Source organism: Phaenicophaeus curvirostris, chromosome 3, assembly GCF_032191515.1.
Source record: "Phaenicophaeus curvirostris isolate KB17595 chromosome 3, BPBGC_Pcur_1.0, whole genome shotgun sequence".
Taxonomy (NCBI): Eukaryota; Metazoa; Chordata; class Aves; order Cuculiformes; family Cuculidae; genus Phaenicophaeus; species Phaenicophaeus curvirostris.
In genome coordinates, this window is record NC_091394.1 from 69,327,062 (window position 1) to 69,471,240 (window position 144,179).

Here is a 144,179-nt window from a genome sequence, read left to right on the forward strand (position 1 = left end):
AACTCTATCCATGCTAAGATAGCCAGTGGCTCTAATCCTTTTTTTTTTTTTCAGAAGCTCATGCTGGTTCAAGGATATTTTGCAGTTCTGCATCTGTGGCCAGATAATCAAATGGTTGTCCAGAAAACAGCTTGCTGCTGGAACTTGATGCAAAACAACATTGCAGGAAAACCATTCCAGTAATATATACTTTTTCCATTATATAACAATGGACAAAATAAATGAAAGTGCCTGTAATTACAAATATTTATCCACTATTTTAAGTACGTAATGTTCCATGTATGAAGCAATTTTATGCTGAAGCTCCAATAGCACCCAATTTAAAGTGACTCCTACTGAGGCATCATTTAAATAATAGCTATTAGAGATAATTATTTATATGCCAGACTACTTTTTGTTGTTCCTATGGAAGTCATATCAATTCACTAACATAAAAGACAGAAAATACATTTCGCTGAAAATACAAACAAAAGCATCTAGCACCAAATCAAACTTCTTCTGTCTTTGGGTCCAATCCTGCACCGACTCATGCAAATAATTCTATTAAAACAAAGTAATCCAGTTGTTTTTTGTTTTTTGCTTCTTTTTTTTTTGCTAAAACCCATGTGTGCAAGTCCAGATCTGCACATGGCACTTACAATAATGCGTCTACATTTGTCCGTTTTCGGTTTATGACAGAACAAAACCAGGTATTTAGAATTTATTTTCATTTCATTTCTGTGATACGGAGGCTGGATAAAAGATCAGCAAATGGCATCATGGTGGGGCAAAGATGACTTGCCCTGCCTCTTTGGGCATAGGGAATACTGAGAATAAACAATTCCATCCATGTCCTGTGAGATTCTCTGCAACTTGTCCTTTAACTGTAATCTCTTCTACTGTAAAAATCTAACTAAACAGGTAGTCTGTGACATGGCTGAAGTGCAAATGAATCTTAGCTGTTGTTCCTTTTACCTCTCTCTTCCTATCTGCTGCAACAGGGCTATGTCTGTCTTGTTTCAACAGTAAATGTTTTTTTCTGATTCTACAGGTGGGCTCTTAGCACACTTTCTCAGACTGGGAAGCTTCATACATCCTTCTTCGTATAGTTAAAAGGTCCAGAACTGTGAAACAAAGAGACATTCCTAAGTAGTCATTGCCACACAGTACAGAGAGAGAGACAGGCCTAGCTGAAAATCATGAAGGCGGTACATGTGGAAATTCAGGAGCCACCACAGCGATTCCACGTGCTCACTCAAAGAGTTCTCTGCTGGTAGGATATTCTGAGGAGACTGGTTATGCCCGTTCTCAAATAACCTCAGAGATAAAGGCTGAATTCCTCAGGCATGTAAGAAAGAAGGTTCTTGTGCTCTTTGGTGATTTTTTCACTAATACATTTAAACATTGTACCAGTTCACCTCTTAAATACACCTTGCCACGTCAGTTCAGTGGTTGCAAGCTACATCTTGGCTTGGAAGAAAGTTAAGACCTCCACAGAAGTCTGCAAGACAGGACGTGATTTCCACAAAACACCTAACTCCAGGCTCCTAAATCTCATAGGCACATTAAATAGGTCCCATTCAGAAGTATTATGTGATGGCATTTCAGTGACCTCTGGACAGTTGCTGTATTTCATCAAGGACAAAAGAGATACTCAGATGGTGATGGCTGTACATGGCAGGGAGGAGCAGTTCCCTAAATGGAGGGCTGAATGTTAAAATAGGAGAGTCTCCTTGTTTTGACTTTACAGGAAGTCAAAACATCAGCACTGGATTTTTAATTTTTTTTTTTAGTAATAAGATTTGTATGGTTTAAAACCCCCTCCCCAGTATCATAAGATTAAAATGACGAGTCAGTAACATTGTCTTGTATGGAATGGGAGGCATTCTCATGAGGAAATCTCAAATGAAGCATTTTGTAATCAACTGATACTTACATACTTTGTAAATCATCTAAGCAGGTTGTTGCATTACCATAAACTATAAGAAATAACATAGCTGCCCTCTACACTGAACAAAGAATCTTGTTTTATATTTTCTGTAACAAACATATGCTAGTTAAAATTAGGCAACAAATTTGCAGAGACAAAAACCTTATCAGACTGTGCTATTATAACAATAAATGAACATTGCAAATGAGAGACAATACTTAGGAATATGTATTGCAAGAGAGTACCATGTACAACAGACAAGTTGCTGTGCAGTAACAGCGAACAGCTCTGCCTTTACAGAAACATCTTTATTTTTAGGCACTTTGCTATCTTGTTTGTAGTGACTGTCCTGACTAGTTTGAAACTGAAGACCTCCAGAAACAAAACCTCACAGCTTGAAAAAACAGAACTGGAAGTTTTATAGACTGTTATCTGGGCACACAGGCCAATGGGTATGTAATAGAAAGATAATCCGTACATTTGCTATGGAGTTGGGATGCTGGAGCTAGTTATGTGAGCAGATCAGATCAAGTAGAGCATTAAATTGTCCTAGTGGTTCTGCTTCTAACACCTGAGCTGGATGATATAGAGTTAGCTTAAATATATCTACGTTGTGTAGACACTCTTGCTGACCTTTGGCTTATGTGTAAATAAGGGAACCTTGTATTACAAATAAGCTTTCATCCTTCAGTTGTCCATAGGAAAAGAACTTTGTCTACTCTATGTGATACCCTAATGTGCTCCTGGAAAATTACCACTTCGGCAATGAATTTGTGCAATAATTTTGTTGTTTAAAACTTTTAGTAAGCCTGTGATCTTTAATGACCCAACCAAAGGGTGTTCTGTCTCTTTGAAGAAAGAGAATCCTTTGGTTTTATCTCTGTGATGTTCTATCCATAGCATTTATCTTTAGCATAATTCTCAATTAAAGTTGCTAGCTAGCAAGGGTTATAAAAATAATAATTGGGTTTTTTTAGGCTGAGATCTGCTCTGGCAATGTCTTCAGCCATGACCATCTCAAAAGAAATGCTACAGATCAACTTCAGTACCAGGGTACAAAATCATATTAAAAGCAGTTATGCTCCCTGCTCCCAGGACGAGCCCTTCCCTTGAAAGTCTTCAGCACACCACCACACGAGCACCTGTTAGGCTGAATGTCTTTCTGCATTCTCCTGTTTTGCCATAGACTACAAGTTACTTTTGAGGCACATATCAGCCTTATTCAGCTATGTTCCAACCTAAATAAATAACACTTGTCTGATATAACTGGTAATTTACTGGAGAGCAAAAAATCTCTCATTGGAGTTTGGCCCAAATAAAAATGTTTGTTGCAGAAAAAGATTTCATAGAGACATATTGCAAACAAGTGTATACGCACAACAAATGATAGAAGAAAGACCTTGAGCTGGGCTTTATGATGTTTCCAGTCCCACACTACACAGATGAGTCATGTCTCTAATTGCCTTCAAGCCAAGGCACTTGGCTTGAATGGCTGCTTTTAAAGACCAGTGGCCCAACCTGGGCTTGTTATGCATGATGATTCCATTTGGGTTGTGTGTGGGATGAACAAGAGACAGGGCAGCACTGTCAGCCTTTTGTAACACAGTTACACAGGTAATGCTAAGTTCTGGGAAGTAGACAATGCTCCAGAGAGCACTGTGTGTCACAACTTCACACATAGGCTTTCAGAAAGCACATTGAAGCCATTTATCCAGCATCTTATAAAAGCACCATTGAAAGGTTGAACAGAGAGCACCGCATATATAAAATTGTGATTGAGGCAGCAGACAGGAGATGTTCATGGAGCCATGGAGAAGCACGCGGCCCAGAAGAATCCCTGTAAGATGGATTCCCTGAAGGCACGATAAACGAGGGCTTAGAGATCAAGGCAGCTGGTCCTCAGCCAGTTGCTTCAGTGGGGATGATTCAGATTTGGGTGACTCACGAATATAAATCCCCACATTGAACTCATCCCTCACCCCATGAATCCTGCTATAAGTAAGCAAGCCTGCCATTGATACGAGTAAAAAGACTGAAGCAACTAACTGTTCACAGTTTATGTGGACAAAGACCACCACCTCCCTGAATGCTCACTGTTGAAAAACTTAGGTTCTTCAAAAGAAGATTGATAATTCTTATTGCAAAGCTTAGTCATTGTAGCTACATTACTGGGCTTTTAGAGGATGTTTGTGAGAGACTATTGCTATTGTAGGGATGATTGAGGTCCACTACATTTAATGTGTCTCTATAAAGCTGTTTCCAACTTAGATAAGTAAATGTTGGGGCTGTCCCTTTGTACTTTTGACTTAAACAAACACAACATGGCAAATAGTATTGAAGTACTAGCTACATGGTAAAAAAGGCACTATAACTGATCTAACTGTGGTAATTAGATACACACCTGTGCTATAGATACCTATGAAGTATCTATCTCTCCCTGTGACTGAGCAAGCAGTTCTGCACTCATCATGGTAGAAAGGAGTGGCTGGTTTATGTATGGGGTTTAGGTATTATTTAGAACTAGTTTAAGTATGTGGTGACAACAACTCCCACAGGACACACAGATTTGGAAGAGACATCCAAACTGCATTTCTTCTTTCTACCAGTTCCCAGAAGGAAATCAGAAAAGACCTTTTCACTAGTGTTATACACATATTACAACTTGTCTTGGTCTGGCCTTATTGTGGCAATCTGATGTAAGATCTTATATTGTTGTGCCAAAAAATGGAGGCAAAGACATAGACTCTAAAGTTGCCCCAGAAAAGATCACCGGGTAACAAAATCTTCATTTGGGATGTTGGCATTTTATTTAGGGATATGGTGAAAGAATAAAACCAGCAATGAAGAAACAAGTAGAAGAGAGTCCCTTTTCTGCTCAGTCAGATCAATCTATTTGAGGGTTACTGTTGGAAAAACCTTTCCATCCAATACATTAGTGAAAAAGAAGCATTGGCAACAGCAGTAAAGAAACAGAACTTACTTACGGAAGGAGGGAACTAAAACAGAACCTTGATTCTCTGTCAAAAGCTGTAATAATGCAAGAAGCTTGGACTGAATTCTAAAACATTTTTTCTTCAGCATTAGACTGTATAATGGAGATTTTAGGGGAGTTCTGAACTCCCCCATATGTCCTTGTTCAGGAGAGTTAATTCCTTTTTTGCAGCTCCAAGACTTCAGTGTTAGGGGTTCTCAGTGGCTGAGGGCAGATCCACATGCTGCAAGCAGCAATCCATAATCTGAGCTCCTTCCCCACCAGGCTGAGGATCTGGAGGACTGTGAAAAGGTTGTGATGAACCTAATGAGTCATTTGACCAGGAAGGAATGTGCCAGCACAACAGGACTGCATAGTCAGTACTAGCTCCCAGTGCAAGGCTGTATGCGGCAGGTTAAAAATGGAAACAAAAGGAAAAAGAGCAGGGGAGGGATTTCAGTGTGGGAAAGAGAAGTCTAGGGGTCCCAAGGAGCAGCTGTCAGAACAGGGGAAAGAAAGGAAGAAAGGAGCTGAGTCTTACATCCCTTTCTCCAAACCAACACTCTCGATTCTGCTCTGAAAGACTACAGAGAGTGACCAGGCAGCCCTCCTCCTTCCTTTGACTTGCTAATCTTGATGGGAGAACTACAGTGATGTTTGATTTTTTTCTTTTGCACCTTGAAATTTTGCAGTTAAGAGTCCAGTTTTATTCTTTGCCATCAATAACTGGCATTATCTTTTATCTTTAAATTGGTTTTGAAATTACATCTGGTGAATCCGACAAACCTCATGTTGCTCCTGTTTCACCCAAAGCAGTTTTCCATGTAATGAGTAAGACAATACTTGAAGGGTAACTGTATCTTGAGAAGTATTTGGGAATGTCAGGATTTGGAGTATGCCTGACATTATGTTGCAGGGGTCAGACTGAGAACTATGTATATAAACCTGAACCCCTGAGCAAGAAACACACAGCAAACACCTAGTTAAAGACTGCAGAAATTCTCCAGACTTAGCACAAGGGATCTTCTGAAATGTGGTGCATCTTATCTTTGGCCTTAAACAGTGTGAAGTAGAAGGACAGATCAGTCAAAGGTAAAGGTGGACTTCATGAATTCACATTCAAGAATCAGAAACCTTTTTGAGGGAAAGACTCCAGAAAGGAAGACTGAAGTCAGCTTTAAAAAGCACTGCGATGGAGTGGAAGCAAATGGTCTGCTGCAGCTGTGGAAACATGGCAGCATGGTCAAGAACAAGATGGATGTAGGTTGGTCTGAACTGCTTCTCCTCAATGGAAGAGTGTAATGGAAAAAGTGAACTGCTCTGTTGTACGAGGGCAGGATCCTTGAAGTTTGAACCACCCTGTGGGCAGTTTGACTGCAGGCTTCCATTGCTCCTCAGAGTTGTACTACTCACAGGTGAAGCCCACAAATTAGTCACCTCTTCCACTTATGAAGTTATTTGTAATAAATGTGTGTAACTAGATCTATGTTTGTGCTTTATAGTACCATGGAATGTTGAGCACTGGCCCATGATGTGAGATGGACTCAACCTAATATATCAAAGCCTAGTCCCAACTGAGCTGAAACTAAACCCGTTCTAAGCTTATGGAATAAGCCAACTCAAGTTTATGTACTGATTATTTTGAACTGAAAATAAAACTACTCTTCAAGCACATGCCAAATATTATGTACATGAATGTTACTTGAATGCTATCAAGTTTGGACCATAATTTATGCTTGTGTCCAAATTACATATGTATGCTTATTAACACGGGGATATATGCAAGTGTACACATAAACGTGTACAAATGCATATTGCACAATGCCAGTTCTCTACCGTTTGACTATTCTTGTACTATTGTATTATTAATTGCACTATTATTGAGGAAAACAAACATATCAACCCAGTACCTAGTTATTTTCATCTGAACACTGTACTTTGTTTTTAACAGTAACAGAGTAACTTGATATCTTTGAAAGATGGTAGCTTTCAACTGCTTGTCAGAGCCCCAAGAAGTTCCCTCACTCCGGCCCTGGACTCCTTTTAGCAGAGGAATCAGGAGGACCAGTGGATATCCCAGACTAAATCCCACTCTCTCTTTGCCTCTTTTTGCCCTTTGGCAGTGTTTACACAGACTATGTTATTTTGAGCATAAAAATACAGCAAGGCATGTTCCACACCCCTGCTCAAGAAGACCAAAAAATCCTCAAACAATGATTCATTTAAATACTTATAAAATGGGGAAAAAAATAAAGGAAAACCAAGTAAAGCCCAATCAAAGAATGGGATTCCTCCTATTACATAAACAGAAAGTTGATCTACAAAAACTTTAAGATGAAAAGTATGTTGTAAAAATAAAAAATATCCGCTCAACACAGTACATAGACTTTCCTATATAATAAACTAGACAAACATTAAAATACTTGAAGTCTTAAAAAAGGGCAAAATTCTTCAAAAGATGACAGAACACTATTAAGGTTAGAATAAACATTATGCCAACGCATCCATTTGCACAACTTTTTTCAGCATGACAATTGTCTGGCGTGTATATGCACAGTTATACGTGTGCACGCGAGGGGAATGGAGCAAGAACGCTAAGAGTGTCACTTGCCATTTTAAAGCAGTATTTCACAAATAATCAAACAAACCCCCTACAAATACCAGTGCACATCTCGAATATTGCAAGTCACATTCTACAGCCCTTGACATTAAAAAAGAAAAAAAAGCCGACAGAAGTATTCAAGTGCATTTTGAATAGGTCCCGTGTGAAGTGTTGTTGTTTGCACTTTAGTTGCAATCAACATGGCCAGAGCTCCCCAAAAGACAGAGAAATGAGAGTGCCTTCCCCAGCCATGCAAAGTAAGTCTGATCTGAAATATGATGATCCGTGATTTGCTCAATGAAGTGGATGGTGAACTTCAATGATAAACGATGCTTGAAAAACACTTTAAAGCAAACGACATAAAATAATATTTTAAAATGAAAAGCTGCTTTTGAGTAAAGGCAGTCTTTTTGGTATTTAATCCTATCAGGATGACAAGCACGGCATTCCTTCCCAAATTCTGGTTGTTGTGGAGCTAACAATAAAGAAGCCTTTACGTTGTTCTGGTTGTCATTCCGACTGGACATACCCTTTCCCATGAGCATCCATCCTCTACCCAGAATAACCTAAGAGGTATCACACCCTGGCTGAAGCGTATGCTGCTTCTTCACAACTTTTGTTCTCTACTTAGCTTTGTTCCTTAAAAAAAGGAGCACTTCCCTCTCCATGTTTCACGTTTCCTTGAAAATACGAGTGGATCACATAAATGCTAAAATCTGCCTGCTGGAGTAGTTAAAGTCTGGTGAAATCCCTGTGGTGCTGCAAGTCCCCTATGCTCTCATAGTCATTCTCTCCCGAGAGAGCAGTGTGGTTTGTGTTAGGCACAGACAAGGTCCTGTCTTCTTCTTGGCTCACTGACTGGATAGCTTCATAGTCAGGCTCCAGCTCCCCGTTTGGTCTGTCCGCTAACTGAGGCACAGTGGTAGTATTTAGGGTGTTTTCAAAGTCCTTCACACTTGCATAGAGGCCACTGCAAACTGACGGGGACCTCTGAGATGCAATTTCTTGAATACAGGTGTAAGGAGAATCCAATGTCTTGATGGCCTGTCCCGGCTTACTCACCGATGAGTACATGGCCGAGATCTAGGAAAAGGAGACAACTGCTGAGTATTTAAACATGGCATAAAGCTTATGTGACAGTTAGCACTCCTTTCACCACAGGGATGTTGGTTACTTCAGAAAAGACAGGATTTTCTAATAAAAATATACACTTACAAATAAGGATTTCTTACAAACCCTTTCTTTTTTGGTACGTATATATAAACTGATTTTCTTCCAAAAAATAATGCTTTATAAAACTCCTTGTAAAAGAAGATTATAAGCATAAATATCTGAGAAGAATGCTGTCTGATCCTTGGCAGGGTGCATGTTTTAAATTATTATTTTTAATGGTAGCAGCCTATCAGTCATTGCAGAACTGAATACTAGAGACTGAAACCTGTCAGCTGCTATAAAAACAAGAGAAGGAGCTGGAGTTTCACTCCACTCTTCCTAGCTCTAAAAATCCCCTCTCAGGAGGTTGTATACTTAAACAAGTGCACAAAGGTGGTCTTTAACAATGATGTGAAGGAGAGGACCACGTCCACCGGTGTCCCTCTGCTCAGGGCCCAGTGGGGCTGGTCCTCAGCACTGGGAGCCACTCTTGACTCCCTCTCCCAGGCCAAGCGCACGCTACCCCTCGCACAGGGCAGAAGGTTGAGATTCCATGCACTGCTTCTCTGGGATGTATTACCACAATTGCGATGTAGCTCTTGTTACATTTAGTGTCTTTCCCAAGCATGAAAGATTACTCCGGATTTGTATTAAACCACTTAGAATAGTAGATTGGCATGAAAATATCCATACCACTAAGCAACACTGAGTGGAGGAGAAGAGCCAGAACACTTCTGTTCTGGTTTGAGTTTGTTGTTTGTTTGTTTGGGGTTCTTTTTAATAAAGAGAGACAATTGCAGATGACAATACTTCTTACTTTGTACTTATTTCAGTCAACTGAACAAAAAATGGCTTTTCTGCTCGCCCATACTTCATCCTCTTTCCATCATTAAATTGCATGAACTCAGTTCAAGGATCAATTTATTCCTTAATGCCTGGGAGCACTTCTCACAGCAGAAAGCATTAGTTCACTCAGCTCATTGCCAAGTTTCTGTTTGTTTTTATGTCTCGAGAATGTATTTATAAATTTCACAGTTGTATTGCAGACGATCACAAGCAACTTTATTTCTGTTTAACTTTTCTGTCTTTGTTTCAATCTCCCCAATTTATTTGACTAACAAATATTTTAAAGAAGTGTTTATTTACCGGTGCTTTTATTGTGCTTCTGTTTATTTCCCAGAGCCCTAAACACTCTGCATGGGGAAGGTGCAGCAAGTTTCAAAAGGCTGTTGATTATTATTCTTAAGTAGAGCTCATCATCCAAATCAAGAAGCTGCCCTAACGATCAGCTAGTTGTGGCCTCCCATTATTTTCTGACACCATTTTTTAACCTATGGGCCTGATATGGCCATATGCTAGAATACTTCTGATTTTAAGAAAGTGGAAGTACAAACTCTGTGCAAAGAAACTCTGGTTTTCATTTTCCCTTCAGATAGATTTCACCTTTCTTTGATCTTGCTTAATCATGCAGAGCTTATACTAATTTCTATCTGAAAAAAGGTCTCCAGTTAGTTATTGAATTTTGTGCAAGAAACCTACCTCATCTTCTGTAAGAGATGGATCTTCCTCTCGAGACTTGTAAGACATCGAACTAAGTCTCTGTTAAAAAAAAAAAAAAGGAAAAAAGAGGCTCATTACTAGTCAACAGTGTGAAACCTATAATAAAACTTTCCCACTACAATCAATACATTATACTTTATGGTCATTTGCTCACTAGTTCCATTTTACATAGCTAATATCCCTAATATCCAGGGTACATCTCTGGGAATAACAGCCCTGAGGCTAGTAGAGCTTTTTAATCTATCTGCTCTTGTCCTGACCTGAAAAGGCTAAAAATAATGGAAAGGTTAAAACAAACTCTGCTCCGCTGTATCCCTGCCTTTACAATTCTAATGAGGCAAGAATCAGTCTGCAAAGGCTTTTGAACTATTAAGACAGCTGTTGTGACACATGAGTTGCCCTTCCACATGATTTTCAGATATGCTTTTAGATGACAAAAGAACAATACTCAGCTGGCACTTTCTTGATGATTATTATCCTTCATTCTGTGGGTCACCTAAGTGCTGCAAGGGATGTGCCACGTCCTCCTCCCCCTGTGCAGAAGTGCAGAGCAGGACTGTGTCACGGCCACTCAGGCTATGGACACAGAAAAATATCTGCTGCCATCCACCATGAGAGGAGCAACTCAATAGTCAAAGCAGCTGGCTGGATTCAGTTCTCGTACCGAAGTTACTAAAGGATATAGGCCTTGGTTTGGCGTCAAGTCTAACTTCAAGCATGTAAAGCATTGTGTAGAAATTAGGCCACGAAATATTAGGCGAAAGCATTTTTCTGTTATGAAAAATGTCTCAGGACCTTTACGGCAATGAAGACCTTGGCTATGCAAGCCTATGGCACAGCAGCCATGCAATTCCTCCCCCTGGAGTGAGAATGCTTTACTGTACTCCTGCTCCACAGGGATTCAGAGAGCCTTCCAGGACTGTTTGGAATGGGACGTATTTTGGAGTTTCATGCAAATCCTCCACCTCAATTACTTCACACCTCCTTCAGTGCAGACCAAAGTCGAGAAGTAGAGCTATTTTTAGCACAGTCAATCAAATCCTACTTCCAGGCACATGTGAGACACATAAGACTGTTTTTTTTTTCCCCTGGAGGCTCATTACAACAGATTCTTTCCTACTTCAGATTTTGTTGCTTTTTTAACTTCTGGTAAATACCAAGTTTCAAACCCCTGGTGCACTTCTGATGAAGACCCTGACTGAAAGCACACTGAGGTCTGCCCATTGCTCCCCAGGGGACTTCCCTCAGGCCTAACAATCCCCTTGCTTCTTTCTCACCATCTGGAGAATGTGCTCTTTAACCTGTGGTTTGTTTACTCAGAAAAAAAAAAAAAGAAAAAGGAGCAGTTCAAGCATTTTTTGGCAAGGTCTTTTATTAGATCTGCTTCAGTACAGCAGCTCAGTTTAGTCTTTCTTATTTGCAGGATATTTTTGTGTTGTAAGTTACTAATTTCATCCTCATACATTAAAACAGATCTACGCTTGCAAAATTCTGCAGTGATTTTCTCTCATCCGTGTGTCTATAAGCACCGTGTTTCAGGATCTTTCTACAGTTTCCCATTCAAGTACTGACAAATACCCCAGGGTGTTGGCAATCCTGTTCTTGTTTCCCTGGGACCTAAGCATTCTTTCTTCTAAATGTGAAACCTGTGACACACCAATTTTGAAGGATATTTTCATCTTGGAAACTGAAAGAAAATACTTGCTCCTAAACATTTTGTTTCTAGCAATATTACAAATTATGCTTGAAACCTCAAGAGCAGCAACACAAACAGCACATATCCCTATTTGCCTTCCACTTCCCTTTTGCTCCTCGACAGCACTTGATTTTTTGCTCTTTGGCTCAGCTGCTTCTCCTGATTTGGGCACCAGAACAAGACGACCATTCTCCTCTGCTGCATTTGTAAGAGATGCTTTGCCCATCCTCAGACTGCACAAGTCTGAAAACAGATGGCAGCAGCCAGATGCACACACTGAGAGCATTTCTACCAGTGCTCGCTCTGGAAAGACCTGGGTGAAAAAGGAGATCTGTACTTCCTTTGATTAAAAAGGAAGAGCTAAAGGAAAACTATTCTGCCTCTAGTTTTATTAGAAGAACCACACCCAAGTTTTTCCAGGTCATAGAATCATAGAATAGTTTGGGTTGGAAGGGATCTTAAAGATCATCTAGTTTCAAGCCCCTGCGATGGGCAGGGACACCTCCCACTAAATCAGGCTGCCCAAGGTCTGGCCTTGAACACCTCCAGGGATGGGGCAGCCACAGCTTCCCTGGGCAACCTGTGCCAGCGCCTCACCACTCCCATCATGAATAAATTCCTCCTTACGTCTAGTCTAAATCTGCGCCTCTCCAGTTTATACCCATTGCCCATAGTCCTATCACTACAAGCTTTTGTAAACAGTCCCTCCACAAAGCCTGTAAGAGGCATCAAGCTATTAAAGGTGCCTTTCTTCATCAAAACCTTCCAAAGGATTTGACTGGGTCACGGCCAATAAACAATTTAGATAATTAATTTTAACCTGTTTATTGTACATCTGACTCTTGAAAGGATCCTTTTTCCTTTTCATGCTGTTATACACTGGAACAGTCTCTGGCTTGGTCCACCTAGCTCTCTCCCAAATGAGTGTGCCTCAGCAGCTGGCATGGGCTGGGGATCATCCTGGCTACTCACTTTTACAGGATGAGACTGAAACAGCCTGGACACAGTCTGTCCTCTGTCTGTTGGCAGGTACAGGTCTTGGTTACACTAGCAGCCTCCCTCCCTGCCCCTTCTTTGTGCCCTACTAAGGCAAAGCTTAATTGTAGTGAGAGGCTTGCATGACATATGCCCAACCTCAGTCTTCGTCAGGGCAAAAGGCTGAAACATCGAGATTAGGATATCGAGTTAAGCAAGGCAGCTAAGTAGCCTTACAAGAGAGGGAGCAAAAATAGACATCTATGGAGTCTGTTTAACTAAAAGAGTTCCCAATGTAACATACATTTCCATAAACATCTTGGTTTTGCTTGCCACATTGGAAAAAATAGGCATTGCTGTGCATTGTTTGAAGCAGCAAAACAGAGGGGAGAATTATCATCATCACAACAGAAAAACAATCCTGCAACCACCTCCACACACAATGCCAACAACGATGACATTTATATATTCCATCAATTACCATTTCCAACTCTGCTGCAGCTGTAGCTCTCAAGGACAGGACAGGCACACGCTTCAATGCATAATGCATGTACCTAGCAGCAAATATGGGAATTATCTGATGCAGTCAAAGCTCTAACTCAGGATGGCTTCAGCTCTGAATAAATTTTAATTAGACAAACACCTTTTTTTCTGGCACTTAGGGGACTGCAAGCGTTATCTCTTGATTAAGCCTTCAAAACCTGAACCATTTGAATCAATTCCCGCTCCTTGCAGTTACTGACAATGTATGCACAGTGTGCTGGGGAGCTACAGAGCAGCAAATGCTTTTCCTTTGTATTGGTGCCTGGGAAATTACAAGTATTTTCTTCAAGTCTTTTCACACCTGGTAGGAAAAATGTCTCTGTTAATGGAAAGCCTTTTCTCTAAAAGTTTAATTAGAAATTACATATGGCCTTAATTTGGGAGCGGGAGTTTTGGTGGATTATTGTTGACAATCACATCTTAATTTTTCCCTTAATGAATTTGTTATTTGTAAGAATGTGCACCGAAGAGTCCAGATGAACAATTTTTATATGAGTACCCTTCAGTTTATTCATTTGGACTCTGTTGTGCTTTATAGATTACCTGGTTAGTCAGTTATTTCACAAGGTGCTTTTCTGTCCTTCGCCTGTATTACTGAAATACTTCAAATAAGAGAACCGGAAACAAGTAACAATACCTGAGCTCACCAGGTAAATGTTCACATTAAAATGTCACATCACATCTTCAGATTTTTTTTAAATTTTCATCGAGACATCAGAATTATATTAATCCGCTAAAATCATGGTTCTTTAATTCAAAATTAATAACAAGTTATCTAAATTAGATCTGAAAAATGCAGACTCAACAATTCATGAAAATTCTCTGCAATGATCTGAAAGCATCTTTAAAATCAATTCTGGTGAAAAGCAAAAATGGGAAAATAACTTGCTGAAAATGTCATCATTCTGTTTTTCAAGAATTTTGCCACTGTTCAGTAGGATGGGAGAAAGAATAAGCTGCTGACAAAACATAACTCTTGGTCATGATTTCTGTTTACGTGTGATATGCAGAATTTGACAAATATGAAAGCCTACACTTGCAATCTCTCTCTGTCCCTTTCTCCTATAGAAAGCAACAACATGAGTGGCTTTGAGCAGATACCTAACACTTGCTCAGCTAAGTCAAGGTGGTCCAACAAAGGAGGCACATCTAAAGTTAGAGCATCCACTAAGAATATCCCCCTCTCCTTTTTGTAAATTGAGGTTTCATTAGAAAATAACAAGAGGAAGCCATTCTGAACAAGATATAGATGCTGACAGTGGTACTGGATACCTATTGTAGCTCCCACAAGTATACTACTGTTACACAAAGAAGTAGAGGCCTCCTATGCAATTTCTGGATAATATTTGGGAAAAGCCTTATGAAGTACATACTGCATCAATTCAAAATACATGCCGCAATAGAATGAGAACATGCCTGTAACACAAAGACTACATTTTCGTATTTCTATATTTTACAGTTTTGCATCACCTTGAGTGTTTTTTTTTTCCCCTTTGCTAATTAAAAAACATAATCCGCTCCCACCCATATGTTCTCTATCATTATTTGGCTGTTTGACAAGGACAAGTATTTGCAGTATTTACCTTCTCTGGTTTACTTGCTCCTTCTGTCACTTCTTCTTCCACTTCTTTTTCTTGCACATTCTCATTTTCATCAAGAAGTTTCATGGGCACTGGAGGGGGAAGCTCATCATCTACATCTGGTGTGTTGTCAAGAGGGCTTTCTGAATTAGCACTTTGGCGACTTTTTTTATTTCGGTCAACAGATGCATATTCTGCTGATTCAATTCTGCACTCAGGAATCTGATCCTGACCTTCAGAAGCTGTTAGCAAAGCCTTTGATTTGCTGTTACAGCTCCCTTCCATGCTGGCTACTGCTCCAACGTCTTTAATTTCCTTCACAGTTTCATACAAGCAGTCTTCAACTATGTTCTCCTGAGAGGAGCTGTCTTTCAAGACTTCGTAAGGCCCTTCCATTCCAAGACCTTGATCATTTTCTGCATTTCTAGATGAGATGATTGTTTCCATGGTATTGTTAGGGGGAATACTAGGTAGTTCCCGGCTCTGGTGACATTTTATAGACTTCCCAAGACTGTCCTGCTGATCTAGCAGATCAGAGATGGATGTTTGCACTTCTTCATAAGGCTGGATACAGGCAGTTGTACTGTCCTCTGAGAGTACTAAGGAAAATTACAAACAAGTATTTTTAACAGTTGCCTAACTAAGAAAGGTGAATGTGACTCTCTAGTCTATACATCACTTCGGTGTTGCATCTTATTGGAAAGGATAAGTTATACTAATGCCTGGAAGTGTCTAGTGCTCATCATGGTTTTGTTGGTCAAAAGATTTCAGTTACAGAGATTTCTGCACTTTACTGTTAAAATATCTTTCTCACAACATCTTAAATACTGTGTGCACCCCCAAGTCACATTACATAGCAAGAGCATTCACAGTGTAAACAGGAGATGGGGTGGGTAGGTGCAGGCGTGCATGGATGTTCAGCTGGCTTGTGCTCGCTTATACTGAATGCTTACAGACTGCTCGATAGACTCAGGCAACGCTAGTGGGAGGCCTCGAACCAAGTGCCTTTAAAAAAAGCCTTGTTAGATTTCCCTCTCTCCATTTCCCTATCCTTTTGAATCAAAAAGGAAAGCATCTCTGTTTCCTCTCTGCTCAGCCCTGTGGAAGAAACAACAGAGAGATAAAAACACAGAGTTCCCTTTCTTCTTTTATTTATCATGCTGGCCAAATTCTCGCCTGAATCATATCTCTCCTTGCATGCTACACCAGAAGCTCCTCACTGGAAGGCTACGCCATGCTTCTTTTAGTCTCACAGCACATAATGAAGGTTGACAATCTACTAACGAGTCAGCCATATGCATGAAAGAGAAGACTAGACTTCAGAAAGTAGTGTTAGGCAGAACATATTTTAAGTCCCAGAAGCAGGTCACATGTCACTGTCACTATTAGGGACTGAAATCTATGGGACTTCTCTTACAGCGCACAAATATGACATTTGCCTGCACTCAGGGATGTATACCTGGGCACATACAAGCATGTTCCAGGTAGTAAATGGTATGTACCTTTATGTGACACTATTTCTTTGAAAAATCACTTCCAAACAGCTTTCAATTTTCTTTGTATGGTTCCTATGGCACTCTCTCAGAAAAGTCAACTCATTCTTCCATTTCCTTCAGTGTATTTGACATGATGACATAAAACATTGCCAAAGCAATCAGTACCCTTGATTTGGTAGGTGACACAGATGCAGATTTCACTTGTGCTCAGGGCTTATAGGCTCACACAGTCAGTACTCACAGAGAACTGTACCCTGACAGCAAAACTCAGGATGGAACTGGAGGCATGAGTTGGTAATTGCTGTCTGAATGGGAGGCAGGAAGAGAAGAGAGTCTCCTGCATACAGCTGGGCAGTTACAGGTGGAATAGGAGGAAGTGCCCTACTGTGTCCTGACTAGGACTCAAAGTGTCATAGTCACTATCCAGGATAGCTGCAGACTCCCAGAGGAACATCAGGAACTGGCCTCAGGAAGCTGAAACATATTTTCCCCTTCTGATGCTTGCTGTCGGGGATTTCTGTGCCGTACAGAGCACCCCTACAGGCCCCAGAGAGCACCCACCCTTTTCAGCCTGGTGGGGATTATCAGAAGTACTGAGAGCTCAAGTTTCCATGCTCCTGTAGTTATGGGTAGTGACATAGAAGGAGTTGATGTAGACAAGGGATAGGCAAAGATAAACACAACCCTGGCAGGTAGGGTAAAGTAAAAAACCCCAATGTTTAGTGGTGCTGCTTCAATAGCCCTGCCCCTGCTCGAAAGGCTACTAGAAATGGCAAAAGAAAGGACTATTCACAAAAAGAATGCATAAAGTATAAATAGGACGTTAAAGCACATTGCTTCCCATTATTCAGAAAGGTTGTTATGTAGCGTAAGCTGAGTAATATCAGACAGTGTGGAACTTTTAGTAGCAGCTCTATCTGCTACATGTGTGTGACTCATGGCAAAGAGAAATGCTTCCCTTCTGCAGGGCTCTGCTCTGCATACTGAGTGCCTTGGTGAGCCACACACTTACATACACAACAGGCCAATGGATAGGAACAGCCATTAGCTGCAAAACCAAAGTTTAAAAATTCCTTTGGATAGTTGTTTCTGAGGGTAACGATTGAATAGTTTAGCCTCCAGTTGCACAGTTAGATGAAGAAACAGGAGATGAGAAGCACGGCTCCCGGTGTTGGTGCCTAGTGTGGAGACAGCATTTGGCTCCTAGCAGCTCTGAGCTGACACTGAGTTTATTTTTAGGAGTAGCTGAGTAAAATATTTTCCAGTGATACTTCACTGTGAATCATTTTGAGCATTTAGTGAAGCAAAGACTAAGGGAAAAAAAGAAAGCCTACTTATGTTGCCTGTTTTCTAAAGTACAAAAATACAAGCGACAGTCTTGCACAGAATGGGACTATGATCCAAAGCTGTAGTCCCTGGAGACGGACCTGAAATATTTCCACAGCCTCCAGGAGTAGAGCTCTGAGGTAGCTGTCTGAGATTGGGGAAAGCAGCCACCTCTTCCTGCTGGCCTGTCTGCAGGTGTAGCTTGGTGGCCCAGAGAAGCCAAGCACCTTCCACACCAACCAGCACCTTCCCAGTGTTGGCTGGTGTGGAAGGCTGTGAGTCAGTGCGTGGCTGTACCAGAGCACACCCAGCAGGGAAGCAGAGATGCAGCCTAAAACGCCATCTCCATGGGATGAGCCGCTAGCTTCCCAGCAAGGCAAACACACTCACTGCTTTTCTTACCTGAACCTACGTTTTGTGTGAATTATGTTCTATATGAAAAGGATTGCCCTCCAGAGAGCACTCCTCGTCACTGCCGTGGGATACAGCAGCTGACCTGGTGTCAGACCTCCAGGGGTGAGCAGAAGGAAACACACAGTATTCAGACAAACAGTATGACAATGTGCTTGGAAAGCTGACATCTAGAAATGTAGGATATGAGTGATCACCAGTGGTCAGCTAATGTGGGAACTGTGAGTGAGGGGATGGTGCTGCTTGTTCATCCCACCCACAGGGACTGCGATACTCACCTTCCCCATTGCTGAGTGCCCCATTCTGGTCACAGCTTGGAGGGGGCTCTGTAGCCGAACTTGTGATCGAGTGGCTGAACACCTCCTTATCGGAAGGCTGCAACACAAATTAGTGAGATCTAAGCACTGTTGGATGAGATCAAATGTTTGCATAAACAGATACATGACAAACTTCATTCTGATCTCAGGAACTCTGACTTACAGGTATTATTATTAGCAGGAGAGTCAAATCATGATGACTATACTCAAAGATTTAGGTGCTTGTATTTACAGATGCTAAAACAAATAAATGCAAGTATGTCCAGAGTGATCATAGAAATTACCATAGCTTCAACCTGTGAGAAGACAGCAACTGACAAATGGGTACATCATGCTTGCACTGTGAACAGAGTGAAAGAAAGGCAGGAGACCTGGAGTGATAGCAGTGGCAGAAAGAGCATTGGAAAACTGCAGATTATCAGGGACTACATAAATTCTCCTCCTCTTCTGCTTCTGTAGCTTTTAAAGTTTCCTATTCCCTCAGGCATCTCCAAACTCCTGAGCTGTTTTCCAACATGCGGTATTTTGCAAAGAGCTTGTTGCAAGCCAAAGACAAGACAGATAAAAGTTGCCAGAAATAAACACTTACCACATTCATCAGATTTTCATGATCTCCATTCTGATGTTTGGCCTTCTTTTCCCTTAGTAAAAAAGATGTATGAACTGTTACTACAGATTACGCTAGTATACAAATGCCAGTCGTTAATAGACCTTACACACCTGTAAGGAGCAGAACTATGATTCACAATAGTACTGAAAATGGAATAATTAAAAATTTTTAAAGCGTCTGGTATGATCTCTGTGTACCTACCAACCAGGTAGGGCAGTGACGAACTTATCTGAAAATGTAAAAACACCTATACACAATTGTATTTCTTGTTCAGTGTAAGATTGCAGTAAAAAGTAACTTATGATAATAAAAATATTATTATCTTCAATTTAAACATAACTGAAATATTTAGAGATACATGACAGACATGTTTTGGTGACAGGCTAGCTTAAACTGTGTAGGTGCTTATCCTATGAAGAAGTAGAGAAGGCCCACAAAATCCATCCTTCTCCCACTCAGTATGCCAGATATAATTAATAATTAGCATGAGTAGTTCAAGAAGGCCTATCAATTTCATTGCATTTCATTTTAAAATGAATCCTGCTTCACTGGATACTTCACAGGACTCAACCTCTGGATCACGTTTCCAGTTTTTACCATTCTGGAAATACTGCTTTTATTCTAAAATACTGTAATAAACCATGAGCGTAAATCACGGAATCATAGAATCACAGAAAGGTTTGGGTCTCTAAGGGACCTTAAAGATCCTCCAGTTCCAACGCTCCTGCCATGGGTAGGGACACCTCCCATCAGACCAGGTTGCTCAAAGGCTCATCCAGTCTGGCCTTGAACACCTCCATAGAGGAAGCATCCACAACTTCTATAGGCAACCTTTTCCAGTGTCTCAACAGATGCACAGTAAAGAATTGCTTCTAAATATCCAATCTAAATCTCCCCTCTTTCACCTTAAAACCATTACCCCTCACTCTACCACTACAATCCCTGGTAAAGAGTCCCTCACTATCCTTCCTGTAGACTCCCTTTAAGTACTGGAAGGCCATTATAAGCTCTGTCCAGGTGAAAATGGAAGCAAAAAATTAAGAAAATGTCGATAATATGAAATCTGTGCTTCTTCTGAAGTCTGCAATGCACTTTACATCCCTCATTAACAACTGTTAAAATTGTACCTAACTAGGAAATAAGAAAATTGAGCAAGTAAGCCTGCACCAGTACAGAGCAAGGTTAAAGTTTACAAATACTTAATTTCCTCTCTGGAAGTTTTCTGACTTTGACATTTTAGAAAGAGAAGATTTTGTTCAGTTTTCCATGTCCTCAATCATTTTTGAAGCGTAAGCTAGAAAGAAACTTTACATAATTGCATTTACACATAAACAACCTGCCCTACAGAATGACCTCAAATAAAGGACGCTGTGTCCAGGCTAGCAACACAAGAATTTATTAAAGAGAATCATTAGTTTCTAACATTATACATCCGTAACTGCAAATACATGCTCAGTGGTTTGATTCTTTCTTAAAAACATTTTTCTAAAGCTGTTTCAAGGACTGGAGTGTTACAAGGTACATGGTACCCAACTACAGTGTTTGCTGTGGTCTTAAGGTTTTTTCAAATAGGTTTTATGTATTTAAATGAAAAATCCACCAAAACGTATTTCTACTATTTTTACACAGGTAACACAGGAGACTGTGATGAATAGGAAGATACTGAAATGTCATCTGACAGCTTACAGTGCAACAAAAGCATTTATTCTGAATCACATGAAATTACACGTTCTAGCTTAGGCTTTTTAGGGTTTTAGCCAGCTTCTGGGGTCTTGCCCATGACTGTTTTTTGCAATGTAGGCATTAGAGAAATCCTGCTGGAAAACAGGCTGTTCCAGTAGACATACAATGTGCTAATATAGGGTATTTTATGGCTGGATAGCTTCCTCAGTGCTCTCAGTGCTGAAAGAACGGGCTCCCATAGGCATAAGCATCTAAAACAGAGATTTTGCTGCTATACTGAGCTATGGATAGAAGTTTGTTTCGCCCCCCGCCCCGACTTGTCTTATTAAGCTATACCGGGAAAATGTAATGATATGGACCAAAGCAGTCCCTTTTCTCATCGTGAAGGGTCTGACTGGCCTGACATGTTGGAAGGCACCCTGGACTGAGTGCAGGCTGCTCAGTGCCCTGTGCAAGCAGCAGGGCTGAGCTTACATGATTTCAAGGGGCCGTGAAATGTGAATAAACAAAGTCAGCAGAAGTGCCTGTATTGGTGAAACCACACCTTCTTATGGAGCGAAAATAAGGATGTAGTATGAGTACAAGCCATTCATTCATTCTTCTGTGATTCTGTGATTAGCATCAACAGCTTGTTTTGGCTTGAACAGCAGGTTCTCCTCCCTAGTCTCCAGGAATGGTCAAAACAAAGACGAAATACATAGAAATAATTTTCCTTCCCTTTTTGCCTATGCTCTTTTGTCCTGTTCAGCCCAGCTAATTTTCTTATTGGCAGACGAGCAGCGTGACCTGCTGCCTAGAAGAATGCACCAAGCCTAGCCCTGCCAGCTTGGGGATCCAGCAGTCAGGCACAGGAGGGATGGGGCTCAGCACTGCCACCACTCCCCTTCCCACACCACACCGGTTGTGACAGTCTGTGGCTCCTGCGCTCCTGGCTTCAGCGTAGCAGAAAGCACCCAGCAAGCACAATAGTATTTTTCCTTCACAGAAAAGAATCCACAAAATTCAGATTTTAGAAAAAAATAGAATTGTCCAAATTCAAGTTTGCGCTGAAAACAGATTTTGTACTGTACACTTTTTCATTTCTATACCTAAGTCCTCAATATTTCTTGCTAACTAGTAATTAGTGAAGCTATTTCAATCCCCACACTATTTGACTCAAGAACTGTTACTGCCTGCTAAGCTTCTCAGCCTTACCTGTTGCAGCTGGAGCAGAGGAAGATGAGGAAGGTGAGGAAGAAGAGCGTTGTCATGGCTGCCAGACTTCCCCACAGGATGACGTGGACCTGTCCACTGCCTAAGAAACCACCCTCTGGCCCCATGGTATTAGAAGGAGCTGGTGTCGCTTGGGGGTGAAGAGGTTATTCCTTGGAGAAGGCTGGCATCTGTGCCGTGTGCACCTTCTGTTTCTGCAGAAAGAAAAACACGTTTGGAAGTCAATAGAAATTTTGAAGATTAATAACCTGACAGCTACAAATTTGGCAAGAGACATTTTCAAATCCAGATCTTACAAGAAAACCCCAGTTTCAAGTACAAACTAGCCAGGCAAAGAGATTTTCAGCTACATTTCTGACAGTGACACAGAACAAATCTTGTCAAATATTAACGGAAGCTGTTACCTATCTACAATTTCAACACAAATAAAATGTAGTACAGTATCTCTGTACTCCTATTTTGAGGAAGAAGTTTATAAATCCACTGTGCGGGACAGAACAGTCTATTTTGCAGTGATATATATAATCTTCATTTAAAAGTGAGCTTTCAAAACCAACTACAACTTCTGCAACAAGCCATGAAGAGAGTTGCAACAGGCATTCAACTCCTTCCTTCTCAATGTCTCCTGCCTGCAGGTGATTCATGCTTTACGTGCAGAGACAAATAACCTAGGTAAGTCTTTGAAAGGAATACCACAAAAATCTTTTGCACAGCAGATAGATCTAATCTTATTTCTGTGTGAAATGCTTATTTTCTCAATACTATATCTGAAGAATAAATATTTACTTCTTTTTTGAATTTTTTTTTGCTTCTCCCCATCTAAGAAAACAACTAATGAGAAAAGTAGACACAGATGTTTTTACAAACATGAATAAATACACCTTTTGCTCCAGCACAGCAGCCCCTCGAGAAACATCCTGGGTTAATAACATTTATGATATATAAGTTGTGGCATGCAAGTTATTCTAATATGCAGTAGGGCATTTTAATTTAGTAACTGTTGACATGGCAAAATTAAAACAAACAAACAAAAAGAAGTCTTTCAATTCGCACTACTGAAAATATAAATTCCTCTGTAATTTAGGAACAGGTTATGCAAAGTCAGTTTACAGGCCTTCCACCAGAATCTGAGATTGATAAAACATGGAAATAGATTACAGTGGCAAAGAAATGAGCAGTTATTTTTAAATAAATAAATATTTTTTAAATATAAAAAAGTAACACAAATGTAAGATTGCAAATATCTAAAGCCACTTAGTTTAAGTTTATGCACATGTTGTTGTATATGTTTTATATTTGAAATATGTACGAATATACATGTATGTTCTGGGTTTTTTACATCAGAAGCGTATTTTGTAACTGCAAATTCAATTAGGTACTAATCATATTATCTGAATGAGAATTTTTCTTTTCAATTCTTTTAATGACTTTTTGAAGATATTCTGTGCCCTGTTAAAGCTTTTAAAAATTATTTGTAAAAGATCTTTCAACTTTTTTCCCCCCCCCATCATTTTGCCTTTTAAAAATACCAATTTTACCCCTACCTGGGAAAAGAAGGGTTAAACCAAAATGAAATGTGAAAAAAAGGAAAAGTAAATCAAATATTTTTTTCAGCATTTTTGTTGTTCTTTCTTTCTTAGCTTTCCCAAGAAATAAAAAGAGAGAATGCAAATGAAAGAAATATTTTTTCTTCAGCCACTAGTCCCCCCCGCCAAATACTGGGCAAAGAAAGAGATAAGAAAAATAACAGGAATTTAAAAATGTTTTTCTCCTTTCTTAAAACAGAAACACATTTTTTTTAAAGCAGACACAAAGTTGTCTTGAAAGATATAATTTAAAGTATTTTTACTACTAAGCTAATGATTTTATACCTACTCTGAAGAACAATACTCCACTCTTCTCAGATGATTATGTAACGTACCAAAAATTAATACATTATGAGAAATTATTTTATTCTACGCATATATATTAAGGCTGCTGGTCTTTAAGTGAAAATAATATTTAAGCCAAGAAAAGCTAAGGATGCATGGGGAGAAGCCCCATGGAAAAGCTGCATCTTTGAAGACTTCAGTCGGAAGGCAGGAAGCATTGGGATGAGCAGGAGCAGATGGAGTGGAGACTGAGTTTAAAAAAGAGTAAGATCAGAGAAAGAGAGTCAATGGAGACCTATGTGTGAATGTCAAGAGCAAAGTACAAGACTGAAGCTAGACATGACACATCCCACCAGGCAGAAGCCAAATGGAGCAAAGAGAGCAACTGAGGACAGGAGTTGTACTTCATCTACAGCAAGTGAGCAAGAATTCAGATACCAAAGCTTTGACTAACAGTTGAGAGAAGGAGGTCAGAAAAGGTCAGAAAAGTACAGTGACACTTGAACCAGGGGGACAACTGCTGAAGACACCAGTTACCTGTGCAAACAGAACAGAGTAATAAATTGGAACAGATTGATGACAGATGAAGCCCCATGTGAAGGAAGCTGAGCAGGCAAAATGTAACCAGTGGCTTCTCTTAGCTCCTCGAACGGTGAAAGCTTAGCACAAGTGCTACAGGATCTAGAAGCTGCTCAGCATAGAGGACAACCAGAAGTAAATATAATTCTAATACAAAATAAGTATACCCTATATTCACACTTCTCACAAAGCGGAATCAGAGGGATTACTCCTACTCTTTAATGCCTCCCAAATTTTAAGGCTGAATAGTATTGACTCAGCATGCTGACTTTAACACAGGGGAACTTCTGAAATACTTGAAACTGGACAAGCACCCAACAGCTGCCCTGACCAGTCCTGAACAGAAACCTGGCAGACATACATTGAAAATAGAATTGTCTGAACTCCCTCTCCTCCCACCTGGTGAATACCTGGACACCAAAACGTTAATGTACGCCTAATATAACTGATTTCGGAGCTGCTTTAGCGCAGAGAAACTTATTTGCAATAACAAATAATAACAAGCAGTTAATTTCAAAAGGGTCTTAGCTGAAATGGTTTAACTCCTGCTTTTACAATGTAAAGCGATATTGTGCTGCCCTCTGGTGAATGTCTCCACTTAGGGACAGGGATTTCTGGCCCTTCTGAGGGTGCTTCAGAGCTGAATGCAAACCCAGCTGCCCAAGGCAGAGCTCACAGGGGGCCTTCCATCTGCTGGGCTTGAACAAAGTCGCACCTTCATCCATGAAAGACTGACGGACTTGAATAATTTAACCTTGCAGAGAGACATCACTGAGGTAGAATAACAGTCAATCGAACTGGATTCGAGGGCTTTTTTTTTTCATATGTGGTGATCTTTTGAGATGAAGATTTCTTTCACTGTACACCTTCCACAGAAATCCACACATAACTTCCTGGTGACACCAAAATCCAAAAAGAAGTAATAAAGATAGGTCTGGAATACCTGGATAAGAAAACTGGTTATTTCGCCTAAGGCAAAATACAAACCATGGTTCACAATCACATTTCAAAGCCATTATCAGTTCAGAAAACTAATCCTTATACTATATTGAATAAAAGTTCTCATTCTTGTGATAACTTCTTGCTTTTTAGTAATCAATATTTGCCATTAGTGGAACCTACATGGCAAATAATGCCCGTAGCCATTTCCTCAAAATTGCACCTAAATGCACAATTGCATTTGCAGTTTCAAAAAGACAGATACTTCACTGCATGGCCTCCAATTTCACGGTGAGTAATGTGTTATTTTTTCTTACAGCTGTTGCAGGGATAAAGAAAGCAGAGCTGAGGCAGTTCAGCCTGAGTCAGTGATAATGGGAGTGTAGGATGTACCAGTGCAAATTTGTTGCCAAAAAAGCTGTATCTGAGATGAAACAGTATTGTGTATAAGATATAGGCTGCAGTTTTAGGGAGCACATGAAGTGACAATTTCAACTAGTAAGGAAGTGCTTGGACTGAGATCTGAATTCCTCTGAAGCCCAGGAATCACAGAATCATAGAATCCCTAGGTTGGAAAAGACCTTTGAGGTCATCAAGTCCAACCGCACCTGTCCACTATTAAATCATATCCCTAAGCACTTCATCTACCCATCTTTTAAATACTTGCAGGGATGGTGACTCAATCACCTCCTTGGGCAGCCTGTTCCAGTGCTTGATAACCCTTTCTGTGAAGAAGTTTTTCCTAATGTCCAATCTGAACCTTCCCTGACACAGCTTGAGGCCATTGCCTCTTGTCCTGTCATTTGGGATAATGACCAACACCTGTCTCTCCACAACCTCCTTTCAGGTGACTGTAGACAGTGATAAGGTCTCCCCTCAGCCTCCTCTTCTCCAGGCTAAACAATCCCCGTTCCCTCAGCCGCTCCTCGTAAGATTCATTCTCCAGCCCCTTCACCAGCTTCGCTGCCCTCCTCCGGACACAGTCCCGCACCTCAATGTCATTCTTGTAGTGAGGGGCCCAAAACTGAACACAGTATTTGAGTTGCAGCCTCACCAGTGCTGAGTACAGGGGCAGAATCACTTCCCTGGTCCTGCTGGCCACATTGTTTCTGATAAAAGCCAAGGTGCTATTGGTCTTCTTGGCCACCTGGGCACACTGCTGGCTCATGTTCAGTCTGTTGTCCAATCCTCCACCAGGCAGCTTTCAAGCCACTCTTCCCCAAGCCTGTAGCACTGCACAGGGTTGTTGCATCCCAAACTGCAGGACTCTGCACTTGTCCTTGTTAAACCTCATCCTGAGCCCATCAATCCAGGCTGATCAGATCCCTTTGTAGCTCATCCCTACCCTCAAGTAGATTGACACTTCCTCTAAGAAATGGACAGATCCAGTGTGCTTTGGGTTCAGGATCTGACCTGGGTTTTCTAAGCAAAGATCCACCCAAGCTTACAGCAGAACACAGGAGATGTGCTTTGTGTGAAGCTGACATCATGCTCCAATGGCATGGGAGGCCCAGCAGGAGATGGCAGTGTGTCCTCTCTCACCGCCTTCCCCTTGGCTTCTGGGTTTTACAACCGTTCATTCATGTCCTGCAAATCATACTCGGCCCACGCCTTCCAGAGGGGAAAGAGGGGGAAAAGCCAATGGCTTCACCTCTCTCCTTTCCTTAATGAATTAAAGATGCAGTGTAGGCAAGAGAAGAAATTGTTTTGACAACTGAACAACTTTGAATGTGAGAAGCCAAACGTGACAGGACAGGAGAGATTCAGGGAGGGCTGCAGGATTGCAACTCCCCATCCTGGTCTGTCAGGCTGGATTCGACTAACAGGGGCACTTCCCAGGAGCTTCATATGCTTGCCTCTGGGCTGAGCTTCATTTATAGGGCTCCTTCTTGGGCTGCTTGGTCTTCCACTGCTCCCTCCTCCTTCCCATCCCTCCTATTCCCAGTGCCTTCAGTAATCCACTGCTGAATTGCAAACCAGATCAGTCAGATCACCGAGTTTGGAAGACCTGCCCACCCCAACAGTGAAGACCTGGAAGGGAGAAGGGAAAGCGTGGGAGAAGGTTGCAATTTTAATAGAGATTTTCACTGATCTGCAGCAAGCCTCTAGAGAGCTGCGTTAAACCAGAAAATGGTGAAGTACAAGATACATGGAACTGTGGCCTGAGACATGAGCTGGGAAGTATGAAACTGTATCTCTTGCCTGTATCCAGCCTGTATCCAGCTGCAAACAGCGTAATTCAAACACAAAAATAGAACAGAAACCTGGACTACAACAAACATGCAGCAGCAGAAACAGTCCTGCAGGTATGAGTAACAACTGTGGATGCTGATCCCTTCTATCTTCTGTTCTTCCAGATACTGAAAATGGACTTCCTCTATGAAGACAAAGACCTGCAGGAGACCTAATAAGGTCCTGTTACCTTACTCCATCTCCAGACAACTCCCTCTGCAACTTCAGACCCAGCTCAGGCATCAGTGGGTGCACTGTATCTCCAGGTGCCCAAAGACTGAGCACATCCCTTGTAACACCCTCAGGCCATATTAAAGAAAACAACTGAAGGAAAGGAGGCAATCCATTATCACATCTCCTGCACCAAACAAGAGTTCACACCAAACTACGCACATGATTTAGAGAAGAGGAAGGACGGGGCAAATGCATTTTACTCAACTCAGAACAATTTCCACATCAGGACTGTTCTCTGCATGCATGGAAGACAGAACCACACTGCTGGCAAGGAAAAGTCATCTGTGCTGCTGGCAGGAGCTTAAGCACAGTGCTACAGTGAACTGTCCTTTCACTAAACCTATTAATTTTAAAGCAAAACTGGTTTCTGACCTTTTTCACCATGTGGCCTCACCACGCTTTAGAGGCAGAGCAGCTGAAGGCAGCTTCTGAGCGTCTCCTTTCTATGGTTTCCCACAGCTGCTGGACTCCTGAAGCATAATGATATGGCAATAGAGCCAAATTGTGTGACACCACCGGGGCTGCATTTGCCCCTCTGTGGGCAAAACACTTGAGCCAAACTTTTCATATGTATCTCTTACTGCAAGTCTTGATTTGGAGCCTGCCTGCAGCAGCTGGTGGGAGTTGTGCTGTGAATGTTAAGGTTACATCCATAGCAACAGATTAAACATGTTGAGGGATAACCATCCTACAGCCAGCTGGCATGGCACAGCCTGAGCCCATACTGTTAAACTTTCTTACTCTCCACCAAATAGTGGTTGTATCCAAATTGTCTTCCAGGAGTACTCCCTGACCAGAGCTAACTCCTGAGTTGCGCTTGGGATTAGTTTGGGAAAGAGCTTTATGTCTGCAGTCAAAATTATGATTCAAACTGTTCTAACTTGGTAAAACCAGACTCTTTGTATCTCAGACTCAGAATCTGAAAATAGTGGGTACTTTTGATCTCAAACCTCTGCTCTTCTCTCAGTACTCCACCAACTGGACATGCCCAGCTTTCTACCCACTCTCTCCTCTCACCAACTCCTGTCTCTCTCCCTGTTCCCAGTTTTGTTTGCTGCCTGAGGCAATCGCCTCTGCTACAGGTGACAAAAACTACAGTAAGATATCAAAATAGCATGAGTACCTAATAAAGTATGTACAAAGATGGTGAAATTTTATGAAAAAGAGAAAATTCAGCTATTTCTGAGACACTGCTATGTTAAAATAGATGATGCTACGGAACAGCCTGAAGACACAAATATTATCCTTGGTTTAAATCGGTGCTAGGTGGATAGAAGCAACTGCAGTTAAATGCTTCTAGAGACAACAGGTGGCAGGACTGCTGTTTGGACTGAGGTTCTGCTTGGCAGAACTTCTCCTAACATGACATTGTCACTAGAATCAAAATTGTGAAGTTTCTCCAAATGCACTGTAAAAAAGTTTTAAGACTGATTTGTGTGACTGTTCCTGAATCTGCATTGCCTTGTTTTGGCTTCTATCTCTTTGTATGTATATCCAGTACAGCACTACATAAACCTCAAGGCCAAGATCAACTTTCTGATGCAGTACTTACTGTGTCTCATTTTTGGGGTTCCTGTGCATTAAATCAGGATAAATCCCTTCCAGCTAAAGATTAAAATTCTTCTTGTGCTGTTGTGTTCAGAGCTGCTTGGCTTGGCAGCACCCATTTAACAAGAACAGTTAAAGACAGGCACATCTTATTCCAAGCAGTGAAGAACTGCTACAGCAGACCAGATGTGCACATAATTAAGGCTTGATCCTGAAAGCCTGATGCTGGAAGGAATTACTGGCATGGACTGTGCTGCTGTTGCAGGCTGTCAGATGAGGTTTGCAGGGACTGTGCATGTTGTAAGCCTTCAAAATAGTTCATGGGTATACTACAGGCTACCCAATTAAGGAGAGCCAACCGATGAAGTCTTCTTCCTCCAGCTGCAGGAGCCTTCACGTTCACAAGCTCTCATCCTACTCGGGGACTTCAACCACCTTGACATATGCTGGAAAAGTAGCATGGCAAGCTCTAGGCAATCCAGGAGACTCCTGGAGTGCACTGAGGATAACTTCTTAGTCCAGCTGATAGAGACCCCCACCCGAGGAGATGCAATACTGGACTTGAGGGTCACTAATACAAGCAAACTCATCAGTGACATTAGGATCAGAAGCAGCCTGGGATGCAGTGATCATGCACTGGTGTAGTTCAAGGTCCAGAGGGACATGGGATAGGTGAGTATAGTCAGGACCCTAAACTTCTAGCTCTTCAAGGAATTACTCAGTAGGACCCCCTGGGATGTGGTCCTCCAAGACAAAGCTGGAAAATATTCAAAGATGCTTTCCATAAAGCGCAAGAGCGCTTAGTCCCTGTATATAGGAAATCAAGCAGGGAAGGGAAGAGACCAGTGTGGCTGAGTCAAGACCTGCTGGTTAAACTAAGGAAGAGGGCACTGCACAGGCAGTGCAAGCAGGGACGGGTAACCTGGGACGTGTATAGGGATGGTGCCTGGTTGTGTAGGGATGAGGTCAGGAAGGCCAAGGCGCAGCTGGAGATAAACTTGGCAAGGGAAGTAGAGACTAACAAGAAGGGCTTCTACAGGTGCGTCAGTCAAAAGAGGAAGGTCAAAGAGAACGTACCCCCACTGATGGCTGGGAATGATGATCTTGTATCAACAGACGAGGAGAAGGCTGAGGTACTTAACAACCTTTTTGCCTCAGTCTTCACTGATAAGCGCTCTCCTCACCCCTCCTGGGTCATGGGACAGCAAGATGGTGACCAGGAGGATAAATCCCCTCCCACTGTAGGGGAGGATCAGGTTTGTGACCACCTGAGGAAACTAAACATATATAAGTCTATGGGACCTGATGAGATGCATTCCAGAGTCCTGAGGGAATTGGCCGATGTGGTTGCCAAGCCACTCTCAATGATATTTCAGAAGTCATGGCAATCAGGAGAAGTCCCTGGTGACTGGAAGAAGGGCAATGTTGTCCCCATTTTTAAAAAGGGTAGAAAAAATGACCCCAAGAACTACCGACCTGTCAGCCTCACCTCTGTGCCTGGGAAGATCATGGAACAGATCCTCCTAGAAGCTATGCTAAAGCACATGGAGGACAGGGAGGTGATTAATGGCAGCCAGCGTGGCTTCACCAGGGGCAAATCCTGTCTGACCAACTAAGTGGTCTTCTGTGATGGGGTAACCACAGCAGTGGACACGGTAAACTGACGGATGTGATCTATGTAGACTTCTGTAAAGCCTTTGACATGGTCCCCCACAACATCCTTCTCTCTAAATTGAAGAGATATGGATTTGCTGGGTGGACTATTCGGTGGACAAGAAACTGGTTGGATGGTCATATTCAAAGAGTAGTGGTCAATGGCTCAAAGTCCAGATGGAGATCCGTGAAAGTGGTGTACCTCAGGGGTCCTTACTGGGACTGTTGCTGTTTAATGTCTTCATCAATTATATTGACAGTGAGATTGAGTGTACCCTCACCAAGTTTGTAGATGACACCAAGATGACATCCTGGAAGGACGGGATGTCATCCAGAAGGACCTGGACAGGCTGAAGAAGTGGGCCTGTGAGAACCTCATGAAGTTTAACAAGGCCAAGTGCAAGGTCCTACACCTGGGTTGGGGCAATCCCTGATTTCAGTACACGATGGGGGATAAAATGATTGAGAGCTGCCCTGCAGAGAAGGACTTGGGGGTGCTGGTTGATGAGAAGCTCGACATGAGCGGGCAATGTGTGCTCACAGCCCAGAAGGCCAACTATATCCTGGGCTGCATCAAAAGAAGTGTGGCTGGCAGGCTGAGGGAGTTGATTCTGCCCCTCTATTCCTCTCTTGTGAGACCTCACACGGAGTATTGTGTCAAGTTCTGGAATCCTCAGTATAAGAAGGATATGGAACTGTTGGAACGGGTCCAGAGGAGGGCTACAAAGCTGATCAGAGGGCTTGTGCACCTTCCATACAAGGACACTCTGAGAGAGCTGGGCTTGTTCAGCCTGGAGGAGAGGAGGCTCTGAGAAGATCTTCTAATGACTTTCTAGTACCTGAAAGGGGCCTACAAGAAAGCTGGAGAGGGACTATTCGTAAAGGCTTGTGGTGATAGGACGAGGGGCAATGGGTATAAATTGGAGAAGGGCAGATTTAGACTAGACATTAGGAAGAATTTCTTCACCATGAGAGTGGTGAGACACTAGAACAGGTTGCCAAGGGAAGTTGTGGCTGCCCCATTCCTGGAGGTGTTCAAGGCCAGGTTGGATGGGATCTTGGGCAGCCTGATCTAATGGGATGTTCCTGCCCATGGCAGGGGCGTTGGAACTAGATGATCTTTAAAGTCCCTTTCCGACCTTAACTATTCTATGATTCTATGACTCTATGTTTCTGCTTTGTGAAGCAGCAGAATAATGAGTTTCTGATCTAATTCCCCACTGTATCTACTTTCACAGAAATCATAGCTGGCTTATCAAAGGATGTGTGTGCTCTATAATGCAAAAACAGATCCAAGACAAAATTGAACAGTCCCAAACCACCGGTCACTTTTAACCTCTTATAAGTCTTAATGTCTCCTGATAAGAAACCAAGTTTATCTGAAACCATCTATCTCTGGCAAAGCAGAAAAATTAAAAAGGCTTTTGCAGCAATGAATGTCAAAATACACCACCATCTGCATTCATATTCTAATCAACGCATTCATGCTTTGTCAGACTAAGTCACCTCAAGGTCAACATATTCAAAGTTGACACGACTTTCCTTTCCACACCTTCTTGTCTATTTCTACAAGTGTTCTAGCAACTCCACACCTGCCAGCATTGCAGGCTGCCTCTCCTCCTCAGAAAGTCATTTGGGAAATTGGGAAGAATCAGTAAAGTCGTGTGAACAATTCAAGAGATCGCTTCAAGGCGGCAGAATAGTTTCTATTAAAATGGTTGAGAATTTTATAAAGTAGGAGATGTCACTAGGAAGGTTTTCTAGCAGACTGTAAAACCAGATTTTCAAAGGAAGGTGAGCATAATTGCATGTGAACATGATTATGCCCCAGTGAAACACAGGCCACATCCCAGGGTTAATACATGTGCATAATTATGTGCCAAAGTCATCTTCCATTATAAATCAGGTCCTGAGTAAACAGTTTTCAAACCAATAACTTAAAGCCCACAATTTCATTCCATGGTGGGTGTAATTACCCCCATTTCACCACCAGCAGTACAAAACCTCCAGTACAAGCAAGGAAAAGCAGAGTGCTGCAGACACAGCTTGCAAATGCAAAGCATTGGTTGGGCTTGGGCAGCTGCTGAGGAAGAAACTGATAATGAAGCCTCTGTGAAACAGCTCCTAGGAACACCACCACATATTTTCCCCAGGCTTTAACAGCCAAATAGTGACTGTCTCCAATGCGACAGCATAAAAGCTTTATCTGATGAGTGACCATGCCAAAGATTACAGCTTAACTGCAGCATATTATGCTCTTTCCCACACCCCCACAATATCCCATATTGCTTTCTGGCTGCAGCGAGGCCATTAGACCACAATTACTACATACTTTAGAGCATATAGAAATGAAAGCTGTCTTTGTGAAGGGTTTTCCAGCCCTGACACAACTATTCCTGATAGCTTTTCTTTTCCTGGAACTAGATGCTATTTCATATTAAACACAGCCTGTTTATAACTGCACTTTGCTGTTTATGCAATTCTACCATGCCAAGTCCCTTTTCAGTCGTCGCAGTGCAACAACATTGCGAGCAACCATTCTGCAAACTCAGGTAGTAATAGTGGAAGTAGGGAAGCGGGCACACACAGAGAGTCCCTCTGTCATCCAACCTGAAAGATCTCTAAAATCCATGGCAATAGTACTTGTTTTCAAACTTATGTTTGAGTCAAGCCCATGAAACACAACAGATAGATAGTGCTTTTCCAGAAGCTACTTCCAATTTCCAAAGCACCCTGAACTTATAAAAATATAGAAGATTGTAAAATATGCAGCAGCAAAATACAATGTTCTGACTGTCCTTGGTGAAATGCTGATGAAGAAGTGGGACTTTTTTAAAAGAGCAAGATTCATACTTAGGAGTGGATTCAGCTCACATATGTTTACATCTCTGAAAACAGGCTCCCAATCACCTGAGAGATCTTACCTCTGTTCTCATTAGGGGAAGGCTGAATGACTTCCACTGGTACCTAACTTTTAGATTGCTAGAATTTTAGTACTTATACTTAGATAATTCTACCTCAACTGAGAAATTTATAAAATGCCTTGTACCCAACTGTCAGGACATTACAGCCTTTTAATATGCCTTGAATGAGATCTCTCCAAAACGAAGCACACCAAAATAATTCCAATTTTGAAAAAACAGGGCAAAAGAATTTTAAATGTGAAAAGCCCAGATTACTGAGTGCCAACACTACCATACAATCTATACATAAAAAAGTCAGTGAGACAGAATTGTTTCAAGGAAGCTAAGTGATAGTCCTTGGAGGCAGAGTACAAATTACATTAGAAGGGCCTGTTATATTTAAGATTAAATAATGTTGAAGCAAAAGGCATCAGTGAGAATTGAGCTGTGTGATATGCCACAGCAAGAGAGGCACCAGTTAGTCAGTTTCATAACAGACCAATTTTCAAAAAACAGTGTTCACCTTGTGATTTGCTTTGTAAAGGTGAAGAGATATTTCAAGCCCAAATTTCTCACTATTCACTCTAATTGATTCAATAAAGTGATTTTTAACTTTTTAGCATTTGTATTTCACTAGGAAAGTCAGCTTTTTGTAAGTATCTGGTGCATGTATGCAGAGCCTTTACAGCTGGAGATGCTCTTGGTCCTGAAGAGTTTACATTTTACTTAGAGAATACCAAGGCAGCACATGAGAGAATCTCTCTGTTAATAAATTCATTTTCATGAAAAGAATGTCCAAGACAAAGAAGGATTTGGCAGTTTTTGAAGAAGTCTTTGGCAGAGATGAGAAGTGATCTCAGATTTCTGGTGTCCCCAGCTAGTGCTGCATCTATGCGATCTTTCTTTTCTCTTTCCAGTCACGTGGTCCTTGAGGGAAGGTGCTGCCTTAATTTCAGTCATCTAAAAATAATCTAAACTGGCTGCTATATGCTCTGTGTGGTCAGTTAAGAATAACTTCTGCCTGTGGAGAGAGGATTACCTTCAGAGATAGAGGAAACCAGGTATGACCTCCACAGCTGGTCATAACCTGATCTACTCTTACTTTACAGTGAACCTTTGGACACCTAGAATTAGGAGAGAAGATCTCTATATACCACGGACAAAAGGAGGAGAGGTTAATGTGTGGTGATTCACTGGGAAAGGTCTTCAGATACACTCCTTTGAGTTGACTTCCTTGGCTGACACATCAGAACAGAAAATGTGGATAAGCTTCCACACAGTGGGAGCAGCACTAACAGAACGGGTCTTTTCACAGCCTCATGTTGTTGCACCATTTCACTCCAATTTCTTTCTCCAAGATAAGTGTGATGAAGTCATTCTGTCCTTTCAATTGGAAGCCGAGCTGAGGGAAATGATAACTCCACTTGCTTGTGATAGTCCAGCATATCTTGCAGTATCACCTCCTCACAAAAGCACAGGCAACTGCCCTGCTTGCCAGCTAGCGCAGCAAGGGGCAGTAAGGCAAAATATACCCAACCGTTTCCTGTCCCCTACACCAACACCTGCCTGTTGTCCTGCTGTGGAGAGGGAAATATAAAACTCTGGGCTCGATCCTGATGGACTGGGGCAGCAGAAGCTGATCATGTGGGAATGATCTGCGAGCTGAGTTCCCTCCATGCACACCCTAACCCCTCACTCCCTCATGACACACGGCAAATACAATTATAAGATCTAATGAACTGCAACTAATGTAATTCTGAAAGTCTTCACAGCTAATGAAAACCAGGTCTTCCCCTTCTCAATTTGATTGAGATGTTTGATTCATACACTGTGGAAAAAAAATCTTCCATAAAGCTATACATAAAAATTGCATCTACATATCCGGGAAATGAAGTTGCCTTTCACAGTTTTGAGCTCTTTTGCCTGACTGCTGGATATTTAATGGTAGGAAGGGAAATGGACTTCAGAAAATAAATACTTCTACACATTGTTTCAAGGGAGATCTCCAGTCTGAATGTCAGCTACTAACTACCACTTTGCAATCTGAACTTGGTATAAATATTTCCTCAATATGAATAAATCATGATCCCTAAAAAAATACACACCTCTTGCACCTAAGCAAGAATCACAAGACAGAATTTGGCCCATAGCTTTAAAACTTGCATTTGTTGAATAACAAATGACTAAAATAAAAAACTTTTTTTCTTCTCCTTACTCCAGTCTGTTCTTTTTGCTGTCTGCTGGCATCAGTTTTTCTGCAATTTAAGCATCACTAATGCTGTGAGACTTCCCCTGCCTCTGTGCTTTCCCATGTTACTATCATTAGCATTATTTTAGAAGGAAGCGCTACAACGTGGGTAGCACTGCAAAGAGAAGGATAAATACATCATGCCTCCTGCAAAAGGTTTTGCTACTACTTTGAGTTATGAGTTGCCAAAGCATGATGACAGAGATGCAATGCTGGTAGGCAGGACAAGCAAAGCATCACATCACTTCATGCAATCAACAACCAGCCTGGCTTTGCTTCCAGGTTTTGGTTCTGTGCTGACCCAAATAACGACCTTTTCCCCACAAAACTTGGTCTCATTAAGGTTTTAAAGGACAAGAATAAGACTGGAATTTGATGAAAACCCATAATGGATACAGGATAACTGCTCTCAGGGACAGGACAGAGTCAAGACAGACCAGGTAAGAACAACAGTCTTACAGTGGTGATGTATGAGGGAAAGAACAGATACTGAGCTCAAAACCTTTGTATGACTCGTCAGTATAAGCATGTCTCATGGACATCGGAGCCAAGAAGGGTCTTTCAGCAGCACAGATACAACCACAGCACACGCACCAGAGGTCTGGGCCCATGTCCACATGCACACCCCCCATAAAACCAGTTACTGCCTCCACTCCTACACGGCCAAGAAGCCTCCACCTCTGTCATCTTGCCTCCTTCTAGTACCTTCACTGACCCTCTGCCACCCGCAGAGCCTCATTCTTCCTTTCACAGCCACTGTCCCTCCTTTCCAGGGGCCATTCCAGTGTTGCTGCAATGCTGTAGCTGCACAAGCTGCCAGCTCCCCGCTCCCCTTGAGGTTTGGTGCTTCTTGCAGGTACCACCATCCTTGCCATTAGCTGAGTATTGGACAACATTTTTATTTTAGCATTTATTCCCCCCTGAATTATTTTTCTGTAATAATGTACCAACCAAACTTACACAAACTTCTTACAAAATTGCCACTACTGATAGCAACATCTATTGATTACTTTGGTTATGGCCAATTATTATATTAGGATGTCCAACTGGTGAGAAAAGGGAGGGCATGTCAGAAACACAAAGAGCAGATGGCAAGAAATACATGAAAACACTGTCAGAAAGAGAATTAAACTATATGAATTAAGTAATAGGACTGCTTACCTAAAATGTGACAAGTAATATTAAGTAACGTACAAGATACAAACATGTATGTGATAAGAGAAGTCAGGTCAAGAAGACATACAGCTACTCTGCCCTTCCCAGCAATTTCAACAGCTAGTTATCTTTTACTATTTATCATTACATCACTGTTCAGGTCTGATTTTCCTTCACCAAACAGTTTAGATTTCATATGGTGTGTCTTTAGTCTTTGAGAAATTTGCCATGCTCAGGCCTCCTGTAATACCCTCCCGAATGTGGCTTATTCTAATGGATAACCTAACATTATATGGTGAAAAAACCTTTTTTTTATCCTTCCCCATCACTTCAGCAGATAGTTTTATTGCAAAATAATCAGATTTTGCAGAAGGAAAGAGTTTTCAAAGAAACCATTCACAAATCAAGAGGCTGACCATTAGTTATGGAAACCTGAAACACTTAATTTGATGGCAGCAACAGTAAATTAATTTTTCCTTTTGTTGAAAGGTTTTCCTGACTACAACAAACAGCTGGCCAGCTGCCTGAAGAGTAGAGGTCATCCAGCTCTGCATTGACCTAGATGCCAGATCAAATTGATGTGCTGCTTTCAGAAAAACAACCTTACCATCATTTTAGAGAATCCTTTTTGAATTTTCAGTTGACTTGTAACACATGACTGTAGACCTTAGTTTGGGGCAACTGTTAAACTACTTGCTCTGCTATGTACTTCCATGAGTTATTCAACCAACAGGAGAAATGCAAGACTGAGTTCAGCTGGAAGAGAGCAAAAACAAGAGGAAGACTCATTCTTCTCTTTACCCCAGTTTCACAAGTCTAAAAATAGCAGAAGGGAGATAACATGTTATGTGGGCCAGAATGAGAACCAGATTGGTGAGGGAGAATTTATTCTTAGAAAATCCCTCATTTTGGAACGGTTACACACAGGAATGCACTGACCCAAATAGATCATGGCTCCTATCATTCCCCAGTGCATGCTAACAGATAAAATGCTGACATACACCAAAAAGGTTTGGGACAAAACAATCAAGCAAAATCTGCACAGAAGCTGTGAAACAAAGAAAAAGCACAGCAGCTCGTACACAACTGCTAATAGGCAAAGACAGCACTGCTGGTAAATGCACACAAAGCGAAGGCAATGCAAAGGCAAAATGATGATGGAAAATTCAAAGGACAGACCAAATAGATGAAGAAAACAAGCCAGTTACCACAGAGTACTTACTGCTCTCTGATAAGGACAGTCATTTGACCCATTTCAGGATGCTCAATTCATTCCGCTGTGCGGGTGCTGCCCAGTGATCAAGCCTCAGGGCCACTCATTTCCCCCTGGTGCAGCTTTCTGACTTGGCTTCATTGCCCACGCTGCCATTCTGTGGCTCTGCAGATGCGACTGGAGGATTGGGAGACCATGGGTCAAATCCGCAGTGTGTCTCATCAGCTGAGTTACAGAGCACAGCAGAGCAGTAACATGGGAAGCAAATACAGTTTTCTTTCCTTACTATGTCTCAGCCCTTCCACAGTTTTTTCAGTTTGTATCAAAAAAGTCCAAGGAGTGACTGTAAGCTCAGTGAAATGTCACATCTTCTGTGATGGGTGGGAGTCACCTACCCACCACGAGATGTGTGAGATGTCCAAGTATGTCTAAGTGTGAATGATGTGTTTGAGCCTCCTGCATTGCCGGGGGATGCCAGGTAATGGAGCAGCTGACTAGCCCACAGGGATGCCATTAGTTGCCTAAACACTAGGAGATAGGACCACTTGAGTTGTGTGAGGATCCAAGCTATCTGAGTGCCTATGTAGATATGGCCACAGACAGGGACAACTTGATGCAAGAACGCAGGAGATTTGTGCCCTTCTGAGTGGCAGCTGGAGGACAAGGGGCACAGCCTATGCCATTTAAAACAACATTCAACGCCCTCTATTTAGGCAGATGAAACCTGCATCTCAGTGTGGTGGGCAGCATGGCACAGGTCCTGCAGAAAACTCTCATGCTTCTAAAATAGCTGTTAGAGACTACACAAAACATTCTAGGGTACCTCAAATGGCACCAGCCGCTTCCGCATGGGCAGCTGAAGGGGGCCCTGGTCACCACTTACTAAAACAGGGCATGAAGGTGCCTTGTAGGTACTTGCCTACGTTTAGGAGTTTTCATTTGCATTTTCATTTTGGCACTAAATCCTTCTCAGAAAACCACAAGGGTTTATGTAGAGATGAAACATTTTAGTCTAATATGAAAAGAACACTTTTTTTGCCAAGTAGAACAATGCCAGAGCATCACACTCCTTCCAGCTGGCAGGAAAAAGAAATGAATGTCCAGATTTTCAGAAAGATTTACTACCACAGACCCTGTAATGTTTAACTATCTGATGGTGCTTAGGTGCAAATAAGCCACATCGACCTAGTCACCATATGAATATTTAAGGCCACCCTGCTGGAACATCAATGTGTGGGCTCATATCAACATTGTGTCGAACATCCCTATGCAGCTACAGAATGCATGTGTAAGCTTAAGATTAGCAAATAACTGTCAAAAGACCCATATTCAGAAAAAAAAGAGAAGTTCTTCTCCCTTCATGAATATTTTTAAACAAAGTGTTCATTTTTCCCCATTAACTTTTTATGTTCCTGCAAATAGATTGGTATACGGGGAACTTCTAGCCCCATTCTGTTCCCAGTCCCTCTTGTACAGTAACTGCATGCAGTATGGTGGAACTGCCTGCAACTCCAGGTTTCCTTTTATTTAATGCAACATTAACATACACATCTACACATTAAAATATTAAACCTGCATTACAGGCAACTATTTGCCTAATTTACATAGAAGTAGAACAAATAATAAGGCCTTTTATTATCCAGTTAGAGAGATCAGCAACATTTATGAAGCTACAAGAAAATGCAGAAACCTTAAGAAAAATACATTAGTATTCTTGCTGCAACAGAAAGATTCCAGGAATTTTTAAAACTCTAAGTTTTGTAGGCTACCCTTGCTTTGTCTTTAACACTGGTGTGCTGCTATGAAAATGATAGCTAAGCGTCCTGCAGTTAGGTCTAAGCATTAGTTACTACTTTGTGAAAGTAAGTTGAAACTTATATGTCAGCCTTCAGTGTAAATCTGCTGAGACCGAGACTCTTCCCAGAGTAAATCTATTATACTTCAGTAAATAGATAGGATATGAATAAAGTAGGAGCTCTGCAGAGTTTAAAACAGGAATTGCCACTGTATTAACAGACTTATGGCAATGTTACATAGAAGTATTTGTTTTGAAGTCTCAGCAGGTTCGTTCAGATGCCTATTGTGTAAAACCATCTGCCGAAAAGACAGAATCGATCTTGGAGCATGTCCTGCTTGGTTTGTAAATTTACCTGCTGTGAATAAGTATATAACTCATTATTAAAAACAGTCAGACCTGGTCTTTCCTGAGGGTAAACTAATGTTTCTCATCATCCTTAAAACCCAGCCCCCCCTACAAGAGATAAGGAATAGGCATGGCATTTAAATTAGAACCGTTATTTGAAAAGCTTACTCCCATGGCCTGAATCAACATGCAAACATGGACTCCCAATCATCTTCACAAGATAATTATAATTCATAATTGGCACTTCTAAAGCGTTTTCACAGAGCTGTGCAAATATTGACTAATTAGCCACAGCAGATTCCTGTGGGGTAGGTGAGTAGGTTCACTAATCCTCTTTCATATCTAAGGAAATTGCTACAGGACCCCCCCAACCATTGCCTGCTAAAGGGGCTGAGAAGGTGGGGAGCTTTCCAGTCCCATGCTCCTTGCCCAGCCTGCACTGCTCCCACCACCAGTGTGCTACCTGCTCCTCTTTTCTGGAGAGCAGATGAGGCGAGCTCTGTTTCAGAAAAGCTCTTGAAATAATGGCCAAATTGTACCCTGGACTGCATCAAGAGAAGCATGACCACAAGGTCGTGGGAAGTGACTTTCCCCCTCTGCTCTGTTCTGGTGAGACCCTACCAGGACCAATGTGTCCAGCTCTGGGGCCCCCAACGTAAGAAGGACATAGACGTGTTGAAGTGATTCTAGAGGAGGAACATGAAGATGATCAGAGGGTTGGAACTAGAAGATCTCTAAGGTCCCTTCCAACTCAAACCACTGCATGATTCTATGATTCTATAAAACCTCAGTTCATCATCCAAAGTCCTGTTAAACATAAGGACAAGGTATTCAAATGTCAAAATGAAGCCTGAGGATTTTATATAAGTACATGCAATATTTACATGAGGATGGTAGCCTTTTGTGCTGGGCAACACTCAAACGATTACGTACTGAACAATTACGGTTTATTCCTAGAAACAAGTTATTACACGGGTATATGTAACTAAACAGAAGAAAAAGAGCTCTACATGTATGCAGTAAGACGCTTCTTTACTTAAAAGTCAGAGAAATTTTATTATCCACTGTGTACCCACAATGAAGGGTGAAGAAAGTGTGGAAGCCCTATTAAAGCCTTCAAGAGGTTCAGCCTTCATCCTGTAATAAAACACGGACGGCAAACTTAATGACATTAGTCTAGAAGAAGGGTCTAAAAATGGAATGAAGATCCTTAGAGGCCACAGCATCTAGAAAATCAAATAATGCCACTGAATATTGCCTCCATTAAATCCAGCTCTTCAATTAAATTGCCCTTAGGAAAGCAATGATTAGTCATTAGTGTCTCAGGTTTTCTGGTATAAACCAGCAAACATTAATGATGGCTTTATTCCAGAGGTTTGTTATTAACCACCACATTCAGGGGGGACAAACAGGTCTTTTATAAATAATTGTATTATCACAAGCTTACAAAGTATACACTATACCCAATATGAGTAACTTTTATTTGGTGTAATCCTGCTTTGTCTGCTGAAGCCATTGGTTATATGTTGTGTCTAATTTCAGCTACAATCTCTTTAGGGCAAAGACTGTGTCCCTGTGGTTTTGTAAAGCCTCATTCATAGTTACAATGGCATATAAATTAAATAAATAAAGAACTGTGGGAATTTATGTCTGTTTATCAGGAATTCACAAGTGAGGATTTACATATTTTTAAATGGATTTTATTAAGATAATATATTTTAGAGATCTGGTTCACTGCTGTTGTTTAGAAATTGGGAAATGGCTTTTAATTTAATTGCAGCAACTATCTAGGTAAAAATAATAACAGGCCAAATCAAGTTAGTGTGGTGACTTGTTGAACACTAAATATACTGTTATTCTGCTCTAAAGCTCATTCTTCATCCTGGTTCACACACAACTGCTTCTGAGACAAGGAGGCTTCCATCCCAGGTACAGAGCATTATCACAATGGTATTTTAACTTCTGCATTAGTTATCTACCCTGAGCAAGGTTAAAAAAAACAAATAGTAGTTGTCCTGCTTTCAGCTAGGATTGAATCAGTATTCTTCTCAGAAAGCTACATTTCTAACAACTCTACAAGTCTACACCTGAAAGGAGGTTGTGGAGAGGAGGGTCCTGGCCTCTTCTCCCAAGTGACAGGAGACAGGACAAGAGGGAATGGCCTCAAGCTCCACCAGGGGAGGTTTAGGCTGGACGTTAGGAAAAAATTTTTCATGGAAAGCGTCATTGGGCACTGGAACAGGCTGCCCAGGGAGGTGGTTGAGTCACCTTCCCTGGAGGTGTTTAAGGCACGGGTCGACAAGGTGCTGAGGGGCATGGTTTAGTGATTGATAGGAATGGTTGGACTTGATGATCCTGTGGGTCTTTTCCAACCTGGTGATTCTATGATTCTATGATTCTAAGTAACGGCACTTTTCAGCATCTAAAACATTAAGTTTAGGGTGGGAATAAAGGTGATAATACATCCTGTTTTAGTGTCATGGTCATCCATGGAATGTCGTTTCCATGGAACCCAAGGACTTTTGCATTTCAAAGTAACCAGGTGCATAATGCTGGGAGGAGCAGATTTTGGACAGTTGACCCAAACAGACCAAAGAAAGTACCCCATGCTATAAACCTAACATTTCGTACAAAAGCAAGAAACTTCCTTGGGATGGCCCTTCTGCTTGATAGCTGCCCATCCCTCGAGGACCCACTTGCTGTGGTTCTTTGGGTCCTGCTGCTGCTCTGGATTGTTAGGGTTTTCATGATTTCTCTGCGACAGCTGTAACATCAGCCAATTGGAGCTGCCGTGCTTGCAGTGTGCACCTTCTGCTGGTCACTGCTGGCAGCACATATTCCATGACCATGCTTGGTATTTGTTTTGTATATTTTGTATATCACCATCATCATCATTATTGTCATTTTATTGAAACGGTTTCTATTTCAACTTTCAGATCTTCTTTATCTTTCTTGATTCCCCCTCCCCCACTGTGGGGGAGAGGCTGGAAGATAAGGAAGTTGTCTGTTGTTCAGGTGCCGATCAAAAGGGGCTAAACCACAGCAGCAGGAGTAGAGCAGAACTGGATGTCCTAGAGAGCAAAATTCACCAAGAAACACCCAAACCCAAGGAGTACGGGTTAGGTGACTTGAGCTGCAGTACAATAAAAGGGCAAAAAGGGCTTTTGTGCTCATAAGGTTTATATTGGTGGAAATAATGAAAAACAGTTCAAAAAAATTACTAACATTTTCTAAATCGAGCACTTCTGGCCACTGATCGCCCACACACTGGAACAGCAGCTGGGGGACCACAGCCAGAAACACACTGTCGATAGTAATACAGGAGAGTCATAAGCCAAAGCCATACTATGATAAAGCTCCATATGCTATTTTTTTTTTTTTGTGCACACATCTTTTTCCTCTTCAGGCGTAAGAGAGAAAAAAGAAAAGCAGCAACTTTCACCTCTGCACAGAAATATGTTCATGAAAATGAACATCTGGCCTGCTCTGAAGCTTTCAGGAGGAGGTGAAAGGACCTGGGGTGACTGCTGGGCTCTTGCACCTGGAGCTGGTGAGTTAAAGAAAACACAGGGCAACTTTAGTCTTCAGGAATAAAGGATGAAGATTAGGGTGAGCGCCTCTTTTCAGGTACAACAGTGCTCATCTACAGTAACACACAACAAGATTGGTAAAATGATTAATTCTCCTGGCTAGTCTTGTGTCCCCAAAGCCCTTCAACTCCAAGCGCCTGTGAGGTGAGGGGTCTGGTCCCTATGGCCAGAGCAGTTAATTACAGATGGACATTCTCCATCCTTCAAGATGCCAAGCCCAAGTCATCAAACTCAATTTTTCTTGTTTTTCTTTATGGTTAACAAAATAACACCTGTAAAGGGACCAGCGTGTGAGGCCAACTCTGTATACAAGGATGGAAAATGCACCCATTTGCACAGAGTTAATAACATGTCCTAAAATGGCCATTCATCCTCAAAAGTCATTAGCATGTACTAGCAGCTGCTCTTTCTCTGAGTGCAGATGAGTGTTGGGAAGAGGAGCTGAGAGGTTTTGTCCTAGAATTACATGTCACTGTTTTAAATGTGAGGAAATTACTTTAATTACCCTATCAGTACAGGACTGAAATGGTCCTATACTGGTTGCCATCTTGTTAGGAGTGGTGCAAATGTTCTTCTTTGGTCAGGGTGTTGTTCGAGAAGGACTTGTACATACCTCAACGTCTAGAAAGCCTCACCACAAAACAAAATGAAAGAAAATTGGCTCGATAAAATAGCTTTGCAAAATATTAGCTAGCAATGATTGGTTTTGACCCCAAGTCTTACATACAAAGATCAGATTTCTTGCGAGTATGAGCACTGAAAGAACAAGAACTGTTGTTTTTTTTTATTTTTGATATAAATGTTACAGTTCAAATGTCACCAACTATATTAAAAGCATTCACAACTGGCTCTGGGATTTACAAAGGGGGAAAAAAAAAGATTTACACTGTCGTAGGAAGGTTGCTGGTGATCACAGTGCTAATGACCATGAGAGAAATAAGAGATTTTTTTTTAAAAGCATCGTTATCTAGTGGCCTTGAGTGCTAATCAAAACAAGGACTATAATGCCTGCCTTAATGGGGTTTGTCTCAGCAATGCTCCTAAATGGAATAAACTACATTAAGCCCAGGCAAGCTACAAAGAGATAAATAGCAAAACAATACACTGAAAACCTGAATACTCTTTTAATCTACTGTTAACTGAGTTACCATCCATGGCATTCACAGTTGACAGCGGTTTTGTGATCCATTTGCTGAATTGTACAACTAAAATAGAAATGTTGTTCTTCTGTTTAAAACAACAGATTAAATAAGGCCAAAATTAACTTCTAGAATGGCTGGTTTGGTAAATACTGTGGTAGTACAGGCTGCATATCTATTTTCTTCTTCAAAAATAAGGAAAGCAGCTCCCCAGGAGTTTTTTCTTAAAGTAAATAGAAGAAACCTGTCCCTGCCAAGGTAGTTCTCCACATAAGCTGAGTCTCTGCACATCACAAGAATGATGCCCGAGGCAGATCAAGGACCTCACATGCTCCCTCTCTGACCACTGCCATTCCCCACAGCTCCAGTGCTGCAGGGATAGACACTAACAGATCTCAGTAGGCTCTGGATTGTCCTCTTAATGTTTACTGGAAGGGCCATGGAAAGCCCGGAAGATTAATTCACTGCCATTGCCCTCCTCCTTCTTGTTCCTTTGGTCTTGCTTATTGCTCCTCTGCATATTCTGGCCTAATGCATAGCCATGCTGAACTTCTTCAGGTTGATACCCCACAAGATCAGTTACATGTGAATTCCTCAAAAGCAGTTAAATAGGTTTTCTGATGTATCAGTTTTGCTGTACCTCTCACACTGAGATGGGAGGACCCTTAGCAGCTGAGGGGGAATACAAACTATAGGACTTTGGGCAGATTCTGCAGGAAGGTGAAAATTCACAAATAAAATGACAGCCAAGTTAAAGAGGTAGTGATACTTTTATGTCCATTTAGAGGTAAGAGTGAAATGATTTCAGGGGCCCAGTCTTGGGAAGACAGATTGGCTTTTTGTTCATTGTGTACACAAAATATGGGATCACGTACCTTATCTTGAGGAAATTTTCAATAAGTCTTTAAAAAATGAAGCTGTAGCCAAAGGAACTTATAATTCATTCCCTAATTAACAGGTTCCCACCAGTATTCTAGAGGAAATATTCCTATGGTTTGTATTGCTTTTGTAAAATGGTTGCTCTCAAGGGACTGTGAAAGGTCACTGGTGTTGAATATACATGATTTATAAAGTACTCTGGGATGAGAGGTGCTGTGTAAATGTAAAATATTATTAGAGCATACTCTCCTTAATTGGCATATAGTGAAATGGAATTGGCTGTGCCACATGAGCAGAACTAAGAAACCAATTTAGCCTGATGATAGCGGATTGTCTAAGGCTACTGACAGTCTACAACAGTGCAAGTATAAATTCATCTCACAGATAGATTTACCTAACGCTGAAAGTTATTGCTGCTCATCAGGAACAGGTGATATGTAGATATGAATTTGAAAACTGGCACAAGAGCTCCTGTGTAGCCCATCCACCTTCCACAGAAAAACTGCCTTATGCAAGTCAGTTCTCAAGCATATGCCAGAGATGCTTGGGATGCTGTGGTCCTCATGTGCTTTGCAAAGCCACCTTCAGACGGCACTTTCAGACTCAAAATATGCATCCTATTTATCCCTGGCCTTAATGAGGACTTCCAAGCTCCCCTTGTCAATTTGAACCTTGAGATTTGTTCACTTGCAGCTATATGCAAAGAGGTTTCCTAAAACCAAATCTCTTACTAAACTAAGCGAGAAAGAGCAGACTGGTCTGGCAGTCCCACCCCCTCTCAGGGAAGCATAAATAATGCTTTTACCACACTTTTTGGGACTGATTCAAATTTCTCTCTTTTCACTGCAACAGACTATACTTTAACACTGCAATAAGTAATCAGTTCAAAGTAGACTTTAAAATATTTTAACAGCTGGGGCAATGACATTATTACTCCACTTTACTGTAAATGGAAAAGCTCCCATTTCCCCTCCCAAACAAAGACAGAGACAGAATATCTTATTCTGAATTCTTTTCAAAACCTAGGCCAAAAGATCTCACCAGCACAGTCTGTTCCCCTTCACATTATTATTCCCACTCTCACAAATTCTTCTATCTAATTCCCTTCCCCCCTGAAGTTTACACTGTCATTCCAAACATATTCCAACTGCACTGCTCTTCCCTTCTCTTAAATTCCCTATCTCTCATCAGCCATCTAATACCCTTCTTTAAATAATGCTTTGTCTTTTAAGAAAACAATGCTATGAATTCGGCATTACAAAGTAACCTGTTCCTACCTTTTCCCCATGCTAAACCAAGCCGTTTTAGTCCCCTCTTTTTGGGGAAAAAAGGCACAATACAGCACATTACCAAATGTATGCCAGCCACCGGCTCTTAAAGGGAAAAATGAAGTTCTCACTTTTGAATGTATTCATGATTCCCCATGAAAACGGATATGTCTGTCTGGGAGGTAAAGAAGATTTGGATTATCTGTATTCAAGAGAATAGTTACATGAAGTTATTGCATAAAATAATTTATTTGCTAGCAGCAGAAGTTTTATTCAAGGATAATGTCAAAGTTATTCTCATTTATGCAAAATACTTCTCATCCACACAAAAAAGGCTCTTTATTTCCTCTGTACTGAAAAAAAGTGCTATTGTATTTTTCTGTTCACTGATTACTTAAGTATTTGGTTCACTGATTACTTAAGTATTTGGTTTCTTCTACTTTCTTTGGATAATTTTTACTCTTAATAGATTTGCTCATTTGCCTACAGCTGAATTCCTTTAATAATGGTAGACAATGACACTATGATGCTATGCTATACATGATTAACTTGTGCTCCAACTGAAAGCAGTTATCATCTGGGAGCTACCCTTCCCATTTGTCTTTTCTCTGTGTTTCCAGTTTTCCTTTCCTAACAAGGAGAATGACAAAAATCAGTATGGGTTTTTAACCTAGGGAATGACATTTCTAGCTCTGAGGTCTATGTGTAAATGTAAATTTCCAGCTGCTAGAACAAAGAAATAGCAAATATGAAACAGATGTCAATGTATTACCCATTGTTGGTAATACAAGAAAAAATCAGCTTAAAGAAATCTTTCAGCTATTCCAGTAATGAAAGCTTATTTGTTTGGGCATTTACATAGACGGGTTAGAAATAAGATTTAACTAGATTCTCGCAATCCATGGAGTCAAGTCAAATCCTCTGTGTTTCTTCCTCTTCTGATATTAACAATCCATAGGTTAGAACATACAGCCAATGAAATCATCTCCAGTTGTTTCTTATGCTTAGCAAGCTGATGAATGTGCAAAGACCATTTAGGGTCTCTGCTTCTTAGCTACTTTACAATAAAATCAAATGGCATCTGGATGATTCTGTATCCTATGCTATAGAGCTATTTTTTCAGGACCATATTCGACAACGGAAGTTACACTTCATGTTTGGTTTCTATCAAGTGCCACTTGACCATAAGTCTTCAAGCACTTATGAAGCCAGTGTAGGTAGAGCTAATGAGCAACCACTCTGAGTTCCCTAAACTCCACTTCCCTTTTGAGTTCCCTAAGAACTCCACTTCCCTTTTAATCCACTAACTGAAAAACCCACAGCGTGCTGCTTCTTGATGTATCTACTATCTTTGTTGCTTCTACCATCTTCTAACCCTTGAAAACCTCTGAATTGACCATCCTGGCATGGTGAACACAAGCCATAGCCAGAGGCACAGAGAAGCATAGATAGTCAGAGTATACTTAACAGTTTAGATTCTCCTCCAGGGTCTTCAGTCTCTCTCTAGCTCTTACATCTCACATTTCCCAACATCTCATCTCTCTCATCTCACATCATCCTTCCCATGGACTTTGACTTCCCATGAATACTAGAAGTACTCCCTTCCAACATTAACACAGCAGTGACTTCCAACTCTCTTGTGCCAGGCACATTTGTGTTTGCAATTCCTTTCACATTAGGCAATTCATTAAGGGCTCTGTTTTGATTACCAAAATGTGTGAACACAATTTTGTACCTTAGCTATACAGGGTCACTCTTACATCAGCTCATTTTTGACTGTGATAGTCTCTTCCCATCCCAAAAGCCAAACAGCGTTTATATTTGGTTAGTTAAAATATTTACATAGCAATTTAAATGATGCATTTTCCCAATGACAGGGCTCTCTGTGGTATTTCCTCCCGTACCTACTACACAGCGGAAACAGATGATTAGGATGAATATTCTGTGTCTCTAAACAAGCAGATTGAGGAAACAAGCAGCACAGCTCTACTATACAAACCCTGCTGGACTTTTTAACATCCTTGTGGGCTGTGTAATCTGCCTAGCACTGTATGAAAGCCTGTCTTTGAGGCCCCTAGACTGGAAGAGCTGCACAATTTCCAGTCACTGCATTTCAAATAGATTCTTCATTTATTGACCATTTATTTGTTCATTTGCTGCATGAGGTGGAGTAAAACACCACAGACATGGGTCCTGGGAGAGGAGGTAAGAATGATGATGTTTGCTGATCATCAGTTTGCCTGCAGATAAAAGCCTCAAGTGCACTGTGACAGAAGGACTGCAGAGATGGTGGAGGCTGCAACCCGGCAGGAGAAGAGAGAAGTGAAATTGAGAAGGAAAGGTGACACTAAAGCTTTCAGGGGAATGCCACAAAGTGATGGCATTTCTGGCCATCAGAAAGCATAACTTTAATTTAATGCTAAAGTTGAATAAAATTCTTCAAGTGATGCTGCACAGAGTCCTGCTGCATCAAGTGGTAAACCAGACACACACAGCGTGATCCTTTCTGCAAAGAGAACGTTTGGAGCTCATGGAAGAAAAGTATGCATATGAATCTACACACAACAGTGAAATTCAACATCATTTAAGACATAATATAATCTACACAGTAAATAGTTAAATTTGCTTACTCATTTGTTGCTACCAAACAATGAAGGACCACCATATACAAGTCCTTCTGAGAAGAAATCAGATGCAGAGTGAAGCAACTTCTCACATGGGAACTCTGCAGCAAGGCAAAATTAGGAAGAAGAACTTAAAAATCCCATCTCTCAGTGGAAGTATTCCTTACCTTACAGTACTGTACACACAGGTCTTCATACAGACTCTCCCAGTGAAGAAGCAAACGCTTCTGTGCTGAAAAAAAAAAGATGAAATGCCTGTGAAGAAGTTACTGCAAAGGACCTGCCTGTGCTTATATCCACCACAAACTCTGCTGCATCTCTTTGTTTATAGAAACATATACAATAGATGAAAGTTGACTGTGTAAGCAAATGCTATCTATTTTAAATTGACCCTGCCCGCTTAGTGTCATATACTCCAGAGGAAATGGGTTATAAAAGTCACTGTATAAATGAGGCATGCCGCATTTAGCAAATGAACTTTAAGCAGAATTATTTTATGTGTTGGAGACATATTTGTTCCACTTTTTAAAACTGACACTGAAGGAAACTTTGTTTTTGCAGTTAAAACACAGCAGTAAAAGTGAAGTAATAGGTTCTACACGAGTGTAAGCCAGCGTATCACAATGATGAATGACCCATTTTGGTTTAACCTACAATGTTTGTCCTTTATATATTTAGTTCCTGATAAGAGTGCCTGTAGTAAAGCATCCACTGAAAAATGTCTGTGAATTGCAACCCTTTTAATTATTCTGGTACCAATTTTTGGGTTGTGTAGACAAGCTCTGATTTGGAATTTCCACACTTGCTGGTTCCTGACAAGCATAAGAAAATCATTCAGATGTACAGAACCTAATGTAGGGTCTCACTTCTCTCTTTTCTGGAGGTAATGATCATAAATATCTCTGATTTGATAGATGATAAACCCCAGCCAGGTACATATATGCTTATTATTACTTCAAAATGTCCTTCTTTACTGCAGCAGGTGTCTGGAACGTGCCTCTCTGATAGGAAAGGCATTGTTAGGATGCTGATGTCCAAACGGCAAAACATGTGGCCCACCCTCCACCCTGCTGCCCAGACAAGGACTCCTCTCTCTCAAGGAGGAGAAGCTCATCACCTGCCTGTGTGGTCCCCAACGTGACCTGAGGGGCTGCACACACATTAGCTGGCCTCACACAGCTGCACGAAAGCCATGCTGTAAACCCCCAGGCTGAAAGCCAGAGTAAACCCAGGTACCACGTTTTGAGCAAGCAGCTAACTGCCACACAGTTTCCCACGAATTAACATTATTTGCTCCAGCCATCCTCGCTCACTAGCCCACTGTGACAATTACCTAGCAGTTACACGCAGCCTCTGGCTGGCTGGCTAGCAAAGCCCTGTAGGTTTTGGCAGAGGGACAGCCAGCGTGATGAGCAGCGGCTGCTGCTGTCACTAGCAGGATGTTTTCCAGAGTTTCTCCTACAAGGCAATGTGTTTATTCTTTGAAATAGTTGCTCCCTAAAGATTAAAACAAAACAGGAGCACAAAAGCAGCGTGTGTCCTCTGGGGCTGCTACGTGCCACTGGGCAAACAGGAGGTATGAGCTGTGTTCTCCTGAATTACAGGCAAAAACCAGAGCTGCTACGTACACACTCTGGCAGAAGACACTAAGGCCCTTCAGCACATCTATGACACTCTCCTCCTTTTTATACCCCCTTAGAAAAAAAACCAAACCCCTTCAACATCTTTCAAATCTCACTTGTGACATTAAGAGCTCCAGAACTAGGGTTGTGTCCAAGTCCCCTCACCACAACCAAATGTGTTCACCCCCGAGCATGTCAACCTAGCACTCAAAATGAACAATAGCAGCAGCTCCAAGGCTTGCACTTAAAGACCACACTGGTTATCATCCCCAAATAGCTGTACCAACTGTCAAAAATATAGTTAACAACTACAACGCACAGGCAGCAATAAGAACAGCAAAGAGACCTGAAAAAGTGCTCAGACAAAATATACCTTTACCTTAAAACCAGAAAAATAGTAGTAATTTAAAAACTACTAAAAATATCATTAAGTAGTAAGAATACAAGAGAAATACCTGTACAACAACATATAATCTGTTTAGCACAGTCTGCATAGCCTTAGTTATTACAAAGTGGCTGAAAAAATAAATGCAGCAATGATTTTTCTTTCTGCTGAAGTGTCTTGGAACAAATATAAATTTTTTACCACGGTGTTTTCTACCCCAGGGAGTACCTGCAGGAGGAAGGAACTGTCTCTGGTAATAGGAAGAAGTATTTACCTTGCCTAATGGCTACATGTTAATGTATTCCTATTAGCATAATCCATTTAATATTGCATATACATTGTAGCTTCTGGCTTAAAAAGCAAGATAGCTGGAGAAGGAGACTAGCTGGTCTTTTCTTCCTCAGATGGAAACACATAAGGATTTTGTCATCACTGGTAACACAAACCAAGTCTGCATAAAGGGGAAAAGACAAACTTCCAATAGCCCTCAGCTGCAGCACAATGCCACCATGAAGCTTTTTTCTCTTAAGGAGTACAGAGGACTTCGCAACTTCTCCCCCAGTCATATTACTCATATTTTAATTAATAACCAAATAGCAGCAATTGCTACCATGCTACTATAAAAATAAGAACATTACCTTCTATTAACAAAGACTCCTCATCCCGGACCCTGGTTCTATTGTGCAGAAGACACCAGGAGAGGCTATCAGCAGGGTGCTGTGAAACTCCCTTTTGTCGTTAATACCACTCTAGGAGTTTCTTGACCCCTGTCCTCGGCCACTTGCAGATTCCGTATGCGCGGCGCAGATCCCCACCTTCTCCGGCTGCCAAGCTGGCCACAGCCTGTGAACAATGCCGCCTCTGTCAGCCCGACGAATGAATAGTGGCACAAAGACACGCTCATGTACAGCTCCAGACTTTTCTTTTTTCTTCTTCTTGGAGTACGAGCTGATGAGAATGGATGGGAGAAAAATGCTTATGTATTTGTGATTAGCCAAAGCCTCATTAAGTTAAGGAGGAGGAAGACAGTGCGAGCACTGGAAGGGCACTCCGGTGCCTAGAGGGGAGATGAAATCTGCACTGGTGAGAGTGCTCCCTGCCTCGCTTCGCACATTTTTGTTTCAGATCCGTGGGTGGCTGCATGAGCAAGCAGCCGAAACAGGGGAGGAGTTACGCAAAATGCTGTTAATGACTTGAAGCCTTGTCTGCCTTTTAGAGAGCAGGACAGAGACAAACTCACAGTGCGATGACACAGCAGCGTGCCTTACACATCCCACCTGCCTCCATCTGCCCTCCCAAACTGTCTGGGATAGCTCCCCTCCCTGCTGAGGTGTCAACCCTGCAACAGAGCATGGATACAGCAGTTGCTCTCACATCACTCAGAAAACACACTCCAGAGAGCCTCTGAGCATGCTGGCTCTTCACTCCCTCCCCATGGCATTACCAGTTTAATTTTCAAGAAGGCACGATACTTCACAGTCTTAACAAGTTACTGTAGGATGAGACAATGAATGACAACCTCAACAGATGTTTACAGCTGTCACTAGGAAGGAAGGAAGATGCAGCATCTCAAATCTCAGTTTTAGGTGAAGCTCCCCTTGGAAATCAGACAGGCTAAGCAGAAAGCCCTTTAAAAAAGATATGCTTGTATTTTTCTTGTTTTGAAAGGACTGTCGTGTGCAGGCTGTACACATTTCACTTAACTTTAGGTTTGTTTTCTTTCCTATCAGAAAATGAGAAGCAGTCTGGCTCCAGTGACGTCAGTGATGCTGTAAAAAATTGGAATTTTACACTTTAATGCAAACATTCCCAACCTAACTCCATGATAGATGGTAGCTTTTTCAGATTCCTCAACATTAATTATAACTGAGATCCTAAAACATTGCAGCTGAATACAGCAGCAAGCAACAATTCATTTTCTTCTGGAAGCAAACACCAAGGGACACGCAGCCCTAGCGTGCAGCACAGCTATGTACTCATTCCAGTTCCCTTATGAACCATCACAGTGTTACAATAATTTCCCATGCAATTAGCATTAATTGGTGACTTGCTGGCAATCCCCCGGGGCCATATCTCAGCCTTTTAGCAGGTCCTAGCAAGTCAGGCTTGAAGATCATCAGCGAGGTCAGGCAGCCGTCACCGCTGTCCTAGCTCTCAGAGCTCGTTTTCACTGTTAAATTTTTGGGGTACTGGCAAGGGTTAACTTGAGTAATGAACAGTCATAGGTAAGCCACTTTCAAATAAATACACATGAATTTGTAACACGAGAGAGCGATATAAGAGGGAGATTATCCAGGGGGAGTTTATAAACATTTTTAAAAATAACTTGTTTCAAAGCATTTCACTGCAGCCAAACGCCGTTTTCAGGAAAAGCAAGCGGCAGTGCCAGTGGATAGCAACAGCCCACTAAGATTCTGTAGCTCATACTCAAAATTAAACTGTAGATGAGCAATCACCTCTTCTAATAGTTTTCCTAGAATCATAGAATCATTTGGGTCGGAAGGGACCTTAAAGATCATCTAGTTCCAATCTCCTGCGATGGGCAGGGACACCTCCCACTAGAACCTGTCCCTTTAATAACAGTTAACAATGTTAATAACAGTTACTAATACATCTTTAATAACAGTTCTTTAAGAAACTTCTTACTTTTATCTGTTAATAAGATCAAGTTGCTTGTCTTAAGAGCCTTTCCAAATGGTCTTCAGAAGGATCAAGGTTGTTTTATATCAACAGAGCCCCACAGCTCCATGGCAGTAAACTAAATCAGATGCTTACTGACAGAGGTAAATATCTAAAATATATTTCAGAGTAATTTCTAGGGTCAGTATCACAGCTGATGGATCTAAAATATGACCTCTCCTCGCTCTGCAGAATTATGTAAGTAATCTCAAAAATCCATATGCATCTATCCTTTTAAAATAACAGTGATGAGGCAGTTATTTAGAGTAGAGTAAAAAAGATGCCCTAAGTGAGAACTGCATGGAGGCCAGCATACACACACCATTCAATAACTAGTAGAGGATGCAACATCTAATGGTAAAATACATTAGGAAATGCTTGTTGCTAGAGGCAAGCAAAATTACTTCAACTAAAACAGGTCAAGTATAATCAAAAGCAATGTCCTACAGGCCAGCTTTATTCATCCGTCCTTTTTCTGCTTCTCCTGTTTCTAGTCCACATGAATCAGGGGTCCTCAGCATTACTCTTCTGCTATAAATTTCCTCATTTACTGCGTCCTCTGGGAACTGCAACATAGCATCAATAGGCTGCCTAATGCAAAACGTCTAATGCATAGTATACTGTTGTTTGGAGGCAGCTGAGAACATTTATGACAGTTACTTCTCTTGGAAATCTTGGGTCTGGAGCAGAGGAAAGTGCTACAGCCTGACTGTGCCATCTCCATCTTTAACAATTCACACCTCTAGACTTTACTTAAGGGCTCATGTTTTACTTAGTGTACACAAACTCAAATATGAAACCCAAATTTCATAGTATTTCACTGGTAAGCAGATGTATAGAGATTTATAATTTACATCTATGTGGTTTATATGACATAGTTTATAATTTTTTCTTCCTTTGAGATCCTTCTCTCTGGATCTTTGTGATCCTATTTGATTTTGATTTTTTTAAAGGCTTTATTGTGTCTTATCTCCACATCTATGGCATGTGAAGATCTAGCCATTACTTTTTAGTGCCATGTGAAAAATTATACTTTCAGACTATTCTCACAATTATTTTAAAAGTACAGAAGATGACTTCATTTTCACTGGCACAACCCCACAGTAACTCCATTAACTTCCAGTATCTCTGGATGTATAATATCCACCTGAGGATATCCCTCGCCTCTATACCTCACATACCCTTACCTCTCAAGGAGTATAAAACCACGATACTGCTTAGGGTAGTTTAGGTGGCAAAAGAATTCTGTCATTCGGGAAAGGATGGATTAAGGAACCACAGAAATGAAGTTTCAGAGAAGATCTTTTCTGTAAAACCATGCAAGAAGAAAGAGCACAGTGTGCACTCTAGTAGCTGTAAGGTGTACTACGTGTCTTTGGAGTTGCAGAAGGATCACTACTCTTTTGTACACTGCTGATCTGAAAAATATGGTTTGTTCACAGGCTTTCACAACACACGTTCACATTTCTACTTTACATCTACAACTAAGAGACAGAGAGGTAAAACATTTAGTTTTCAGAAAACACAAGATCAAGAGTTTCTTTCTCCAATGAAGAATGCCAAGACTTAGTCGCTGCCCCTCTAATATCTTGAGATCAAATTCAGTCTTTACAAATATAAACCAAATATCTTTAAGCAAATTATGAACATCTCTGTCCATACAGATAAGAGTTACACTTGCAAATTACTTCTCTAAATAGGTGTTACATCAAATCTTCAACAAGTGAAATAAAAATCTGTTCAGGCTTCATCAGGTGATAGTGAAGCCTTAACCCTAGAGATCTTTGTTAAATTTGGATTAGCTGCTGATGCAAACCAATTTGATAACACTGTTTATTCTAGACTTCCCTTAATTACAGTTTTCCCAGTCAAACTTGTCACTGCTATTCCTTCCTGCATTAACTTTTAAACAGAGTTACTTCCAGTGGCAGTTTTTTTGTAGCACTGCATGTTATCGGTACACGCACCTCGTCAGATCCTTCCACCTGTCTGAGACGAATGCTGGATTGTACCATGTTCTCTCCATCTATGGGAGACCCAGGGCCTAAATACATAATTATACTTAATAAAGCATCACATTCTGCTCTGGCTGGGAGCTTGTCATTCCTGGGAAGCACTTGAGTGTCTCCTACGCATGCTGAAGACAAACACACATGCCAGACTGCCTCCACTGCTGAAGCAGGCTGTATTTCATACTGAGCCATCTATCTTACTGAAGTATTTCACTTGGACATAGACCAAGGGGTCTACAATCTGTTCTCCATTAAAGACCCTTGAAGAGGTGAAGACACCATCTATACAAGTTACATAATACTTACGGTCATGTGGATTTTCATAGAATCACCAGGTTGGAAAAGACCCACAGGATCATTGAGTCCAACCATTCTCATCAATCACTAAACCATGCCCCTCAGCACCTCGTCCACCTGTGCCTTAAACACCTCCAGGGAAGGTGACTCAACCCCCTCCCTGGGCAGCCTGTTCCAGTGTCCAATGACCCTTTCTGTGAAAAATTTTTTCCTAATGTCCAGCCTAAACCTCCCCTGGTGGAGCTTGAGGCCATTCCCTCTTGTCCTGTCCCCTGTCACTTGGGAGAAGAGGCCAGCACCCTCCTCTCTACCACCTCCTTTCAGGTAGTTGTAGAGAGCAATGAGGTCTCCCCTCAGCCTCCTCTTCTCCAGGCTAAACAACCCCAGCTCTCTCAGCCGCTCCTCATAAGGCCTGTTCTCCAGCCCCTTCACCAGCTTTGTTGCTCTTCTCTGGACTCGCTCCAGAGCCTCAACATCCTTCTTGTGGTGAGGGGCCCAGAACTGAACACAGGATTCGAGGAGCGGTCTCACCAGTGCCGAGTACAGAGGGAATTTTTTTTAATTTGGCATACCTAGTATGCACCTGAAGTCTTTTCTTAGAGCAGTAAAGTCAAAGCCTTATAAAAATTTAAAGTGCACAAATTTGTTATAACCATAATTTCCAACTATTGTTTCACCCAAATACTCGATAGATTTAGGTTTGTTTACCCGAGACAAGACTATTCAATCTGCTACAGTCAAGACTAAATACTTACATATGGTTTCCCATTGCTACTCATTAGGACATGGATGGCTACAAAATGTGCTGCCTTCAACTTCAGCTTGCCTTTTATTCTCCCCTGCAGCTTGCTCATTTTTATTGAAAATTAAGAAAGAAATCACTAAGTTTTCATTTCTCACTCACTTCAATCTTCAAATTTATAAGGTCCAACTATTCTATGACAAAAGGTTTTTAGACCCTTTAATAGGAGCAGTCTTGAATAACCAAAGACTTTCTTTTTTCGTTTAACCTTCTTCTGAATCCTCCCACTTTTCCTATTTTCCAGTACTTAATTAAATTTCAGGTCAAAGCTCTTTCTGACTCATGACATTCAAATGTTTTCAGATTTGGTTAAAAAATAGTGCAAATCCATTATCGTATATTGTTATAACTAACTAGAAGAAACTCTCCTGAATTATTTAGATCTATGGACAAGATCTGATTATCTAAATCAAATTGCTAAACTCTAAATGCACAAGGGAATAACTTTTTTTAATGCCAAATCTTATTAAAGTGTACTCAGAATAATTGGTCAGACTGTAGGATACTAGTGGGCAGAAGTTATAGAAATGGAAGTGACACCTATGATTCTAGGATTTAATTTTGAAATTATAAATGCAAGACACGAAGAATTACATCCTCCTGTCACTTGTTGACAAGTTGGAATAGAGCAGCTAACAAGGAAGATACCTGTGTTGCTATTTCATCACCAGCCAGGGCTGCTCTGCATCCCAAGTTTTGCCTGACTTGGGTTTCTGAGTCCTGATCCTGTCTGACCTGTCTGAATTATCCCAGTTTTGCTGCCGAGAGCAGCAGCACCATAATCAGCAAAAGCACAGAGATAAAACTATTTGTATTCAGCAAATTGCATTATGTAAAAAGTAATTATTAAGATGTAATTTCCTCTGTACAAGCAAGTATTTGCACAAACTATACAAGTCCTCTTACTAGAGCTACTGCTCTGTTAAAACTGTTGGGTACACATTTAAGTGTTGAATCAGGGCTAAAGACATCTGAAGCACTTATTTATTCATAAAACCAGGGACAAATTAAGAAACTTCTATTTAACCACAGTGAATTGAGATAGTATTTAATACTGAAAGATTCATTTCAGAAAAAAAGAGATGGGATTAGACAATCAGTTGGCAGATCTTGCTCTCTTTGATTATTATCACTATATCCTTCACAGTGAAAACTATTTTAAAAAGCAGGAAAACCAAGATGAATAACCTTGATCCCCTTCAAAACACAAAGTTGGTTCACAATATCAAATATTTTTAATGCAACCAAGGCTGTTTGTACTGTTGTCCTGAGTACCCACAGAACAGAGCAGAGAGCTGGTGAGTTGGCTGCTCAGGCATCTGCTTCACGTGGCACTAGCTTTAAATCTACCAAATTGCCTAAATTGCCTGAAGTTTGACCTATGTTAGAGGTGTGAAAGGGGGAAAAAAACCCCCAGCATAAAGAACCTGCTGGCACCTCAAATGAGTAGCTTGTGGAACAGATGAACAGCAGATCAGTAAGAGAAGGCATTTCCAGCTTCCTTCTGCTACTGTTGGCTTGGGATTTTTTTTTTTTTTACATTGACTGCACGCTACCTGTAAGAGCTCAGACCTCATTTTATATCTAATGTTACATCGTCTTTAAATACTCTGGTCTCTCTTGGACATACTCACCTTGGATGGCTTGGCATATACTGGCACACCTGGAAGCCTCACCCAAACATGGTTCATGAGGCTGGATTTGTAAGAATGTAGAGAGTAATTAAAAAGGAAACTTAAAAGAACAAATCTCACAAATATCTGATAAAGCCAGGCTTATGCAAGGGTGCTAAAGAACTGGACCCTGCCCTGATTTTCAAGTCTACTTTCAACTCCATGGCATATCTGAAGTAAACACTTCTCAGGATGAAGTGGCCCAGTAAGTCAGAGGTGCCTGACTACCATGGGAGCTCTCTGAAAGTTCTCATTTTTTTGTTAAATTAAGCAGCTAGAACTACACTCAAACTATTTAGAGAAGCTTCAGTCCAGAAGCACTTGTCTCTACTGCAGAAAGCCACTGAAGCAGAATATTCAACCCCTTTTCCACTCGCTTCCAGGAGCAGTAATTAATGCGGGAGGTGCAAAAATTTAAATAAATGAAATTGCCAGTTCCTCCCTTGTATCTGTTCTTAAAGGTTTTGGCCTGATCACACAACATGGCTGCAATAGAAGTTAATTTTGATATGTATTTTTTAAATAACTAATAACAGCATCATGAAAACTATCTAGAGCATCAAGAATCAATCACAGCCACCATTCAGAGGCTCAGCCTTCAGTGTGCCTCCAACTCCACCAACCTGTGAGACAGAAAGCCAGTATTTGCAATGGAGACTCTGCCCTGTAATTATTAAGCCTCTGTAGGGCCATGGGTTAATAAAGCAGGCAATACCAAATGGAAGCTGCTGAGACAGACCACCATTTGCCTGGACATGGAGGACTTCCCAGAACATTTGTATGCCTCCGTCTTTGGGGAATAACCTTTTAAATCATTCTGCCAGCAGGAACTGAAGATAATGCTTAAGGAATCCTGCAATAACTTGTGAGTGACAAGATTTATTTTTTTATTTATCTTTGAAATGTGACCTTTGCCATTTTCACAGAAGTTGCTGAGAGATCCAGGATGTTAGCAGAAGCCTATTCACCACCTCCAGGCTCTGTGCTGGACAAAATACACTGGACAAGATAGTAAACAAGTATTGCCTATGTCAATTTATTTAACTGGGAAAGATGCTAGCATAAAAGCCTAAAACAGAGATCAGAGGTGGGATTTGCTTAATCGAGCAAGCTTTGCCTGAAGATGTAATTGCACACCACAGGTAGTGGTAATTGCCATTAGCCTACCTTCAGAAAAAACACCCCACACTTAACTAAATCCTGAAATTCTTGTTCTGTATTTGCATTAAATCCATGGGAATTGTATGGGCTTCAGCATGTGTTTTCTCCCACATCAAAACAGCCAGATGGACAGACAGAGATGTGAGAAAAACATTTTCCGTTGAGCCTGAGGGGAGATGAACAAATGAAGAACTCTTCATGTACATCCACCTCCTCCCAATCACGCATACCCCTCTATACTCAGAGCCCGGCTTTTACAGAGCTCCCCTTCCTTGAGCAGAGAGAAGGCAGCATCCAACAGGGCAGTACTCCTGCCAGAAGCAGGCAGCATTCCTAGGGCACTCCATGCTGTGTTAGAGTGGAGAGCAAGCTTGGGGCTCCCTACCTGCCTTGCCTGAACATCCAGCATGAACTCAGGAAGAGAGGACACCCTGTTTTGTAGCTGTCAGCTAAAGCAACATGGAAGGTGGCTTTGTATAGTTTTTCTTCTACTAAAATTCACCTTCCCCAGCTTGTTTCCTTCCTAACAGTTGTTAATGGATTTCATTACAGTTTTTCTCCTTTTTAATGTGCATTCCTCCCCCTGTGAGAAAGGCACCAGAGCAGCTGCAGCCAGCTGTGAACTTCCCCAGGGATCCCAACCGCTGCTTCCGAGACATAAGTGGCAATCCCATGATAGTGGAAAGCATCTGAAGTTCAGACAAGATCACTTGCCACTGCTGTAGGAATCCAGGCAGCAAAGTGCTGCTCACCTTTCAGCCAGGGAGATGAGTGTGCGTGCAAACAGGGGAAACACTTCATAATGATAAGACTATGGACAATGGGTATAAACTGGAGAGGGGCAGATTTAGATGCCCCTAAATGAATAGGGATGAATCTCTTCACGATGAGGGGGATGGTGAGGCACTGGCACGGGTTGCCCAGGGAAGGTGTGGATGCCCCATCCGTGGAGGTGTTCAAGGCCAGGCTGGATGGGGTCTTGGGCAGCCTGATCTAATGGGATGTCCCTGCCCATGGCAGGGGGGTTAGAACTAGACGATCTTTACAGTCCTTTCCGACCCTAACTATTCTATGATTCTATGATTTGAAATCAGTGGAGCAGAGGAAACAGATGAAACACGCAGTATGTTTGGGAAAGCCTCACGTCCTCTGAAGTGTTTCAGAAATAAAGTTCAATGAATGGTAATGGTACCCCCTCCTGCCTTTGCTTTTACCGTCTGAGGAAGAGAAATAAAATATTAGTTCTGTTTTTCTAACATTTCTAAAACCAGATTTTCAGGGTGACTGTTGGCATCCTCTCTGTAGTAGACTTCAGAAGTCACAGGGAGTCAAAGCCTGAATCTTAGATGAATCTCCTAGAACCACCAGCTTGGAAACCATAGCCTGGGTAACTAATTTCTACTCTCTCCCACTAGAAGCATCACAGGCACTAAACCCAAACAGGGCAAGAAAACTACCGTGGGTCTCCTGATTTTTTTTAGTTTCCTAATTTTATAGAACATAGAGAAAATAAACTCAAATAAGAGCAGTTTATCTCATATGTGTAGGCCCCTCAAAAAATAAACTGCAGACACTAAGAATGTGAAATACTAGTCATATACAGATCTTCTCCAGGAGATCCTGTTAGCACAGACACACAACTGGGTGGGTAAATACACCTTAAAAACCTACAGGTCTTGCACAGACGCTCAGAAATCTCTTTTGCTTCTTTTATGAAGCTGTTTCTTTGGGGTGTGGCTCTGGGGGCATGGTGGTGTTGGTTTTGGTTTTGCTCTATTTTTTTTAGCTCATGATTTCCATTAATTTCAAATCCTGGTTAAAAAACAAACAAAAAAACCAAAAAAACCCACCAAAACCCACAAACACAAACAACTCTTAAACTTATCAACTTATCTCGCTTGTGTTTCATGAGCTTATGACCCAGAAAAGCTGCATGCAAAAAAATATGAATATGTTAGGCAGATAGATAATTCAGGTATTTGCTTATTTGAATAGGAGGTCATTCTTTGCATGAATTTAATGTTGCTGGCAAGTGCAGGAGGTGTCAAATGCTATAGCCTTTACGTTGTTCCTTACTGATATAACAGTAATTGCCAACAGCTTCTTTTTTTGAAATGCAAAACAACCACAGTGCTATTTAGGGGTTTTATAACAATATTTAATGTGGAGGAGGACATAAAAGGATAAGCAACTGAAGTTACACCACTGGATAAAGTACCTATCTACCACCCAGTGTAACTGCACAGACAAACCCAGTGTTAATAGACAGAAAGACCAGATCAGTTAAAGTGTGCTGTTACGTGTGATCTACCATCTCCGACTTCTGCTCTGTGCTTCTGTTCATCAGCCAGTTCTTTGCTGCAGCTGCATCCCTGTCCTTCCCTTGCTGACCGCTCCAGCCCTCTCCTCTGACAGCTTTAGCGGTACCACTCACAGCACTGGATATTGCCTACTTGATTCATCACTGAATCAACACAGCACAAATCCCCCAGCCACACCAAACCAGCACTACATTAATGCTTCATCTATGCTACAAGAGCATCTATCAAAATGACTAGAAAATAATTTCAGATGACCACGGCAGTAGGAAAACCACTGCTAATAATCTGAAAGCTTACATTTCCATCATGTTTGCCACTTTAAATCCTATATTTGCCTATATGGATTTTAATGCAATACTGCTCTGCTGAAATCATTAGAAATACTTTGGATTCATGTAGGTGGAAAAACCCAGAACCTGATCTAGTGTGCATGGGCATTACCATTTTGCCTGCCACGAACCCACAGTGCTGTGTCAGTCATTTATTTCTCAGACATACGCCTGCTTAGGCTGAAGCTTTTACAAGACTTTTTTAAACTACATTCTGTCCCATGCAAGTGTACACCCAAAAAAATTTAAACCCTGTACCTGACATAGCCTTTTTCAATACAGATGGAGTTCAGAGGAACTATTTATCCTTCATATTTTTATTTACAGCTCTATCACTTCCATTTGGTCAAGACCCTTGTCATGTCTCATTCTTATTTTGGTGCTAGCTCTGAAACAGTTACACATGTGGTTATTCTGACTTATATGTGGTTATTCTGATCCTCTTGCTATCCTCAATTCTGCCTTAACATAAAGAAGCCAAAAGCAAAAGCCCTACCTCTCCATATAATTTTATATTCTTACTAATAGCGTCTGAAGGGCAGACGAATGTATGAAAACAAAGCAGAGCCACACACATGCAACATGAAGACCTCCTATCACTGCAAAGACCTTATCTTCTGTGTTTTCCTGACACTGTAGAAAATTGCAGACACTCATGAATGGTGAAAACTAATGAGGAACTTTGCTTTGCATACAATTCCCTTAAAAAAGGCTTGCAAGGAACTATTTGGCACTGCTGAAGTTTTTGTCTGTTTATCATGCAATCTTCTACTGAAAGCGTATCATGTAAAGTATTGGAATATATGAAGTGGCTTAAGATTATACACAGTCAGTTGGGCTTTCTCTAAAGAAACATTACATAGACCCTCTACAGCTTGCAAAGCTGAGTTTCTAGGAGCCACAAGAAGAAGCATGGAGTAAATGTCAAAGAACAGCAGCAGACAGGATCCTGTACAATGGGTTTGCACTGCAACCATGCTAATACCCTCATCACATAAAAGGGCAGGAGCTATAGAGGAGAAAGAATGGAAAGACTACTTCCTACTGGCTTCTACAACTAACAGCCACACCATCAGGGCAGTAACAGCAGCCAGAAAGTTTTGTTTGCCATGGCTAAGTTGGTCCCTGCTCCGAATTAGGACCTTGACTCTGTGGCATTGCAAGCAGGACATCTTGCATATGCTATAGATGAGGATGCTTCAGAGAGCTCAATGTGGAAAACATAAAGATGTAGCACTCTACTTGTTACTTGAGGATACTCAGTTCTGGCCACTGGACCACTCCATCATTTCTCCATCATCAGTGTAGAAACATTTCCTGCAGGCTCGCGCTCCCTAGAGCATTGCAGGTGGGTCTAGCAGCTGGAGAGGAGAAAGACAGATCTTTAAGCCTCTGGAAAAATAGAGGCAATTCAGGATGAGCAGGTTCGATGAGTACCTGTGCTAAAACGACAAGCTCTAAGACCAATGTGCTTGGTGGTTAGGTTGGTTGGCCACCTGAGATTCACCATGCTGGAGCTTTCTGCCTAATAGACTTCCAGACACAGTTTAGGAAAGAAGTACCTTGAAAAAAGATCTACTATCTTTTCACTGGAACAAAAGTTCAGAAACCCAAAGATAACCTTGCACCAGTACCCTTTCTCCAGTGAGATCTAACTTCTGTCTGGTAAATGCTCAGGAACTCCATAAGGCAAAAGCTTTCATATTCACTTGTGAAACCTGTGTTCGGAATCTAAAAAAAAGTGGGATGCTGAGTTCAAATAATGTCATTCTTGACTTTAACTTCAGAAAGGAGGAAAAATAAAACCAAAGAAGTAACACTAGTAACGCTTGCAATCTCTGCCAATAAGTGGAATATACCTAATAAGCTGAAAAATTAAAAATATAACATGAGTTTAAAAGTGTAGGAAGAACTATGTGAAATCAGAACAAAGATGTATCTTAAAAAAGACCTATAGAAAACATAATAAATAGAACTTGCAAAAATACAGCTGTACTTAAAAAAATTAAAACTAATAAAAATATTACCCAGAGCACCCAAAGAAAATACCCCTTAATTTTGGCACTGACATCACCCAGCAGCTTAACACAACCATCCACGCTGACCTGCAGAAATTAATATCTCTCCCAAGCGCAACACCCGTGGGGCAGCCAATGCGGCTGGGCAGAGGCTGCTACACCATCGTGGTGCATTGTGGATGGGAACTGTCATTGCCACCATCCCCAGGCACTGCCCCAGGAGCCACGCTGGCCTGCTGGGTGCCTGGGGCTGAACACAAGATATGGCTTAACAGAGGAGGAAAGCCAGGAAATACAGTGAAACTCAGAAAAAGAACTTCTCTCCTCAGTTTCCTCTGTAAAAGGACCTGAATGTTCAGCTTATAAATCAAATTGTTGCTTTTCAGTTTGTTTATCCTCTCCACCATGCGCACCAATACCATCAGCTCTTCCAGTCTGAGCAGACTGTTGCCACATCAGTATTCGTAGAAGAAATCCTGAAGAAAGTTCATTTATTTTTCAGCATTATTAGAGTTAATTGGAAACATCTGCTACAAATATCTGTATGCCAGAAGCATCCCAATCCACTATGCAGTCTCTGCAGGAATACTGACTCTGTCCTTTCTGGATAGGTTTTGCCAACGGCATCTTTATTGTCAAAGAAAGACACCATAAGCCTAATCAGCCAAATGCAGAGTTTAAATTGTCTCTGCTCATTTTCACACAATGTATTAACATATGTCGTGCTGTCACAGCTGTGAAAGATATTTTCATCTCCTTGTTTGGCTTTTAACTGCTTCCTTGCAGGGAACCAGGTCAAGAAGTTTTGGGAATGTTGCTCCCCTTTTGATACCCAGTAGCATCCTTAACCTACTACAATTCTCACTGCAGTGAGAATACTGAAGTACATGCAATTAACACTTTACACTTGTATTGAGATTAATGTCAATCTATTACATTAATGTAAGCACATTAATGTATTGTGAACATTAAATACTTGTGTTAAGTATTTATGTGAATAAAGGATAATTATTTGAAAGTTCAGCTGAAAAAAGTTCCTATGGGGATAGAATACAGCCTAAGTATGAAGTACTTGTAATATATTCATTGAGACCTACAGAAAATCTGGGTTGGAACTTACAAACACAGGTCATCAAAGATAATGAAAAATTCAAGCACAGACTGGACTTTCTAAATATTATTAGCCCTCTATCTGATTCTGGTGTAAGCTTTTTAATAGGCTGGAATGTGAGACAGGACCATTTTTAGTAGAAGGAATACATCAAAATTGTGAATAATTAAAGAAAATCGCATCATCAAATTTATTTTTTTGGGGGAAAATGATGAACAAAGACATTCATCTTAAGGTGTGAAGTGTGGTTATATCTCCAATCTTTAATGAAGTCATGCCAAATCATATTATGTCTATACTACAGAGTTTGCCTACAACATCTGGAGACTTCTTACTGGCTATACAAGGCAGCTTGAAGGAAAAACTTGTTAAAATCTAAAGAGTAATAACTCACAACCTCCGAAGACATCTTTGATGCAGATGCTCTTCCCTGAGATGCCAGACGAGGAAACTTCATTCAGGGAGGAAAAAAACCAACCAAACAAAAAAACCTCAAACCCTGAAATTTTGAGCCAGAATTTTTAAAGAATTAATTACTATGGGTAAAATTTTCGTTCAGATGGTCACTCTGAATTCTTATCTCAACCCAGATTAGAAACAGATTTCCCTTTTATAGGAAGAGCAGAAATCAATCTCCTGCAATACACTCTTCTTAGATGCTCTCCCTCCCCAAGGGTTAGAAGAGCAAAAAATTTATCTTTTAACTGTGTGGGAATGGACATTTCTTTGTCAACACCATTAAAAAAATTCCACAGAGAAGGAACTTGCACTCATCGACAGACAGAAAAAATGAACTTTGAAAAGCAGAAGATCGCGTAATGTCTGGATAGACATTTTCATTTGGCAGAATCATGATGCCGATAGTAACAACACAAAAATAATAAGGTCTCTGACCAAAAGAACAAATATTCCCTTATTTACTGAAGCAGAATAGTTCCCACACTATATCAGAACTGCAGCAATAATTAAGATGTGAACTTTCGGGCCATTTCATCATGTATAGTGATCATCACTTCATCTTTCATGTTTGGACAAACTAGTTTGTAATTCTTTCCGCTTTTCTTAAGAAGAGGCAATGATAAAGCTGCCAGTGATAATCACTTGTACAAAATTCAAGAGATATTAAATGAACAAACCCATGGACCTCAGTGTTCAAGTTAAAGTTCAACAGTTGTTCAGTGGCGTTCCTGAACCCTCACCATACTGCTATATAAAAATTCATACAACTGCTCTACAATTTTAAGGCATAATCAACCAGAAAACTACACAGTGAAGTATACAGTTCCCAAGCACATTCTTAAGTCTTTATGCCACAAAACTCAGAAAGACCAGACTCTGACACCCTTTTGCTCATTTGGACTGTGAATCAGATTTCTCTTCAGAGAAGTGGTGGGTTTGGTGGACAGTGCCACAACTTCCTCTGTTCCCTTGGGGAAAGCCCTAATCAAACTTTTCTGGGTTCACTGCAGAAATACAGAAGCTGTACTTACATGAAGGTGGGAGATTTGCCATTTCTGTTCATATTAAACAGAACTAGATGGAGGAAAGAAAATTGCACATTCCTGTTTGTAGCATTCAATTCTCACGTCTGTTGGCTTGCCATGCCACACGTCTGACACAAAAGACATCATTTTACTCTCAAAGCACAGTAAATCAGCAAGTAAAATTCTTGGAATAACAACAGTGAAATCTGTTCAATACGCTCCTAAAAATGCATATTAAACCTACTTCAGCCAGGAAAACTTGATTAACGTGTTTAATATATTCGGAAGAAGTAGTCATTCATGTCAAGGGTAAACAATGTAAGCACAGAAACTGGGTGAGAATAATCTGAAGAAAAACAATGAAGGAAATGCTTTAGGATACAACTCCATTAGTGATGACAATTGTTATGGATGATTTAAAAAGCAAGATTCACATGCCCTAAATGGAATAAATTGTCATCTCCTTTATTCCCTTATGTGGCTGTTAAGGAAACATGAACATTAGCATATGAATGGATGAAACAAATGGCTGGATTTCCTGCAAAATCTTAACTTCTACTTTTTCAAGATCAGGAGGAACAGAAATCATGACATATGCTTTCTCCCAAAATCCACAGAGCCCCACGAACCTCAGAGGACCACAGATGAGCAGTGACAAGTGTCGAGAAGAAACCACACCAGCAGTGACCTAAGTGACCTAAGGCTGGTCCTGGTACAGAGCTTCCACTCCCTGGGACTGCCCATACAGCTGTGGTCTGACCCCAGTGCAAAGCAAACCACCTGCTATGCCCTCCTCTCATGCCCAAGCTCTCTTTTTCAGGTGTCCAGGGTCCTCTTCCAATGGCTGTATTTAAGCAGCAGAGCACTGACGGCACAATTACAGTATCTAAGGGTTCCTATATGCCTGCTTATAGATGCACGTGCCGCTGGAAGGCAGCACAGCAAAGCTATTATGTACCCATAGTGTGCCCGGAGTGGAAAGACAAAGTTTACACTTGACTCAACATGACCAGAGTCAATTTAACAGCTCCAGCTTGCCTTTGGGAATGTAACCAGGTAAACACAAGATATGCTGCACTGACTCAGGACTTGGCTCTCTCTCTTCTCCTGCTACCTAAACCTCTTTACAACCCCAAACCATCCTGTAAATGCCGGGAATCTCCCTAATGCCTGTCTGCATGACTTCAACCCACTTCCACAGGGAAACTTCTACAGGTGGTGGAGTCTCCATCCTTTGAGATATTCAAAATCTGTCTGGACACAGTCTTGGGTAACTAGCTCTAGATGGCTCTGTCCGAGAAGAAGGGTTGGGCCAGATGATCTCCAGAGGTCTCTTCCAATCTCAACCCTCCTGTGGTTCTATGAAACTGCTGAAGTTTCCTTCACAGCATAGGTAGTCTTCCAAGAGGGAAACCTATGTGCTGTACAACGACAGATTCTCTATTTCAATGTAGGCAGGTCAACATTTCGGTTGTGCTCGTGAACAGTGGCCACTGATTATCAAAAAACAAGCAGAAACTTGACATATTCCCACAATAGCAAAGGACCTGGTATAAGTGGATGTGACTGAGGACTGACCCATTGGGACATGCTGAGTTCATAGTCTTCTAAACATTCCCCTTTTCTGCTGCACTGTAGCTGCACACACAAGAACACATCTCCTTTTATACTACCTGTGAACCAGGCTTCAAACATATGGAAGCAGCTAGAAATTTAATTAAAATATTCACATGCAGAGAGTCATGTGCGCATCCCATTCCTCAAGAGAAACATCTTGTATAAATACGGAAGCGCAGGACTGGAAGAAAATTCTTGAGTTGCATCCATCAACTGGAGAAACTCCATCCTAGAGCTGCTCTTTATTTTCACCTCTGGTACACCAGGAAAACGCTGTTCACAAATGTCAGAGATAACTAGGGACTGTCTTCTGTTGCCTGGCCTTGCTTCACCTATGGTCCTTTTAATTTCCTGATGTCCACTGTGTCATTCAACCTGAAATTTAGCTCTTTTCACTCTCTGGTGTTTACTCTCCTCCTGTATATTTACCCTCCCGAAGACAGCAGTGTCACAGCTCCTGCTTTATTATCTCAAAAAGCCAAGGTTTTTACAGTGCCTTCTGGTACAACATAAGATCCATCGTCCTCCTGACAGACATGCTGTAAGACTGTTCCAGGTTGATTTCATCTTTCTTTAATGTGAATACTATTCACTGTTCTCATTGTGCTTTGTCAACACTTCAAAATAAATTATTAATACTTTCTTTCCCTGCCAGAATACCTCACCCACTATACTCTTGGCATGCATTTATCTTATTAACAGTAGTATCATACTGGTAGCTTGATCCTAGATAGGATAGGTCTTAAAATCTACAATAGACCATAGATCTAAGATCCTGGTCCTAGATGACCTAGTATTGCTGTATTTGTTTTTCCCCTGGTTTTCAGCTGATGAGTTCTTAGCTCACAGATTAAATTCACACGATGATTCCCTGAAAGCATGACCTTGCGCTTTGCACAATTACATTTCATGTCATATCTATTACACCAGCTTAGAAGAAAATCTAATGCTTCTTATGGTGTTACGATCCTCTTCTGAAATGTCAAGTGACTCTTACCTTTGAGTAATCTGCAAATTCACAAGTGCACTACTGCTTATTTGTGACAACGCTAGCAAGACACTAAACACATTTCAGCTCCTTTTAGGAACTTAATTAGCAGTCTCTCTTTTGCTCAATTCTTCCCTTTCAATACTAATGGTGCCATTTCCTCCTTATTCAATTCTCCACCTATTTAAAATTTCTTCTATAAATCTCCTTTTTCTTTTACCATACTGATAAATCTCCATGTGGGTAGCATACTCGAATTCTTTATAAAAATTGAGACTGATTACATTTATTGACTTTCTTCAGCAACAGAACTGAAGAAGATGAAACAGCTACCTTTAACACCAAGTATTTATTAATGGTTGTTTTTTTTTAATCTCGCTTTCCATTTGCTTTCCTGACTTTATTATCTTGTTCAAAAATTTGCTTTAATACATTACATACTCTAGAGGTTGGCCTAACAGGCTGTTATTTACCCAAATCTACTTCCCCTGATTGTATCTCATAATTTGAAGTACAAATTTTATATTTGTCATTCTCATGCCCCATTGTTCCATATATGCACACGAAACTGGAAGGTTTCTAATAACCATATATGTCTTTCCAGGGAGGAGCAGAAATATTTTTAGAAATAAAATTTTATGACCTCTCACTGCTAGTCTCTAAAAAAGAAGTGCTAGATATTATGTTTCTCCAACTTGTCCCTGAAACTGCACTGCTGTACTTCATGTCACACTGTATAGTTGTTTTTTTTAATAGCTAACACAGAAAATACGGTTCCTCTTTAAAGAGGCCTCCCAAATCAAACCTTTAATCAAATACCTCCCCAAAACTTCATTTAAAGGGTTAAAAAGGTCAATATTATCTTCACTACCAAAGTACTTGTCCTATTCTCAATAAGAAATAAAATTTTTCTCATCTGGAGCAAATGCGCATAATGCAAATGGCACTCAAACTCTATTGCACTTTGGAATTAAACCCACTTTTTGCAGCTGCTGTTTTAAACATCATCAGTCTGGAAATGAAACAAAGCCTGCCCTCACTGATATATCCCTGCATTAACATTAACTTCAACAAACGAGTTTAAGTGTTTTTGGCCACCGACTGTGGAACTCCACTGTAGATTTCATTGTACACTATCCCACAATCTAATTACCAGCACTGCAAATATTCTAGATATCAGCTGGCACTATGAACAAAGATGTAATTAGAAGTGTGTTTGCAGATATATTTGGGGGGAAAAAATGAGAATAAACATACAGTTCCAACTGATATCTTTATTAACTCGTTCACAGTGGCAGTATCATACACAGGGTTAGTGTGAGGTTAATGTATACCCCACACTGTGACCTTTCAGACTGAATTTAATTGCATCTCTATCAAGGATATAGAAAAATGATAAGGTGCACACTGACTGATTTTCTTCCTTGCAGACCACAAAAGCGCATTTCAACAAAACCTCATCATGAAATTTACAGCACAACTGAAACAGTTTCAAATCATAAACATCCTAATCTAATTTTTGAAATTGTTATATTGAAGACTCTCCATCATAAGCCGCAAAATCCCCATTTAGTTCTCTGTAAACCCTCTATACTGTGTACAACATTATCCTTCAATTGTTGATGTGCTTAAAATGTGTGTGTAACACTGTTAGAACCTTGCTGTCAAGCATTAAAGAACACTTTTAGGCATTCTGCCCTGTAATCTTTGGGGACTTCAGTAACTATAAGTCAGGGGAAAAGCAAAGTAAAAAGACAAGACTGGTCATCATTAATCTAAATGCAATGTAATTTCATGATAGACATTCCTACTATACTTGTACAACACATTCAGGTGTTACAAGAATTTTATTGTCCTTATTTTTCACAAAAATACTCATCCCAGCTTTGTTACATACCAGTGCATAGTAAACTACTTGAATTGGGAAGTTTTGCCAGAATATTTTATACACTCCATTGCTGTATAAAATAAGATATATCTAATTATAGAGGGTTTAATTCTAAGCTTTAGTTTCTTTTATTAGATATCAACTTAGATTTTTTTTTTTGATAATTCTTCTTTTAAATATTTTTCAGTTATATTTTCAGATACTTAATAGTAACACTGTATTCTGCATTAGAAATGCCCATGGGGAACTTTTGAGATATGAGTTTGTTTAAAGTATTTTCTGTGTGCAGTGGATGAAAGCAAAGGCCAACCACACTGAGGTTTCAATTATTTTTAAGGAGGTAACAGGAGGCACATTTTGTTATTAACATCCAGGGGTTTTAGCCATTGCATTCATCATTGCAGTCAGAATGATTTATCTACATTAAGGTAGTGAAGAGCACTTTGCGTAGTTGAACCATCACTTGGATTTGATATATTTAGAGAAATGGAAATTTGGATGAACCCCAAATTATGGTAGACCTAACATCTCGTTTGCCAGCAAATCATCTGTATCAGAAATGACTTGAAATGACAATACTAAAATTAAATTTGTCCCACATTTAACATACCTATTAAAAAGAAATCCTTCAATGCCATTCACTGAGGCTCAGGCATTTATAGTCAAAATGACCATGCGGTTGGCCGCAGCCCACAGTCAGCAATATCTCTGCCTTAGACAATTTGCAAACGCTGTGGAGCCAATGATGAACTTACCCACCTAGAAATTCACCTTTATAGCTGCTTTTTTTACATGAGTTTCTGATGCACAAAGGTACCGGGAGGGTAATCGGGAGCCTCAGAAAACAATACTTTGCATAGACTAGACCTTTGGTCTGACCTACAGCATGTTTTATTGCTTTACCAAGACTCAATTTTAACTTCACAGCAAGGCTGTACATGAAGCAGTGCTAAAGCCTCCTGAAGCCTTCAATCACTCCTAGCCTCCCTCAGGTGACCCTCAAGAAACAGCACAGTGGCAACAGCAGGCTGGGTGGACCAGGGGCTGGGTTTCAGAGAGCTTTGAGCAAAGAGTCCATGCTGTGACAAAGCAACCTCCCAAGAGCCCACTGTGAACCTAAATTCATAATTTCTCATTTAATTAATCAGAGTGGGAGCTCAGTGTGAATGACTCCATTAAGACAAAGACAGAACTGGCCTCATCACACATGCAGCTGCATATGTCTCTTTCAACATGCACTGCAAAACAGATACCAAATGGATAACAGATGATTTTTAACTTGCTATTCTGTCTACTAGCAAAGAAAACATTCTCAAAACCTTGCATATCTTCATGTAAATTACTCTATTGCAAAGATAAATATAAAAAATATGTGAGATGTTAGATAAATAGCAGAAAAGGCTTAAAAGAACATGGAAGAAAGAAAAACACCTAAAAAATCTTCAAAGACAAAAATAAATAACAGTTTATTTGTGTTCCCAGGAAAGCCTAAAGCCAAACATTAGCATTTTCTTTTGGAGGCAACTTTCTGCATATTGAGAGCCAGCTTAAATAAACGGCTGCCTTTTCTTCTTAGAATATTTGGGTAGTCTGTACATTTCTTTCTCCTTTGAGAAAATAAACATGAAAACCAATACAGGAAGAATCACACACAGGAGCAGCGCAAGAGAAATTAAAATACCTTGTTACAATTATAAATGAGATCTCAGCTAGGCAGAAATGCATATGAAATATTGTCAGGTGCAGGTGTTTGCCAGGAGGAACAATCACAGAATCCACCTTTGTGATCTTCTTGTTGATCTCCTTTCCCCCATCTTCATGAATTTTATACAGCTTTTCACTTTTATTAGCACACTTCTGTCTTATTCTTGCCTTAGCCCACCCCCTAAAAGACACCAGGGCTCTTTTGTATCCCAAAAACCCCAGTTGAGGATTTGCTGGTACCTAACACGAGAGGTTCAGCAGCTCCAGTTAGCTTTAGGCTGCAATCATTTTTTCTACTTAGTAAAGCCTGGAGGGAGAGTACTTCTCCTTCCTTGCTAGACATTAAACAATCCTCTTCCACTGGGCAAACAAATTATCTTCTGTTATTTGTAAAGATGCTCAAGTAATACTTTTGTTTACTTTTATAAAGGTCTTTGTGCTACCCCAATTCTAGCTCAGAGAACTGAGCTGAAGGTGCTGCAGCGAACATATGAAGAGGAGCAAGAGCCTTTCCATTAGGAGCATCCCCCAGAGGAATCTGTGTACCCCCAAAATACAGCAACAGTCACTCTGAAGTCTGAGTTTGGGCTAAGATAGCAGCAGCAAAATGGATCTCAAGACAGTAAGTATCTTCAGTAAGCAATTTCATTTTACTCATCAACTCAGCAGAAACATGATTTTCTGCCTCCAGGGAAGGGTGCAACATGTACTCATTAATGACTGTTTATACAGATCAACACTACCGCTGTATTAATTCCCCCCCACCCTTACATGAGATATTTCATGATCAAAGTATTGAAATCAACACTGCCAAAGCAACATTATTTGAGCAGTCAAGTTAAGCACATGCACGTTTGAAGGATCAGATCTTAATGAGGTTTTTTGGTTGCTTTTTGGCACCGACACAACAAAACACTTCAACACAAATATAACTCTGCCCATGCGAAGTAAAGGGCTCATGTAATTAGCATCTACAAGCACAAGTATTTGTTTATAAGAATTGTAAAAATCATTAAATATTTATTATATTATTTAATAAATAAACAAATTCTGAAATAGCTGCTCTCTTAAACTACACGATCAATATGTAGTATGTTACCTTTCATTTATGAGTTCGCATTGAAAAGAATCCCATGAATCTGACACAAATCATAAAAACCAACGTATCGTTGTTCAAATCTTTGCAGGTGGTACACGAAACTCAATATATCCAAACAGAAAACAGTCTACTGCCATTCCAGTCAATAAGCCTGTAGACAAACCTGTATCCTTAACTTGGTCATCATAACATCCCATTTGATATGCATCAGCATACACCTGAGAGAATGTAAAGCCTTTTAACTTGTAAGCTCCTGAAAATGAGAATGCATTCGCTGTTCACTCAGGGTAATTTAAATTACTAAAGCTGGCCCTAAATTATCAAATTCAATCTGAAACAGAAGATGACTGAAATATTTTGCAGTAATATGTCAATTCCCAAGAAAGCTGGTGCTAGAAATACTGCCCAGATGTAGGTTAAGATTTCCAGATGAATAGAGAAAGCAGGAGAAAGTAGGAGGTATGTGTTCCTGATCAGAAGCTGCTGATTGTCTACATTAAACAACATTTGTCCAGGATGTGTGAGACAAGAGACCTCAAGCTTGGTTCTTAATCCTACAGCAAAGTGCTTGGCCAAAACACACTTGGCTGCTCTGGCATGATTTTTTTCTCCATATCGTTTCATTAATGTTTCCAAAAGGTCCAGTTTTAATTCTGTAGGAAATAAAGCAAGTTTCAAATATAGCATTTTGCACCAAAACAAATGTTAGTGTGCGACCAGTCACAGACACAAGCAAACAAGCTTCCAGTGCATGTCTTCCAACTACTACTGCACAACAGAAAACTTAACAGAACTCCTCAGAACATTCAATATAAAAGCTCACCTAAGTATCTCTTCAAATCCCTGTTAGTACCTGTTCATATCTCAGATTGCTTCTTTCTTTTTTTCTGTGCATTTTCCACATTCAGAACCATTTTTAACTTATTTATGGCATCAATAAGCTGCATGAGAAACAAGGTGCCTGACATGGCAAAACCAAATGGAACACAAAAAGCCTCTCATGTATACTGTAATGTTGTGAAAAGCAGATAATAACTACAGAAGCATCATGGAAATAATAAAGGCCATTCATTGAAGCTATGTGGATATTTATTTTTATTTTTGAGACATCTCCTGAAATTATGAGATCAATTTGGCTTTGTTTTTCTCTCATCACTAACATCTTGTCAGAAGGTAGTGCAAAACAACTGCAATCAATACTCTCTTGCTAGCGTGGATTAACAGATTTATGTTAATTACTGCCGTCTACATGAAGAATACTAAGGAGCACTTTTTTCCCCTAGGATTTTTTCTGAGGATGAACTTCTGAGCGCACAGACAGAAGTAGAAATAGTGTTTAAGAGAAAGCTTACTTTGTAGCACACTTTCAGCAGATGTCATGAAGAGGTATGATTGTTTCCAATGGCTTTGATCTTGCTATCATGCAATGACTCCTGATTGAAACAAGTGATCTCACGGCGAACTGGGAGGGAATGGGGATCACTCAGCTCAGAAAAGGTCTCCTCACATCAGACGTGCTTTTTCATACTCTATTTACTTTCAGCCTGGACTGTATGAAATATCAAATCTCTGCAGCTCTAGCTAATGGGATGGGAGTTATCAGCTCCTCCAAGGTTCACACTTCTCAGCTGCAAGCAGAACAGTGGGAGACCTGCTCCCACTGAGACCCAACAGATTCTGATGGGATGACGCGGAACTTCCCTTCAGCCCTTTGAAGAATCCTCAACAGTGAAATAACAGAAAGGCAACTAGCTAGCATATTTCACTTACAGCTTCTAGATGGGGAGAAAACTAGCAGAAGAAAAAACTTTAGCCAGCATATGGGGGATTTGTGGTATTTGCCATTTCTTTCTACAGCACCAACTAAGCTACAGTAAGCATCAAGTGAGGAGCAAGTTTCTTGTCCTGACTAAGCATTGAGCTTAGATCATGGGATAAAAGCTAGCAAGAAAAATCACTGAAAATGCAGCACCTGATGATATTTTTCAACATGCACTGAATTTTCCAGTATCATTACATTTGGCTTCGTAGCATAATTACATTGTTTCAACTCTACCTATTGCTAAAATTCCCATTTTCTGAATCCTATCAAAATCTTTGCACTTTTAGTGAGATCAGAGAAGAAAACGTTACTGAAAAAGGTCTGTCTGAAACAATATTAATTTCAGTGACACCAGAAAGATCCACACTTTGCTACTGGAGCTAACTGGTCAAGTCACCATTCTGCAATCTAGCCAGGTAAGTAAAGCACTGAGATTGATGAGTAACATGAGGATGACTCCTGTTGACAGTGACAGCGGTAGGAAGCTAAAGAGCACCAAATGCAATATCAGAGGATTGAGTACCGAAAATTAACCATGCAATTACAAGAATACTTGCAAACCAGAAATAATTTCATATGTGAGAAGAAAGAGTCCAAGATAATTTATCACATAGAACACAAACCCCAGTAGTCTCCTTTGTCTAACTCACCTTATGAAGTTATAACATCAATTTTATTTCTAGCAAACCTAGAAATTTGCTTTGTTTTACTTCCCCTCCTCCATTTATATTTGCTTAATATGCAAAGGTAATGCATATTATTGAAGAAATAAGGGAGATCTGCATTAAGTCATGCTTGCTTCAGAACTCAGTTGACTCCCCACCAGCTGGAATCTATTATTTGATTAAAAATGCTGTTGTGTCAGCTGCCATGCAGCACGTTTCACTACCCTGATTCCTGGTGGAATTAAATCCATACTAAAACCTAGTCTAGCATGAATCAGGCTATTCTCAATATTAATGCATACCTGGAAAATAAAGGCATTAAAAAAGAACCTGGCCTTCCTAAACCTGGCCACCCTAATCTTTAATGCAAAAGGCACTTCAAATTTCACTTATTAAAAGGTAGTAATTTCATAAGGGAATGTCCTAATTATACAGTCAGGTTTGTTTTTAAGACAAACCAATCAAACCCTTCTTCCAGCAGAAGCAGCTCTGAAATGAAATATGTTCACTGAGTTTGAAGAATTAAAAGCTCTTACATCTCACTGATACAGTGAAGTATTTACTAGCGGAGGGTAATTTTTAGGGAATGTGCCCAGAGCAAAAAATATTTTACAGTTAAGTCTGTTGCCGCTAATTTAGCATGAGAGACTGTGTCAGACAAAAAGCCTATTTAATTCAAGGGGGATTTCTGCCTAATGGGAACTGCAAGAATATACGTCAAGAGTATATGGTGTGAATAAGCACTGAAGATATTGCTCAGCTTCTTGCACTGCAAGAACATTAAAAGCTTTAAAGAAATCACTTGCAAAGGTATGCTTAAAAGGTCTCTAAATAGAAACATAGTGATGTTATACTGATAGGACTGTTTTTCCCATTTTCTTTTCCAGTTACCTCGAAGCAAGTTGCAGACTACAGCTTCACTAGCTCTGAAAAGAAGTCCATTAGTAGCTCTGAAGAAAGTTTATGTTCAGTGAGCTGTTTGCAGTTTTCTTTGTTCAAGAGATGGCTATATAGTTAACAGTTAAAAGATTTTGATGGCTTCAGACAAGATACAGTCTCTTAATTTACAGATGTAAGGACATGCAGAGGTAATGCTGAAAGCCCAAGCCCACATCCATTCCTGGTGGTGTCAAGGCAGAGAGTACTCAATAGTTTTTTTTTTAAGAAGTAGGTAAGTATTATGTGGATATTTCATGGATTAAACTGACTAACTATAACAGTCAATCTAAATTCCCAAGCAGCACTTAAGCTATCCCATGTATAAAATAGCTGGAAAAGAATACAGTAGGTTTTAGTAATAGTACTGAATGTAACTGAGGGGTCGAGTCACTACTGAGCAGAGCTGCTACAATCAGATAATTGTTTAAAATGAACGGACGGTCAGAGATTAGCCCAGTGCTTACGTTACAGAAAATGTCATGGTAATGGGCAGCTTTGCTGACAGTGTGTGCAGGAAGGTTAGTACCTGCAGATGCCATCCCATGGGAATTGAATTCCTCTTGAAACCTGAACATGGATGTCCAGCTCAGACTCTCTGAAGAAACAAAAATAAACTAACTTAGGTGCATCTTGGAAATTTTCCTTTCAAATACATTTTAATTCAGTTTGGAAAAGGTAGACCTAATACTTTTTTTTTTTTTCAGTTTTAAATTATTTCTATTTTCAAGTCTATTATAGGACTTCCCCAATAAGGAAGAAATTTATCATTTCAGATATTTTTAAGAGACTGAGCTTTGTATATTTAAACTTTTCACTTTGCAACCTCTTTTATCCCAGTAAAAAGGGTTGTTTTGTATCCCTGTCTATGCTCAAGCACCAATTAGAAATGCATTACACATGCACACACTGACAAACATCAAACAAATACAGAATACATATAAATATTGTTCATGTACTTCTGTTCACTAACTTTTCTGACAGCATATGCCAGCAACTTCAATCCACCGTCACCAAATGAGTCAGCCTGTCATGGATGCATTCCTCTTGTCTGTCATACAAAACAGATACCCTCCAGGACAAAGACGCAAAGTACCCAGACCTCAAACAATAACTAATTTACTGAGAGAGAGCAATAGCTCATCTGAAGATAGATGAGAGGATTTACACCACTGAAAAGGAAGTCTAGTTTCTCCTTTGTACATGCTACTTGTCTCAAAAGTACTACAGACAGTGACATTTAAAATCATGATGTTGCTAGATAATAAAAACCCCCATACACTGAGATTTAGCAAAACTTCAGGAAGGGAACACCATCAAACCCTATATAATAAGAGTACAATGCCTGGATTTCCCAAGAGACATTAAAAAATAGACTCAGTGGCAATTACAATATTCCTATCCCTAACAGTAGCTAAAACTTTATCCCACCCTATACTGGCATGTACTGTGAGTAAGCCCTTCATTTCAAAAAAAGGAAGCAAATTTTTTTACAGCACACCGGAGTGTTTTTGAAATATGCAAACTATAGGAAAACTATTACCCCTCACTAAACGTTTGTCGATTAAATGTGGTATTCCAATTAAGATAATGCTTATTGAAATGATGAAAGATACTGAAGTTTAACTTAAAATTCAAGAAAACTCCTAAGCAGTAACAACAATAAGGACTTTTATGTAAAAAAAGTAACTCATATTTATATTTAGGTAGTATTGCTGTGAAAATTCTCCATCCTTGTGGCAGATGTGGAGGAGAGCTTTTGCAGTCCCAGAGCAAACCCATGTAAAATCTAGCAAGGCTGATGCTATCCTAACAGCAGCAGCCACCTAGGTTCAGCCAAGCACTGTGGCAATGTGCAGAGCCCACGAATCTGCCACACACGCACCTGCCTATGGCAAAACACAGGCTGCCCCAAAAGCGTATCTCCTAATGCCTGTAGTCCTGCCTTAGGCTGTCCTTGTGGCCCAGGCACACATCATGCCCTCACGTGAAAACTGATGGTTTACACAGTAGGGGTATATGGACAGAGGTGTAAAAGCAGGCACCTGTATAACCGATTTTCTGAGTACTACCAGCCCATAGGATCATGTTGCTGTTGTTCCATAATCTAGAAGGCATAAAGTCACTATGGCAGGAGACCTGAGGAAGTGCTATGATTAAATGAGTGACATAGGCTCCGGCAAAGAGCTCCTATGGATGCCTGGGAAAACACTGAGCAAATGTCCCATCCATATTCAAACCTCTCATTTCCCCTGCTCCTGATCTGCAGCAGTACTGAATGTGCACCTGCAAATGGAAGCACTAGGAGATCTGACATTAAATACTAATGCCACAAGCCCTTAAGAAATAAAAAAAAAAAAGGATAATCTGTATTTCAGTTCAGACATTCAAATTTAATAGAAATATTTTAAGACCATTCCTTATTAAGAACTTACGCCTTCATTTTTCACCTTTGTCATACGATAATAACATTCATTTTCCTTATACAGTGCTGTGAAGAAGCCTATGAAAGTTGTGAAGCACTGAGCCATCACAGTTTTTTCTCTTTCTTACAGTAGCATTTAGGAGTCCCAGACCAGAATACAGGCACGCTGCAGGCTGTGCTCAAAAAAGAATGAAAAGGATAGTTCTTGCCTCAGAGAGTCACATTTAAACATCAAAAAAAAGGCCAAAAAATGGATATGGATGGTTGAGAAGGAAGCAGGAGGGAACAAAGAGACAGCATCATTCAACACAAGAGGCAATAGCTGTAACACACTGCTAACCTATTTTTTTTTTCCAGGGATTATGGCAGAGGCAATTTTAAGAAGGGATTTAAAAGGAGAAAATGAGGTTAAGTGTGTTGGTGTCTGCCTACAGCTTATCCCTAACTTCAGCAGCAGCAAAGCATAAAGCACACAGATGCTGGTTTGAATACACAGCAGGTCAATGATGAAGCTGGTAGCGCAGGTTAACTGGAGGGATGTGCAGATGGATGGGCCAGAACGGTTTTGCTTATGAAATTAGGCTGCTTCTTACTATGATTGTTACAAGACAGAATGATGAATATTACAAAAACATGCAGAACAAAACAGATTTCTCTTTTACAGGAGGTTTAAACAAGGTAAGTGCTACACAAGTTATCTATCGACTATGCTTGACAGGGGTGGTATTGCTTCATGACTGTGGGTGTCGCTATGACTAGCTCGCTAAACATTTCTCAGTCCACAGACATCTCTGTAGGAAGAAACACAGATTCATAGATTCATAAAATAGTTTGGGTTGGAAAGGACCTTAAAAATCATCCACTGCCAACCCCCTGCAGTGGGCAGGGACACCTTCCACCTGAGCAGGTTGCTCAAAGCCTCATCCAACCTCGCCTTGAACACCTCCAGGGCTGGGGCGTCCACGACTTCTCTGGGCAACCTGTTCCAGTGCCTCACCACCCTCACAGTGATAAAAAGGCCTTAGTATCTTTCACAGCTCATTTTTTAAGCCCAGGATATCATTAACTAAGGCTACTGTGAGCTACTATCTTTCAATGATTCCTAAAATGCCTGCATGCAAAAGTCAGAAACATCTGTGGTCCACAACCGATTTGGTGTTTCATAAATTGATTTACATACTTATAGCTTAATTGTTAGAAAATATTTCAGATAATATCTTTTCTGTTGTTTCCTTACCTCAGCCATTTTACAGATTTAAGAGAGTGAAGGCATCTGAACTCAGTAACAAACTTTGGTTCTAGAAACACATTTGCTTCTCAGCAGATGACAGTCTTAGCAGGAATGCTGACTTTTAGGCAAATGACCTGTGAGATGGACTAGTAACTGTCAACTTCTTACTAAGCCTCTGAAAATATGTTTGTTTGGTGAGGAAAGGTGTTTCATCAATGGCATGTTGACATTACGTAAATTATTCTTTAGGGGAAAAAAAGATGAAAATACAAAAAGGCAGCAGATATTATCTCTCCATATATGACCTTTTTAATGGTGGTTTCCAATTCAACCACTTTTCATTGACAGTTCCAGCAAAGTATCAGAAGAGAGCAATTTCAGGAACACAATAATGTCACAAAATTAAGGAAACATTTTGCTGTACTGTAATCAGACAAACCGTACCAACAAAACACCTGTTAAATGTACGGTTTACCTTTCAGTTTTTGCTTTGTGATCTTCACTATGTCCTAAGAAGGATCAATACCAAATGAAAGCCAGTAGGTAACGTAACAGCTTGCATATCACCGTCCTAAGAACAGGAATGCTGCACTTACATGAGGACCAGCTGCTTCAAGTAACTCAATGTGTGTCAACCTGAAACTGACTTCTTCCACCCCACAACTGGATACCTACGCTCCCTTCAGACTACAAGCATCCTATAGGGCTCTTACAAGATGCAACTTACCATTAATAAAATATGCCTCCACAATAAGTTAAATGGACCATGTCCTGAAAGTAGCTACTTCCCTCCCTTGATTATGGGAGAGCTTGAGTGACCAGCTATGGTGCAGACATCCTCTGCCTGAGTGTCCTAAAGAGCACTCCAGGCTGGTGAAGCAGAAAATACATGTATTCGCATTTTAGTGCTTTATCTGGGGCCGGGTATTCTTCTGCTGTCAAAAGCAGAGAGTTACGTTCCTGACAACAGTAATGACAGAATTAAATTAAGAAAATAGAGTTCAGAGAGGCAGAGAGAGGCAGTTGAGCTTTGGATGAGCAAACCTCGTTAACTGACTGCCTATCTAAACAGATTAAAAGAATTATTAGTATAGCCTTAGATTAACAATTGGGAAAAATAACATTTAAAGTCACTACTTAACATTCAGACTCCTTAACACTCTGTAATAAATTTATTATTTAAAACTTACATGTAAATACATGGTAAATCTTGTGAGTTAACAGCAGCTTTCAAAAATATTGGCAAGAATGAATCAAAATACATCCATTTTTGAGAAATTAAGTATTTCCATGACCTCACATTCTCATCAGATAGCAACCACTAAAAATGTGCCCACCGAAACATGTACAATAGCACAGAAAAATGTCTTTTACTACACTTTCTTCACATTGTGTTAAAAGAAAGTGGATTTTCTAATCCATGAAAGACAGGTAGATGAAAACACTCCAGTGCTTTCCCCATATCATCTTTGTATGCCAGCACACTAAATGTGAAAGTTCATACATTTGATATCTTAGAAGATACCAATGAGGTATCATATTTTCCCCTTCTTTTCAAAACCAACTTCCTGTGGAATAAAAATAAAATATAAACGTGTGCATGCTTCAGGCACTTTTACTTATTCTGGATGGACGCCGATTACGCTGTCTCAGTTGAGTGATTTAAAATTGCATTTATTGTGATGTTTTGTGATTGAAGAGGTCAAAGCCTTCCCTGGGGAAACAAACTATAAGGTGTTCTGCAGACCAGTTTAAGGAATGCACGTTAACTTCTTAGCTTCATGAGGTTAAGAAGTGCCTTGGTTTCACTGTAAATAACGTGGCCTTCTTATTAACCAAGAGAAAGACAGTAACTTTCACATCTATAGAGTAGAAATGAGTTCTTTTGCTACATTTCCCTTATCCATTCAAAACAGGCAAGGCAAATTTTGACATTCCCAACCCCATATATCAAAGAACATTCAGGTTCAAAGTCAAGTACTAGAAAGTCAGGAAATGCCGGAACAAATTTAGTTCAGCTCCTTTGTGTTTATACATTAAGATTACATGATGACGTACTATTTTTTTCTTTGACTGCATTATCTGTGTTTTAAATAACAAGAAACAAATTCCATAGTGGCCTGCTTTGATGAGATATTAAGATGTCTATCTCATTTGAATAATTAAAGGTACTTATCTTGCTGAGAGGAGTATAAGGTCAGGTAAAACCTTTCCTAAGAATACCTGTGAGTTCCATGTGGGGGTTTCTTCAGCAGAGAAAACATTTTGAAAATAAAATATATATTTCACCAGCAAACACTACTGGATAGCATGCTGTGATCTAATTTTGAATGAATGAAACCAGAAAAAAAATCTCCTTTTGCCTAATTTTTTTCAAACAGGTTTATCACAGTGACTAGCTTATCAAAATATTTCAACTCACATTCTAAAAATACCAGCTATTTATTATTTTAATCTGTGGTACAGACATCAGTCAAACACTCAATTAGAGTAAGTGGTTGTGAATCACGCGTATTTTAGGTATATCTGGCTCTCTGAAGAATGCTCAGGTTTTAAATCTTCATTGATAAAAATAACTTACTTCCAACAGAAATCTACATACAAATGTGCAAATTAGGGCTGGAGCAGCAAGCCTGCTTTATGGCCGAGAGGTGTCTAGACTTGGCTAGCTGCCCTCTCTCAGTGCTTCCACCTTGGCTCAGATAATTGGAATAAAGATGAATGAAAATTTAGGCCTGCAGTTTTAATAGTAACTATTTGTTATTTAAATTTCCTTTTCCACACTGAGTGACTGCAGGAACATGTGCTCAGAATTAAAGGCTGCTCTTTAGCATCAGCATATTGATTTCTTGGGGTCCTCGTGAAGCTTTTCACATTGTTTCTGGACTACAGCTCTACACCCCTCTATAGCTGCCTGTCAGACATAATTTCTGCTTTATGAATAAATAATATAACGCCCAGGGGAAACGTTGGGCTAAAACAAAAAAATCAATATGTGTCTAGAATGTGCTAGGCAGTTGTTCAGCTGAAGTCTGTCTCAAATATGTGAAGTAATTTTAATAACAAAACAAATGCTTTCTAAACTGAGCTTAAAGGCGAGTTATTAAGAAAGCACTACTACTATGCCACTGCATATCCCATCTGAAGAATAACAACACTGTCCTTGTAAAATGTGAATATTCTGATCGCAAAGCATTTGGTGAATGCTTATCTACAGACTTCGAATACATATGTTACAGAGAGAGGCTATAAACAGATTTTTTTTTTGTTACCTTTGGTTTAGTTTCAGTGCACATCTGCACAGTAAACCTATTATTGAAACTGACTTATTTTTAATTTTAAAAAAACCTTCTTCCAAAATTGGCATTTTTGCAGAGGACCTGGGATCAAAAGTGAAACAAAAGCAGGGTAAGTTAATCATTTATGCAGCTCCATAATCACCTTAGTCATTCCTGCAACATAAGCCTATTTCCACAGTCAGCGCAGTTTGTTGGTCTGGCAGCCTCCACTGCAGCCCTGCAGATGCAAACCCATCACAGGAATATTGGAATCACTCCACATCTGCAGGATGGGTCTACATAAGCTGACCTTAATTCCTGCTGTGAGGTGGGTCTTTAGCTTCTACGCATTACATTTGAGAAGGGCAGGTTTTGTTAAACACAACATGTAGTGAACACCATAGGTAGGAACTGCTGCTTGCTTGCTTTCCTGCACCTTATTGAAGTGAACCTGCACAAGTTTAGTTCCTACAGTATCTTCCTCCGTGTCTTTCAGCACCAGGAAAGCTTGCACACTGCCAGGCAGCAGGGCTCAGCTCCTGCTGACAGTGTACAGCACCTCCCTTCCCCGCTCACCAAGGGCAGCGAGGAATCTGGCCTCATGCATCCTCACATCCTCAAAACAGTTGCTTTCTTATCATGTTCCTCACAAACATTGAACTTATGCTTATACCTATAAGGAGGTAGCTGGGTTATTCCAGGGCAGGGGGCAAGCCTTTGGTGCTCCCTGACAGCAGCCCTCGCAACACCTACAAGCATCCAGGACAGGCAGCAGGGCCACGCAGACAGCAAAGGAGGAAGAAAACAAAGAGGTAAAGGCAAGACAGTGAGCTGCAGTCAGACCCATGAATGACCTCTCAGATCACTGACTCCAAGTCACCAACATCCAGCCCAGGGACATTGTTCTCAAAGGGTTTTTTCCGCCTCCAATGCTGATACGCAGACCTTTTAGTGCAGGTTCTCCCCTTGGGAGCATGCTGACAAGGCAGCTCCCCCGTTACGTTCAGTGTAATGAAAAGCACAAACTTAATGTATTTATGACCCTTTCAGACTGAAGAGCTGCAGCGACTGTCCTTGCCCGCGGGTGCTTACTCCTGCAGGAGAGCCAGCCATCTGGAAGGGCAATCTAAAGAAAGCAGAGGGAAAATGTGATGTCTTGGAGAAGGAAACCTGCAGACGTGCAGAAGCTACCACTGACAGTGGTATCAATGAGATATCTTCAGGCTCATACTAGCCAATGTGGTGGAGCCTATTAGCATCAAAACAGATACAAAATGCTTTTACCAATTCAGAATGTGAAATGCTAAAGAGAAGGAGAGAGGGCTTTCCAGAAAAAAAGAAACAAAACAATTAAAAAAAAAAAAAAAAACCAGCCCAAACCAACCACCTCCCCAGCCCAAACCCACACAAACAAAATGCAGAAAGCTCGGGCTGAAGCTTATATGTTTTTTTATTTATACTGAACACATACAAACCCTAATCCCTGGGCACAGCAGTGGACCGTTTGCATGTGAACATTATTAGGGAAACAGGTTAGATGGAAACTGAAAGCAGAGCAGCTACTCCCAAGTAAATTCCAATACAGGCAAGCTGTTAATTTTAAGCATCAAACCACACATCACATGCACCAAAGCTGCTCTCAGAGAAGTGCTTGGTCATCACTTCTTCCTGTCTTTCTGGCTGGCAGGCACAGCCAGGCTCCTGACAGCGCTCCCCTAGTTTTGAAGAGCGCTCAGATGCCAGCAAGCCCTCTCCTACTGGCACCTCGCTCACACTCTTTCCCTCAGCCACACGCCTTTCGTCTCCACCATGCCAACGCCAGGCCAGACAACCCAAAGCAAATACACAGGGAACATGGCAGACCACTGTGAGCCCGGACATGACCACCATGCATATCAAACCAGGTCTGCATATCCTGCACAAGGCATAGGTTTGCAGAGGAGGGCCTGCAAACACCTCAGTAATGCTGCTACAGAGACTTACCCAAGGAACCCTCACCCTGCTCTTTACCCCTCACACATCCCTTGCCCCACAACACCTATTGCAGGAAATCATTCCTCTGCTTGTAAAAAAATGACTGTACAACACGTATTTCTGCCAGTCCTCCTGTGACAGGACCGCCTCACCTTGGACATTTCACCAGCAACTAGATTCACACTTTCTTACAGTTTTTATACTAATTACACGAGCAGTTATGCTTCCTAAAATTTACACCGAGTGTAACCTCTAGACCTTGACATGGCAGAACCACACCGACATTAGGGGAGGAATCCTTCAGTGAAACACCCAGACACTTGTGTGCATCCAGCACCTGGAGATGTGGTTCCACACTGAGAGTCCCTCAGAAGCCTGACTGGCTGAAAGTGGCCCTCAGTCCACCCACCTCCTTCATCACCGGCCACACTTGCCCTCCCCACCTCCATAGAATAATAGAATAGTTTGGGTTGGAAGGGATCTTAAAGATCACCCAGTTCCAACCCCCCTGCCACAGGCAGGGACATCCCACTAGATCAGGCTGCCCAAGGCCCCATCCAACCTGGCCTTGAACACCTCCAGGGAGGGGGCAGCCACACCTTCCCTTGGTAACCTGTGTCAGTGCCTCACCAAGCTCATGGTAAGGAAATTCTTCCTTATGTTTAGTCTAAACCTGCCCCTCTCCAGTTTAGACCCACCACCCCTAGTCCTATCACCACAAGCCTTTGTGAACAGTCCCTTCCCAGCTTTCCTGTAGCTCCTTCAGGTACTAGAAGGTTGCTATGAGATCTCCTTGGAGCCTTCTCTTCTCTAGGCTGAACAAGCCCAACTCTCTCAGAGTGTCCTCATATGGAAGGTGCTCCAGCGTTCTGATCATCCTTGTAGCCCTCCTCTGGACCCATTCCAACAGTTCCATATCCGTCTTATACTAAGGATTCCAAAACTGAACTCAATACTCCAGGTGGGGTTTCACAAGAGCAGAATAGAGGGACAGATTCACCTCCCTTGACCTGCTGGCCACGCTTCTTTTGATGCAGCCCAGGATACGGTTGGCCTTCTGGGCTGTGAGCACATATTGCAGGCTCATGTCAAGGTTCTCATCAACCAGCACACCCAAGTCCTTCTCCGCAGAGCTGCTTTCAATCACATCATCCCCCATCCTATCTTGAAGTTGGGAATTGTCCCAGCCCAGATATAGGACCTCGCATTTGTCCTTGGTGAACCTCATGAGGTTCTCACAGGCCCACTCCTCCAGCCTGCAAGGCTGAAGGCACTTCTTTCAGCCACTCTCTAAACCATAGCTGTAAGGTGATCCACGGGAGGGGCTTGTTTGGTTTTTTTATATAGTCAAAAATCCCTTACTGCTGGGCTAAAGTTTCTCCACCAACAAAGCTGGTTGAAAGAATGCTGTCTTCACCTCCCAGCTTCACTTGAGGACAAAGAGCTGTTTCTGTTACCATAAACAGGATCAGAAAAGTAAATCCAGATTTTTCATAGAGTCTAAAATCCCAATAAAACTACTTCTTTTTCCCCAGCTCTAAGATTCCAAACTTTTTTTGAACCAGAAAGATAATTTGCTGGACCTACAGCCGTGGTCAGATGGCGCTGCGTGGCTGCCTATCACTGGTGAAGAACTACATAGCACAATAATCTGTTCACAATTTCTAATTTCCCATGCAAGAGTTCAGGTTATCCAGGTCCTTTAGACATGCAGCAGTGTCACCAACGCATTTTTATTGCAAAGTGCATTTCCAAAATTATAAGCTCTTCAACAGGGAAGAGAGAGAAAACTCCCTTGCCTTCCAGAGGTATTTAATCTCCAGATCTTAGTATCTTTTACAGAGAATAAGGGTTCAGAACTAAAATGCTTCATCTTTGACAGATTTAAAGACATAATTCACTGGCTTGGACAAGCTAAGACTCCAGAAGCATGTCTGATATTAAATTGATTTTACATTAATTCTATCTTTAAGGTGCCTGATCAAGATCATCGATTTCTATGTTAATTTTAAAGGTAAATATTACCAAGGAGTAGTATTTCCATCAATCATGTGTCAGGTATATTTACATGCTTCTTATGTGCTCAAGATCTGGGATTGAAGCATCTCTGTACAATCTGCAGAGAACAGACTGAGAGAGGGTATATACACACAAACTCATACAGCCAGTCACTGTAGCTGAGGAGGTACCTGGTCAGACAAACTGTGGTAACCAAGCATGTTACTAGAGATTGTGCTTTCAACTTCTAGAGAAGCAAAGTTGAACCACTACGCTTGTCTGTGCAAACCAGCTTTCCTTTAGGAAAAGTTAGGAATGCGCACCACATCAGTCAGTGCAATGTGGTTACTTTCAAAATTCTTTGCTTCGGTCTTATGAATGTGCCATAAATAAAGACCACCTACTTAGTATGCGTTAGCAAAGCACTGATTCCACAAAAAGCTCCAAGGAGCTAAAGAAGAGGTTTGAAATCTCACCATTTCTCAACTTAGCCACAAACTGAATGCATTACATACAACCAAATCCAGTTCAATACCACATCCTCACTTATTAAGAACAGCTATCGAGAAGGGGTCAGGACACTTGTAATTAAAAATAACTTTGGTGTTTGAAAATTTATCACCTGCCAGGTGTTGGCAGATGTTAATTAAAGTGGCAATCCGATATAAATTTGATGTTGCTCAAACCTCATCAGACCTCCTGCAAATGAATGCAAGCAGCACCAGTCTAAATACTGAATCATCGAATGGTTTGAATTGGAAGGGGCCTTAAAGATCATCTAGTTCCAATGCCCCTGCCACGCACAGAGACACGTCCCACTAGATCAGGCTGCCCAAGGCCCCATCTCACCCAGCTTTGAACGCTTCCAGGGAGGGGACATCCACAACTTCCCTTGGCAACCTCTGCCAGTGCCTCAGCACCCTCACTGTGAAAGAATTTCCTCCTAATGTCTAATCTAAATCTTCCCCTCTTCCAATTTAAAGCCACACCCCCTCATCCTATCACTATATGCCTTTGGAAGAAGTCCCTCCCCAGCTTTCTTGTAGTCCCGTTCAGGTGCTGGAAGGCTGCTACACAACAGATCCACTGACCAAAACTCCCATCATCTGGGGCAGGAAAGCCTATGCCAGCACTGAAGAGCACACAGTGCCTCTCACACAGCTTCAGAAAGACAATGAGCTAGAAGACTGGGATGCGGACAGGTAAGGAAAGGCTTTCTGAGTGCCCATATACAAAGCCATAACCAGCTGATTTTACCTTTCACCTGGGACTGGTACTGCTGCTTTTTAAGATGCAAGAACAACTATATTTTCAAAATGTATCACGCCTTTGTTTTATACACAAACATAACACACACTGCCAGCACACACAGTGCATCATAGATCACAAAGCTGTATGCAACAGCTTCTGTAAAAGTTACTTGTAACATTGCCACTACCCAGTTTAGCTGCTTAGCACCACCACCTTCATAAATTACAGGGGTCTCCACAAAAAATGGAAAAAAAATGAAAAAAAAAAATTGCATAATTACCTTGGAGTCTCTGTAGAGCTTTATGTTCAAGCGATATACAGCATCGACAAACGTTTCCTCCTAGGCAAAAAGAAAAAAAAGAGAGATTAATTCACAGTTCAGAATTCAATTATGCCACACTATGAGAATATAACAGACAATATACATGATCCCTTGTTTCTTCAAACTCAAAATTGTATCCAGAGAAAAGTCTTTTAGAAAAGGTTTCCTTCCTTTATTTAAAATACCCGAGAGTAACTAATACAGTTTTTAAACTCCTTTTTATTATTTTCATCTGTTCACTATCTTCTGACTTTCAAAGATCTGATAAAGAAGTCAGGCTGAGAATTACAACATTTTTATTCTCTCATCTGTGTAATGTTGCCAATAATATGGATTCCATAGACAAATCAGCATTAAAGGCTCCTATATGTAAAGTTATGATAGCTCATATCCCTGCAGTGACAGTATTTTCAAAGAGGTTTCTGCAGCTGCTTGGGTTTCATGAGCAGAAACTCATTGTTTCTTAGTAATTGATTTAGTACCTTAAAGAGCATCTGAGTCAGTGATGAGAGATTTACTAGAAACAGAGAGAGAGGTAAAGAGTTTGCAAACTTTTCATTAGTACCAGCTTCACAACACATACTTTTAGTTACCAGATAATGGAGTGGCCACGTGGTTGTAATCAATCCTGCAACACCGACATAATAAAAATGCTAAACTTCTCAGGCTGATTTATTTTTTCCAATGCTGAAGTGAAAAATTCAACTATCTGGGTTTGTAAACTGACTCAGCTCAAAGAAAGTCCTTCCTTTCCCTGGATGTTCATTACACATTTTGAGGGTCTTACAGTGTTAATTTGTAGAGAACTGGCTTGCTTATAGTATTGTAAGATTAGTTTAAATCAAAATTAGAGACAACTACTGCAAATAGTTGCAAGAACTTAGTTAAAGAACTTCCAAAACTAATTGAGTTAGAACTACTGTCCAACTTATAAAATAAATCAGGCTGTACAATGCTAACCACTAAGACCGGTAAAACCTAACTATTGCCAAAGTAAGCAGAAATAGATATAAAATGGACTGCTTCTGAGGGAATACAGCATTTCTTCTACACTATTAATTTTCAGAAGACTTGAGTCTTTACAGCATCTTAAGGAATCAGCACTACTGTCAGGCTATGTCTGCTTGTTCAGATCACAGAAGGATATACCAATTCAATTACTTTCTTTTGATGTAAACTCAAATTAAAATCTGTATTAGCCCATAACACAACTCAAGCTTTTTGTACAAAGTAAGCATTAATCAGTCGCTTTGCTCGTTTAGGCCTCCTGCCCCAATGTAGTCTACTAAAAATAAAGCAGTGCAGGCTCCTGGAGAACTGTTGCTTAGCTACATTCTCAATTATCACAATGCTGGCCTTACTCATTCAGTGTCAAGGTCAAAGCAATTGTTTCTTTACTTTAATGATGAAGTATCCTGTTTATAAAAATCTTATCTGTTTCCTACTTAGTAAAATATTGCACATTTCAGTCAATCATTGCCAGCTAGTCCTCCAGAGAGACAAAGTGTGAGAACATAACCAGAAGTGCTAATTTCTCCCCTTAATCGAGAGATTTTTTCCCAACTCCACTCAGAATGCCAACTGCCTCACGCTGACGCACAGGCAACCAATTACTGCAACGTTTACTTCTTCCTTTGTGGCAGCCAGGCGAGTATGGCAGAAATGCATTAGTTGTATATTTATTCTTATTATTCTACCCATCCAAAGTAAAGGCGGCAGTTTTTAATTAGCGTACACCTCTAAGCAAGCACTGCAGCAAAGCTAAAGCAGCAAAGGAATTTCCCCATCAGTTCTAAACACAAGGTTTTTCGTTCCTCTTTGCCTTTGCGGGCAGGTGTTTGGCTGCAAAGGCTGCAATTCTCCCCAGGCTAGTTCAGGCTGCTGAATATTTTATAGCCCCTGAGAAATGCAGCTGTAATCAACTTGCAAATAATGAAATGGGCAAAGATAATAGAGCAGAGGTAAAGTGTGCCATTAGAAAGCATCAGTGCTTTGGTGGCTGCTACAGTAGTCTTGCTGTAACAATTTTATGAGGTTATTTGACAAAATACAAATGCTATCAACTATGAAATCAAAAATAATGTTAAGCCCCCCAAAAAATCAGCAAGTATCTCAGATGGTGAGCATAAATAGCAAAGAAAAAAAAAATCAGAAAGAACACCAAAGGAATCCCATTCAAAACCCAAACTCCATTAAGTGTATTAATCACACAAAACTACACACAGCAACGTTTGGGTATTAATAGAAAAATAAGTTTTAAAAAGTTACTTAAGGTAGGAAAAGATTTCTAAATATGCAAATAAACTAGACACAATATTTAAGAAACAGTAAACCTTCACTTTAATCAAAGCTGGTGGACAAACCCAGCTGCTGTTCTAACTTCTTTATAACAGGTTCTTGAGGTTTGACATTTGGAACCTCAGATGTTTATGATGCCCCCTCTGTACTGTTTCACACTAATGAGTACAGATTTTATTTTTTTTTTTACAAACCAACAGTGACATTACTATAGTCACATTTCCTGAAGATATGACATGAGTTATGATTAAGAATTTCATGTTAAAAATTAGGATTGCATGAGAGGTGACACGAAACAGGCAGTGATTAGGTGGATAGCAAGATATAACTGTGAATTATGCAGAAAAGATCCCAAAGCAAGTAATTCATCTCACTTCAGAACCAACCCCCAACCATGACTGTTCCTGATTTGCCCCAGGTTTCCAAGGAACAAAGCACTGACTCCTTGTACAAACACAAGGTAATACCACAAATGAGGTTGCAGTAGTTATGTGGTAAAAGAAGCAAGTTTGTACACAATTTCCTATGGATGGTGAGACATCCTACAACAAAGACATGCAATGACTAGCATGGGTAAGTCAGGAAAGGCAGCCTGCATGTAGGAAAGGGCTACCTCAAACTACTTTCTCCTAACCTCCTCCAGAGCAAGGGGGGCAGTAACTGAGGCAAATATGCTCTTGCAGGCATGGCTTCCATTAGCTTCATGCTCTGCTGTGTCTTGTTAGCACAGGCAAATTCCATTGCACAGCCAGTGTCCAGGCTGTAAAATATTAGAACAGCACAGAACAGTTGGAAGGGACCTACAACAACCACCTAGTCCAACTGCCTGACCAGTTCAGGGCTAAGCTAAAGTTAAAGCGTATTACAAAGGGCAATGTTCAAATGCGTCTTACGTACTGATAGGCATTGGGCATTGACCACCCCTCTACGAGCTTGTTCCAGATTTTGACCACCTCTCAGCAAAGAAACATCTGAACCTCTCCTGACACATCTTTGAACCATTCCCACACATCCTGGCACTGGATCCCTGTAAGAAAAGATCAACACCTCCTGCTCCACCTCCCCTCCTCAGGAAACTGTTGAGAGTAATGAGGTTGCCCCTCAGGCTGCGTTCCTCCAAACTAGTCAAATCCCCCACCACTCTTCATACAGCAAACAGCTGGTGAAAACAGCTGTATTTCAAGTTATTCTACATGATATGCAGCTGTCAGGAAAAGGAGATAAGAAACAAGCACAGGCTGAAGAATAAACCTAGTGCTTCCATCTCACCTGCTGGAAACACAGCAATCCCCTAAAAGGGCCATGTGGCAGGCAGACCCTCCTCCTAGGCACCAGAATATGCTCCAGTGTAGAAAAGGGCAGAGGCTGTCTTTCCCAGCCCACGTATCCCCTAGCACCAGAAGAAACCCTACTGAACCCTGACTCCCATAGCTGTACAGTCCTTTCTCATTCTCCCTCTGAGCAAGGACTGACACCCACTGCTACCTACTGATGCCAAAGTGGAAGCCAATTCACAGAAGGCTGATCCTGGCTCCATTAGTTAACTTCTCATAGTCACATAATAAGCTGAATCTTATTCCTAGAAAGTAAAGGAAATTCTGGATGCAGGACTGCTGGTAGGTTCACATGCAACACTACGTGTTGCAAAGAGAAATCTTGACCGAAGAGCGAGGTTGCTCAATGGCAAACATGTGCCCAAACACAACACCAGCAGCAGTGGGAAATAAAAAATGCTATGCTCTTTGAGAAATAACCTTTACATTCAGGAGAGACTTCAGTTAACACGAGCCTACTCATCTTCTACATGTTTCAAAATGTAGTTCAGAGAAGCAGGGTAGAGTCGAGTTGGAAGTCTGTAGCTGGTGGTGCTTCCCAGGTGTCACTACTGGGCCCGGTCTTGTTCAACATGTTCATCAGTGACCTGGATGAGGGGACAGTGTACTCTCAGCAAGTCGGCTGATAACAAAAAACTAGAACTGATTGATACACCAGAAGGTCACACTGCCATTCAGCAAGACCTGGACAGGCTGGAAAGCTGGGTGGAGAGGAACCCAATAAAGTTTAACAAAGGCACGTGGAGGGTTCTGCATCTTGGGAGAAATAAACCCATGCACCAGGACAGCCTAGGGGCTGACCACCTGGAAAAAAAACTCTGTGGAGAAGGACCTGGGAGTCTGATAGACAAGTTGACGATGAACCAGCAATGTGCCATCATGGACAAGAAGTCCAATTGTATCCTGGGGTGTGTTAAGAAGAATGTGCCTAGCAGGTTGAGGGAGCTTAACCTTCCCCTCTCATCCGCCCTAGTGAGGCCACAATCTGGAGTACTGTGTCCAGTTCTGGGCTCCCTGGCTCAAGAAAGACAAGGAATTACTGGTGACAATCCAGTGGAGGGCCACAAAAATGATGAGGGGACTGGAGCATCTCTGTTAGGTCGAAAGGCTGAGACCTGGGTCTGTTTAACCTCGGAGAAGAGAAGACAGAGAGAATCATTCTGTGATTCTGTGAAACTCCGAGGATTCAAGCAGAACGTAAAAGAAATATTTATCAAGTTGATAAACAAGTCCTTTTCCTTCAGTCCCTTAGTACTTGCCATGTTCTCTACATAGTCTCTATACATATGTTCTCTACACTTTCTATTTTCATTTCTCCCCTCACCAGCAACAGGCACAGAAAGTGGATAGGTCTAATATTGCCAAAGAAAATCTGGTGTACACATGTTCAGTGCAGCAGAGGGAAATCATCTCTCTCTAACATCCCAGAAACATCACCTGCCACTCTGAAAGAAAGTGGTGTCTCAGGGTGATATGGCACTGGAGTAATTCCCATGCTTTGATAATCAAAGGACTCCTCCTAGTGTAATCTTCCATCTGTCGGAAAAGGGATCACACAGATAGACCTTCCAGCCAGATGGAGTCACCAAAAACTCTCTTCATCTATCAGAAAGCTCAGACATAACTGAGATGCAGTCATTCATATTCTCCTGCTCTCCCTCCTGCACCCAAAGATAAATTACTCAGACAAACTCAGATTTAGACTTTAAATGTCACAGGCAAATCTTACACAGCTCGGTTTTCCTTTCACTTCTTTTCCTGGCACGAAGAAACTATTCTTATTAACTCACTGGGGATCACGTCATTCTTTTACTATCTGGGGAAAAGTACAATATAATGACAGATCTTGTACAATATAAGGCTGGTGGAATTGTTCTCTGAATTTACCCATTAAAAATCCAAAAATTACTTCAATAGTTGTGAATTTTGTACAGTACCTTCTTCTGGATATCAGCATCCCAGTCTGGCCCTTCTGTAAAATGGGAAGGGCTATGGTGATACAGGCTGCTATAATTTGACAGGTTTCCTTTGTTTTGTTTTTTGTTGTTGTTTTTCTTTTTTTTTTTAATTTACATATACGGAACTAGTCTTGGAGCACAGCTTATTAGGAAATACATACCTATATTAAAAAAATATGTATTTATATGCACACACACACACAATCCTACCATCAAGGCACCACCAAACAATGCCCAACTCCAAAGTGGGGCTCTCGCTGCCCAACTGACTCTTACAAGCCACCTCTCTAGTGGGTGACTGTGCAATAGGCAAGCAAGATGACTAGCTAGACCTTTTTGATTCTTGTGACCGAACGAGAAAAAAACACTCAATGAAGTAAACAAAGGTCTGAACCCTTCCAGAAATACTCAGGCACTCCTATCACTACACCACTTTCCAGGTTTCTGGATCCTGGCAAGCAAAGCAGGGATGTGGGGGCTTCCCTTTGAACCCCCACACACAGATGCTGTTCCTGCAGAAATCATGCTGTAGGGGAGGAATAGAGACAAGAAGAGGGTGGGCATCTGCCTCAGTCTCACTCTGATGGGTAACGTGCGCTCTGTGCCCAGATTTGAGTGCTCCTGGGTCCAGTAGTCCATGTGTGCCCTCAGTTATTTCCATGGTAACTGGGAGGCACACTACCTTCCTCCTTATTCTCTTTGTGAATTTTAACTCATGGAACTGCTGTGCAGAGCCCAGGAAAAATGACCGTGAGATTTATTTCTTTATTGAAAAAGCTGCAGAAGTGGTGATGCTGACGGCTGCTGCTAGAGTTATAGATGCATCAGGGTAAAATACTGTGCTGAAAACCTTTCCCATGACCCAGTGCGGAAGTAGTATTTAAAGCAACTCGGCAATACACTTAGACATCAACAGCAGCCTCTTAGCTACTGGAAAAAAAATCGGGAGAGAGACTTCACTGCTGCCTGATGCAGTTGTTCCAATGAAGTCTAATTTCACATAATCAGCTGCAGCAACTTCAAAGGAAGATTCAAGGTTAGGGGCAGATAGGAAAGGCAAGAGAATAAGCAGCAGTCTTCTAATCAGCCAAAACCAAAAAAGTTGATTTCCTGGTATTCCATCTCCCCAGGAAATGAGGCTTTGGTGCCCAAATACCCTTAAAACCTCAGGGAACATATATTTCAGTCCTCACCATACCTACAGGAGTTCAACTGTTACAGATACTGAAACTTATGATACAATAATGTACCTGTCAAGATATGACTATATACACCTTGAAACAAGTGCAGGACAACTGTAGCCTCATCTTACTGCAAATACTGACCCATATAAAACACACACTATTAAGAGCAGTAGCTAATTTATGTATTTTCATAATAAACCAAACAGAATAAGCTTATAAAAGCTTTCTTCCAGAATGTCTCCATGTTCTGCAGAATACTCTCCAATGACATGTGAGCTTGTTCACAGCTCTGGAGCCAAACAGGTGAGGTTACTGTCTCCTATATCCAGAGCCCCTTCTGCAACAGTATCCCAGTAAACTCAAGCTACTCCTTGCCTTGGGGCTGTACCATCTACTTCTGAAACAAAGAAACCAATTCCAAAAACTCTAGTAATTTTAGGTGTGCTTTATGTTAAGTGGGGATTAGACAATTTCCAGTAGATTCAGGAATACTGTTGCTACACCTTCTACCATTTCTGCTTCTTTTCATCCCAAGGCTGACTTGCCACCTCAGACTGCTCCTTTGCCTTCACAGTCCCAATGTAATGGCAGGAAGTATGAAAGGCTAATAGTCTCAATCACTCGTACCAGCTGCATTTTAGAAGCAAATAAATACTGGAAAGAACCCTCCTCATCACAGAGGAATTAATGGGGTGCAAATTATTTATTTAAAAGTAAGATACAGCAAGATGCAACTAACAAAATGGCTAGTGGCGCAACAGCCAGAGTGCTTTCTTCCCCATCAGTCTAGACCAAATTACAAGGCACTAAGTATAGGAGATACATTTAAAAGGAACAATGTTTGGGTAATACTTTTACCTTCCTCCTAATGGTCCAGCACAGACCAGCACTAAGTTGCCTGTGGAACACAGAGAACAGCAGATGGTCATTTGGATGTGTTGTGATTTAACCCCTGCTGGCAACTAAGCACCACACCGCCACTCACTAACTCCCCCCTGACGGGATAAATCATAGAATCATAGAATAACCAGGTTGGAAGAGACCCACCGGATCATCAAGTCCAACCATTCCTATCAAACACTAAACCATGCCCCTCAGCACCTCGTCCACCCGTGCCTTAAACACCTCCAGGGAAGGTGACTCAACCACCTCCCTGGGCAGCCTGTTCCAGTGCCCAATGACCCTTTCTGTGAAAAATTTTTTTCCTAATGTCCAGCCTAAATCTCCCCTGGCGGAGCTTGAGGCCATTCCCTCTTGTCCTGTCCCCTGTCACTTGGGAGAAGAGGCCAGCACCCTCCTCTCCACAACCTCCTTTCAGGTAGTTGTAGAGAGCAATGAGGTCTCCCCTCAGCCTCCTCTTCTCCAGGCTAAACAGCCCCAGCTCTCTCAGACGCTCCTCATAAGGCCTGTCCTCCAGCCCCTTTACCAGCTTCGTTGTTCTTCTCTGGACTCGCTCCAGAGCCTCAACATCCTTCTTGTGGTGAGGGGCCCAGAACTGAACACAGTATTCGAGGAGCGGTCTCACCAGTGCCGAGTACAGAGGGAGAATAACCTCCCTGGACCTGCTGGTCACGCCGTTTCTGATACAAGCCAAGATGCCATTGGCCTTCTTGGCCACCTGGGCACACTGCTGGCTCCTGTTCAGTCAGCTGTCAACCAACAGGACGGAAGGAGGAAAGTGAGAAAGCTTATGGGTTGGGATAAAGACAGTTTGATAGGTAAAGTAACACCCATGCAAACAAGCAAAGCAAAACAAGGAATTCATTCACTGCTCCTTATTGGCAGGCAGGTGTTCAGCCATCTCCAGGAAAGCAGGTCTACATCATGCATTACGTTTACTTGGGAAGACAAACACCACAACTTCAAATGTCCCTCCGTCCTTCTTCCCCTGGTTCTGAATGCTGAGCATGACATCATATGGTATGGAATATGCCTTTGGTCAGCTGGAGCCGGTTGCCTCAGCTGTGTTCCCTCCCAACTTCTTGTGTACCCCCAGCATACTGACTGCATGAGAAGCAGAAAAGGCCTTGACTCAGTATAAGCACAGCTTAGTAGCAACTAAAACATCCTTGCATTATCAACACTGTTTACAGCACAAGTCCAAAACACAGCCCCAGACCAGCTACGATGAAGATTAACTCTATCCCAGCCAAAACCACCACAGCATGCTACAATCTTGGCAGACTTGCTTTTAATCAGGCAGCACAATTCAGAGCCAGTTCAGAAAAAGGTATCTTGCTAAGAAAAACCCCTGCATCTCAGCCACAGAGAGCTTGCTTCAGGAAGTCTGTAGATGAAGCTGAAAAATGTAGCAATTTAAAGAAGCAAAATTGGACAGTAAGAGCATTTACCTTTATCTGAAAATGATTCATGAGACACCCCTACAAAGTGTCAGACAACAGCAAAGCAGTTCATCTGCTACTGATAACCCAGCATTCCCAAGCCATCAATAGCCATTTGAGTACTTTTAAAGTAAATTCAGCTTCATCTTCATTATTTTCTGTATTGAAAGACCGGGGACATATTCATGGATGTTTACACAATGGCAAGAGAGCACAGTATTGTATGTTTTATTACACTACCAAAACAGAATCTCGTTCAGTCACTGCTAGTGTATAATTTCTGTCTCTCTAAAAGCTGGAAGGCAATCATTAGCATGTTGAATCTGGCAAGTTCATATTATCTATCTTGTAATTACAGAAAGATTGAGAAGCCTTCAGAAAAAAAAAAACAAACACCCTCCAACTTCTGCATTCACTACACACCTGATCAAAATACTATCATTATTGCCTAAATTAGCTCATCTTTCCTACGAAACATTGCTCAGAACACATTAACATCAGCATAAAGAACATTAAATAATTATCAGAGGTCATACCAACTATATTTTATCTTCCCTTCCAGCTTCAAAAATATAAAACCACACAATGACAACTTGAACACAGGAAACCATTTTATTGACAGTGATGACAAGCTAGGCTACATGGTAATTTGTTTGCATTATTAGCCCAAATGAATGCTACAGTACAGCTCTACTGTTTCAAAATATGTGTACCACTAGTCAATGCTATTCATGCTGTGGCAGCATCAAGGCACTAAATACACATCAAGAAGATAATCCCATCCTCCAGAGACTGCTGTAGAAAAGGACAGAAAGCCAAGAGACAAGGGAGTGGGAGAGAGCATACATATGCATACATATGCAGAGTAATTGGGGCAACTGGTCTGTGTCTCATTATCTCATTTATCCATATTCCAGGTAAAGGGGAGACAAAGAGGTGACAGGAAGATCGCAGAAGCTGGGACAAGACGGCTACAGAGGGAGCTGGAAGAATAGAAAGAGAAAACAACCAGAGCAAGGAAAGTGAGGCCAGGAAGAAGAGACCATGAATGAAGAGGTTCAGCCATAAACAGCCATTGGGGGTAAAAAAACAACCAAACAAAACCAAATGCAAGGCTAAGATTGCTGTGTGCAGAAGGGTGCAGGAAAGATCTGGGAAGTGCTTTGGTTGCTCTGTTCTCGGGCAGGGCATTCACACAGCCCAGCATCTCAGACCACCAGCAAGCCCCACATCATATCCTGAACGACACCAAACAAAACAGCAGGGCTCCTTATCTCTCTGGCTTGTGCATCATTTTAATTATACCAGTTGTTCAGGCCCTGGGCGGGCTGTCCCCATGGGACTGGCTGCCTGGCTCAGGACCAGCACAGATAACCAGAGAGCCTCCTGGGAGCCCCCTTCAGCCCCTGGCCGAGCTGCAGAACTGCCAACCCCCATCCTGACCCTCGTCTGTTGTTCTTTTCAAATAAGCCTTGGGATAAGGTAAGTCTATAAAGGCTGCAGTAAAATAGTAAAAGCGCATAACTATACGCATCCTGCCCCCAGCTAATTCCCAAAACTACAGCAACAAACAGATTCAATTACCGAGGTAGACGCTAGCCCAATTCAAGGGGATTGGTACATATGTTATAACAAGATTCTGGAGCCACAGCCTGAACACGTTTACATGAAGAAATCATTTTATGCAAATCTCTTATCCATGAATAAAAGCCATACAAGAGAAGAGAAACAGCACTGTATGGAGATTGACGACGCATGGCAGATGAGCAATTTAAGGTAAATCACACAGTTCAGTTATACAAGACATACAACCTGGGGAGAAAGTGTATAGCTTCAAGGTCATAAATTATTTATAAACAGTATAGCCTTCTCGTGAAATATCCAAAAGGCCAAGTACCCATTTCTCCTGTTAGTTTTCTCCACTTTAATAAACCAGAGGAAAACTGAATATCTTACTAAGAATTAGGTAGTTCGTGCAGAGGACAGGCTTAGGCAATGGAGTTAGTTACAGGCTTTCAGACAGGACAGCGGGAAGAGGATTGCTGTGCCCATCCACCTGGAAGCAAAGCAGCAGAAGTCAAAAGGAGGGAGCTGGAGTAGATTGAGGAGAGAAACTGTCCCCCTGGGAGCATACACCCTCCTGGAATTGTCACAGCTAGCCCATTCAATATCACCACTTGCTTTCTGCCAAAACCCCCATTTTTTTCAAGTGTGAGCCAGTCGTCAGATTCACAAACCATAGCTGTGGTGTTCATGCGTGTGGCTGTTTTCTGTTAGCAGGGCAGCCTCTTCAGACAGCTGTTTGTGCTCAGTACAACACATGGTGACATCTCTGCATTTAATTGTCCGGCTTCTTTTAGCACTTGTGTTGTGATACCTCAGCAGTCTGACACCTTCTGATCTTCATTATCCAACGCAGCACCTGCCCAAATTCCCCTGTAATGACCAATTCAATTACCTTCTCATTCTTCTTATCCTGCCTGTTTATCTTGCATGCCCATCAATGCTCTTACAGGTATCCACCTTTTGATAGGCATATATACAGTTCATCAATTACTTTATGTTGCAGAGTCTTTGTTCTTCAAAGTCCTTTTCAGACCTTCATGCTCAGTTTGCATTCGATTCAACATAGTCTGGTTGGGCTTTTTTGTTGGAATCATTAGGGGCAGATATCCATATGCTCGAGGATATCTTTGTAGTCTAAGTAACTCCTAACATTTGTGCTTTTAGCACTGTTTCTGCTTGCTTATATACAGATGCAGATGCCTTATATGACTTTTGCAATGTGTTTAAGCAGCCTCCCGTGCTGAGCCTGAGGATATTAATTCTCTCCTTCCTGGCTTTCTCCTGTTTTCAACTGGTCTGCTCTTATTTGGGTGTGTGAAAGGTGCTTCAATTTCTAAAAAGCTCTAAAAGTTAAAATATAGATATGTACAAATGTAATTCCGACCTTTTCTGAAACTCTTGCAAATAGTGGTGTGTATTTTCTTTGTATTTTAAATGATAAATTTGCCTAAACACAACAGGAGTGCAATTCTTGAGTTCACTTCTCATGCCACATGTGCAATATAAGGCAAATAAAATACATAACAGGAAAAAAAAAACTGAACTATTTTCTTTTTAGTTAAAGACACTAGCATCACTGTCTAGTATCAATTAGCTGCAATAAAAAGATAAAAGTACTAAAATATTTCTTCTCAGTTTTAGGAATGTCACATTTTTACTACAAGTAAAACTAAAAATAAACATACCTCTGTAATAACAAAGAACAAATGTAGCACCAAGTGTCATTTTATCCATGCAGTCACCTCTCTGCACCACGGGTTTGCATGCATGATCCCTTTGAAGCCACAACAGCATATGAACATGCAAATTCTGAAGTGCTAAGAAATTCATCGTACATTTTTAGTTATCACGGAAATATTCTCAATGGCTATTGTTCACATACACTTTGGCCTACCAACCTTCAGAACATTTTGGTTAACAATGAGGTTTGTTTCTGAATCTTCCTAAACATTTTAAAATTAACTGAAATGTCAATGAGTTAACTCCAATCCTCCCAAGCAATTTTTCTTCCCACAGACTTTATGTACCAACACCAGAGAAGAAAATTCTTTTCTACAGGAAGGAATATCTCTCTTGATTAAACTTGTTCCTCCCTAAGTATGCACTACTTCCCAGGTTAGATTTTGAAAGAAGAAATTTTCACCCATTTTGCTGCTCACTGAGGTCCAAGTCACTCTGTCAACAAACACAGCTGTTTCTCGTTTGAAGTCTCTGATACTGCAAATATATTCAAAACTTAGTTGGTACCTAAGCTCTCGTGCATGCCTTTCATTGGGGAGCACCTGTGTAAAGGCTTGGATTTCACCCTCATCTAAAATGGGAACACTCCATCTCCTTTGGAAAAATCAAACAATTTAATTTAAGACTGCTCCTCTTTCACCTCAAAAATTTTACACTTGACCTGGAAAATCTCCTATGGTCTCCAAGGATTGCACTAGAGCAATATACTCTGAGAAGGCAGCAGTAGAATACATAAGATCAGGCTCTTTGTGAATTTTAAAAATCATGAATAAGAAATAAATTCATAACAAAAAAATGCCTCAGCCTTTGTTTTGCAAACAGAGAGTCGGGGATAAAAACAAATTGGACATCAATAGTCATAGGATAACTCTACTGTTGTTGCCCTATTGACAAAGATTAAAGCTATGCTTGTAATTAATACAAAATTAACTTGCAAGCCAAACCAAGAAGGCTAAGGTCACTGATAACAGCGCCACTACTCCCACAAGCATAAAAAGCAGCACATTTGGTGGGGTTTGTTTCCAGGCAGCTGTTAACTCACTAGGGGGAAGAAACACACAGTGGCATACCATGCCGTTGTGACTTACAACAAAAACCCTCTCCATGGGCACATGTTGATAAAAGTCTCCTGCCTTGAGTCATGGCTATGATATTGCTTAAGGCTTATTAGTATGATGGCTAAGCTCAGCACCTTGTCTGTTATTCCATCAAGGCACACGGGACATGACCCTAACTACAAATGGCTCAGAAACAGAGTAGTAAGAATTGGGCTTTAAAGGAAAGGAAATACTTAGAAAAAGCAAGACAACAGCATTGTACAAAAAACCACTATTTGTCCAACATTTACAGGCTCAAGTTGCTGCAAAGATTGAGATTTTTCCTTATGTTTCACATATGTGGCCAGAACTGAGATGAAATAACTGCTTTATTTTGCTCCTGCAGGAACAAAAGACAATGATGGACACTGCACCCTTGCTGTACAATCCAGGGGGCATATAAGAGATTTTCTGTTTTAAAATCTGAAGGTGAAAAAGTAGGAGCGAACTGAGAAGCAGATATAAGGTACCTAGAATATGTCATTATTCTTTTTCCAGTGAGAATGGACAATCTTCTTGAAATATTTAAAGAATAAACTAGAGAACTTATTTTAGAACAGGCTCTTTTAAATAATGTCTGTCTGCAAAGAAGGTGGCACAGAGGGAGTCTGCCACTTGTCCAGCAAAGCTGCTTGAGAGTACAGCTGGTGCCACCACAGAATCAGAGTGGTTGAAGTTGGAAGAGACCTCTGGAGGTCATCTGGTCCAGCACCCCTCCTCAAGCACGGCCACCCAGAAATGTTACTCGGGACCACATCCAGACAGCTTATGAATATCTCCAAGGAGGGAGACTCCACAGCCTCTCTGAGCAACCTGTGCCAGTGCCCAGTCATCCTCACAGTGAAAAGGTGTGTCCTGATATTCAGAGGGAACCTCCTGTGTTTCAGTGCGTGCCCATGGCTCCTGGTCCTGTCAAAAGGCAGCACTGAGAAAAGCCTGGCTGCCTCCTCTTTGCACCCTCTCTCTAGGTATTTATATACGTTTATGAAATTCTCCCTTAGCATTCCCTTCTGCAGGCTGAACACTCCCAGCTCTCTCAGCCTCTCCTCATACGAGAGATGCTCTAGTCCCTTAATCATCTTCACAGCCCTTTGTGGGACTCCCTCCAGCATGTCCATGGCTCCCCTGTACTAGGGATCCCAGAACTGGATCCAGCACTCCAGGTGTGGCCTCACCAGTGTTGAGGAGAGGGGCAGGATCACCTCCTTCCAGCTGCTGTCAATACTTTGTCTAATGTAGCACAAGACACCATTCACCTTCTTTGCTGCAAGGGCACGTTGCTGGCTCAGGTTCAACTTGGTGTCCCTTTGGACACCAGCTGCTCAGCCCCCTGCACATACTGGTGCCTAGGGTGGTTCCTCCCCAGCGGCAGGACTCTGCACCTCCCCTTGCTCCTGGTACTTACCACTCCGACAAGTTCAAATTTTGGACGTGGGATAACTCCTAGATGCTCTCCATAGCAGAGCACAAGATGACATCCTCTGGACACAGCACTGATCCGCTGGGGCCAGCCATAGGCACAGCTGCCCTACCAGAAGCCAAACTCTTGTCAGCATGTAAACGACCCATGATCCTCAATCCCATGCTGGCTACATCCTCCTGCAAGCTTCACTTTACAGTCTGTGCTGTATCAGCATCTCAAAATTTAAAGCTCCATAAAGGCCTCTGAATTGTCAGACTATGTTTTTGGAAGTTAATCCTTTCCTGTATCAAACACTCATCACTGCCAGGGCTGAGGGGCAAAAATCCACTAGAGAGGACCATGCAGAAGAGTGAGAAAAAGGTCAGTTTCAGTTTGCAGTGCAGCCTTCAGCCACAGCATTCCTCTACTACTAAATTGAAGCATCAGCTGCAGGAAGAGAAAGCAACCCTGCCCCCAAAACCCCAGTCTTTATCATATGACTGTCCTAATAGCACTAATTTTTTTTGCAAGAGCTGGCTCCTGCCTGCATAAAATCAAGCTGATATAGACACGCATCACAGGGACTGGAGAGTTATTAAAACCAAGGAGCTAGGTGTTTAGAAGGCACAAATCTCTCAGCTCTGGTCATTTACCTACAGCAATCTTCACACTTAATTTTTCTGAATTCAATCTTTCTAAGTGCCAGCTGCTGATGAACTGCAGGGAGCATGATTTTTATTAAATGATGAACACTAACATTTCAGAGTTACACCTCAGAAAATCGATTACTGCTCATTGACAGATAGCTTAGGCACAGAAATTCCTGGGAGGTTGGGGTTTTTTTGCTTGTTTTACTCCTCTGGACTCCAGTGAAAGGAAGCCTTTAATGTTTAAAACTGTTGCTTTTTTAAAGCATCGCTGTAATTTATTATACAGGCTAACACTTAATAATATAGAAAATAAAACTGTTCTGTGAAGCAGGGCACACATCGTGCTGTGTGGAACACAGAAACTGCAAAGACTTGGAAATTCTCCTTCCCAAGGAATCATGGCACTGCAACATATAATTTCTGCCTTGGTTCAGAAAATTAACGAAAACCAAGTTTTCTTGGTTAACATATTTCCTGAATAAAATATTTATTGCTGATTAAAACTGACAACTCATACTAATTTCACCACCACCCAAGAACTAATTTTTCCATAATTTTCACAGCTGGGACAAGCAAAGAAGTGATGAAAATCATCCAAGGGGTTCTCGGTTCCCAGACTGCCAACCATGAGGTCCCAAATTCCAAAGCTTTGGCATCCCAGGGCCAACCTGTTCCTCGGGGCACCTCACTTCTGCACAGAGCCATGTCCCACGGTGCTGGATGACTCCAGCATTTCCAGGCTCTGTAGTCAACAACTGGCGATGAAATCACCAGGTTGCCTGCCTCCAGGAAACCCCTAAAAGACGACTCCCACTACTCCACAGTCTGGGATCTGCCCTACTCTGTCAACATCTCTGCAGATGCTGGAAGCCAGAACATAGCCAGACAGGTCCACCAAGACCACCCCTGCAGGAGTTTGGGGGTCTCCTCACTTGAGGAAACGTATAAATGATGAGCAATTGGCTATCTGCCTGTTTTGTCAAGTAAATAATTTAGTAAATATTTCCTCAAAATAACGACCTCCCATTATGGTGAAAGAAAGATAAATCCTCTGCTTCTGGGCTAGTTTGCTTTCAATAGTACTTCTATAGGGCTGTTTTTAACCAAACCTGTTGAGGAGGAGGATAACAGAATTGTCTGGAAATGAGCATCCATTAATTCATCGTAACTGACCAGGCCCCACAGCACAATGCACCAGACCCAGACATCGCTTCTTTCCTTAACATTTAACTGACCGTTGATGCTAATCAATCCCTGGTGTATGTGCTTTCCAGAAATGAGATGGACTTGTTAGACAAAATTAAACATGGAGTCACAAGTAAGCAAGGGCTTCAGCATTCACTCATGTCAATTAAAATACATGATTGATATGGAAACGTAAATCAAGAGTAAGAAATTAAATCTTCATGTTAAAAATGCAAAAAAAAGATTTATTCTTGCTTTCACTTCTGACTGGAAGTGAACACAATTGAATACAAACAAGTGAATACAATTGACTTGAACACCAATGCAAAAGACTTGACAGACTATCCACCAAGACACCCTGGAAAACTCAACTGTTGTACCTCTACTTAACTGGCATAAAACCATTCCCCAATTCACTGGCAAATTTCATGTGCTAAATTGCCATAAATTTTTTTTTTCCAAATTCAGCTGCATATGCAACACCAAAAGGTAACTCACATATCCATCCTGTTTGACCACGAAGGACACAATAAAAAAAACCACGATAAAAGAAAAAGGAAATAAATTCATTAGAAAAATGAAACTGCATTAGTAGATAATATCTGAAGTACAGACTCATTATAGGTGGTCTATAGGTAACTGTTTAGCTCAGGTCCATGTGGATAACATCACATGCTACTACTCCCTTGAGCGATGAATTAATCCACACAGAAAATCCCTGCGACAAGTCACATCACAAGAGTCACGAAATGGAGGTCACTGTGCCAGCTAGCAAATGACACATTAAAGGGTAGGGGGGAGGCAGAAAATGCTCTTTATACTTTGCGCTTCACTATGAATGTGAGGGATTTATTTCTTTAATCCATGGCTGGCAGTATTGAGGCTGCTTGGAACTGCAAAGACTGAGGGAAACATCCAATTTTCAAATCCCCTCCAGCTACATAAAGGTAAGAAAGAAGAGCACTTCTGTCCCCCTAAGCTGTTATTGCACCGCTGCCTGTATTAGCCCAACACTATTTTCTGAAAAGGCTAAATTAGAGGAAGGCACATGTCACAAACAGCTTCCTTCTGTAACCAGGACAGTCAGTTAAGACAGACAAGATAGTGCTAAGACATACCTTTTTACAGTATACTCATCTGTGGTTTATTTTGCCTGCCGTATTACAACGTTATATCCCTACACGAGGAATGCGAAGGAGGGTATGGGGGGGAACGGCACAAGTGACCTTGCCTATCCAAATATGAGCTTATTCAGACTACTTAAGCATTAAGTCACAGTTTACCATTCTGGGGGAAAAGCAGTGTCCTTTCTTGGAAAGCGTACTAAAATGAGGCAACATTTAACAGTACCTCAAAGTATGAGACAGAATACACATATATAGTTTGGTCGTCATCATCTTCTTTTCTTCTTAGGCAAGTAAATTTATAAAGCCTCTCATCTAACGTGTTAGATTAATAAATGATGAAGCTACAAACGAGAGCCCCAACCTTTCATGATGTGTGCTCAATTATTTTGCATTTCACAAGAGTAAAGAAAAGCGAAATTAATTTACGCCCCATAATTGCCAAACTAAATGACACAATCTTGCCTATTACAACAGATCAAAACAATACATTTACCAACTCATTGGAAAAAGTGTAATTTTTACTTGAACAGCTTTTTGTGTTATATTGGCTTCCATCCCTGGAAAAGTATCTAGCAAATATTGTAGCAGAGGTCATGGCGATCATGCTTTTCTCCACAGCTAGGGTCTGGATCAGAGCTACTTTCAAGCTAAACTCTATGACAGCATTTCAAAAGAGAGTGAAATGATATTTCATCATGTGCTTGGTGAATATTCCTTACTAATGTAAGTCTTGAACCGCAGGTTTCTTATAGTTTGCAGGCTCAGACAATCTGAATGTTGGTCTATACAGTCTAGAAGGAAAAGCAGCTATTATTTAGCAAAGGATGGAACTTTTGCGGGCAATGCAGTTTGTTAGGACATCACTCTCAGTACCAACTTCTTCAGCAATCTCTTCCCGATTCTCCCTTACACCCCAGTCTCTTAAACCAATGTGCCTGGTAGCTTGAACGGCAGCAGATAAGAGAGTGTGGTGTAGGCACCAGCACTCCTGTGCACACGTCACCCTCAAATTAGTGCCCCTCTTCCACTGTTGTTCCTTACTTCTGCTCCCCCTGCACATCTGGCCTCCTCATTAACACTCCTCCACCATGGCACAATCCCTAGAAGAAGGCATCACGTCATCTTTCTCTGGGTACTCCTTCTACTTTGAAATCATCTTGCTTGGACCTGAGTAACTACTCACTATCAGCATCATCCCATGTAAGGTTTCTCTACAGCACGGTACAGCAGTACTAGCCCTTTTATCCACCTCTGCAAATATCCTGCCTGAGGCAACTGAAGATTTTCCTTTTGCCATTTTTTGGTTGCCACATCCCATGGTAGCTCACAGCCATGTGGCAACAAGCATATCTGAGTCTTTCTCTACTTCAGTCACTTCTGAATGACTAGCCTCTAATCCCTTTGGCTTCAGCTGCAAAATTCCCATTGACTGATAATGGATTTTCCACTGATGTAGAATCAGGCACTTCGACTACACCACTACGAATTAACAGAAGAGAGCTCTGTTAATCCTTTATAAGCAAGCTTAATCTTTTGGTTTTTAGAAGAAGGAGTAAAGGCCACATTTTCTCCAATATCAGCCAGAAAATGATTATTATTTCAGGCTTTTTTTCTTATTTTATTTGATCAAACCGGTATTTTTTTTGGAAGACACAAATCCAGACACCACTACCACATGCACATCTCTGCCTGGTAAAAGAGGAAGCGTTTGAGCTATGAATCCTAAAGCTGAAAGCTGGGATCAGCACTCTGGGACTTAAGAGTTACTCCACAGAAAGTGTTGCCATCTGGAAGCAGCAAACTGACAAAGCCTTTATAGCACTCACCTTTCAATTAAACAAGAGTAACATCTGAAACCTCACATTAAAATAACTGTAATATTTGTCATGGTTCTGTCTCAATGATACGATTTCAACATTTCTTATACATCAGCAATAGTTAGGGCTATCAAACCGCAAGCAAATATTAGCACCTTTAAAGACCTATAGAACTTGGATAGTAACTCTGAAGCAATCCAGTCACCACGATGATGAACTGATCTTACGTTCCATTAACATGAGATTCTGTTAAATCAACTGAAATAGTATTAAGTCAGTGGGAAGGGGAATGGCTCTTCTTTTTTTTTTTTTTTTTTTTTGTAGGAAAGGAAATTTATCACTAAAAGCTTCAATGTCTGGTAAACAGGAGATCAATCACGCAAACCCTTGCTCAAATGAGAAATCACTGCTCACAAAGCCTTGCCCCATTGCAGTGAACAGCCTGAGCAAAGATACTCGCTCACAATAAAATCTTGAAAGATCAAGCCCAAATATCAGTTATAATTGGTACTGCACATCAAACAGCCCTTAATATGACATCCTGTCCTGCAGTGCACTAAATGCAAACATTTCATTGACTTAGTAATTCATCATAAACACTGCTTCTATGCTAGGATGAGAAGCCTAAAACACAGCAGCTAAGTGGTTCCTCTAAAACACTTAAATGTCACATATCTCCATAGGACAATAAAATGTTTATCTTTTGTCATGCATTTCATTGCCACTGTTTAGTCAGGCGACCTTCTGAAAGGAGCACTGGAGGCTGACGTACACCTTCATTAAAGCAGCACCTCCTTCTTCTTCCCCCGCCTGCAAGAACAATAAGCGCAGGAGGGAAGAGGTGAGCAATCCATGGAGTAATAAAGAGATTTTGTTTCAGAGGGCCATCAATTATTTATGAGTAAATCCCCAGAGGAACACATCCGAAGCTGAACAGTTTTTAATACGTTTCACTTCTGTACACATGGCACAACACAACCAGACGCAAAGCTAAATTGGATGTCTGACTATTCAAGGTGTCAAATAGTGAGTTGAATCTGGACTTTAGTAAATCACTGTTATGTTTGTTCAAGTACAACAGGCTCCTAGATTTAAAGCTCTCTCACAAAATTCCTCTAATACTCACAGAAATCAGTCTTTATAGTACTTCCCACTCATCGAGACCTAAGCAAAGAAAAGGTTCATACTGAAGAATTTCTATAACTATGGTGACAGAGTTGTCTAAACAGTCTAATATTCAAACTCGCTCATAAGCATATGGTCCAGCTTTGAATTGAATTTCATTTCACAAGGGAATGAAATGGACCTGAGCTTTTCCTACTAAGAAAGATAAGACAAGTTATAGTCTTTTCCTCCAAAACAGGATTTATCCTTTAAAAAGCAAACCACTTGTCTTTAAACTAGAATTGTTTTATAATTCTGCTTTTAAAGGAGAAGATCCAAAGACTCTTTCTGTGATATGGGAAATTCAAACATTATACATTGGTGGTCTTCATGAAGTATGGGCACTGAAACCGAACAGTTTTACTTCCTAGGCATGCTTTCCACAAGAAGTCGTTAAGCTGTCATTGAAAATAGTCATCCTACAAGTCTTGAAACGAAACCAAATTCATTGTCACATAGTGAAGATCCAGATCTGCAGAACTGTTCTTTGAGCTCCTCTTTCCCATAGCTTCCAAGCAACAAGATGCTGCCAAAGCCAACACCACCACTGCAGTCATACTTCAACGTCTATGTCTACAGTAGCTGCCACAATGGCCCTGAGGCCACCTTGAACACCAAATTTAGGTACCCAGGCACCCAAGAACCAGGCTGCAGCACTGCCAGATGTGCCTTGATGAGCAAGCCTCCTAGGCAGGCTATCAGTTGATGAATGGTAGCACAACTCAAAAGGGACAAGCTGGGAAGTTCATCAAATAACATATTGTAAAACATGTGTGGGACAAACACTTTCTATTGCTTTTGCAGAACAACCACAGGAGAAGAGCTGGGTCTGGCACACTCTCTGCCCCCTCCCGTCTAGGCCAGCACACACCACACCACTTCCATGCCTCCGGGAGCAAGCTCCACTCCCATCACAGTCTGGCTGGATTAAAATTCTCCAGTACCAAAAAAAAAAAAAGAAAAAAAGAAAAGCCACTTAGAAATCCATTTCAAATTTGTTTGCATTACTTTAGAGGGTTTGTTATGTATTTGGATGAAAGGAGCCCATTAAGAACATCTATATTTACTTCATTACAGCGTGGCTCTTGAAGTTAGATGAAAAGATTTACTCTGGCCAAGTTTGTTTATTCATCAACATCAGCTACGATACGCTTTCAAAGGCTCATCCTCATTGCATTTACATGAAAGCATACAGATTTTTTTTTCCAAGGATTGTATCACATTCCAAGAGCTGGAAAAGGACAAAATAAACTTTTGTGAGAATTATGAAATCAGGGACCAGCACAGGAACATTTCTTGTGATTTCCGGTTATTTTTTGGGGGAGGAGATCCCACCACTTCCCACCTGAATTCATTCTTTCTCATCCTGCAGACGTATCAAAAGCCACAAACTCTAGGTAGATGATCAGTTACCATGCTCCTATCCTAGATACCAGCAACTGGCACACTGCTTACCCAGGGACACCTGAAGCGAAGAGTTAACCCTGCCTGAAACACAACAGTTTCATCAAACATAGTCACCCAAGTTCCTAATTTTTTTATCCACACTTTTACAAGAGCAACTGAACTTGTTCCACAGGTGGTGTTGAAGAGCTCTTTGCAACTGCAAGCAAAGCATTGCACAGAAATGCAGGACACCACCGACCAATCCCAGCTGTACAAGTTGTAGTTATCTCCGACAGGAACCCAAACACGACTTGGTATTTACATGCCTTTAATATCAAAATTTTATCCGAAAGTTATGTAAATATTTAAATAACACTTACAGACAGTAACTTTCCTTGTGAGTTTACACTTTCCCACGGAAGACTTCCACAGTGATTAACAATGCTGATCTTTATCCTTCACACTGAGTATTCATTCATCCTTTCTAAAACTATATATGACCCAAGAGGGCTATAACAAGGCAGTATTTATCTGCCCTAATAATCTACTGCTGCTGCTTTAATTAAAACTCAGTTATATCACATCCACAAAATGAAAGGACACATCCCACCACTCATCATCTTCACCTGACAGGTGTGCTTGGTGCACCTTGGGAGGAGCAACCTTTGGAGGTCCCACCACCCACAACTCACCCACCCCAGCCCTGGCAACTGCAGGCACAGCACTGTAAAAAAAAAAAACCAAAAACCCAAACACACCACTATGGAAGAAAAGCAGAACAAAACTGCAGAAAGATTTGCAGCTTGGGACCTCAAGTGAGTCACTGAGCACCTCCAAGTTGGTGTGCACCCCAACTTACGAGCAGGGCAATGCTGCCTGTGCAGCACATGGGATTTTGGGGAGGTGAGTAGCCAGGGAGAAGGTGAGTTGGATATGGCACTCGCGCCCATGAGAGGCCTACAAAGAAGTTGTGGCATGGCGCAGAAATTCAGAGTATGAGGGATACCAGGATATAGGTGGGGGAACAGCAACCAAGGACATCTCTAAAGTTTCAAAGCTTCAGCTTGCTCATCTACATAGCAGGATTTTAGAGTGCCTCCAAGAGCCCACAGAAATGCACAGTGATTTCAAAATCTAGAGTTTATTACTAGTAATATGACACAAATGAGTGTGCACTACTTGCCCTTTCCATGTTTTAATCAATGCAGGCAGTATCTGATGATACAGATGTTTAGAAACACTGTTTTCCTAAGGAAGAAGCCACCCTGAACTTCCCATACCACAAGTTTTTTTGGCATTGTTATACGCAGTGTAAGACCTGCACCTGACAGCATCCTTGGGATGCAGAGATGGGCAGCGAGCCTACAAGCTACAGGCTGTACAACCAGAGCCTTATCCAGCACATCTTTCCTGCCAGCACCATGCACGGCCCAGAACAGCAGTTGCCATTCATTCAGCAGACACCCAGACTTGGGAGAGGGCTTGCTTAGCCCCGGTTTGGAAATCCACAGGTGAAGGCAGGTCTCGGCATGCTCTGCCCCTTAATCCCACCTGGGCTCCTTCCCAGCTGCAATACATCAGCCCTCCCGCCGCTGCTCTGGGTCTGAGCTACCCTTGCACCCTGCACCTGGAATCTGCCCTGTTCTCAACACCTGAAAGCAGAGCCATCCCTATAGAAGCCTGGGTAACATTATTTGAACCATGTATTGTTTCAATTAAGTGTTAAACAATGTTTTCAAGCCTTCTTGGTCTATTAATCTTACTCTTACAGTATATTTCACATGTACAAATTATACGGTGTTGAAAAACTTTATATTTTTAGTTATACTTTGAAAAAGCCCCTCTGCCTTCCATCCTCATTCTTACTGGAAGGTAAAAGACTGTCCTGTTCCAGCCAGTGAACTCTACAACACTTCACCATCAGCATCAATGAGCTGATAAACAGATTTAACTCCTCTGTGAGACAATGAAGTCTGCACCGCCCCAGGAAAGAGTGTTCCTTAACTAAATGCCACGGCCAATGAGCAAAACTTGATTGCATTTCTCATGGATTACTCAGAACAGCGCTTCTTAAAATATAAATTAGCTCTTGGTTATCGACCATTTCTTATTTAGGACTTGAAATCCAGTTGCCATGTTCTGATCAATATAACTTTAATAGTAGGATAAATTTAGAGCTGAAGTTATCTAGTAGTAGTCATTTGTATACAATACAGGTTCTAAAGCCACATTCACATTCAAATGCCTGGCTATGAGGCTTGTGAGGAGCACAGTGCCTTAAAATGCAATGAATTACCTGTTTCTTTTCCTCACTAAACAACATTTCATAAAAGAAGCTGAACAAAAGATAGGTGAGCTTTCCAAGTGTCACAACCCACAACCTTTACTCATATGAGCAATGTGTTGCCTTCAGATCAGCTTCTCATTTGAAAGTTGCAGATCCTCATTGCTGACCTGAATACTAATTTTATGTAAATAAAATCCTGTGTTGAAAGACTGGTTAAAGATAAAATTGCTCTTGTACTTCAGGTCTACAAGATGTTGTGCATACTGTGTTCACAATTTTTTTTCCAACAAGGCAAAATACACTCCTGCTCTGCAGGAGATGCTCCACAGGCTGTAGAATTTGGCCCTTATTAATCACTTTTCCAGTGAGGGAAGGCACTTTTGCTGTAATGAAGGTGGGCAGGTCACGTAGAGATATATTTATCACAACAAAACTTTTAAACATGAAAAATAAGAAACCTTGAAATTCCTGCTTCTGTATTCTTGAAGAGAAACAAATACAAAACCAAAGTACTCGCATTACCTACTGGTTCTCTTTAGTAGTGCTTCCTTCTGCAAATTCTCCTAACAGACACTGCTCCACAATCATTATTTAACTGAAACACAGACAGACTTCAAGGAGACTAAGAAGGATTTGATTCTGGCTTCACAAAGCACACTTATTTTGTCTTTTAAATTTTAATTTAATGAAAGAACTCTGGATAAAAGTTATTGAGGACAACTGCTAGGATGGGGGCAGGGGGGATATTTTCCCAAAAAATTTTTTCTTTGCTCTTTCTCTGTTTCTGCATTTGGTGTTTAATCGCTGAGTATTATTTGAAAGGCCATTCGTTTTAGAAATGTAATCAACTTAAGTATTCGGCACCACAGATGATCTACTACTCTCCTCAAAACCAAGTCTCCGAGGCACAGATTAGAAAGAAAGGTTAAAGAGCTCTGCCGTTCAAAGAATAACAGTTCAGACGTCTATATATCACTACGTTTGTTTATTTAGATAATTGGGTTTGCTATCATTCAAGCTACACAACTTTTGCCAGTTTTTCCTCTCCCCTCGGAGAGGCACTAAGGAAAAATCGCCCCAAGCAGCGCACACGGCCAGGTGAGCCGGGACTAATCCGTGCTCGCATCCCTCTTCAGAACACTTGGAAAAGCAGCCCCTGCTCTCCCCTGGTGACGCTTAAAGAGTTTTCAAGCCCGAGAGCAGCCGCGACCGTGAAACAACCCGGAGCCCGTCACCGCGCAATGAGGTTTGGGGGTGCAGGCAGCGCCGGGGGTGCCCGGGAGCCCCCCCCTCCCCGCCCGGGGATGCGCCCCGAAGGACGCACCGACACCCCGCTCTGCACCTGCACCGCTCTCGCCCAAACCGCAGCATCACAGAGCGGTTCGGGGGGGAAGGGACCTTCTTAAAGATCATCCAAGTCCCGGCCCCCCCCCCTACCCCCGCGACCCCGGGCAGGTCCATCCCCCGCGGGACCGAGCGGCCGGACAGGGGCAGCCCCGCCGCGCCCCGCAGCCCTGCGGCAGCCCCCGCGCACACACACACACACACACGCTCGCACTACGCACTCACACCCCGCACGCCCCTCTCCCAGCACACACACACACACACACACACACGCCAACTTCACGCCCGGCTCCCAACTCACCGGGAGGCGCCGTCCCCGCGGAGCGGCGCGCCCGGGATGCCGCCTCCCGCGGAGCGGAGCGCAGCCCGCAGGGGCCGGGCAGCGGCGGCGGGGGCGGAGCGGCAGCAAGTTGCGGCGCCTCTGTCTCTCCTCCCTCTCTCCTCCTCCCTCCCCCCCGCGGGAGGGTCAGGGGGAGGCGGCGGAGAGGGACGGAGCGCGGCCGCGGAGAGGCAGGGCGCATGTCCCCGCGCTGGGAGCCCCGCCGCCCGTGTGCACCGCGCACCGCACCGCGCCTTTGCGGAGCCTGCGCGCATCCCCCTCGCACCGCACCGCGCCTCTGCGGAGCCTGCGCGCATCCCTCCTCCCCCCCTCCCAGCGCACCGCATCGCATCGCCTCTTAAGGAGCTTGAGCGCATCCTCTGTGCGCCGCACCGCGCCTTTGCGGACCCTGCGCGCGTTTCCCCTCCCCCCCCCCTCGCATTGCATTGCATCGCGTCGCATCGCGCCTTTGCGGACCCTGCGCACTGCAGCGCCTTTTCGCGGAGCCTGCGCGCATCTCCCCCCCCCCCCCCCCACCGCGTACCGCATCCCCCTGCGCGGAGCCTGCGCGCACCCCCCGCGGACTGCATCCCCCCTTCGCGGAGCTTGCGCGCATCTCCCCCCTGCGCACCGCATCCCCCACCCCGCGGAGCCCCCAGGGGCTGGAGCGGGGCGGCTGCTGCCCGCGGAGCCCCGTCTCCAGGCTGCTCGGGTGGAGGGTGGTCAACCTGGAAAAGGAGTTAAAAAGGGATTAATCCAGGCGTCCTGTTATTCCCACCAGCACCACGCTGGGCGAGCACAGCTATTGAAGACGGCTATTATGACAAAAGGGACCTCTGCGTAGTAATTGGTGGCTTTTTAATGTTCTTCCAAGGTCTTCAAGTGAAAGATAACTATATTTTACATGATGTAGGGAAGCTCAAGGACTTTGAGTGAAAAGCACTGCGAGAGCAAAGGCAGGAAAGGCTGCAGAGGCAAAACGCCTGGTTTAGACCTCTGGGGATTTTTTTAGGGAAATTGCACAATTGCTCTTAGGTTTCCACCCAGACGTAAGGACTGACCTAACACCCGGTGGGTTGCATACTTCTGAGAACGAGTTCAAACCCTGTATTCCATGCTGCAGTAACACATATGTCACATACATGGCTGGCTCAAGGTTTGAGCCTGAATCTGCATTCAGTGCTTAAAGAATGATTTGCCTATGCAGGGAACTGTTGGAGGGGTTGTTTGCTTGTTTGTTTTTTTTAATAATCCCTATACATCAGTGCCATCAGCATTTTCATCTTCACTTGATCTTTGACAAGATTATAGCTCAGTTTATTGTCTCCATGCACACCCATCTAATGAATCCTCAGAGCTGATATTTTATTCACGTTGTCTTTCAGTAATGCCAGCTCTTGGGCTTCTCTGTTGATTTTCTTGTTTTTCTTTTTATTCTGAAACTTCCTTAAGGTTTGTCCAACAACTTCTGTCCTCACTGTGCAACATTGCCTGTGCCTAGAAGAGTCCAGCCCACCTCAGTTTGTCCTGGTCCTACAACAAAATGTGAATTATTCTACCATGTAGCCTGCCAGCTCTTGTAATATCCAGCTGATGACTGTAATTTTACCAATCTGGTGTTGCTTTTCTTCTCTTCCTAACATACCACTATACTAGCACATTTTAGCTGATCTAATAATGTTTTCTCACACTTTGTTCTCTGGTTTCCTTTGCCGGTCCTTCTTGCAGAGAGTTCCCATCAAAACCTTCCATTAACAACAAGCAGGCTTTGTGAAACCCCTGACATCTGCATCCAAATCCCACATGGTGACTCTGCAATGAACCCAACTGTCTCACTCGCTTTAACTCTTTCCCTTCCAGTTGTGCTGGTTCCTTGTCGTTGTAGTCAATGAAGATTTGCAATGAAGATTTGCTCCCTCATTCTAGACCAGTGATTCCACAGCTCTGCTCAAGGTTCACAGATGCTCTATGACCCTGGCAGGTCATTTCATAGAATCATAGAATCACAGAATCACCAGGTTGGAAAAGACCCACCGGACCATCGAGTCCAACCATTCCTATCAAACACTAAACCATGCCCCTCAGCGCCTCGTCCACCCATGCCTTAAACACCTTCAGGGAAGGCGACTCAACCGCATCCCTGGGCAGCCTGTTCCAGTGCCCAATGACCCTTTCTGTAAAGAATTTTTTCCTAATGTCCAGCCTGAACCTCCCCTGGGGGAGCTTGAGGCCCTCTCATCCTGTCCCCTGTCACTTGGGAGAAGAGGCCAGCTCCCTCCTCTCCACAACCTCCTTTCAGGTAATTGTAGAGAGCAATGAGGTCTCCCCTCAGCCTCCACTTCTCTATGGTGCCTCCATTTTCAGTTGGGAGTATGAAATCACGTTCTTATTTCTAGGAAATTTTGAAGGCCAACAGCAGTGTATAGGTCCAAAAAGACTGGGAACCAATATTCTAACAGCTACTACCCTTCAGTTTTACTTTTTGTCATCGTTTGATGTCATCGTATAACTGCAATGTTTGTTGAGTCTTCACAAGGGATGAACAAAGCATGCCAGTGTGCTGAAACCCACAGAAACTTTCCATCTCTTTACACCTACTGTAGGTTTCCCAGATACTTTATTTATTTGGATTTAATGAGTTGAAAAACCTTCCAGGAAATGTAAGCTAAATCAAAACCATACACATGCTTTTGAACAAAAGTCACTACATATGGTATAAAAAGCATATTGCCATAACAATTTGTATTTTTATCTTATCCTGTACTCCTGTTCAAATGTAAACAAAGCCTAAAACATCTCCAAAGCAGAGGGGTGGTGCTCCTTTGCCTCTTCCTTTTTTCTCTCCCACCTCCTCTCCCTTCTTTGCCCTCCAACTCTAAATACCATTTGGTTTAATTTATCTTCCTCAGTATTCAGGAGGGAAACAATTATTATATGTTTTACTTCTAAATCTAGAAGTGAGGTTTGCTCATTAACTAACATTTATTTGCAGCCCTATTCAGCACTCAGGCAAAGATCAAGGAGGAAAGGGGAGACGAAGAGAATGAAGGATGGGATGCAGCCTGTCATCTCTTGGCAAAAGGGAAAGATTAAACGTGGAGTCAAAAAGGAGGGGTATATAGTGGGCTGTAATGGCAATGGAGAGCTGGCAGAGATGGAGGGAAATGATCTGAGTACATGAGAGGCAACGATTAACTCCTTCAAAAAGGCGAGCAAAAATCAAGCTCTCTTAGACGTGATAAATTCTGCCTTCCACAAGAGTGAAACTATTCCCTCCTGTCATTCCTGTGACAGGTGCTCCCAAAGGCCCAATCGCTGCTGGAGCTCCATTATCTGAGGCATTGCGCCGGTGCATAAATGATGGAGTCCCTGCCACAATGGCCTTACAGTTTAGCATGAACCAAAATACAACAAAGGAATGTAAAAAATGGCAGAAGGGCCCAGGAGGAGAAGGACAGCTGAAACCTTACAAGCCTGTTACAGAACTTCAATGTAATAATCATATTTAAATAATACAAAAATTATGTACCTTCATAGTAGAGACCCACCCTTCATCTCAGGCACTTCCATTGCTTGCTTTTTTTTCCCATTCAAGAACTGGAAAAATCAAGCACCTAAATAGTCCTTTTTGCCCAAACAGCTGTTGCTGGTTATAGTTAGGGCAGCAGGTTAGCACAGTAATAGCTGAAGCAAAATGTATATGAGCTACTGGAGGTCACAACCTGTGACTTGTGTCATTTTGGGAGCAGCAGCTAGGAGCAGCTAGACACACGCAAGCTTCGCTCTGGCCCTGGCTGGGGCAGCCCATCTCTATCCTTGTTCAGCTCCTGTGTTGCCCCATGTTGTACCAGCGCTACTCTTTGTAAATGAGCTGGATACAGAAGTTTGTTTTTTCAGCGGGATCAGTTCCCAGCCCAGCTCCTGGTGAAGGCTCACAACTACCCTGGCTGGCCAGCGTGGGAAGGAGCGGCAGAGGCAGGCGCAGAGGTGCAGCAAGGCTTGTACAAGCTGCTGGAGGTGTTGTGCTCCAGGTGCACAGGACTGGCCTCAGCTGTGCTTGTGCAAAGCATGTGGTTTTACTAAACTGCATTTTCAGATGTCTAAAATGGATTTAGGTGCTTAAATATAGACCCCTTAGTTTTCAGTTTTGCAGGATGGTATGCACCAAGCCAGCAGTTCACCTCCACCAAAATGAGGAGGCCTTGTTCCCTCCCAGGTGTCCCATCCCATAATCTCTCTTTTATCAGCCACGCTACCTGTGAATTAATAAAGCCCTTCACTCACCAGTGCTGTTGACTAACCAGCAGACGTGTTCCAGAAAAAAAAACAGCTGCCTAGTTTTCTCCAGGGTCAGTGAATTGAATGAGCTCACAGGCAAGTTAAATAAGCTCCAGAGCCACCAGCAGTGATGAGGCAGGGTCTTTGGTTGGGAAGAGGTCTGGGTTAGTGGAGAAAGAAAGGAGGAGAAGGAACAAGACTTCCCCCTTATGGCAAGAGCAAGACATTGGATATGCTTTGGTGCTCATAGAAGCAGCTTTGGAGGTCACTTTACGTATGTTAACCCAGGCATGTACAAAACTCTGCAGGAACAGACAGCTCTGTAGTTTGCTGCAATCCCTTAACTCATTTCCTGTTTTATATAATATATAGCGTGGTCCTAGTTTCACATCTCTTATTCATGTAGAAATACTTGTTAAAGGAGTTTTAGTAAGTAATTGGGGGAAAATCTGAATTCTTAGCCTGCAGGGTTCTGCGGTTTGGAGAAACTGAAGTATCTTTTGAAGATGCGTTGAGGTATATCCCCTAATTATAATTTGTGTATAGTATAAACAAACCTATTATAAAGAGAATGCAAATGTGAAGTTCCCATGGGTGATTAATGCAGAGAAGTACCATGAGGTTAAACAAGCCCTTCCAGTGTCCCTCATCCATGCCATTTTTTGTGATTTAATGTGCTCTCTCTAACAAGGGAAAGGCTCATCCTCACTCAGCTCCCTCACCCTGCGCACCGAAAAAATAAGTTGAAGGGGCTGACATGTATTTCTTTCTTCACACCAGTCCTGCCTCACTCCTAGCTTCTCATCCACCCACTCCATCTAGTATGGACTTTGTCCTCACTTGACAGAGCGTATTATGACATTGCCCAGAGCTGCCCACAAAGATAACAATTACCGCTCTACACCTACATTGTTGGCCTGGTTTTCAAGAGGTCTGAGCAGTCCTACTTCTTTAAGGAGTAAAAGGACCTGAGAGATACCATCACCTTTGAAAATCAAACCATTAGGGATAGGAAGGGGACTTTAAAGGGGGCACGAGGGCTGGTAAGAAAGCATTGCTTCCATTCAAGGAGTGTACTAGTAAGAGGCTGCTACTGGCTAGGAAACAGAATAAATAATCTAATAGAACTTTCTTAGAGACCAAAAAAAAAACCTGTGAAAGCCTGGATGGCTACATGCTGCATCTCTGAAATCAATGACAAATCACATTATGGATCAGACATGTAAAATAGTTCTGTCAAAGGAATGGCTCCTAGCATGGCAAATTTATCTGAGAGAGTCATTGTTAGTTCTGCCTCCTGGTTAATGCTGAGGCCTTGTGGGCAAGTAAACTCTCTTCTGACCCAAGTGTTAGACCTAGGCTTTCTCCAAAGCAGAGAAATCCATGAAATGGAAGAAGTTTTTACTTGTGATGCCACCATCAGGGAAGACCGCTGCCATGCTTCTCATCAAGGAGGAAGGATAGAAGGTCAAAGCAGCTGCTCTATCTATTGAGCAGCATCTGGACCAACGATCAACCTTAGCAAATAATCAATCTTTCCCATCATGGGTGGGCTCCAGGTGCCTAGCTGTGGTTTCTGGCTCACTTTGCCAGTCTTGAGTGCCTTGACTGGGCTGCAAGGACTCTTCTGCAGCACAGCTACAGGGGAGAAGAGCGAGGTGTGCAGTGCATCTGCTCAGCACTTTTCCACACACAGCTTTCCACTCAGGAATCCTATTGTTATGAGACATTAGATTTTTTAGGCTCATCAATTTGGGTGACACAATCCAGCAATTTATTTTTAGAGGGAGTGAGCAGGTGTCCATGGCAGCGTTTTAGCTGACAGTGCTGCAGTATTGCTGTTCAGGAACACTTGGTCAATCTTTGTATCTTGACTCATTACTGGAAAATATGATTATTTTACCACCTTACTTATTTTTAGCTTGAGGAATGGCCTGAATGAGACAAAAGAAAACACTTGCACGCTAAAACTGACTTCTGTTTATCAGACTTTCAGCACACTGATAGGAAACTAGAGAAGTGGTACTAATGATTTATCTGCAGCATTGACTGTAGATGATTGTTAGGAAAGAGAACAAAAATAATAAATTAAAACTAATGACCATAACTGATTGAGAAAACATTTTGGTTCAGAAAATCACATCAAAATCAATTTATTTTTTCACAAGTATTAGAATCTGCATATGAATTATTCAGTTAGAAAATTGGTTGCTAGTGTTACAAATAACAGCAATCTACATTCATACATTCATAGTTACAAACTAATTTCATTAGTTTGTGGGTTTTTTGCATAACTACCTAAATAAATTTTTTAAGACTGCTATGACATAGTCCTCCATTGGCATTTTTAAACTGCTTCTTAAGAACATGTAGGATAATAGTGTTCTTTTTCTAGGAGAAACAATATACTGAGGTTGACCCAAACCCACCTTAATGTAATTCCCAGGATGGCAAACTGAATTCTAATGACAGTCACAAGCATCATGCTTGAATCTACAAATTACTTAGTCTATCTGAGCTCCCCCTTTTTATATTAAAAATGTGATAACTATGCAAGTTCAGTTTGCTGCAGCAAAGTTCAGGACATATTGCTGGCTTTGGGGTATAAGGGACCAGTTTTCCATTACTAAATAAGAACAAGGATGCTGCTGCATCATGTGTAAATGTGTAAATCACATGTGAAGTGATCCTTAAAAACAGACCAACAAACCCCATCAAGAAATCCAAGCCATTACCGCAAAGAAGCCTATTCTGAATGTCTAGTCTGACCACAGAGCAAGTGCTTGGAAGCAAATCAAAACCTGCCCAAGGAACCGAGTAAAAAAGATTTTCTGAATTCACTAATGCTCATTTCAATTAGTAGCCCACCTGCCACGTGTAACAAACCTGAACATATTGTGGCCATTACAGCTCAAAAGTAGGTTTTTGCCAAAAAAAGGAAAGACAAATTATTGAAAAGAAAATCAGTACCATTGCCACTCTGTCACATGCTGAGGTAAAAGGTTGATCCTTGCAAAGGCTAGAAAAATTTCTTTGCCTTTAGGCTAAGGATGATTAGTTATTACTCACAAAGACACTAGAAAAATACAGAAAGCAGGAAGGAGAAGGCTAAATTCATAGTTCAGAGCAAGAGCGGTGGCCGTGCAGGAAGTGAATTACATTTCTCAAGGTGAAAACTGTCCTGCTCTGAGATCAGAAATTGGTGGATGATGCACTGCAGCCCATTACCACGCCAAATGGGAAAGTACAGGCTCTGTCTGCCTTGTTCATGGTCTGGGCAAGGGGCTCCAGCACAAGGAGTGTTCGGGTCCTAAGGGGTGGAAGGAGTCCCGGCCAACACTCAAATTGAGTGACAAATGCTTTACCAAGGTATGACTTCTTGTCACAACTGACTGCATTTAGGAAGAGGTTTGAAGGATTACAGCCTAAGGCGATTTACCTTTCCCACCTCCCCTACCACGAAGCTTGAAGTCATATTAGAAGTTCAGAGTTACATGGCACATTAAATGCCATCCATGGGGTCAGACTTGTGGCTGTCCATATTACAAGAAGCTCCATCACAAGAGCTACAGGTGGGGGAACATGACCCCAGGGTCGTCTGCTCCTTTGAAAGCAGCAGTAGCCCAGGGGAGGTGAGCTGAGCCAGTCTGGGTGCACAGCTGTGACAGCAAGGAGTCCAGCTCCCGGATAGTCTTTTACCTTTTACTCCTGTAATAGTTTTTCTTTCAGGTTTCTCCAGATGACTTTGAGTTGTCAGGCAATCACAAAAGAAGCCTGGGAGACATGAAAAAATGAATATATATGTATTTTGAACTTCAAGAATGATTTTTATGGCTGTGTATATCTTCCCTTCCTGTTGATATCTTACAAATAAGAGAAGTATCTTACAAATAAGAAAAAAGGATTTAAAAATAACCTTGAAGTTAATTTTTCTTACACACATAATAATTAATTAAAACTGCAGAAATTAGTCTTGAGCTAAATGCATACTTCAGGTGCCCCAAGATAGGGATGTATTTAAAGTGAGAAGCAAACATAATCCATTACATAGAAAAAAATTACAGACAGAATAAGATTTAAACAAGTCATTATTTGAAATGCAAAAATGTAGTATATGTGTTTTAAAATAAGTTAGATGAAAGATTTTCCACTTTCTTTTCCCACCTTTTCAAATCTGTGGAAAGAGACATGCCCCAGGCAAACTCAGGAACTATTTCCTTTTTGATAAAAAGGCCTTTCTGTTTCAAAGGCTATCTGCTCGCTAATGCAGCAAAATCTATTTAAAATTCGGGGAGAGTAAAGCTTTTGGTTTAGTACAGTGTTAATGATAGGAAAGACATTTAATCCTCAGTTTTCTGAAGTCTCTTTAAACTACTGGCAGATACTACCCTATATCACTGTGCAACATTCACTTTCAAAAAATGTCTGTTACTTTATTTTTATTTTTGTAACAAGGAAAGTATAAAAGAAAATAAGCCAAATGAGTATCTTGGTTAGAAGCATTAACTTCCAAGGGACCTGTTAGAAAAGGGGCAGTTGTCCCATGTTGGCTGGAGCAATTTTGGCATCTTCAGACACTATTTTCATTCAAGCTGTAGGCTGCATAGCCTGCTCCTGCCTTTGTGACCTTGCATGCTCCACAGTGAGTTATTCTCTGGGATACTTCTTTGGGTTGTCAGGTGAGTGTTTTAACTCCAGTAACAGCTGATCTCCCAATCTCTAACTTACGTGGTAGGGTGGTAGAAGGAAAATTCGTAAAAGCTCATAAAAGCAGGTGACCTGCTTGGCATCTGCTGTGGTTGTCTTCCTCTGTCTTATCTGCCTAACACCTCTCTAATGCAAGCAGATGAAGTCCCATGCAGTGTTAGCCTGGACAGTGCCTGGGAATGGTGGGAAGTGGGCGACAGGATTCACATAGTTGGAGGTCCTAACTACAGCAATGGGGATCCATAGACAGAGGCTTTCCTTTTGGCTGCAGCAAGTCACAGCTGTGATAGTGCCCGTATTTTTTTACTTGTCATAGCATTTATATCAATTACCACTAAGCATGATTTATAAAAATATGGATTACTTTAAATATTGTTCTCAGTTTCTTGAACTGGAAACTAAATCTGAAAAGCTGATGAAGAAACAAAATGCAATTCTCTAAGTATCCTTCAAGTTACTGTGTAACAGCTAAATTGCTGACTTGTGTCCTTTTTTTCCTTCATCAGATCCTTTTCCTTCCCTCCCCCACTGGATATACTGTGTAACCATACCACTGAGATATTAATCTAATTACTGGGCAAGACAAATCAATGTGGGTTTTAAACTGCCTGGGTGTTATGTTCAATGCTCTCTTTTCTGGGCCAGCCCTTGTACAGCTGGTGCAGGGAAGCAGAAATGTGCGACCTCTAATAACCTCGCCAAATCCCCGAAAGAACTAAAGCAATGCAGGATATCATTTTACCATTACAGTGGTAGTGTCCGAGATGCTGCTATAAAATAACGTACTTTAGGAGTTCCTAGCACAGCTACAGAAAATGTTGCTCCGCTTTTCACTGAGGCTGATACAATAAAATCAGAAGCAAATCCTTAAAGAGCTTAAGATAATAATCTGGTTGGGTTTAATTTATGAGAAGTCTTTCTTGTGTTTAAGAGAGTGATTAAGGATTTTCTCACACATCTCTGCCTGCTGGTATTGAAGCTGAGTATTCCTTTGTCTTTGTTTTAGGTCGAGAAGTCCACGTGTAGAGAGTTGGTGCCATATCTCCAGACCTTGCTGTACACCACCTTGTTTGATAGCTTCTATTACCACGCACACAGCTTGAGGAGCAGGAATGCAAAGAGCAGTGGTGCAAGGTGCCAAACACACCCATCCTGGGCTTTCACCACCTCCCTCTTGGGCCAGTAAATATTCCAACACTGCCTTCCCATGAAACTGTCTTAGCAGGGAGCAAGGGCTATGGAGAAAGCTGGTGTTATTTTAACCTCATCAATTAGTATATTCAACTGAGATAGACTGCACTGTGCAGCATGTAGCTGGAGTAATTCTGCAGACATGTGAGTGTGGTTTTAGTGCAGTTGCTGTTTTGCGTGAAGAAAGTAAAAAAAGGGCAAAGTGGGCAGGTGTCAAAACCCCAGAGTCTTCCAGTAACTTTCTTACAAAAAGAAGAAGAGCAGAAGGAGGAGGTTATCAAAGATTATAACATCTCTGGGTACAGAGAGACTGCCCTTAGAGACCGTTTCCCACAGGGCATTTTAGTAGGAGCCTACCGTGTCAGCTCAGTTCTTGGGTGTTCTTGTTACACTTTCCCAATAGTAAGGTTCCAAATTCCTTTTTTTTTTTGAGTCACTTTTGTGTTATTTGCCATTTCAGGAAGAAAACAGTAAAACATTACAATTTTGTGGTGCTGAAACGCCAGAAGCATTTGGAGTGACTTTCACCAAGCCATCTTAAAAGTAGGTCAGTGGCTATACATTTTGATGAGAACTGCAAGGCTACAGCGGATACTAAGTTAATCATGATGTATATGATGAAAATACCCCCCTAACCTCACTGTGGGGGACAGTCTGAACATAAATATATCTTCACTAATCTTTTCTCAACTGATTGTTTCCAAACGGAAAGGTCTCGTGACATTTTCTTTTCCATTAAATACCATGGGGCAAAATCTGTTCAGTTTGTTTGAACAGACACATCTAAATCCAGATTAATCCTGTAAAGTCTCAGGATGAGAGAGTAAGATTTCATGAAAACAGAAGAATAAATAATAAAACTTAGTTTAAACTAATTTATATCTGGAATTCCTTTTCCAGAAGTAAATCTGCAATTAGCTATACTCAGACAAAAGACAGACCTCTCATAGTGATGGTTCAGCTAGTGCAATGTATAGATTTGGGTCTGTGCAGCTATACAAAGTCACCATTAAAACCCTGCAGGAAAGCCCAGGCATATTCTAACTTACTGAATTTCCCTAGAGCATTTCATTTCAGCCTTGGTTTGTTGCTTTAAAATAGCTATTTTTAAAATTCTGAAATCTCTTTATAGTTGGCAGGCAGAAAGCGTAGGCTGCAAGCAGAGAAATGGGTAGGAAAAAGGAAGGAAGGAGAGAGAGCAAATCTGGAGTACATCAGAATGAATGCAAACATTACATTACGTAATGTAAAATATAAACTCTTTAAAAAACAATAGTAAAACCCTTTTGGACAGAGCAAACATCAGAAGACAACAGGGAGAAGCATGCTAACTAGGCTTGCATATACTGCATGTAGGTGCTCTCAGTACAGTTCCCAATGAATTATAAACCCTTGGACTGATGTGAGGAAAAAAAAAAGATGAATTATGTGTCAATAACTAAAAATAAACATAGAAACATCTGAAGAACTACAGGCTGCTTAAAATGGGGACTGGTAGGGGAAATCTGGGACTGCATAAAGAATTCAGGTGTCCTCCTAGGTGATGGGTGAACACAAGCTCCTGGTGGGATGCCTGGCTTCAGAGGGGTAACTGGGGACTCAAAGAAGTAGGAGGTGGACAGAAAGAAACATAGCAGTGACAAGCCCATTACTCAGATAATATCCAGGCTTTGGAGGCTGCGTGTCAGAGAGGCTACAGAAGAACAGCAGCAGCGTTCACCACTGTTGCTGGTATTGTTGGCGTGATTGGTGGAGCAGGCAGTGGTGAGGGCAGCAATAGTCTGATGGCCTTGAAAGGTTTCATCGTAATGGGGAGGTGGCGGTACTGGTGAGGAGCAGCTTCTGTGCAGATCAGGAAACTCTGCTGAGAGGTAGAGGCATGCACAAGAGGACCAAAGTTGTTCTCCAGGACTTTTCTTTTGGTGGGAGAGATAAAAATATCTATTTTTAAAAATCTAATTAGCTTGTAAATGAGGAGATTCTGGAGCAATCTGTCACAGGCTATAAATAACATGGTTCAGAAAACAAAGTCCTATCAAAGATTCAGTGGATAGAATCTGGAGCTGGGTAAGTCTGAGCCAAAAATAAAATGTAGATCTTGACCAGTGAAACAACTTGTGACAGGACACGGTTAGTGTCTTTCTTGCATTAAATCTTTGAATTGGAATTTTAGATTTCCTTCTTTAAAAAATGCTTTTTCAGCCAGCAGAGAGGCGTTCAGAACTGCCTCCCTGGGGTAAAGGGTAAAATCCTAAGGAGTTATACTGAAGCCTGCTGTGATGCACCCTGGATTTTAAATCTGTGACTTTAGAATAACGACCCTTGAGTAATATGTGATTAGAAGGGCTGAAAAGGTGTATTAATTAACACTGAAAAGCTAATCAAAGTGGGTTGGTAAATCAGGCAACCATAAAGGATAAACTATAGAAACAAGTTATGTTTCAACACAAGGAAAATATGTAAGAAAAAAGTATTTCCAGAGAGTAACATTTCTCCTTCAAAACAGCCTCATGTAGGATGATTAATTTCTTGTATGCTTTTTTGTGGCTAATGCACACTTAAATTTTCCTAGCTTATGTATAAGTACATAAATTGCAAAAGGTCTGTGTAGTGTAGGGCTATGTATAGAGTTGACCATTAGGTTGTACATTTTGAGCACAGGCTCACACTGAAAGCAGAGATGGGAATTGGGTCCTCCTCCTGCACCGCAAAATTGTTTCTCTGGGTGGAGGATGCTTCTGTGAGACACAGCTGAATGGTTCCAGCTTTGCCCAACTGAGAAAGGCTGCAGATGAACTTGGTATAGGAAAGTAAACCTTAGAAGCATGTAGATGCTTGTGAAAATCTCTCGGGTTTTCACCCCTAGTGTCTTAATGCACCTAGCTAATTGTCAAGTGCCAAGTCTACATTCATCAATTAAATGAGAATCATTACAAACTGTCTCACCCGTTGTCACAGAGGCAAAGGTTCCTTTCAACTCTAATAAATTAAATTAAATTAAATTTACTCAAACCCTGCAACCACAGACAGATTGGCTTTGTGTTGAGAGGCATTAGATTGATTGACACCTGTCTGGTTGACCGGTAAGGGTTTCCAGAATGAATAGCATCAGTCAAGGGGGGTGTTGTGCATTATGGGAGGGACTTTGCATGTACAGTCACACCATCAGCTGATGGATGCAGCACTTTGGAGAAGCATCCAACCCGCCCTGTAGCATTACTGTCTTTAGGTTAGAATTCAGGAACCTTCTTATGGAGCTCTGAACGTGGGACTAAATGCATGTAGATGTTATTGCTGTTGCTCTTTCACTTACCTCTGTTCAATGTATCAAGCACGAAACAATGTCTCAGCATGGAGCAGCAAATCACTAAGAAAGCCCGTCTCACATACAAGATTTTCTCTGCACTTCTTCCCAGTTAGCACATCCTCCGGTGACCACCAACAACTACCGTTTACCTTTGTTGCCAGGATGTGGGTCTAGTTCATCTTTACCCTGTCTATGTGTTTTTTAAAAGCCTATTTTACAGGAAGAGCTGCCCATTCACCAGAGCTTCCTGTTTTTTAACAGTTTAATCAGATCACTGTTGGCAAACATAAGCCCCTACATGGTGTCACTGGTAATTCACCTTTGCTGAACCTCATCTGCGTTGAACAGGTTCTGAACAACCGTTGCAGACTTGCATTCAATATGAGGAAGCTGTATTGCCACACCAACTGCCATGTGATTTTGTTCCGGCAGCAGATGGTTGCATGTGAAATAAGGAGTTGGCTGGGAGGAGATCAGGATTGGTGCTGAAAATTTAGCTTCACAGCTGGTGTTAAATCAAGGTGGTTTTACTTAAGCCATTGAACGTTCTTCTACCTGAGGCTCTGGCACATGGGAATTCTGAAGAGATTGGGAAAAGCTTGAAAGATGTGCACTTTTTTTAAATACACTGAACTATTTTGAAGATGCCCTTTGCTAACATGTTGTGTAGCTGAATTACACAGCTGTGTCTGTCTCAAAATACAGTTAAACAGGCTGCAATTTTGCAAACATTTAAAATTGAGAGTAAATAACAATGGAACTTGATGGCTATGGTTATATGCAAAGCACTATCCTAACTGTATAAGAAAGGCTTAATGTTCTGACTTGCTTTTATGAATTTAGGTACAAAAGAAATCAAAGTAATAGTAGTTCAGAAACTATTTTTGAAGAGGAATATACCAATAATGTAAATGTAACTGATTGTCAGCTAAATATATTTAGTGTTGAGTTTTCTGGGTTAGTTCTCATAGGATACCTCGTCCTGAGAAACATTCAGTCAAATTTAATTGTAGCATTATCTTCTGGTCTCTGTTACTAGAATCTCTAGTCTAGAAATAGCCGAGGTGCTTCTGTCTTCCTTCCTTTTAATGTTCTTGGTATGATTCTCACAGCAGAGACACAGGTGGGTGTAACCACAAACAACTCCAGTGAAGCAACGGAAGCAGTTTGCAGAGGCAGTTTCATCAGGGGTGGTGGCAGATGGGGGTGACAGCTGATAATCTTGCACTTGGGAACACGATACTTGTGGGTTTTCTCAGCATTCTGGTAAAGGCTCTTCCTAATTTATTTCCGTTTCTCCTCTCAATCATTTGAGTGCGACAGATTTTAGTGATTTGCTGTTGACTTCCCCATGTGCTGTAGGCATGACTCAGTTAGAGTCATTTGTATAGCAAAGCAAGTGGTGTTGCCAGTGGCCATACCACATGAGGAAGCTGTATTTTTACAGGATTTGCGGTATGATTGCATAATGGCCCCTGAAGTTTGCATCTTTCAGGGAGTGTTTCTAGACCAGGTCTGGTCAGCTCCTATGGTTTGAATGCCTGTTTGTTGTTGGAACACATTAGGTGTCTTCTGTTTTGGTTTCATCTGAAAGGAGTTCATCTCATGTCCTCAAAGACCACTCTATGATGACAACTGAACCAGGAGGAATGCAATCAGAAGATTCACTTCTGAACTGAAATGGTAATGTAGATGTGTAGGCTCTACCATCATAAAATATCAGTCTTTCTAGTAGAGTTGCAGGTATAGTTATTTCTAGAAGACTGAAAAAAAATTATTGCCTCCCAGGTCTAAAAAAGAATCTACAGTTATGGAGATGAAGAGAGTACAGTATTTGGCACTTTTTCTCACAGGATGGGACTTTCCAGGGACCTACCTCCTTCTTGCTTATAAAAGGAGAGCAGCCAAATGCAACTCTTTCTTTTCCTGGGATTGGGATAGAATCTAGTGAGTTAGAAGTAACAAAGCCACTGTCTCAAAATCTTCTCTCAGAGGTAGAAGCAGAAGAGTTCTCACCCCAGCGAAGCAGAAGGGTTCTCACCCCAGCCTGAGTCTGAGCTCTTGAGATACTGTCACTTGCATGAGGTGTGCTTGAAGTCCTCAGCTGCCAGTTCTTAGAACAGAAATGACCTCCAACACATCGCTGCTACCACACTCACCTACAGATTAAGCTCAGGAAGGAAATTATATCAATCAGATCCAGACTGAATGCAATAGCATGTATGCTAGTATCACTCTGATGATGAGGGTGAGGGAAGTTGTGTGTCTATAAGAGCCACTGAGAAATCCACAGAAGGTGAAGTGGTTGCAGTTTTTACACACTTTTCTGCACAAATCTGCAGTAAACCTGAAAAAATAGTTCTGGGAAATGACCAATCATAGTTCAGTGAAACATCCAGGTGACCAGGTCTATGCTTAACTGTCAGCTTTGACAAATATTTCATTGCTCATGCAAGAGACCCAAAGGAAAATCACAGATAGGGAATATGTGCAGATGGCACTGCTGGGTCTGGAGATTATACAAGAGGTCAACAAAAGGAATTTATAGTAGCTCTTTGAAAGAACAGAATCAGAAGAGGCATCAAAAAACTTAATATGTTAAGAAGAATGAACACTTCTTTGGGCAAGTCAAATCATGTCTTCAAAATGTATTAGAGCATGAGAAGAAGTCAACAAGCATGTGGACAACTCATTGTGTGGATATATTGTGCTTAGATTTTCAAAAGCTACTTGAAAGCTTTTCAGCAAAAGCTCCTAAAACCGAAGCTATCATGGGATGAAAAATGTTGGCTCGCACCTACATAAATGAGTATTTTAAAGATAACAAGCAAATGGTAGGAATAAACAGTTTGTTTTCACAGAAGGGAGAGGTTACTTTGGGGAGACAGAGCTTTGAAGAGAACTCTGTGAGAGCTTGTGCTATTCAAGATATTCATAACTGGTCTGAGATGAGTGAGGAATTGCAGGATATCATTGCGTGATGATCCTAAAGTATTCATGCAGGGAAGGAAAAGGCTGACTGTGAATAGATGCAGACTGAATAAGCTGGGTAATGAAATGAAAGATGAAATTCAGTGTACATAAATATAAAGTGATGAACATGGGAAAAAAACCATCTCTAACTTTATATACACAATAATGAGTTCTGAGTGAGTTGAGCCACGCACAGGAATGAGATTTTAAAATAAATTTCTAAAAATGCCATCTCAATACACAGTAGTGATAAAAAAATCAAGTCTAATGTTATCAATTACTAGGGAAAGGAATAAAGAACAAATCTGAAATTATTATGATTATGCAATTCATTAATCCACATTTTTAATGCTTTATGCAGTGCTGGACTCCCTATCTCAATATGTATAAAATAGAAATAGAAAATAATGTGCAGAGGAAGAGAGGAAGGAGAAAAAGAAAGAAAGAACTGTGAAGAAACATAATGGAGTATACAGAGTCACGAGTGATGCAGAGCAGTTGGATAGGGGAATGGTCATTCTTTGTCTCAGTATAAAAAGAAGCAACAAATGCAACTAGCAGGCGGCAAATTCAAAACTAGCACAAGGAAATATTTTTCATGCAAGGCACTGTTTAAGCTATGACATGCATTGCTGCAGGGTAGGTAAGGTACTAAAAATATACATGGGATAAAAAACCAACTGGGGTGAATTAATGGAAGAATAATCTATTGAGGGCTATTAAGTACATGCTAAATAGTAAGTACCTACCACTGAGTGTATTTAATAAGCTATTAAATAGCACCTCTAGCTAAGGAAGTCTCAGAGCCACAACACACTGGAAACTGGGAGGGACTTTCAGAGAAAAGTTGTTATAAGCTTGTCCTTCTCTCATGCACTTCCTTTGGCCCTTGCTCTTGGTCCCTGATGGAGAGAAGGACCTGGGTTAGATAGACATTTGATCCGACACAACATGATCACTCATGTGCAGGGTGATGTTTGGAAGATGCTACCTTCACATTTTCCTTTCAAGGCTGACAGATGACAAACCCAACAAAGACAGTAGTGGTTTGGGTCGAACCTACACGTCACCAAGTAGAAGCTGTAGTCTAGAGGCTGATAAGATTTTGCATGGGCAGGACACATCTTCTCTGATAAGGGCATGTATTTTTTTTTTCCACTTCTGTGTTAGGAACTTTTTTGTGGGGGGGCATAGCTCGCAGAGGACTATAGCTATTTTCACCTCCCAAGATCAAGCCATGGATAGAAACACTGAAAGACAGGCTTTCCTTATTACATTAGCAAAAGCATGGCTCTCCCACAGATGAAATTCTGTAACAGCACATTAATTAATTTCTCACATATTGCTTGTGTCTGCAAGGATGAAAGAACAGCTCCTGACGGTGCTCCCACCTATATGCAAAGGGATGATAAAAAATATATTTTATTAATTTTCAGTATCTAGCATGTTCTACACATTGTTATTCAATAACACATTCTAGCTGTTGTTCATAAATTACTTCAGCTATGTTCCCTCCTTTAATGATAGAAGCACACTCCTTAACAAGATCTGGCTGTCAAACCAGTGTATGCCATTTTGAATCAGTTCATTTTATGTGTACATCCAGACCTGCAATAAAATATGGGTGGAATAATCATCTGCTGGAGTGCAGTTTATGCCTAACTCCCAAAGTAATTAGAAGCACATGAGGACAATTTTGACAGTGTACTTAATCATTGGGACTTATTTTCCCATCACGCCCTCAGAGGACAAGTTGATGGCCATGTAAACAATTAATCACCTGTGAACAAACAAGACTATCATGGGAATGTAATTACCAAATATAATTATTACCTTTTAAAAAACCAGAAACCCACAAAATTGTATTGGGCTTGTTTGTTTGTTTGTTTTTAAGTAGACGCCAAAATACCTTCATCTAAACCAATGACTGATCCTCTGAATTCCTGGGTGTTCAGCTCTGTCAGCAGACCACAGACCTTCACTTTTAGAAATTCTGACTAATTGTACCATGGACAGTTTAAAACATAAAGCCACGCACAAATGTGCTGAAGCAGAATTTGTAGCAGGGCTTTTTGCTGCCACAGCAGCAGTTAGCAGGAGCAAAGTGAGCTCAACCCAGTCTAGCAGTGTTTCTGTGAACAGTGACTGCAATGCAGACAGAAGGAGTAGGAAAAGGAGTGGCTTTGAATGATAAAGTGAAGTTAGGGTCTATCCATTGCTATGATGCAAGATAATTGCTTAAAAAACAGTGTTTTCTGAGATGTTTTCCAACCATGTTCCTAATTTTTAAGCACTGCAGGCAGCTGGCTTTTTCATCCCTGTCTGAGCTGGACAGCAGTAGAGGGGCTCTGGCTGGGTACAGCTTGTCACCACTGAATGCATCTAATCCAGCCTGGAGAGAGGCCAAGCAGAATTGATAGCTGAGGGCTCAGGGAGCTTGAGTGGAAAGAGTGCCACAAGTTAAGGGACGTTTCTGTGTCTGGCTGGGTCTTTGCAAGCTTCACTGCTGTTAAATTAATTGGCTGTGGAAAGGGGTGCCCTGTTTGGAGAGGCTTGAAGGAGACCTAGAGTGATTTTAGTCTGCCCTGAGAAGATGCTCAACTAGTTTGAAGTGTCTGCCTTGTGAAATACCATGAACGAGGAAGAGAGAATAGGGAAGTAAAGCCCTGCTCATGAAGACACTGTGGTTAGAAACTAACTGCCTGAGAGAGAACTGTACCAGACAGAGAAGTCAGAGGATTTTTTGTATGTATGAAAAGAATTACACTGATTTATATTGCCAAAATTATAATGTGCACAAATAAGAGATCAGGATGCTCTCTATTTTTGAAGGTTTTTATGTCTTTTAGGGCAGAAATACCAGAGATTTCTTTATAATAATAAAACAGAAAAAATAAAAAAGAAGATGTTTTCTTTAAGGGGAAATGTTAATTAATTCTTAATTAAGATGCAGTGTAAAAAGAGTTCACTCTTTACCCACATCATTTATTTACTGGAAGCTGCTTCCCTAGTTCAAAATGGCAGAGCAAAACCATTTATATAGTTACAGTTTTGTAATTCCTTATGTGAACATGTCTTGACTGGCAAGATCACTGTACCTTATCCAAACAATATGAAACCAGTTGTTCATCATCTCTTGGAAGATGTAGATTCCTTTTCTTTAATAAGAATCATGCTGAGAAAAACAAAAGCTCATTGTAATTTATATATAAATGCCAGGTATTTTCTGCATGGATCATTGTATTTAGATGCATATGTATCCTTTGGATCACGGTCCATTAGATGTACAGAGTAGTGCTTCCAAAAGGGAATTGCTGATTTCTGCAATATTCAAGTTGTTTAATATGTAGTAAAAAGACAACTTTTCAACACCCAGCTGGTATTGTGGTGTTATAGGCATTTAAAGTCACTACTAGATGTCTTATTTTGTATTCAGTTTCTATACTCCACCGAGTCCCTAGAATGGACAGTTCCACAGTGTACGTGTTTAGTAGAGGCGTGCTATTCACTTTGTGTAAAAGCCTTTGATTCATAACAGAAATTAATTTCTGACTTACTTGGAGTTGTGAAGCTCAGCCTCTTTGCCAGTTAATTGCTACGCTAGCTTATGCTTCACACCATACAGAAACACCCTTTTAAATATGCAAAGAAAAAAAGCTAAAAATAAATCACAGCTGCTGTCAGATAGGGGTCTAAAGATACAGCAAGGCAAAGGAAAAAAAAAAAGGGTACCATTTTGGTTTAAATACAGCTAAACTGCTTTTGATACTGAGAAGTTCTTTTTCTGTCCTCAGAATCAATACTCATTAATAGTATCCAGAACAGAGAATTTTTAATATAAAACACTGAGATAACACCAGTAATTACAACATGCAGTTTCATAGCTCTAATATTTTTGTACTCTCAGTTCCTTTAATGATTGCTGTAATAAGTTGTATTTGGCTTGTAAGGACCATTTTCTATCAAGATGTTTCTTACTGGAATTTAAGTCCAAACCATGATCTTAGCTTACAACAAAACAGAGCCTTGTAGGTGGAAATGAAGTTTATCTTTACAGCAGTAATTGTTCCTGACCAGTAATGGAAGATTGACCTCAGCCACACAATAAAAGCAAGTGAATATATTGAGCTCTGAAGCATTATCTCTGACTTCTACAACCAGCAATGTACAAATCTGATAGACACTTTACTGTTGTGCATGTTATCCAGAACAGATTTAAGATGGAAATCTCTCGTTTATCGCACCATCCCAGTTATTCTGCATAACGCCCACCTCCCACCAAACCCAATACTTTTCCTGTGGCAGATGTGCGGATACTAACAGCACAGGAGCATCAGTGAGCAAGGGGAAAGGAAAACTATTTCACTCCCACCTTCCATCTTGAACTGCTGAAGAACTGCAATATTTTCCTCACTTGGGAAGTCTACAGCAAACATCAGCATAACCTCCGCTTCGCTCCTAGCCTTCACTACGATTCCCCAACCCTCTTTGTAAGAATGAAAAATAAGGGCTGGGCCCTGCCTGCTCCTTCCCATGGCTGTCACACGAGGCCATGCTGTCCTCAGTGTCACACTTGCATCTCATAACAAAGAGCAGGATGGTGTGCTTGGACAGTATTTTGAGCTGTCTGCTGACTCCACTGCCTCATGTATTCAGCCAGATTGCAATGAATGATTTTCCAAGGTAATCTCCATCCTATTCCTCCTTACTTAGCATGCACTTGTTTTTTTTTAGCATGCACTTTTTGCAATGGGGAGTGTGATTATTTTGGAGTACTGCATTCCCCATTGCAGAAGCTGATCCCATGTCAACCCATCTGTTGTCACTCTTCACTTCCAACTTCCTTACTGATTCATGTCATGAAACAGGGGTGCAGGCAAGATGCTCTCCTTGAGATGGGAACTGAGACAGACGGCTCTGAAAATATGGACAAAATCTTCTTCCTTAGCTATTTCCCTCTTCTAAATCCAGAACTTCTCCACTGGACAAAAGATGCAAGACATCATTTGTGGGAAAGCTGAACTCTTTATGGTCATTTTGGGCTGTACCTGCTGGGGTCAGGAGTGCACTCAAAGCCAGGGCAGCCTTCTCCTGGCTTTCTGAACAGTGCAAGCCTGTACCTGAGCAGAGGTGTGCCTGTGCGCGGCCCTACACCTGGTACGGCTTCCTCACTTGCCCCAGACCTGTCTCAATACAAACATGTCTGCTGATCCCTGGGCTGCATCTGAGCCCATCACCATCACAGGCCATGCCCTGCTGTCCTCACTGGATATGAGGAGAAAGGAGCTCATCAGTGTGACACTGCTAAGCTGGCTGGGCTGTCACCCCTAGCTCGCCACTTCTGGGCAGTGCCATTCCCGTTCTTTCTCTGCAGGACTGCTGTGGACACTGCCCTTTGGAAAGGCTGGTGTTGCTATCAGTTTCAGAGAGTTGCAATAGATGCAACCCTGCTATTAGAGTTCTTTGCATCCTTCCCAGCCAGAACTGGCATCGGTTATCAACTGTGATGGTTGCTCATTTCATATCCATACTAGTACTGGAAAATGGATGATGAAAGCCTTGATCTGGCAGGCATCAAACAGAGTTAGAAAGCATATGTGCAGCTTGTTCTAGAGACTCCTCCACAACTACAGCAAATGGTTTTATTGTCTGTAAGGGTTTTCTTTATCCAAAGCACTATGCAAGCCATGACAAATGAGTCAGTCCTTAACATTTTCTATCAGTTGATGATACTTCACACTGACAAGCCTAAGAGCTTTGCCAGTTATGTGATATTTATAAATTATGCTTTCAGATATATTCTGATGGGGAGAGATGACCTCTGGGGCAGGTGTTTTTCCTGTTTGCTCTTCATGTAGTGATTCCACCCAATGCTGGCACGAACCTGACTGCCAGCAGTCTCCTTCTAGCTGAAGTGTAGGATCTTCCCTGGTCTCTGCAGCCAAATTAGCCCAACAGCCTGCAGGAGTCCCTGCTGCTGACCATGACCAACCCTCATGTCCAAACTAATGCTGCCATAAGGCATGGCAGGCATATCAGATTTTGGGGGACATATCCTAGTGTTCCTACTCCTGTGGTGCACATCAAACTCAGTGCAGTTTGTCTGTTGTTTCTTTACCCTCTGACGTGGCAAACTAATGCGCTCCAGTTACGCAGTCTCCTCACTGTTGTCCCTTTCTGCCTATGCCAGCCCTGACTTTAAGAATATGGAGAAGTAAATTGAAATTTTTCTTCTCAATTATGCAAATATGGATTCAAATGTAGGATGTGAAAGTTGGGAAAAGATCCTTAGAGGCAGCTGAGGGAGGCTCTGACATGGAGACCACCCAGGAGGGAGCATGGAGACAGATGATGCAGGCTGCAGCCTCTTTGGATATTTTGTGCTCTCCAGGTCTCAAATACAAGAACATATGTACACACAGGCTGCTGTTTCTTCATTGTAGGACAAAAGGACTGCAATAGAAATATGGATTGCCAGGCCCTGTTCCCTGCCCTCACGGGTAAGCAGGTCATGCTGTCCTTCTTTTGAACTTAATAAGCACCACCTAAAAATCTCTCCCTTTACGTCATCCTTGCTCTGCTTGAATAGCTGCTCCAGACAGGAACATCTTTTAATTCCCAGCCTAACTGTATTTATAGCTATTGTGCAAATGTTGGCTTGTGCCAACATTGTCCTTTCTCTGAAGTGTTCCTGCTCCATCACCCTTGTAAAATTATAGGCAACAAGTGTATTACCCCTCTACCCTCCTGCATTATTAGGATGACCAAGTTAAGGGTTGCCAGCCTTCTCTTACAAAATAGGTTGCCCATTCTCCTGCCCCTGGCTGCCTGTTTCACTTGCTTTCACCACCAGCGACCAGTCCAGTATACAAGGCTCTTCATAAGGCCCCGTCGCTGCAAATACTTCCTGCAACTTCATTTGCTTTTTATATGATTGCCTCCCATGATTGTTTATAGTCATTCTCTGGTCAGCTGGCAAACACATGCCTTCCCCTCTGTCTGGCAACAATAAGGTCCATGTTGTCAAATGTTTTTTTGTTATTCTCAAATGTATAGTCTTTCCTTTTATTGAAATTCATCCCTTCTCTACTACTGCAGTGCTGAAAGTCATCTGCTAATTCCAATAGAATACCCAAGCCTCCTCTCTTTTCATACCACCCAGCTTCATGGCATTAACAAACCTCCTCAACAATGTTCTTATTTATTGTGCTGAAATCACGAATGAAAATATTAAAGAAGATGGGTCTTAAGATTGAGGAATTCCCACTATTAAGACCTTCTCTGTTCTGTGTTTTGCAGTCACCCTGTTCTGTTTACTCTGCAGACCTGAGATGGCAAGAACTGACTGAAGAGCTGATGCACACAAAGCATTATCTTTACAGAGCCATGCAAAGAAGTCAGCACCAGCCCAGACAGAGTGCAATTAAGATCTGGCAGGTGGCAACTTTGTTACAAGCTGGTGTCAAGTCAGTCTGATGCCAGCCAGTGAATGACTGATAGAGCGGTGATGGTAGAAGTTTGTGCAGTGATTACCAATGTGCTGTGGCTGCTGGTTTTCCTATCACCCCTGCAGTGACAGCCAGACTGATTTGAGGACAGTCCCAAAGTGCCAAAGATGGGATCTGTAAATGTTCCTTTCTTATACTCACACTGGTTGTGCTGCAGACACTCTGTGGACACGTCAGCATGAAAGAGGAATATTGAAAATGGTTTAGTTGATTGGAAGGGCAAATTTGTCTGCTTCTATGCTAGCATATTCAACCATGCCTGGCATACCTCCAAGTATCTATTCTAGTAAACTGTTAGACTGATCCTTGGCCCGCGTCTGGCCCATCACAGCGAGCACACTTCCCGAGTAATGCCTGGGCATGGCCGGAGTGGTGTAGGTGGTTTGCATGCAGCAACCCTGCTTTGGAGGATAAGAAAAAGATTTATTAGCATAGATGTAAACTGGTCAATGCCAGTTGGAGTCAGCACCTGGAAGTGTTCCTAGGCATGTCTAATTTATTATTGTAGAGACAGCTTTTGTGAATACTGCTGCGGGATACCTTGGCAATGTGCATGGTGCTATGTGGCCCAGATCTATTTGAATATGAAAGCATGTTTTTGTCTTTAAAAAATATGAGTACGTGCTGTTATTTCAGGGATTTCGGTGTTCCCTCTGCTAGCCTGGCTTATGAGGCCATTCCCTGCTATGAGAGCACCTGGCAGGAGATGGCTCAGCCACAAACTGAGCTGCTGCTTAATAGATGCACAACCAGTATTAGGCAAACTGGAAGCAAAATTGCACTGTCTGTGATGCAGCTGAGGTGCCAGGAAGCCTGGTGTTCTTCAAAGTAGTGGGGCAGGAGGTAAATGGCACAACATTTACAATGATGATGCAAAGAGCTTTCAGCGGTGTGGGCTTAGGACACCATCAGTTTGCAGGCCTGGCACAGGCAGCTAAAAAGCTCATCTGTCATCACTGGGAGCAGTCCAGAAGAGGCAGGAATTGCAAGGGCTTAGTGTGCCTGCAGCTTTATGTGGCAAGCGGCAGTGCGTAGGGAAATAGGGTGAGGAAATGTGATGCTGTGTTACTTTGTCATGTCCGTGCCAACTGGCAACGGCTTTATTTAATTTTGAAATCTATTAAAAGTTTGGATCAGCCTGCCTGTGTTTCTTTAAGTAAGTGGAGTGGAGTTTGGAACTAAGGTCTTTAGTAAAGCAGGTAAAAGACATTTAAAATGAATAAATATAACTTTGTTAAGAACTAAGAGATGGTAAGCGAAGTTTGCAAATGACAGCAAAATGCCTGTCGTAGTATCATAGAATCATAGAATCATTAAGGTTGGAAAAGCCCTCTAAGATCATCAAGTCCCACCATCACACCAACACCACTACACCCACTAAACCATGTCCCAGACTGGCACATCTACAAGCTTTTTGAGCACCTCCAGGGATGGTGACTTTACCTGGGCAGCCCGTTCCAATGCTTCACCACTCCTTCAGTGAAGAAATTATTCCCAATGTCCAATCTAAACCTCCCCTGGTGCAACTTGAGGCCATTTCTTCTTGTCCCATCACTTGTTGCCAGGGAGAAGTGACCAACACCCACCTCGCTACAGCCTCTATTCAGGTAGTTGTGGAGAACAACAAGGTCTACCCTCAGCCTCCTCTTCTTCAGACTAAGCAGCCCCTGTTCCCTCATAAGGCTCGTGCTATAGACCCTTCACTAGCTTTGTTGCCCTTCTTTGGGCACAATCTGGCAGCTCGTCATCTTTCTGGTACTTAGAGGCCCAAAACTGAACACAGTATTTGAGGTGCAGCCTCACCAGTGCCGACTACAGGGAGACAATCACTTCTCTACTCCTGCTGGCTACACTATTCCTGATACAAGCCAGGATGCCATTGGCCTTCTTGGCCACCTGGGCACACTGTTGGCTCATGTTCAGTCGGCTGTTGACCAATATTCCAAAGTCCTTTTCTGCCAGGCAGTTTTCCAGCCACTCTTCCCTAAGCCTGTAGTGCTGCATGGAGGTGGTGTGATCCAGGTGCAGGACCTGACACTTCACCTTATTAAACCTCATACAATTTACCTAGGCCCACCAATTCAGCCTGTCCAGATCCTTCTGCAGAGCCTTCCTACTCTCAAGCAAATCAACACTCCTGCTCAGTTTGTTGTCATCTGCAAAGGTACTGAGGGCACACTTGATCCCCTCATCCAGATCAGTGTTAAAGATGCTACCTGTGGAGAGAAATCAGACTCCACACAGTGTCACTTCCCCAGGGACAAGGTTACATTATCAGTATTTCTGCTCATCTCCTCACTGCTGTGGAGGGCAGAAGAGGAAGAGCTCCAAGGCTTTGCCACTGCTGACTGACTTCTTGCCCACCACAGCATTTTTCCAGGTCTAGAGTGCAGTAGTACAGAAATGTTGCTAGAACTGGAGAGTTCTGCTGCTGAGTTCCCTCTGCCCCTGCTTCCTCACCCTTCAGCTACTCTTGTGGCACTCTGACATCACTTTATCCTCTCTGGCCATCAGCGATGTGTCCACGTCTCCTCTAGCTCCTTGCTCATGGAGGTGGCTGAGCTCAGACACAACCTGTATTGCCTTGCAGTTTCTTTGTCTTTCTCCACTTGCCTGGTGGATGAAGTTCCTTTCCAGCCCTCCGTGGCTATTGTAGCCTAGA

The 144,179-nt window shown here is 41.5% G+C and overlaps 1 protein-coding gene across 7 annotated transcripts; it reads right to left on the reverse strand.

The window, feature by feature from the left end:
* Positions 1-7,626: 7,626 nt before the first annotated feature.
* Positions 7,627-121,388, reverse strand: PAG1 (phosphoprotein membrane anchor with glycosphingolipid microdomains 1). Of its 7 annotated transcripts, XM_069854289.1 has the most exons (11): positions 121,083-121,388; positions 91,312-91,371; positions 52,907-53,216; positions 50,429-50,493; positions 38,628-38,795; positions 22,026-22,237; positions 19,128-19,179; positions 18,500-18,596; positions 14,992-15,587; positions 10,174-10,233; positions 7,627-8,565 (listed from the first exon to the last, which is right to left on the reverse strand). In XM_069854289.1, exons 6-11 carry the CDS (start codon positions 22,148-22,150, stop codon positions 8,215-8,217), a joined length of 1,281 nt encoding a protein of 426 aa, XP_069710390.1. In that variant the 5' UTR covers positions 22,151-22,237; positions 38,628-38,795; positions 50,429-50,493; positions 52,907-53,216; positions 91,312-91,371; positions 121,083-121,388; the 3' UTR covers positions 7,627-8,214. The 7 variants fall into 7 exon arrangements, with proteins under 7 accessions (XP_069710390.1, XP_069710387.1, XP_069710388.1 ...); XM_069854286.1 differs by lacking the exon at positions 52,907-53,216; XM_069854287.1 differs by lacking the exon at positions 38,628-38,795 and having other exon boundaries at positions 50,429-50,488.
* Between the last annotated feature and the right edge of the window lie 22,791 nt (positions 121,389-144,179).

Coding starts and splice junctions, on each gene's coding strand:
- PAG1 (XM_069854290.1), bottom strand. CDS start 22,150: ATGGGGCCAGAGGGTGGTTTCTTAGGCAGTGGACAGGTCCACGTCATC. Junction 18,597..19,127: donor ATGAAAATCTGATGAATGTG/GTAAGTGTTTAT, acceptor TTTGTGTTGCAG/CCTTCCGATAAGGAGGTGTT. Junction 10,234..14,991: donor GAGCAAGTAAACCAGAGAAG/GTAAATACTGCA, acceptor TTTTTTTAACAG/AGACTTAGTTCGATGTCTTA.